The 144,179-nt window shown below is 38.5% G+C and overlaps 1 protein-coding gene across 1 annotated transcript; it reads right to left on the reverse strand.

The window, feature by feature from the left end:
- Positions 1-70,194: 70,194 nt before the first annotated feature.
- LOC140894516 (protein WVD2-like 4) lies at positions 70,195-71,862 on the reverse strand. The gene is made up of 6 exons (XM_073303037.1): positions 71,639-71,862; positions 71,227-71,447; positions 70,972-71,142; positions 70,819-70,890; positions 70,620-70,720; positions 70,195-70,333 (listed from the first exon to the last, which is right to left on the reverse strand). The coding sequence occupies exons 3-6, from the start codon at positions 71,023-71,025 to the stop codon at positions 70,309-70,311; spliced, it is 252 nt and encodes an 83-aa protein (XP_073159138.1). The 5' UTR covers positions 71,026-71,142; positions 71,227-71,447; positions 71,639-71,862; the 3' UTR covers positions 70,195-70,308.
- Between the last annotated feature and the right edge of the window lie 72,317 nt (positions 71,863-144,179).

Here is a 144,179-nt window from a genome sequence, read left to right on the forward strand (position 1 = left end):
GTTTAAGAAATATGATTTTTTGAAAATTGTCGCGCGTTGCAGAATTGGACATGCGAGAGCAGGGCGCGCCCGCGCTGCTTTTAGGCGCGCCCGCGCCGTCCCTGGACGTGAAAAATAAGTGTAAATTCGAGGCTCAGGCGCGCCCTCGCCACTCTATTGCGCGCCCGCGCCGCTCTGTGCGAGAAATTGGCAGATTTTTGAAACTTTAAAACTCTCTGTTTGTCGGGCTTTCTTTGATGGGCTTCGAGGAAATATAAAAGAGATTTCAACACAACATAAAAGGAGGAGAGCCACCTGACAACACAACAAAAATTGAGAGAGCTTGAATAGGATCATTAGAAATCGAGACGCTTTTACGAATTGTTAATTTTATTGGATTGAATTCTCCTAAATTAATTGTTTTTCTAGCTTTGATTGTTTTTCTAATTACTTGATCACTAATTGAATTGTTATACTTATTTAAAATCATTGCTCGGGAGAGGGGATTTTGAATAGGATCATTAGAAATTACACTGTTAATTGTTTACACCCGCGCGGTCCGAGAAGATCCGAGAAGATTTGTGAGCATGAACCAGCGTACATACTGTGCGGCCACACATATTTTTGCGCGCTCGCGCCTTCGCATGATGCAAAATTTTAGTGTCCGAGTTTTTATGGAAACTTTTGTGATTTTCTTGGGCATATCTTGGATGATCTTTAGGGCATATAAAAGGGAATTTTCTGAAGAAATTGATGGAGAGCCGCCACATAACATATCAAACTTTTGTGAGAAGAGATTTGTGAGATTTTTGGAGATCAATCGGGATCGTGATTTGGAGATTAACTTGAAACGAAGACGGAGGCTATTCAACTGAACACGGAAAAGAGACTACGGCTTTGTTATTCTATCTTTAATTCTCTTTTGATTGATGAATTATGTTTGAATTATTGAACATGATTTGGTTTTCTTTGAATTTTATTATGAACTAAATTTTCGTAGTTTAGGGGTTTGATGTAACCTGGTTGAGACATGTTCACAAATATTTGATTTTATTGAATTGAATTTCTCTAGATTAATTGTGTTTCAGATTTGAAAGTCTTTTCAATTTACTGGGCATAAATTTATTTTTCATATTTATTTGGAATCTGGCACTCGGGAGAGGGGATTTTGAATAGGACCGTTAGAAATAACACTATTAATTGTTTATATAGCTCGGGAGAGTATATAACTTTAATGGAGCCTTAAAAGAACATCGTTTTACATATATCACTACCATTAGATTCTTAATAGGGATATTGGAATTGAACTGTAGTTGATACAATCTATCTGTTGCTCGGGAGAGGGAAATAGAATAATTTAAGTATTCTTGGCAATTAATTGAAAGAAATTCATGAAAATATATTAATTAGGAATGAATATTTTTGAAAACAGGTAAAATCAAAACCTCTAGACCATTTTTCTCTGAGTGATAATCTTCTAAAGTTGTGTTGGTGTGTTTGCTAAATTATTATCACATTTTTAAATTTTCAGAAAAAAATCTCTAAAACTTGATTTTGTAAATAAAATTAGGACTATTTTAATTATAAGTACTAAATATTCACGTTACTCCTCGTGGGATCGACACTTCACTTACTCTTTACTAAAACTTGACAATCGTGCGCTTGCGAGCATAATTTTGCAATTGTTGCATACATTATCGTGTTGAGCATGTACTTAGATATAACCCGTATTGGAGTCACTCAAACCCTTATTCTTGAGTGGATGGTTAGACCCGTTAGTACAAGATCAGGTCACCTATATCCACAGATTCTTTTTGGTATGTGAGTTACCTACTTATGTGATGGTCCAATGTGCTACATACCATGAAGCCTTTCAGAGTAAGAATTGTTTGACTGTGATAGGTTTTCGGTACCCTGGTATTCACACACTCCTAGCTTGTGTATACTCATCTTTACGTACCGATCGCTTTTATCGCTCACGTCCTTGGTTTTGTTTTGGACACCGAATTCGATGGGACAGTTGCAGGACAGGTGTTGGACCTGTGCATAGTTTGTGACCGGGATTTGGTTGTAGAGGTTTCCGACAGTTTAGTTAGGTTGATTTTAGTATTTAAATTTGTTTTTCGATTAGGTTGTAAATTATCCATTGTTTTGGGTTCCAGTTAATTATTGATAGTGTTCTCTGGGTTAGTATTTGATTTAATTTTTCCCAGTTAACTCTGATTATTAATGTTTAAGTTTTAATTGCATGCTCAAGTCTCTGATTAATAGGTAATTTGGGACGGGTCAATACACAATGTCTCCTGGTTTCAGACCATATATCAAAAGTGTAAGGCTGAGCGACCCTAATCGAAAGGCTATCTCGAAGGAGATACAACTCAACATTGTATATGCACATACAAAATATGTATAAAGCAGTAAAACATTTATCATGACACATAAATCCAATATATAAGCATGCATAATCGCTAGATATCTCAGTCAGTACTTACGTACCTCTAGTAGATAGGTCAAGGAAAATCAGGTTCTAGTGTCCAAGACTATAGTGTAGTAACCTGATTCCTAATCGAGCAATTAAAATATTTAAGCATGTTTATATGGTTAAGACATGACTAAGGATCACTTAATGAAGGAAATTAAGTGGGAAATCGGATTCAGGATGTTCAGAAATGGTCTAGAGGGTATCTAGGGTTTGAGCAGTTCGGAAGGTCCAAGCAAGAGCATGGTTAGATCGGAAAATACGAGCTGGTTCTGATGGAAATGATGTTTTGGAAAAAACCAAACAGTTCGGAAGCACCGAACAGTTCGGAATTTCCGAACTCTTCCATGCAGACAGGGTATGGGATTCTGATTGGTGATTGGAAAATATAGGGAGTTTGGAAGGTCCGAACTCTGCAAACTCAGTGAGTTGTACAATCAAAAGACACACGTCCGGTGGCTATTGATCGGAATCTCCGAAGTGTGTTCAAAAGCTTCGAACCAGGGATCGGAAGTTTCGAACTTCTTTCAATAAATAGAGGTCGAAACCCTCCTTTCAGAATGAAAATTCACTCAGATTCTCTCTCGTTCTTAGTTGATATTTGGGGATTTTTAGGCATCGTATCAAGAGCCGAGTGACAACAAGGCGCTACCAGGGTTGCAACGCAGTTCTTCCTAGATTTGGGGCCATCGCCATCAGTGGGATAACGACGGACATAGGTAATACTCCGAGATCATTGATAATTCTGAGAGTATCTATTAGCTTAGTTAAGACATTTAGAATAGTATAAGTGATATGGTATACATTTGATTATAGGCTTAGATACTAGGCTGTTCATCTAAACCTGACCTATAGAGGTATGTAAGTACTTACTGAGATATCCAGCTGAGTATGCATTCTTATTTGTTGAATTTTATCTGCCATGATATGCATGTATTACTATTCATATATTACATATCTATGTATCACGTTGAGCCGAATCTCCTTCGAGATAACCATGTTTAGTAGGGTCGCTCATCCTTAGTTTTTAGACGGTTGGACATCGTGAGTCACATGGCCAATGGGCACGGAGGGCCGTGATGCTTCTAGGATATATCCAGATCCACATTCAAGTGATTTGTGATAGTTATCAAGAGGGGTATTTCCGTTTTGGTACTATGCACTTTGGCGCCTCCGGTTGAGCATGTGTTTTTCCCTGTTGATCAAGTTATCCAGTTCACGTCACATGCATTTGCATATAGGTTTGTATAATCACATTTTATTGTCCTGAGAGTTAGCACTCACGTCTTTGTTTTCATCTTGGAAACCCCATTTTGTGGGGCAAACCTCAGGTTGGATGACGCAGGAAGGAGTGAGGCCCGAGGCTAGGAGCAATGCTGTTGAGTTTCTGGTTTCAGGTTCTGATTGTGTTATTTGGGATTGGATATGATACACTTATTTGATATGGTTGTACATTAACTAGTATTATAACTAATATTTTTTATTCGAGTTTGATTGTATTCCAGTTTCCACTGATTATTTGATTATTTTTAATCAAGATTTAGTTGCATGCTTAGGATTTTATTTAATAGGTGATTCCAGTGCCGGTTACTACATTTATGTATGAGAGCATGCATTAGATTTTTGGGTTATATAAATTTCCGTTGGTGTTGATTTTTGTTGTGTATTATAGATGGCAGGATGAGATGATGAGAGAAGTCTTAGCAGTGTGGGCTGATGGTGTGATGATGAGGGCCGTGAGCGCCGCTTATAGCATCAACACCATCACCACGATGTCCGTCACATTTTTTACATGCATAGGTTCCTTTAAATAAGTCCAAAGCCTTTGACAGGAGAAGAGTCAGCTGATGTAGCTGAATACTGGTTGGAGAATATTGAAGGATGTTTCCGAGTGTTCCACACTACTGAGGAGAAATGATTGGAGACGTTGAATTTTATCCTTGAGGATCGTGCTCGCAAATGGTGGAAGTCTAAGTCCACTCCACTTCTGCAGGAACGAGGTATAGTTACTTTGGTTTACTTCCATGTCGCTTTAGTGAAGATACATTTTCATCCTGCTCTTCGTTAAGTCTATAGAACTATTGTCGCTTAAACGAGGGACCATGTTGGTGGATGAGTATCAGCAAAAGTTCTTTGAGCTCTTACTGTATTGTCCTTACATTCACTCCAGTTCCAAGGAAAAGTATGACCATTTTCTCCAAGGTCTAAATCCAGAAATCTTCGATCGAATGGTTTTCTGTGACGACCCGAATTCTTACGAGGGACTGGTAAACATTTATCTCCAGGAATAAAATAGTCTATGAAGGAACATGAATTGGAATGCCGCTCGACCATCTGAAACCCTTGGAAAATTGTCTCAATATTTCAAGAAATCCGGTTCTTCTACTACTTCTTTTGGGTTGGGAGTATTTTACCAGTTTGGTCAAAATAAAGGACAATGAAACCATTGTGAGAAGAATCACCTAACTAAAAAGTGTCGCAAAGCTGCTGGAGCTTGTTTCCACTATGTCGAGATCGGACATCTCAAGAAAGACTGTCCACATATGGGATGAGGTTAGCCATATGGTTTAGATTCTCAGGATACGGTGCAGCAGAGGCCGCCATCACAGTCAATGGGAGGATCTATGTAATACCCAAAAATTCCAAAAAATCTATTATTGATTTATTAAAAGAATTTTAAATGAATTTTAAGTTATTTCATTTGATTATTTATGATTTAAACATTATTTTTATTTAAAAAGCTTTTATGTTTTGTATAAATGATTTAAAAGTTGATATTTCATGTGTTTAAATATACGTTTATTTATTGTGTTAAATTATTTTAATGGTTTTATGCACTTCATTTATGAAGTGTAAAGTTATGATTTAAATTATATGATGTTAGGTATATGCCTAATATATTTTTATGTCTTGCAAGATATTTAAATATTTTCACGATTGAATAAATCTTGGACCGAGAATACGAGTCTAGGCTACGAACGATATCGTAGAAAATAATTCTACGAGTATTTTAAGTATAATATTGATATGGTTTTATTTTACCATTGAGAGGAGAAAATCGTATTAGTCGAGTTTGATGTGTGTTGGACAGAATACATTTGATATAGTCTTCCTAACCACCACCTCTCACTTTATGATCCCTACCCCATCTCAATTAAAATTCTTGTCTTTGTTCCCCCCTCAATCAATCACACGGTTCTCTTCCCTTCTACATTTCTTCCTTCTTTAGTTTCTCCTACAATTCTTAATTTCCTTTCATTTCCTTGCGTCTTCCTCCTCCATTGGTCATGTATATCCAAGGTGAGTTTAGCTTCCAAATTCCGGTTGTACTAAGGTTAGTCTGTTGCCAAGGTTCCGAATCTTCTCAATCTCCAACTCTCCAACTCGCCACCCTATGAGCAGCTGCCGTATATTGTTCATATATCCTTCATCCGGTGTCCAAACTTTAATCCGTTTGAAGGGTTATCTTCCTTACATTCGTACCTTCAATTTGAGCTATCAATAGCTATTTTTGGTGGACGTTGAAGCCTAGATCAAAGCCTTCTTGTAAGCTATTTCTGCACTTGACTTCTGCTACAATTCATCTTTGATTTTGTCTTTGATTTTTGGTGTCTCCTTTCCATGTAAAGGTGTTATTTTGATCTTGGTAATAGTTAAACAACCTATTGGATTTCATCTTAACTTGGCTACCTTTTTAGCATGCCTCGATTCCGTTTGAGTAAGGTTATATCTGTACCAAGATCCAAGATAGTTTCGTTCTTCAAATAACAAGGCAAGTACAATTTTAAAGGTTTTGAAACCACCATTCAAAATATAATTATTTTGATATGGAAAGATGTATGTTGAGATATGTATGCATGATTTTCAATAATTTCAAGAACATGAAGTTTTGATTTTAAGGGTTTGAAGAGCATGTTATGTGATGGTATGAAATCGTAAAGCATAAGTCGTTTTTGTCAAGTTATTGAGTTTGATTCAAGAGATACATGTTTATTTTAAAGTTTTGATGAGTTCCTGAGGTTCTAAAAAATGTTTTAATTAAAGTATATAGCTAGAGTGGTATAAAATATCATATTTTGAAGTATTGAGTTAGTTTGAGTTAAAGCTTTGAAATGTTGCATGTGCTGGATTGTCCCGGATTAGCGACACTCATTACGATTTTGAAGATCAAAATTAGTATACTAATTCAAATGATATTGTTGTGAAAAATTGCTCGCAAGCGTACGAGTGTCAAGTTTTAATATAGTGAATGAATCAAGTGTCGATCCCACAGGGAGTAAAATGAAAATATTCAGTACTTGTAATTAAAATAGTCTAAACTTTATCTAGAAAATCAATATTTGAGAAATTTGCAATAAATAAAAATAATCAGGATGTTTTTTATAGCACGCACACAACTTGCAGATATAATCAATCAGAGAAAATTGGTCTAGAGGTATAGATTTCACCTAGTTTCAACAGCAATCAATCCTAATTAATTTAGTTTCATGAATTCCAGTCAATTAATAGCTAAGAACACTTAAGTTTATTATTTTCCTCTCCCGAACAACAAATAATTTTTATCAACTACAATTCAATTACAATATCCATATTAAAAATCTACTTGCAGTGATCTATCACAAAATAATGTTCTTTTTAAAAGCTCTGTTAACATTATACACGTTTCCGAGCTGTATAAATAATTAACAGTTTAATTTCTAATGGTCCTATTCAAAATCCCCTCTCCCGAGTGCCAGATTTCAAATAAATATTACAAATCAATTATTGATCAGGTAATTGAAAAGACAATCAATTCTAGAAAAAACAATTAATCTAGAAGAAACTCAATTCAATAAAATCAAAAATTCATGAAAGTGTCTACACCAAGTTCCATCCGACCTCTAGACTATAAAAAATTAGTTCATAATAAAATTCTGAATAAAACAAAAATTCATAAATCCAAACATATTCAGAATAAAATAAATAAAAGATAAAGGAAACAAATCCGCCGTCGACGCCGTGTCCGGTCTATCTATCTCCGTCTCCGTTCTTCAATTAAAGCCCAGAAATTCTTCCCAGAAATCTTCTGATATGTACGTAATGTGTGTGTGGCGGCTCCCCCTCTAATTGCACGATAAAAGAATCCTTATTATAGTGTGCACAAAAGCCCACAAAATCAAGCCCATAAAAATTGCCCGAAATAATAAAAATCTAAGATGGCAGCGATCAGGGCGGGCACTCAGTTAGCGGCGTGGGCGCGCCTTAATCTCGCGGATTCTAATTCTCTTATGACACAGCGCGATAGCGCTTGTTCTTCTCTTCTTTAGCGCTTTAAGAAGCTCTAACTTTAGGCCCAATAAAGAAAGCCCATTAACCATCCTTATCGTTTCTTTCTCTGACTTCTTATTTCTCTTCTTTCTTCTTCTATTCTTTTTATTTTACTTTTTCTTCTCAACTTCTTATTTTTTTTTTCTTTTCCAAATAAAATCAATAACTCTCTGTAAGCACAAAAACAACAAAACACCACATAAATCTGCTCGAAACAAACATTTAACAATTAAAATCATATATAAATTAAGAGTATAAAGTACACTTATCAAATACCCTCAAACTTAGACTTTTGCTAGTCCCGAGCAAAACTATTCAAAACCAATAAATTCCAAAAATCAAATCAACAAAAATCAACAAGACTAGTCAAGAAATATTATGGAGCAATGGCCTCAGCAGTGATTTCAAAAATTCATATCCAATCTCATCCAACATAATAACACTCACTTGAAAGTTTTAATTATAACAAAATAACCTCATAAACTCACAATTTCCGCAACTCACGTTTTAAAACACCCTTATCCAAATTCAATTCACACATTCTTAGATCATGAGGACTTTTCAAGGTAGCATAGGATTAAATATAGGATATTAATAAAAAAAACACTCATAATCAAGTAAATGCAACGAATAATAGTATGTGCGTGATTCGATCAAAATTCATAATCATTAAAAACATCAATCAACAGCTCATAGGCTAAATTCTCGCAACTCTTCTCCACTAGTATATTGGACAACTGAGACTCGGTCAATAGGACTTAATCAGCTTATAATGTAAGGTCTGGCTCATGGCTACAAACGAAGGATAACAATTCAAAAATAAGGAGTAATTTATACTTATGCTTAATCTAACTTCAACTCCTTTTCATTCACATTTTCACACTTATTTTCACTTCATTGATTTTTCAACTTTCATTCTTCTCTTTCACAAATTTTTTTATACCAACAATTTTTTTTCACAACTTTTTCAACTTTTTTTTTTCTACTTTTTTTTTTCACAACTACCTTCTTCATTTCAATTCATCTAACGCACCATTCCATTTCATAAATAAAACTAGGAGCATAAAACATTTTAGCATTCAAAATACTCCATTAAAGATAAGAAATAGTGTATATGCTATTCAGGTAGTCAATGTAGGACCTTGAAATAATGACGAATGGGGGTTTAATCACACGTTTACATGCATTCCATTCGATTTTCAATAAAGCTCAAACAAGGTACTAGGGATAAAATATATAAATAGGTAGCTTGAAAGGCTCAAACGAAATCAGAAAAACCGCCTAAATCATTCCTAATCACAGTTATGACCGTATTTCGTCTCGAAGAGTGTTCGAACTAGTTCTAGACAAGTCTCAATCCACAATTAGTTCATACAAAAATCAATCAGTGCAGAATAAGATGAGTAGAGTATCGTTCCCACAAGGATTGAAAATTTATATTCACACCAAGTCCTGTAATTAAAATAATCTCAACTTTGTTTAGAAAATCAAAGTTTTAAATTTCAATAAACTAAAATAAAATAAAGAATCTAGAATTTGAAGGATGGCTTTGGGTACACGATCTGAGACGGGTTCTAGATACAAGATATCACTCGATTTTCATTCATGCAAATCATATCAATTGATTATATCATCTATTCCAATTTATAGGCCAAGAACCCTTAATTGTTATTTACTGCCTCTCCCGAGTGCCGAGTAAATGTTATTATTCTAATGCCAATTTCGATATCCCTATCAGAAATCAAACAAGAAAACAATTTAATCAAGCTCTATGGTTCTCTTTCAACGACCTCAAAGAAACTTGTAAGTCTCCCAACCTCTACAAAAATCCTAGGTTGTGTTTTCCTATGATCCTATTCAAAATCTCCTCTCCCGAGTGCCAGATTTCAAATAAATATAACAATTCAATTAGTGATCAAGTAATTGAAAGACAATCAAATCAAGAATACACAAATAAATTGTTAAGAACAAATAATAGTAGACAAAATAATATCAAAACATGAAACTCCAATCAAGATCCGTCAATCTCTAGAAACAACTAATAAGTTTTAATTGAAATAATTAAACACATATACATATTCAAAAATCTCATAATAAATCAAGGCAGATAATAAAAATCACAATTCGTCCCCAGATGAATTTCCTCTGTCGTGTGATTCGATTATCCCTTGTCGTTCGCTCCCACGTCTCAAATTCGTGTCCCAAGCCTACTTGAATGTGTAGTTGTTTTTGGTTCTCTTGTTTGGGTGCCACTTCTTCTCCTCTCGATTCTCTCCAAAACTTGCGGCTGATTTGTGCGGCTCTCCTTCGTTGTGTGCGTGTGTTCTCCCCTTTTATTGCTCCTCGAAGCCCGTCAAATAAAGCCCGTGAAATCGAGACTTTTAAGATTTCAAAATTTTGTTGGTTTTTCGTACTGACGGCGCTGGAGCGCTAGTATATGGCACTAGGGCGCTGGAGCGCTAGTAAAAAATTCTCGGAAAAAAAAATCTGGCACTGGAGCGCTATTTGTATGGCGCTGGGCCGCTGCAGCTTGTGTCCAGCGCGCAACATTCTTGAAAAATTTATATTTGGAGTTCTAGCCGTCGGATCGAGCTGAAATTTTGACAACAGCTTCAAAACATCCTAAAATTTATTATGAACGGTGAAGATTGGATTTAAATGTTTATTGCATCCCCAGTAATTTTCTGAACTTTGTTGTCTATAATTCATCTTTCCGCTTCTTCTTGCTACTTTTCTTCAAATCCTTGCAACTCACAAAAACAACCACAAATACGCATAATATCCACTCGATACATCACAAAATTCAAGTCAAATCATATATAAATTAAGTGCATAAAATGCACTTATCAGATGTGAGGCCAATTTTATTGGAAATCTAGTTTATTTATCTACAACTTTCATGTTTTGAGTTTTGTCAAAATCATTTTGGAATTAGGGATGTAAATGAGCCGAACAGTTCGCGGGCTGTTCGGATCTCGTCTCGTTAAAAGCTCGTTCAAGCTCGTTTAATGAGGCTCGTTAAGGCAAACGAACCAAGCTCGAGCTTTACAATATTCGGCTCGTTGGCTCGTGAACATGCTCGTGAACATGCTCGTTAGCTCTTTAACAAGCTCGTAAGTCATTTCTTAGACGAAAAAATAATAGTATTGATATTTAATTTATAAATTTACACTTTACTTATGAAAAATATTGAAAAATCTATAAAAATTAATTTATTAGAATACAATTACAAATTTTAATAATAATATTATATATTTTTTCAAATATATAATTTAGTTTTTAATTAATTTAATGAATATTTAAATTTATAGTTTAAATATATTAAGCTCGTTTAGGCTCGATAAAAGCTCGAATAAGCTCGTGAGCCATGAATATATTCGTTAAATAAGCTCGGGCTCGGATCGGTTATAAATGAACCGAACTTGAACATTCAAAAGCTCGGCTCGTTTACATCCCTATTTGGAAGATTGGCCAAAATCGCCCCGAAGTGTGTCGAGTGGTTTGAATTTTTGGCAGTGATACATCTCGGGAGAATAAGCATAACTTTTTACTGAAAAATTCAATTGAGGTGAGGTTTTTGGCATTGGAAAGCCAAGATTAAGGGCTACAACTTTTATGTTTACCACTTTCGAACGAAAAATATAGTTTGAGCGCCTGCAACATGCTACTCCAGAATGGGTCTCGCTCGAGCGCAAGTTAGTGTCGCTCGAGCAAGGATGTTTCTGTCCCAAAATGTTTTCATGCATGGTTTTAAGTTCTAAATGCATGTTTATGATGTGTAAAGGTGTTTTAAGTATGTTTAAGAGTTCCTATGCAAAAATTTTCAAGTTTTACGTCAAGAATGAAAAGAACAACTTACGTGGACCGATTACGTTATGTGATGCATGTACATGTCTAAGTTTCATTCATGAAACCTATGTTCAATATGAAGATATGATTTTTATCATTTATGACATGGATGAAGTTGTCGAGTAAAATTTTATGTTCATGAATGAAAGTTTATAAAGGAAATTACGATGATATGATGATGCTTCATAATAAAATGATATGTTATGATGATACGATGATATGATGATGAAATGAAAGATGTTGAAGCATGAATGAATAATGTTATGATGAAGCATGAAGATATGATATGTTGATGCACGAAAATATTTTGATGTTTTATGTGTCTTTGTGGTGAAAATACAGGACTGGTACTCCGGTTTGGGCTCCGGAGGGACCTTTCCAAATATGTCTCAATGTACGGGTTAGGTACTCTAGGATGAGCTCCGGAGGGGCCTCCGAAAATTAATGCACGAATGTTATGAGGCGTTATGCCATATGGCTCAATGTACGGGTTAGGTACTCCGGGATGAGCTCCGGAGGGGCCTCCGAAAAGAAAAAATTTTTTGTTGATCAACATGAACTACGAATGTGCCCATTATGACGGTTGCCACAATTTTACATTATTCATTACCCCAAATGATAAGTTTTTATGTTATGTTCATGGTTTATGTTCACGATTTGATGTTTGTCCAAGTTGCATGATTTTCATTAGATGTTAGTGCAAATGTTTATTTAAGAATTAAATTGAAAAGTTTTGAGGAAATGCATGAAGTCTACTTTCAAAATTTAAAGTTAAGTAAGTTGATGTCTATGTTTAAGTTCCTTACATCTTTTAAGAGTTTTGAAGTTCATGTTCAATATTTTAATTTTAAAGTTCCATAATGTTTACGTTAAAATTCTTCAAGTTCAAGGTATCATGTTATGTATGTTCAAGTCATTTTAAGTTTAAAGTATATTGAAGTTATAATGATATCAATATTCTTATTTTAATCTTGCTGAGTCCTTTAGACTCATTATACTTGAATGATGCAGATGGTTTAGCAGTTTTGATTTAAAAAGTTTTGGTAGCATGGCTGAAGAGTCCAAGAGGCGAAGACATTGCATGACACGACAGTTCAGAAGCTCTGATGTATTTAAAGCAGAAAGATTTACTTATATTTATTTATGTCATGTTGTTATAATATTTTATGTACGATGTTTAAAAGTAGTTATTTAATTTATTTAAATTGTCAGTCTTTTAAAGATGAGTTTTGAGGATTTCAAATGTTTCGTCTTTTAAATGTTCATTTCAGTTTGATATTTGTTATGTGAGTTCCTCGATTATTTTAACTACGTAGTTTGTTTACAGTGACTCACATTTCCCCATCATATTTATATGTTAGTAGTAAGTTCTGACGTGCCATATTTTAAATGGTCTTTGTTATAGGGTTGCATAAGTGTATCTTAGACTTCGTGAACACTGAGTCACGAGTTTTATTGTTAAAGATTTAGATTTTAAATTCTTTTGGAATTGGTGGGATGCACTCGCTGTATGGTTTTAAGTTTCGAAAAAATTTCCCAAACTTTTTCCACAACTATTTTATTAAATTTTTATAATACGGGACGTCTCAATCTAGCTATCAGTCCCGTGTATCGAGTCAAGTGTTTGCCCTCAAGCATGATCAGGACTTGGAGGGTAACGAGAGAATCATCGCAGGTACATTTAACTTATGTGGCATACTTGCATTTGTTCTTATTGATACTGGTGCATATCATTCCTTCATCTTCCATCATTTTGTAAAGAGTCACCGCTTACCCTATGTTTTCCTAGATGTAGTACTTTCTGTTTCTAGACCGGGAGGTCAACCATCTTTAGCTAAATGACTTGTGGTGGGTTGTTTGTTAGATTTTGAGGGTAACGTTTTGACTACGAATTTGATGATATTATCTATGGAATATTTTTACTGTATATTGGGTATCGACGTACTCATCCTGTATTGGGAAACAATCGATTTCTATAAGAGACTTGTGCATTTTCATCCGAAAGGATGTGATAGTTGGTTTTTCTATGGAAAGCGCGACCCCGATGTCTTTGGTGTCTTCACTGAGAGTCTGTCATGCTTTGGATTTAGGAGAGGAAGGCTACCTTATCTACGCAGTTGATACGACCGCTATCAGTTTGGACATTGAGCATATACCAATTTTCAATGAATTTCTTGATGTTTTTCCTGGTGAGATTCCAGGTTTTCCTCCATTCAGAGAGGTGGAAATCGGAATCGATCTTGTACTAGGGACATCTTTGATTTTTAGAGCTCCGTATCATCTGGAACCATCAGAGATTCGGGAGTTGAAACAACAATTGCAAGATCTTTTGGAGAAGGTTTATATCCACTCTAGCGTGTCTTTGTGGGGAGCACCAGTCCTATTTGTCAAGAAGAAGAATGGATCCATGCATTTTTGCATCGATTATATCTAGTTGAATCGTGTAACAATTAATAATAAGTACCATTTTCCTCTTATTTATGATTTTTTCACAGTTGCAGGGTACTTATATTTACTCCAATATTGATTTGAGATCTGTTTACCACCAGATAAGGATTTGTGATCCAGACATCCCTAAGACAGCGTTTTGCACCATGTATGGACATTATGAGTTTTTATTAATGCTGTTTGGGTTGACTAATGCACCAGCTGTGTTCATGGATTTGATTAACTATGTCTTTCGGGATTACTTGGATAAGTTTGTTGTTTTTTTCATCGATGATATTTTGGTTTACTCACACAGTATAATTGATCATGTGAGACATTTGAGAATCGTGTTGAAAACTCTGCGAGAGAATCAACTCTATGAGAAATTGAGAAAGTAAGAATACTGGATTGATCAAGTAGTTTTTCTTGGTCATGTTATATCCACCGAAAGGATTTTCGTTGATCCAAGAAAGACTGAGATTTTACTGGATTGGCCATATCCAACGAAGGTGGCCGAGATCTGATGTTTTCTAGGTTTAGCAGGTTATTATCGGTGATTAATCGCCAATTTCTCTCATTTGGCTAAACCTTTGACACAACTCACTCGAAAGGATGTACCATTCGAATGGTCATCATACTGTGAAAATATTTTTGGAGAGATTCTTAGGTCTTTGACTTTTGCACCGTTTCTAGGTCTACCATCAGGATTTGGAGGGTATATTGTCTATACCGATGCATCAAAGCTAGGATTGGGTTGTGTTGTGATGTATAATGGTCGTGTGATTTCATATGAATCCCAAAAATTGAAGAAACACGAGGACAATTATCCAGTTTATGATCTGGAACTGACAGCGATCGTATTTTCTCTTAAGATTTTGCGTCATTATCTCTATGGAGAGAGATTCGAGATTTAAACCTATCACAAGAGGATGAAGTATATCTTTACTCAAGCAGAGTTGAACATGCGCCAAAGACTTTGGATGGATTTGCTAAAGGATTATGATTGTGAGATCAAGTACTATACGGGGTCAGAAAATCTCACATAAGATGAACTTAGTCGCAAGGTGAGGTTATCTGATCTTCAAAACAGTGTGGTTGCAAGTATCATATAGGAGTTTTGTTCGTTGGGATTCAATTTCCGACAAAAGAAATAAACAAAAATTTTTCGGGTATCTAGCATCCTATCCGAACCAGCTTTGTATGTAAAGATAAAAGAAAATCAGTTTTCTGACCACAAAGTGCAGAATTTAGCTAGGATAGAGACAACACATCGGGCTTTACGTTCCAGATAGACGGAACGTTGTGTTTGTCAGGAAGGATTGTAGTAACGGGATATTATGGATTAAGAGAAGAAATTCTAGCCCAATATCATCGGGGCAAGCATAGAATTTACCCAGGAAGCACAAAAATGTATAAGGATCTAAGGAATTGATTCTGGTATAAAGGCATGAAGCGTGAAGTTTATCAGTATGTATCTAGATGTTTCGTATGTCATCATGTTAAGGCTGAACATCGAAGACCTTGAGGTTTGCTTCTTAGCCTACCGATTCTCTAATGGAAATTAGAGCATATCACGATTGACTTTATGACTCATTTGCCATTGACATCAAGGAATTGCGATGCCATCTGGGTAGTAGTGGGTAGATTCACCAAGTCAGTGCACTTCCTTTCATACAACTGAGATTGCACCTTTGATCGTATGACTTGTTTTTATCTCCAAGAGATAGTACGATTTCATGGTGTACCAGCAAGCATTGTTAGCTGCAGAGACCCTAGATTTAATTCTAGATTTTTGAGAAGTTTCCAGCAAGCCTTGGGAACTACCTTGAGTCTAAGTACTGCCTATCACCCTGAGATGGACGGTCAATCTGAAAGAACCATTCGTACCCTCGAGGATATGTTGAGAGCAAGTACCATGGATTTTGTTCTAGCTTGGCAAGATCATTTGACACTGATTGAGTTTGCGTACAACAACATCTATCACAGCATTGTAGAAGAACCTGAATTGATTCAGCATGCTGTCGATATTTTTTATCAAATCAAGAAGTGAATCAAGACTGTGCAGGATCGACAGGAAATCTACGCTAACACCAATCATATACCCTTACACTTCCAGGCATGGGAAAATGTATTTATAAAGGTTTTGCCTTTTCGTAGAATTTTGAGATTTGGTCTCAAAAGAAAGCTATCTACGAGATTCATTGGTCCATTTGAAATTCTGGAAACCGTTGGAGATTTAGCTTACAGGCTAGCCCTACCTTCGTACATGTCTAGTATTCATGATGTGTTTCATGTATCACTGTTGAGACGGTCTATGGCAGACGAGTCTCATGTTCTAAGTCCGTCCAAGGTTCGACTTAATGAGGATCTAACTTGTGTGGAAAGACTTGTTTGAATTTTGGACAGGAAATCCAAGGATTTGCAAAACAATATTATCACTTTTGTTCTAGTCCAGTGGCAGCGCCGAGGCGTCGAAGAAGCCACTTGGGAACTAGAAAGTTGCATGCGTACTGAACATCCAGAGTTGTTTTGAGTTGTATTTCATTGTTGTGTTTTCGTTGTAAACCTCAGTTGTAACATCAGTTCTGTTGTAATAAATGATTGTTGTGCTAAGAATTTCATAATTTCGAGGACAAAATATTTTAATTTGGGGAGAATGCAGTAACATGACTTCCAATCGAGCAATTAAACTCTCTAAGAATGTTTAAGGGATTAAAACATGATTAAGAATCCATTAATTGAGGAAATTAAGTGGGAAATCGGATTTAGGACGTTCGGAAATTACCCGGAGGGTATCTAGGGTCTGAGCAGTTTGGAAGGTCCGAACTAGAACATGTTTAGATCGGAAGATCCGAACTGGTTCAGATAGAAATGATGTGTTCGGAAGCACCGAGCAGTTCGGATGCTCCGAAATCTTCCAGTCAGACAGTATATGGGTTTCTGATTGGTTATTGGACTAGAGGGAGTTTGGATCTCCGAACCCCCAGTTCGGAAGGTCCGAATTCTGCAAGCATGGTGAGTTGTCAAATCAGAGGACACACGTTCGATTTCTAGAGATCGGAAGCTCCGATGATGATATCAGAAGCTCCGATTTGCGTTTGGATTCTCCAAACCAAGGACCGGAAGTTTTGAACTTCAGTATATAAATAGACTTTGAGACCCTCATTTCAGAATTCGAATTCACTCAATTTATCTCTCGTTCTTAGTCTATATTTGGGGATTTTTAGACTTCGTCTCGAGGGTCGGAAAATATCAAGGTGCTACCGGGGTCGTAGAGAAGTTCTGCCTAAAATTTGGGGCCATAGCCATCAGTGGGCGAACAACGGATGCAGGTAATACTCCGAAATCCTTGTGAAGTTTGAGAGCTTAGTTAAGGCTTTTAGAATGATATAAGTGATATAGTATACATTTGATTATAGGCTTGTATACTAGGATGTTCACCTAGACTTGTCCTACAGAGGTACGTAAGTACTGACAGAGATATCTAGCTGAGTATGCAATTTTATGTGTTTAATTCATTTCATCTGTCGTGATATGCATGTATTATTGCTCATATGTTACATGTCATGTATCATATTGAGCCGAATCCCCTTCGAGATATCCATGTTTAGTAGCATCGCTCAGCCTTAGTTTGTGGACGATTGGACATCATGAGTCACATGGCCAATGCGCACGGAGGGCTGTGATGCTTCCTTGATATTTCCAGATCCAGGTCCAGATGATTTGTGCTAATTATCCAGAGGGGTACTATTTTCGTGTTGGTACTATGCACTTTGGCACCTCCAGTTGAGCATGAATTTTTCCGTGTTGATCCAGTTACCCAGTTCAATTCATATTCATACACATATAGGTTTTTATAATCATATTTATTGTACTAGGCTTTAGCGCTCACGTCCTTGTTTTCATCTTGGACATCTCATTCTGCGGAGCAGGCCTCATGTTGGATGGCGTAGGAGTGATCCCCGAGACGAGGAGCAGCGCTGTTGAATTTTCGGTTTCAGGGTTTGATTGTGTTATTTGGGATTGGAGTTGATACAATTATTCGATATGGTTGTACCTTAACCAATAATTGATATTTTAGATTTGTGTTTGATTGTATTTCAGTTTTCGCTGATTTATCTGATTATTTTTAATTAATTTAATTTCCTTCTTAGGATTTGATTTAGTAGGTGATTTCGATACGGGTCACTACATACAATCAAGTGAGTACCATATCATTAACAAAATAAAAGTCTTAACTAAGATAATAAATACTCTAATAGCTATTAGGGCTCTCGGACTATAGCCGCGTTCGTCATCAACCCGTTTATGTCGAAGTCCCCAACTCTTAGGCACAGCTTCGCTACGATCACAGAAGCTCCTCGCTATCCCCTGACCCTCAAATATATGAATAGAATCACTCCGAAAACACAAGATTCGAGAGAAATATTGAGAATTGACAATTGAAAATGAGATTCTTGCGGCGTATTTATAGGCAGAGTTCAGAACCACCGAACCTTAGATGGGAAGCGCTGATCCTTCATGCAATGACACATTTCTGGATGTCAGACTTCGGAAGCTCCGAACTCGGCATCGGAAGCTCCGATCATCTTCGGATGTTCCGATCTTGCCACTTTTCAACCTTCTTTTGGCACCTCAATTGGTATGTTTCTAGTTGAGTGTTGGAGAACGCGGCGATCAGATCAATCAGGATTGATACCCGGTGCAGCGGAAGTTTAAAATTTTATATGGAACGATTCCATAGTGGGTATCAAAACCTTACGATTAAATTGTGTGTGTAAAAATTAAATAACAATTATAAATTTTTACCTTCAATCTCGAATCGAGATTTTGGACTCCAACAGATTGCTCTGCTCTTGTTGTATATCCCTGGAACTGATGGACGAACTGTTCTTCAATCAGGTCCACGAACGGATATTTAATCCCTCTGATAGATTGCACTAGAAAATCTATCAGAAGTTTCTACGAAGAGATTAACGAATTTGATCCGTTAAACCAGACTGCAATTCAAAATTCACAGACTGGATTTTACCGAGCAGAGGGGAGAGGGGGTCGGCCACTTCAGATAGAAAAATAGGGTTTTTTCGAAAATTGTGACCTTGTTGTATGTAATTTCTGTACTGCAATAACTTATTTATAATGTAGGCCACTAACAGCTTAGGGCCCATTAGTCATAAGTTCAAGCCCGACAAGCAAAGCCCGCATGTTCAGAAATTAATATAAAATTCATCGTGACTCCGATTGATAAACCGATTTCACCAATGTGCACAGAAACCATTTCTGCACCTTTTAAAGTCAAGATAAATTTTTCTGAATCCGAATTCAGTGATTTCCAAAAATGCCCATCCCTATGTCATTTTAGGAAATCTTACTCCTCTACTCATAATTAAGAAGTCCAACTTCTTTGTTCATTAAATTTAACTCTTTAAATTTAACTATCTCAACGGGGATTAAAAATCCATTACACTGTGTGACCCTCAATGGTTCAGGGATACAGCTAGCCGTGGGCTCACAACTCCTTGTGACTCGGAACAACAATTTCCGACTTGCCCATCGAATCATGGTAAGAGCGCCTAGCAACATCGCCCCATGATTCCCTAGGTATCACTGATAGTGCCTACAAGAACCAATAGATTTTGGTTAGCATACAGTACGGTCCCTTCATCCATATATCCCGATCGAATCAACAACCATTGGTATATCGAGAGTCGTTCGAGATTCGATAACTATGCAATACATCTTGAAGATCAAATAGTGACATTGCATGTGTTACTAAGAAACCATTTCTTAAAACACATCATGTACTCTGGCCAGAGATTCGTCACACTAATATCTCCTCAGATCGCATAGGATATCCACACTCGCAAGTATGTGGTGAATCCTTGACAACAAAGCATCGACTCCTATATGTGTTGTAACTGTACCCAATCCCGACACCTGATGACCCCAATAGAATCGGTAAACGAGTCAAAGCACAGTACTAGCATATAGAGTCTCAATGATGTTTCAAGTAGTAAGGACTAATGGTGTACAACCAAAACCGCGGACTATATCCACTCGATAAGTGATAACCACTTGGAAAGTCCGGATAGGGTAGTTCGATCATTCATCATATGAATATCCATTTGCATGCTTCGAACATCTCTATGTTCCTTACCAATGAAACGTGGTACTCTGCATCGCAAATGCTAGTCTCAAACTCGAGCGATCCTTATCCTTATTATCGGACGGCTCAATCGACTAGGAACAGTTTAGAATATACAGTGACTATAAGATGTGTTTCATGATAGACATCCCCATGTTCTACCACATCTTACATACACTATAGTATATTCAAGGTCTTTATCAAAACAACAATAGTATATCACAATATAACAATATGAAGAAAGATAAAGTCATTGCCATTAATAAAAGTGTAAATAATATTAAACAAAAGATTGTTTATACAAAGAGTCATCAAAGCCCTTAGCCACAAGTTGGCTCACCGGGCACCCACTCTTTCAATCTCCCACTTGCCCTAAAGCCAACTAGTCATACTACGTAGACCCATTGCTTCGTGATGTTTGTCAAATAATGGTCCTGGCAAGGGCTTAGTAAGTGGATCAGCGATATTGTCTGCAGAGGCCACTCTTTCGACAGTGATATCTCCTCTTTCCACAATCTCCCGGATGATGTGGTATTTCCTCAGTACGTGTTTGGATCTTTGATGAGACCTTGGTTCCTTTGCCTGAGCAACGGCACCCGTGTTGTCACAGTACACCGGGACTGGACCAACAACTTTAGGAATGACGCCCAACTCTTGGACGAAATTCCTCATCCAAACGGTCTCTTTAGCAGCAGCTGATGCTGCAATGTATTCTGCCTCAGTGGTGGAATCCGCTGTGGTGTCCTGCTTGGAACTCTTCCAAGAGACAGCACCGCCATTGAGCATGAACACAAATCCAGAGATTGACTTCGAGTCATCCACGTCACTTTGGAAGCTAGAGTCGGTATAGCCTTCGAATTTTAGTTCTCTTTCTCCATATACCATGAACATATTCTTAGTCATTCGTAAGTACTTAAGAATGTCCTTCACGGCTTTCCAATGCATTTGACCGGGATTAGCTTGATATCTGCTCGTGACACTCAGAGCAAATGCTACATCCGGTCTGGTAGATATCATCCCATACATGATACTACCTATGGCTGACGCATATGGTACATGTGTCATTTTCTCTATCTCTTCATCCGTCTTGGGACACATAGACTTGGATAGAGAAACTCCATGACACATGGGTAGATGTCCTCTCTTGGACCCATCCATTGAAAACCGTTTCAATATGGTGTCGATGTAGGTTGATTGAGTGAGTCCTATCATTCTCTTAGATCTATCTCTATAGATCTGTATCCCTAGAATATAGGATGCCTCACCCAAATCCTTCATCGAGAATCTACCTGATAACCATATCTTTGTTGACTGCAACATCCCTACGTCATTCCCAATGAGTAGGATGTCATCAACATAAAATACTAAGAATGTCACAGCATCCTTCACTACTTTCTTGTACACGCATGGTTTCTCCGGGTTCTTGATGAAACCAAAATCCTTTATTGTTTCATCAAATTTCTGGTTCCAACTTCTTGATGCTTGTTTTAGACCATAAATTGATCTCTGAAGCTTGCATACCTTATGCTCGCTTCCCATGGATGTGTACCCCTCAGGCTGCTTCATATAGATTTCTTCCTTAATGTCTCCATTAAGAAAAGCAGTCTTCACATCCATTTGCCATATCTCATAGTCATACCATGCAGCTATGGCAATAAGGATTCTTATGGACTTGAACATTGCAACTGGTGAAAAGGTTTCATCATAGTCTACTCCTTGTCTTTGAGTATAACCTTTTGCCACCAATCGCGCCTTGTAGGTCAATACCTTACCATCAGGCCCAAGCTTTCTCTTGTAGATCCATTTACACCCTATTGGAACAATTCCATCGGGAGGATCTACTAAAGACCAAACTTGGTTTGTATGCATCGAATCTATTTCCTACTGCATAGCTTCAAGCCATAAATTTGAATCCGCATCAGAAATTGCTTCCTTGAAGTTTCTTGGATCACATCCAACATCGGGTTCATCTTGATCCCCTTCAAGAAGAAGACCATATCGAATAGGAGGTCTAGAAGTCCTCTCGGATCTTCTAGGTACAGGCGTGTCTATCAATGGTTCCTGAGGTGTAGGATCGTTATTTTGTATTTCGGGTTCTTCTCGAATTTCTTCGAGTTCCATCATCTCGCCTTTCTTATCCAATAAGAACTCCTTCTCCAAGAAGGTGGCATTCCTTGAAACAAACACCTTTGTTTCAGTAGGATAATAGAAATAATATCCGATTGAATTCTTCGGATACCCTACAAAATAACATAAGCTGAATCGACTATCCAACTTATCTCCCACTGTCCGCTTCACGTAAGCAGGACATCCCCAAATCCTCAAGTACGAATACTTAGGAGCTTTGCCATTCCATAACTCGTATGGTGTTTTGTCCACTGCTTTAGTGTGGACGTTGTTCAACAACAATACCGCTGTTTCAAGCGCATAGCCCCAAAACGAAGGAGGAAGCTCAGTGAAGCTCATCATGGACCGAACCATGTCCAACAAAGTTCGATTACGACGCTCCGATACACCATTAAGCTGTGGTGTCATAGGAGGAGTCCACTGAGAGAGAATCACATTCTCTTTTAGATAGTCCAAAAACTCGGTACTCAAGTATTCTCCACCTCGATCCGATCGAAGTGCTTTAATACTTTTACCTAGCTTGTTTTCTACTTCAGCCTTGAATTCTTTGAACTTTTCAAATGCTTCAGACTTATATTTCATTAAATATAAATACCCATACCTTGAATAATCATCAGTAAAGGTAATGAAGTAGGTGTGGCCATATTGAGTACCAACTCTAAATGGACCACAAACATCTGTATGGATCAAATCCAACAGATTTTGACTACGCTCAGGTTTCCCCTTAAAAGGAGATTTAGTCATTTTTCCTTTTAGGCAGGATTCACAAGTAGGTAGAGAGTTAATATCAGACATATCAAACATGCCCTCTCCCACTAGCTTGTTCATCCTCCTTGAGGAAATATGACCTAGCCTAGCGTGCCAAAGGTTTGCCGGGTTTTGGCTATCGATTTTCCTCTTGTTTGTTGTTGCCGGCTTATCAACATAATTTATTGGAACGTCTTTTAGTTTTAAGTTGTATAGATCGTTTTCAAGTTGTCCATTTCCAATCAAACATTCATTCTTGTAAATATTGCAAATCACATTCACAAAATTGCAAGAATAACCATCTCTATCAAGCATAGAAACAGAAATAATGTTTTTAATCAAATCCGGAACAAATAAAAATCTCTTAAAAGTAACTTAAAACCGATCTGCAAAATTAAATAAACATCTCCCACGGCTTTTGCTTCAACTCTGGAACCATTTCCGAGCCTCAGCTGGGTCTCACCCATTCTAAGCCTGCGACTTCTTGTCATCACCTGTAAATCATTGCAAATGTGAGATCCACATCCGGTATCCAATACCCAAGAAGTAGTATTAAGTGAAACATTTATTTCAATATAGAACATACCCTTCGCAGTTCGCAACTGCTCTAGATATTCCTTGCAGTTACGCTTCCAATGACCGGGCTTCTTGAAGTAATGGCAAACATCCTTGGATTTTTCCATGTTTGAAGCCTTTGTCTTGTACTTCTTCTCGGGTTCGATTTTCTTGGGTGGGGCAGAACGTTTCTTACCCTTTGTACTTGGCCCCTTCTTAGCAGAAGAAGAGGAGCCCACCAAGAAAGCCGGTTTATCCTTCTTTAATGTGGATTCATATGTCACAAGCATATTGACCATCTCTTCAAGGGAGGCCTCTATCTTGTTCATATTGAAATTCACCACAAATCCGTCAAACGAAGAAGGAAGAGACAGAAGTAGTAAGTCCACGTTGAGTTCATGCTCCAACACCAAATCAAGGGTTACCAACTTCTGTATGAGCCAAATCACTCGTACCCCATGATCACGGACCGAAGTTTCTTCACGCATGCGACACGTCATTAGCTCCTTTACAGTAGCAAACCTTTCAGCCCTCGATTAAGCCCCAAAAAGTTCCTTGAGTTGAACGTGAATGTCAGCAGCATTCACGGTGTCCTCAAATCGCCTCTGGAGTTCATCAGACATCGAGGCTTGCATATAGCATTTGGTCTTGATATCATGGTCCCACCATGTATCAAGTTTGGCTAACTCCTCCGGACTTACGTCATCTGGTGCTTCCTTCGGAGGAGATTTTTCTAACACGTAGAGCATCTTCTCCGAAGTCAAGACAATCTTCAACTTACGGAACCATTCCGTATAGTTTGCGCCAGTCAATTTATTTTGTTCGAGGATCAAGAAAAGTGGATTACGCGAATTCATCTTATGAAATACTGAAAAGAAACAGACAAATATCAGTGATTGTTTAAGCAATTTACTAAGACATAAAATAGGCGAAATTTATTTTATGAATCTCACTCCCACTATTTTAACGATTTCACTACCCTCTAGTGAAAACGGGAAACTGTTTTCCTTAGTGAGAACATGGAGTCCAATTGACAAACTTATGGTCCCGAATAATATCAGCCAACCATAATTTTCAAAAGGTAGAGCCCAATTGCTTCCAAAGCAACCTCCACGTTTTTACCTCATGTCCAATAAGGGCCCAATAATATGAGGCCGTTTATTGTGACATGTCAAGATGACCCATCAATATTAAGTTGTGATGGACGGTCGCCATGTGGATCCCCCAATAATATGAGCCGATCCCATGGGAGTTCCACCCAACTTATAACATGTGTCGATCCAATGTACAGCTTTCCGACGAACGGGCCCCCCCAATAATATGAGCCGGACCGTATCCGCGGGTAGCATCTCATACATTGATCATTGATGGAAGGTAGGAACATTTAAACAAATTTAAATTTCCTTTATTTATCTTGATATCAATTTTAAATCATATTTAAAATGAGGGATTTTAATTATAAAAATTTGTCTCATCATTTTTAAAATTTTGTATGCTTGTCGGATTCACACAATTTTGTCTAAAACATGCATACAACTATAATATCACATATTATATAAGATGATCGATTCCATTTCTAATCGACCCGTGGTTGCCAATCACGAGTCTTAGTCCAATCCTAGGTAATATGCAGTATGCAATGCAATCCTATTACATTGAGCTTCCAATTTACATTTCTTCTGTCTTTATTGTCTGCTGGGCCCACCTCCATCTTCAAATCTTGATCTCCCACTAAATCTAATGTATTTACAATAAATAACAATGACAAGTAGGGTTTACATTTTTAAGGGGTGGGAACGGGCCATAAACCAAGCCCACTTTTATTACATATGACATTCATATTGGGGCATAAACCAGGCCCATTAATAAATCCAACAACAATAAAAACAAATGTAAATTTCTAACATACACCTACAAAATTGGTCATGGCAATCGATCATCCTTATCCAATAACATTTAATTCAAAATTAATTTATTGGATAACATGCAATGGCAATTTAAATTTAAAAGGATAAAATCATATTTCATACATAAAATCTTATTTTATATACAAAATCATATTTTATCTTTTTATCAAATAAAATCATATTTTATCTATAAAATCCAATTTTATACATAAAATCATATTTTACTCAATATATCCATAAGATCATATCTTATCATCAATTGTACCAAAAATAATTAATTTCAAAATTCAATTTAACGGATAAAATATTTAAATTTTCCAAAAATTCAAATTTATCCAAAAATCAATTTTAAAATTTTCGAACTCGAACAATTCGATCCGACGCCTCGTGGACCAATCAAAAACAATTTTCGATCGGACCAAAAATAGAATTTTAACATATTAAAATTTAATTTAAAAATTAAAAAATAATTTTTCCTGCGGGCCGCCCGGGACATTCCCGGGCCGGGCAGCGACGATCGCTGCCCTGGGCAGCGCCGAGAGCTGCCCTGCGCAGCGCCCAGCGCTGCGCCGGGCAGCGATCCAATCGCTGCCCAGGTTTTTGCCCGAAATTTTTTTTTTATTTTTAAAATATTTATTTTGTTTCAAAAAACCGAGGCCTAAAAATTTTTGTACAATCGATTAATTTAATCGCTTGATCTGAGCAACCTGGCTCTGATACCACTGTTGGATAACGCGGCGATCAGATCAATCAGGATTGATACAGACGTGTTTCATGATAGACATCCCCATGTTCTACCACATCTTACATACACTATAGTATATTCAAGGTCTTTATCAAAACAACAATAGTATATCACAATATAACAATATGAAGAAAGATAAAGTCATTGCCATTAATAAAAGTGTAAATAATATTAAACAAAAGATTGTTTATACAAAGAGTCATCAAAGCCCTTAGCCACAAGTTGGCTCACCGGGCACCCACTCTTTCAATCTCCCACTTGCCCTATAGCCAACTAGTCATACTACGTAGACCCATTGCTTCGCGATGTTTGTCAAATAATGGTCCTGGCAAGGGCTTAGTAAGTGGATCAGCGATATTGTCTGCAGAGGCCACTCTTTCGACAGTGATGTCTCCTCTTTTCACAATCTCCCGGATGATGTGGTATTTCCTCAGTACGTGTTTGGATCTTTGATGAGACCTTGGTTCCTTTGCCTGAGCAACGGCACCCGTGTTGTCACAGTACACCGGGACTGGACCAACAATTTCAGGAATGACGCCCAACTCTTGGACGAAATTCCTCATCCAAACGGCCTCTTTAGCAGCATCTGATGCTGCAATGTATTCAGCCTCAGTGGTGGAATCCGCTGTGGTGTCCTGCTTGGAACTCTTTCAAGAGACAGCACCGCCATTGAGCATGAACACAAATCCAGAGGTTGACTTCGAGTCATCCACGTCACTTTGGAAGCTAGAGTCGGTATAGCCTTCCAATTTTAGTTCTCTTCCTCCATATACCATGAACATATTCTTAGTCCTTCGTAAGTACTTAAGAATGTCCTTCACGGCTTTCCAATGCATTTGACCGGGATTAGCTTGATATCTGCTCGTGACACTTAGAGCAAATGCTACATCCGGTCTGGTAGATATCATCCCATACATGATACTACCTATGGCTGACGCATATGGTACATGTGTCATTTTCTCTATCTCTTCATCCGTCTTGGGACACATAGACTTGGATAGAGAAACTCCATGACACATGGGTAGATGTCCTCTCTTGGACCCATCCATTGAAAACCGTTTCAATATGGTGTCGATGTAGGTTGATTGAGTGAGTCCTATCAGTCTCTTAGATCTATCTCTATAGATCTGTATCCCTAGAATATAGGATGCCTCACCCAAATCCTTCATCGAGAATCTACCTGATAACCATATCTTTGTTGACTGCAACATCCCTACGTCATTCCCAATGAGTAGGATGTCATCAACATAAAATACTAAGAATGTCACAGCATCCTTCACTACTTTCTTGTACACGCATGGTTCCTCCGGGTTCTTGATGAAACCAAAATCCTTTATTGTTTCATCAAATTTCTGGTTCCAACTTCTTGATGCTTGTTTTAGACCATAAATTGATCTCTGAAGCTTGCATACCTTATGCTCGCTTCCCATGGATGTGTACCCCTCAGGCTGCTTCATATAGATTTCTTCCTTAATGTCTCCATTAAGAAAAACAGTATTCACATCCATTTGCCATATCTCATAGTCATACCATGCAGCTATGGCAATAAGGATTCTTATGGACTTGAACATTGCAACTGGTGAAAAGGTTTCATCATAGTCAACTCCTTGTCTTTGAGTATAACCTTTTGCCACCAATCGCGCCTTGTAGGTCAATACCTTACCATCAGGCCCAAGCTTTCTCTTGTAGATCCATTTACACCCTATTGGAACAATTCCATCGGGAGGATCTACTAAAGACCAAACTTGGTTTGTATGCATCGAATCTATTTCCGACTGCATAGCTTCAAGCCATAAATTTGAATCCGCATCAAAAATTGCTTCCTTGAAGTTTCTTGGATCACATCCAACATCGGGTTCATCTTGATCCCCTTCAAGAAGAAGACCATATCGAATAGGAGGTCTAGAAGTCCTCTCGGATCTTCTAGGTACAGGCGTGTCAATCAATGGTTCCTGAGGTGTAGGATCGTTATTTTGTATTTCGGGTTCTTCTCGAATTTCTTCGAGTTCCATCATCTCGCCTTTCTTATCCAATAAGAACTCCTTCTCCAAGAAGGTGGCATTCCTTGAAATAAACACCTTTGTTTCAGCAGGATAATAGAAATAATATCCGATTGAATTCTTCGGATACCCTACAAAATAACATAAGCTGGATCGACTATCCAACTTATCTCCCACTGTCCGCTTCACGTAAGCAGGACATCCCCAAATCCTCAAGTACGAATACTTAGGAGCTTTGCCATTCCATAACTCGTATGGTGTTTTGTCCACTGCTTTAGTGTGGACGTTGTTCAACAACAATACCGCCGTTTCAAGCGCATAGCCCCAAAACGAAGGTGGAAGCTCAGTGAAGCTCATCATGGACCGAACCATGTCCAACAAAGTTCGATTACGACGCTCCGATACACCATTAAGCTGTGGTGTCATAGGAGGAGTCCACTGAGAGAGAATCCCATTCTCTTTTAGATAGTCCAAAAACTCGGTACTCAAGTATTCTCCACCTCGATCCGATCGAAGTGCTTTAATACTTTTACCTAGCTTGTTTTCTACTTCAGCCTTGAATTCTTTGAACTTTTCAAATGCTTCAGACTTATATTTCATTAAATATAAATACCCATAACTTGAATAATCATCAGTAAAGGTAATGAAGTAGGTGTGGCCATATTGAGTACCAACTCTAAATGGACCACAAACATCTGTATGGATCAAATCCAACAGATTTTGACTACGCTCAGGTTTCCCCTTAAAAGGAGATTTAGTCATTTTTCCTTTTAGGCAGGATTCACAAGTAGGTAGAGAGTTAATATCAGACATATCAAACATGCCCTCTCCCACTAGCTTGTTCATCCTCCTTGAGGAAATATGACCTAGCCTAGCATGCCAAAGGTTTGCCGGGTTTTGGCTATCGATTTTCCTCTTGTTTGTTGTTGCCGGCTTATCAACATAATTTATTGGAACGTCTTTTAGTTTTAAGTTGTATAGATCGTTTTCAAGTTGTCCATTTCCAATCAAACATTCATTCTTGTAAATATTGGAAATCCCATTCACAAAATTGCAAGAATAACCATCTCTATCAAGCATAGAAACAGAAATAATGTTTTTAATAAAATCCGGAACAAATAAAACATCTCTTAAAAGTAACTTAAAACCGTTCTGCAAAATTAAATAAACATCTCCCACGGCTTTTGCTTCAACTCTGGAACCATTTCCGAGCCTCAGCTGGGTCTCACCCATTCTAAGCCTGCGACTTCTTGTCATCACCTGCAAATCATTGCAAATGTGAGATCCACATCCGGTATCCAATACCCAAGAAGTAGTATTAAGTGAAACATTTATTTCAATATAGAACATACCCTTCGCAGTTCGCAACTGCTCTAGATATTCCTTGCAGTTACGCTTCCAATGACCGGGCTTCTTGCAGTAATGACAAACATCCTTGGATTTTTCCATGTTTGAAGCCTTTGTCTTGTACTTCTTCTCGGGTTCGATTTTCTTGGGTGGGGCAGAACGTTTCTTACCCTTTGTACTTGGCCCCTTCTTAGCAGAAGAATAGGAGCCCACCAAGAAAGCCGGTTTATCCTTCTTTAATGTGGATTCATATGTCACAAGCATATTGACCATCTCTTCAAGGGAGGCCTCTATCTTATTCATATTGAAATTCACCACAAATCCATCAAACGAAGAAATAAGAGACAGAAGTAGTAAGTCCACGTTGAGTTCATGCTCCAACACCAAATCAAGGGTTACCAACTTCTGTATGAGCCAAATCACTCGTACCCCATGATCACGGACCGAAGTCCCTTCACGCATGCGACACGTCATTAGCTCCTTTACAGTAGCGAACCTTTCAGCCCTCGATTGAGCCCCAAAAAGTTCCTTGAGTTGAACGTGAATGTCAGCAGCATTCACGGTGTCCTCAAATCGCCTCTGGAGTTCATCAGACATCGAGGCTTGCATATAGCATTTGGTCTTGATATCATGGTCCCACCATGTATCAAGTTTGGCTAACTCCTCCGGACTTACGTCAGCTGGTGCTTCCTTCGGAGGAGATTTTTCTAACACGTAGAGCATCTTCTCCGAAGTCAAGACAATCTTCAACTTACGGAACCATTCCGTATAGTTTGCGCCAGTCAATTTATTTTGTTCGAGGATCGAGAAAAGTGGATTACGCGAATTCATCTTATGAAATACTGAAAAGAAACAGACAAATATCAGTGATTGTTTAAGCAATTCACTAAGACATAAAATAGGCGAAATTTATTTTATGAATCTCACTCCCACTATTTTAACGATTTCACTACCCTCTAGTGAAAACGGGAAACTGTTTTCCTTAGTTAAATTAAAGAGTTAAATTTAATGAACGAAGAAGTTGGACTTCTTATTTAAGAGTAGAGGAGTAAGATTTCCTAAAATGACATAGGGATGGCCATTTTTGGAAATCACTGAATTCGGATTCAGAAAAATTTATCTTGACTTTAAAAGGTGCAGAAATGGTTTCTGTGCACATTGGTCAAATCGATTTATCAATCGGAGTCACGATGAATTTTATATTAATTTCTGAACATGCGGGCTTTGCTTGTCGGGCTTGAACTTATGACTAATGGGCCCTAAGCTGTTAGTGGCCTACATTATAAATAAGTTATTGCAGTACAGAAATTAGACACAACAGGTCATAAAATAATTTTCGAAAACCCTAATTTTATTTATTGTGGCCGCCGCCCCCTCCCCTCTGCTCGTGAAAATCCAGTCTGTGAATTTTGAATTGCAGTCTGGTTTAACGGATCAAATTCGTTAATTCTCTTCGTAGAAACTTCTGATAGATTTTCTAGTGCAATCTATCAGAGGGATTAAATCTCTGTTCGTGGACCTGATTGAAGAATAGTTCGTCCATCAGTTTCAGGGATATACAACAAGAGCAGAGCAATCTGTTGGTGTCCATAATCTCGCTTTGAGATTGGAAGTAAAAATTTATAATCGTTATTTAATTTTTACACACACACAATTTAATCGTAAGGTTGATACCTATTATGGAATCGTTCCATACAAAAATTTTATACTTCCGCTGCACCGGTTATCAATCCTAATTGATCTGATCGCCGCGTTCTCCAACAGCGGGCAGCCCGGCTGCCCCTAGGGCAGCGACGATCGCTGCCCTGGGCAGCGCCGTGCGCCGCCCTAGGGGCAGCCGGGCTGCCCGGCCTGACCCTTTTAGGGCGCGTCCCCCGGGCCACAATAAATAAAATTAAACAAAAGATTGTTTATACAAATAGTCATCAAAGCCCTTAGCCACAAGTTGGCTCACCGGGCACCCACTCTTTCATTGAGTTCGGAAGAACCAAACTTAACACCCTACTTCCGAACCACTTCGATTGGATCCGAATTACTCAGGTCTTTGGACTTCCCGGAGTCGATTTTTTCATTTATTTTTCACAACTAAAGAACCTTTAATTATGTTTTATCACTTTAAACAAGTTTTGCTATTTAATCTCGTAAAATAGAACTAAGATTACTACAACCACGAACCGCTAGTCTAATATAATTGATAGATTGGCCACATAAAAATTCGCAATATCTACAAAATTCCATATAAATTACCAAAAAAATATTTAATATACTTGCACCATTATTGTGATTTTCAGGCTAACAGTACGACGAGGTTGCACAAATAAAGAGCGACTTTTGGCAAATTTCAAAGTGAAGGAGAACATGAATTAACTGATAGTACATAGAAATGAGGGGATTACAAGACTGCACAGATATGTAAGAAAAATCGTCAAATCTGAGACGTTATAAAAATTCAAAATTAATTGTGTCTAACTTATTTATGACAATTTTGATAAAGTGAGGACAAATGTGAGACATTATTATTTTTTTAAAAAAAAGACTCAAGAATTATTCAAAGAATAATTACAAACCACAACGTACAAACTAATCACATACTCCCGCAAAATGATTATAAATATTTTCAATATAGTTGCTCATATTTTTATACGGAAATGATATCTATAAGAAACTGTGCAAGACACGTTGTGCCTATAGACCATAGTGGTGCTAGTGAAGAGGGGTGTGGGTGTAACAAACTCTTTATATGTATTTTATTAATCAAAATAATTAAATAACAATTATGGCAATGTTGGTCCAATTAAGACTTGTTGTGGATATTACAGAACACTTCATTGGAATAAAAGTTGAGATAATAATGAAAAAATTATGTTACTATGAAAATGAATATACTTTATCTTTTATATTATTCCAGAAACGCTTTTTCAGAAAATTTATGTTTAGTTAAAAAAAAATGCATTGTCGGCATCATATAAAATTTGGAATGACGTCGTTGTTTTGAAACCTGTGATGCGCAAACAATCAATCAAAGCGGAAGAAGTACTTCATAATTTGGGAAAATATACCTAGCCCGTTTTTATTTTTAATCTTATTGTGGGTTAATTTATGTGCAAATTGCTCAAAAATCCCCAATACAAACATGTTTTGCTCTGCACTCCCTAGTCATTTTTTTGTACCACATTTTTTGTTAATTTGTATCACATCTTGTATGGTTTTGTACCACATCTTGTATTGTTTTGTACCACATTTTATGACTAGGGACCCCAAAGCAAAACATGTTTGTATTTGGGGATTTTTGACCAAATTACCCTTAATTTATGTTCTTAGTTTACTAATTTATTTTTTTTTTTCAGTTTTTGTCATTTTTCACTTGAATGTAAATATGATAATAAAAAAATGATGATGCATGTGACGTCGAAAAATAATGACATAACACAAAAAATTGACGTAACATCTGTCATCGCTGAAATGTTGAAAAACATGTTAGCATTATATATATTGAAACATTACTAAATTTAAAAATTGTGCAAATTAATAGATTAAAATATGCATTGACCTATTCGAAAAAAAAAAAGCACTGGTAGAGAAGAGACAAAAAATAGAAAAGATGCAAATTACCTCACAAAAATACAAAACAATAAAACAACGTTTTGATGAGATTCGAGTATCTCAATCAATCTATGTTATTTTAGATATTTGTTCGACTAGCTTCTCCTAATTCGATAAGGGACTATCAATGAATTCGTGTATAGTTTTTCAAAATCTTAGTTTAAATTTTTTCCAGTACGTACTCAGCTTTATTGGATTTTGATGGATGGGGTCAACCGTTAATAATGAACAAATATCTCTATCCTTTGTCAATGTTTAATGATTTTTAAATATAAATAGTTAAAATATTAATATTTTTTACAAGGACTCCAAATCTGATAAATTACATTCTCATAATTTGCGACACTATTACCAATTTGGTAAGTCATTCAGTCATCTAGTTTGTACGCAGAATAAAATAAATACATATATGTTTGATTATTTGTGATTTTGAACAATTCGGAATCAAAAGCGTAATTGTTCTATCAATTATAAGTTTTGGTGATTTAATAAAAACAAAAAAAACAAAACAAAATCTAACTGGTCATCTTAATTAAGTCAACAGAATTGTAGTACCGATCGTTTATCGCTTTACTAAAAGCTATAGTTGATGATAATGGTATAATTCAAATATTTTAAATCGAACAGCAGCCAAAACACTATAGTTCGATCGTTCTAGCAGCATGAAAAATTATTTCACTCTAACAATTTGTCTCTCAATAACTGCACTCCTTGCAATAGATGAGAATCGAACTCATAACCTTGACTCTAATATAATGTAGTAACCAAAATCCATTTCATAAGATTTAATATTAAAACATGATCAATTAATCATTATTGGGATTAACCAAGTATTTAAACGGATCAGAAATATTAAAATAGGGTTTGTAACTCAATCGAGTTCGAAACATCCGATGAGCAGTTCGGACGATCCAAACTGATCAGATGGATAATTCATGGTTCAGACGCAGAGGGTAAGTTTGGAACATCCGAACTCAAGTTCGGAACATCCGAACTCCAATAGCTGGGTGTCCGGTGTGTTGTCAAATTGATCTTGACACGTGGTGATTTCGGACCCACCGAAGAGCAGACCAGAGCATTCGATGTGTTGGCAAGATGCGTTGACAAAGTGTTGTTGACACTTGTACTGCATGAGAGAGATCGGAGCTTCCGAAGTTAAGGATCGGAATGTCCAATCACGATCGGAGCTTTTAATCATAAGCTGTTTGAGACATGACAATCATGCAAGTTCGGAGCTCCCGTTTATAAATAGGTCGAGAAATCCTCATAATTAGTGTGTGTTTGAGGTGTTTTGTGTACTCAGTATATAATTCGAGTGTTTTTAGCCTTATACTCGAGGTCAGGTGATAGCGAGATGCTACAAGGCTTGTAGCGGAGCTGTGCTTGGGTCAGAGTCTTCGATATCAGCGAGCTGACGACAGACGCATGTATAGTCCGAGATCCATAATTTTAGAGAGTATCTATTAGCTTAGGTAAGACTTCTAGATTGGTGTAAGTGATTTGTTATAAACTCGATACAAAGTGTTGTACTATAGATGCTTGTTCAGATAGGCCAGTTGTTGTGATATGGACGTACTATCCAAGATATCCTGGTTGAGTATGCATGTTTATCTAGCATGTTTTATGTGCATATATTATGTCATGATCATTATGTTACATGCATTATCATGTTGAGCCTGTACCTTGTTTTAGCCTGTAGTGGGATCGCTCAGCCCCTTATTATTTAGTGGATGGTTGGACCCGCTAGTACGGGATCAGGTTACCTATATCCATAATTTATTTCTGGTATGTGTGCCACCTCCTGATGCGAAGGTCTAGCGTGTTGCATACCATGACGTCTTTCTAGACTGAGAAGAGTTTGACAGCGATAGGTTTTCGGTACCCTGTATATTTTTATTCACGCACTTACAACATGTATATACTTTTATTATTCGTACTGAGTGTTGTTATCTCTCACATCCTCGGTTGTTTTGCGAACACCACATTCGACGGGGCAGTTGCAAGTTTCTCTGAGGTCGGACACATGCATAATAGATGACCAAGACTTGGATGCAGGGGTTTCTAGCGGTGTAGTATAGGTGGGATTTTGTTATTTTTTCACATTCGATTTGGGTTGTATAATTATTGTTTTGGGTTCGTGTAGTGATCCGTCCCGGAATCACTAAGTAACCAAATCTTAAGCATGCAAATAAAACTTAAATAACAAAATCAGAGAAAAACTACGGAGACTTAAATCAAATACTAACCCGACAGAATACAACCGGTAAATAACTGAAACCCAAAATAATAATACAATCCAATCGAAAACCCAATAAGGATCAATCCTAACTAATACCGCTGGCACTAACTGAGTTCCCAACTCTCCGGTTGCCAACTATTCAATGATCCCCGAACTTGGGAAACCTGCAACTGCCCCGTCGAATAGAGTGTCCAATAAAACATACGGACGTGAGCAAATAATGCTCAGCATGGAGGTATGAGTATACACATGCTATGAATGAAAATACAAATGCATATGAATGGGTAACGGGAAACTATCATAGATAGAACAATCCTCAGTCAAAAGCACCATGATATATAGCACGCTGAACCGTCGCATCAGGAGATGACTCCCATACCATAAAACTCATGGAATATCCGGATCCAAAACTATGGTATCCATCCAAAAAATATCATGGGGCTGAGCGACCCCACTGGTTATCTCAATGAAAAGTACAGGCTCAACGTGCCAATGCATCCAGCATAATATCCATGACATAATAAATGCACATATAATCAATGCCACATAAAACATTCAATCATAGAATAAGCATACTCAACCAGAGTATCTCGGATAGTACGTCTGTACCTCAAATCATGCAACTCAAGCAACCTAGCCACCCGAGTACTCAAGTTCAAGCCTACAAGCATATAATCACTATAATACTTATATCTCACTAAAAGCCTTAACTATACTAACAGATAATCACTTAAGCTATTATGAGTTTAGTAATATACATGCGTCGGTCTTCAGCCCACTGATGGCGATAGCCCGAAAACATGAACACAACTCCGCTACAGCCCTGGCAGTGCTCCGTCGCCTCCTGGCCCTCGATAAAAATGCCTATAAAGCCCCTAAAAGCTAACTAGAATGGAGAGGAGAGGAATTGGAAATGAGCAATGAAGGAGGTCTCGGCACCCCTATATATATGCATCAATCGAATGGTCCGATCTCCCCGAAGCAATCCCCTTTGAACACGTGTCCTTTTATCCAATAGCTGGCTATCGACAGAGCATGGATCGTTTGATCCTCACCTTCAGAACGTCCGATCTCCTATTAATATCACATCAAATACTTATCGCCTTATCTTCATGCGATCAGATCGTCCGATCTCAACTTCGGAGCATCCAAACTCAATCCATGCATCCGAACTGTTTGGATGGTCCGATCCCTATGGTTTGCTTGGTTCGGATTTTCCAAACTCCAAAGCACTTGGAACTCCTCCTGGATCATTTCGAACGTTCTGAATCCGATTTTCAACTCTTATAACCCATTAGCGAATCCCATAATCATGTTTTAACCATTCTAAATATACATAGTCTTTATTATTACTATAATGGAAATCGGGTTACTATAGTTTGGTTGATACAGGTTGTATTCTGTCGGGTTAGGAATTAATTAAGTTTTTGCATTTGTCTCTGATTGTATTTATGTAGTAACCCATATCCAGAATTAATGATTAATGGATAATTAATCAAGTGATCATGTTTAAATTAAGTAAAGCATGATTAAGGAAGCTTCAGATGAGTCTACGGACTGCAGAAATGGACCCAGAATGATTAGATATAGCCCGGAGGGTCGGGTAGAACGGACGCAACGTTCGTAGATCGTTCGCAAAATTCTGGTCAGCTGATGTCATCCGTGACATCAGCAAGATGACGCCATTGCTTACAAACTGATGGGGCATCGGACGCAACGAAGTGAGAACGAACGCAATGATCGGGATTGGATGCAACGTTCTACATCTATAAATATGGGATCCGAGGCTTACTTCTAGGCGCCTATTCCTCTCTTCTCGGTAGCACCAAGAGCTTTTAAAATTTGAATATCATGCCTAAAATTATTTTCAGTATTTATATTTTTAATTTCTTGAAGTTAATTGTTTAAGTTTCAGTTAAAGATAGCATTGCTTGACTTATTTGAATTAAATGCCTTGAATTGTTTAGTTAGTGAGTTTCTATCCCGGCAGACGACGATGGTGAGCTTCGGTGGTATATTTTCAAGACTTTCGTTTTTAAGATTTTAAGTTAGAGGAAAAAGGGGATTTTGGCCAAAAATGTGAATTTTGAACTTTTAAGGAGTCAAAAAGCAATTTTATCATTTTCTTGGATTATTTCCTAAACTTTTCATAGAATAGGATTTTATTAAATCCGGGCTAGTGTAATTTCAATTAAAATGTTTAGAGTTAAAGTTTTCAACTTAGAAATTTTTAAAGGTGCAAAAGTTTTGAAATAAAAAGTTGTGATAGTACAAAAGCACTTTTACAAGTCCTTTAGCACCTTTATAGTACAAGATACATACACACACACACAAAACACTACACTCTTATATATATATATATATATCTTGTACACAACACAATAGAAACCCTAGCCCCCATTTTAAACACAAGAGTCGCCCCCTTCCCCTTGTTGGATTTCTCTCATGGCCGCCCCTCTCTTCCACCTCTAGCCGCCGACGCCGCCGTCCACCGCCGCCTACCTTGCCGGAGAAGCTTCCCAAGGAGCTTAGCTTGAAGTTTCAGCTCCCCTTCCCTCTTTTATTTTGGTTTTTGGTTGATTTTTGGTAGAGGCAAGTATAAATTGTTCTTGGGCTTTCATTCAAGCAATATCTATCCCCACCCTTAAGTTTCTTTTGCAAAATTTCGAAATGCATGATGTATATGTATGTAGGGTTCGGTTTTTTTGCATGATTTAGTGGAGGTAGGGCTGTTTTTTTTAATTATTGCATTTGAGTTGTGTTTATGTGATTAAATGATGAATTTAGAAGCTATGGCATGGATTTTTATGATTGGGTTTGCATAATTTCGAAAATTCAGAAGTGAGGTGCCCTAAATTTTGAAGTTTTGCACGTGTAAGGGCTGGAATTGAAATGATGTTGAGGCATTTAATTGATTTGCATGAGTCTTGATTGATTACCCAATATTTTGAGGCTTTTGATGCTTAAAATTTGAATTTTTCGAAATGTGAGGTGAAAGTGTGGTTGGGTGTTGTCCAAGTGCTTGGGAAAAGTCCTAAGTGATGTTATTTGAGGTGTATTGATGTTTGGTATGGAGAAAAGTTGAGGAAAGAGGGTTATGGGGTTGAATTTTTGAGTTAGAGGTAAGTTGGGTGTTGTTGAGTGTGCAGGGCAGTACTGTTCACGGGGCAGGGCAGGTCTTGGCTGAGGTCTGGGCAGTGTTAGGGCTGTACCATAGTAAAGTTCATGATGTTGTGGTCGTGTCGGTATAAAATGGGCTTATTTCGGATAAGTTTGGACCAAGTTATGAGTCTTTTAAGTTGGAGGTGTAGGTGCAGATTTTTCTTTGTAAAAGGGGTTGTCCAATTTTCTTGTCTTGTCAATTAGCTCGTTTGATCATTTGATGTTACCACCTATTCCTAGGGGTAATTTGAAGTATTTGTTAAGTGTCGGTTCAAGCGGGACGGGTTTTGGTTAAGGCATGACAAAGTTTAGGGTCTTACGGTTCTCTTGCTCGGGCTAAGTCAAGTTTGAGGGAAATTGTTGAGTGAAGTGTTTCTTTTGTCTTAGAGGCAGCCACTCATCCACCTTACACCCACATTTTTGAGTTGAGTCTCATGTCTTAAAGGTTGCCTATTCGTGTGCATATGACATGTTCTTGAGTTTCATAAAATGAAAGGAAGTTTTCTTGTTTTACATGCTATAAAGAGGTGTGAGTCGAGTCTTAATGAATGAAAAGGAAAAGAAAGTAAATGTTTTTGAATGAAGTGATTTGTTTGTGACAAAGAGGGGTGTTGCTAGGCCGGGGGATGCCTCGGTCTACTCACCAAGAGGTTATAGAGGTTTAGGTAGGGAGCAAGAGACATCTTGTTTATCCTTGCCACAGAAGGCAATGTGAGATCGGGAGTAATCTCGGTCTCCTTGCCACAGAGGGGCAATGTGGGATCGGGAGTTATCTCGGTCTCCTTGCCACAGAAGGGTTAAGTTCGTCGGGAGAAATCTCGTCGTCTTGCCGGCATAGTGCACTGCAACCATGATCATGATCGAAACAGAGGGTCACAAATCAAGGAACTGATTTCTATGAGGAAAAAGAAAAGGAAAAGAAAAGTTTAAAAGTTAAAGTTTCATTATTTCAGTTGACTCGTCTTACGTTGATGTCAGTCAGTCATGCATGAGGTTAAGTAAAGTATGAGGTTGATGTTAAGAAAGTTGAAAGTCTTTTATAGCGTGAGTTCATCAGTGCATGTTTTCTATACCTTCTAGTTTCATGCATATTACAGTTAAAGTTGAGCTATTGCATCACGTATTTTAAACCCTTGTTATTACACTGTTTATACTTGTTGAGTCTTTAGACTCACTATGCTTGAATGTTTGCAGGTGAGGAGACTGTTGTTGAGATGGAGGGGCATGATGGGATGAGGCCATCGGCGGTGCAAGGCCCAGTGACCGTTGCTTCTTTATGTTTACGTTTTTCCGCACATTACTCTGTTATGTAATAATGAAGAGTTATTTGAGTACTTTCAGTATTTATAGCCAGGATGTGCATTCCCTGTGCTACAGTTGATGAATTTGTAGTATGTCTACACCTATGCATGTTTATGATTATTGCGAACTTTTAAATGCCTTAGTTTACTTTATGCTGTAACCGGGAGGTGGTTACTAGGATTGCATGTTTATGATTAGCGCACTTGAGTTTTTAAGTCAGTTTTTCTTTCCTTATTTGAATTTTTGACTGGGTTAAGATGGCTCGTTTGCTTTGCAAACAAGTCATGGCACAATTTTTTAAAAATCCGCAAATTTTCATTTAAATTATTTTTAGTCTAGTAGTTAGGGTCGTTTCAGTTGGTATCAGAGCACGGTCTTGGTTTGGGCTGAGCCTATTGCCGGTTGCTGAAACTCAGGGGATCTCGCCTCTGAAAGAGTGGGTGCCCGGTGAGCCAACTTGTGGCTAAGGGCTTTGATGACTCTTTGTATAAACAATCTTATATTTAATATAATTTACACTTTTATTAATGGCAATGACTTTATCTTTCTTCATATTGTTATATTGTGATATACTATTGTTGTTTTGATAAAGACCTTGAATATACTATAGTGTATGTAAGATGTGGTAGAACATGGGGATGTCTATCATGAAACACATCTTATAGTCACTGTATATTCTAAACTGTTCCTAGTCGATTGAGCCGTCCGAAAATAAGGATAAGGATCGCTCGAGTTTGAGACTAGCATTTGCGATGCAGAGTACCACGTTCCATTGGTAGGGAACATAGAGATGTTCGAAGCATGCAAATGGATATTCATATGATGAATGATCGAACTACCCTATCCGGACCTTCCAAGTGGTTATCACTTATCGAGTGGATAAAGTCCGCGGTTTTGGTTGTACACCATTAGTCCTTACTACTTGAAACATCATTGAGACTCTATATGCTAGTACTGTGCTTTGACTCGTTTACCGACTCTATTGGGGTCATCAGGTGTTGGGATTGGGTACAGTTACAACACATATAGGAGTCGATGCTTTGTTGTCAAGGATTCACCACATACTTGCGAGTGTGGATATCCTATGCGATCTGAGGAGATATTAGTGTGACGAATCTCTGGCCAGAGTACATGATGTGGTTTAAGAAATGGTTTCTTAGTAGCACATGCGATGTCACTATTTGATCTTCAAGATGTATTGCATAGTTATCGAATCTCGAACGACTCTCGATTTACCAATGGTTGTTGATTCGATCGGGATATATGGATGAAGGGACCGTACTGTACGCTAACCAAAATCTATTGGTTCTTGCAGGCACTATCAGTGATACCTAGGGAATCATGGGGCGATGTTGCTAGGCGCTCTTACCATGATTCGATGGGCAAGTCGGAAATTGTTGTTCCGAGTCACAAGGAGTTGTGAGCCCACGGCTAGCTGTATCCCTGAACCATTGAGTGTCACACAGAGTAATGGATTTTTAATCCCCGTTGAGATAGTTAAATTTAAAGAGTTAAATTTAATGAACAAAGAAGTTGGACTTCTTATTTAAGAGTAGAGGAGTAAGATTTCCTAAAATGACATAGGGATGGGCATTTTTGAAAATCACTGAATTCGGATTCAGAAAAATTTATCTTGACTTTGAAAGGTGCAGAAATGGTTTCTGTGCACATTGGTGAAATCGGTTTATCAATCGGAGTCATGATGAATTTTATATTAATTTTTGAACATGCTAGCTTTGCTTGTCGGGCTTGAACTTATGACTAATGGGCCCTAAGCTGTTAGCGGCCTACATTATAAATAAGTTATTGCAGTACAGAAATTATACACAACAGGTCAAAAAATAATTTTCGAAAAACCCTATTTTCTTAAGAGTGGCCGCCGCCCCCTCCCCTCTGCTCGGGAAAATCCAGTCTGTGAATTTTGAATTACAGTCTGGTTTAACGGATCAAATTCATTAATTTTCTTCGTAGAAACTTTTGATAGATTTTCTAGTGCAATCTATCAGAGGGATTAATTATCCGTTCGTGGACCTGATTGAAGAACAGTTCGTCCATCAGTTCCAGGGATATACAACAAGAGCAGAGCAATCTGTTGGTGTCCAAAATCTCGATTCGAAATTGGAGGTAAAAATTTATAATTGTTATTTAATTTTTACACACACAATTTAATCGTAAAGTTTTGATACCTATTATGGAATCTTTCCATATAAATTTTTTTAAAACTTCTGCTGCACCGGGTATCAATTCTGATTGATCTGATCGCCGTTCTCCAACAGTGGTATCAAAGCCAGGTTGCTCAGATCAAACGATTAAATTAATCGATTGTACGAAAATTTTTAAGCCTCGGTTTTTGAAACAAAATAAATATTTTAAAATAAAAATTTTTCGGGCAAAACCCGGGCAGCGATGGTCGCTGCCCCGTGCGCTGCCCAGCGCTGCGCAGGGCGGCGCACGGTGCTGCGCAGGGCAGCGCCGTGGGCAGCAATGTGATCGCTGCCCAGGGCAGCGCACGGCGCTCCCGGCCCGAGCCCTTTGGGGCGCGGGCAGCCCGGGAGTGTCCCGGGCGGCCCGCAAAAAATTAATTTTTTTAATTTAAAAATTAAATTTTAATATGTTAAAATTCTATTTTTGGTCCGATCGAAAATTGTTTTTGATTAGTCCACGAGGCATCGGATCGAATTGTTTGAGTCCGAAAATTTTAAAATTGATTTTTGGATAAATTTGAATTTTTGGAAAATTTATAAATTTTATCCGTTAAATCAGATTTTATGAAATTAATTATTTTTGGTACAATTGATGATAAGATATGATCTTATGGATATATTGAGTAAAATATGATTTTATGTATAAAATTGGATTTTATATGTAAAATATGATTTTATTTGATAAAAAGATAAAATATGATTTTGTATGTAAAATAAGATTTTATATATGGAATATGATTTTATCCTTTTAATTTAAATTGTCATTGCATGTTATCCAATAAATTAATTTTGAATTAAATGTTATTGGATAAGGATGATCGATTGCCATGACCAATTTTGTAGGTGTATGTTAGGAATTTACATTTGTTTTTATTGTTGTTGGTTTTATTAATGGGCCTGGTTTATGGCCTAATATGAATTGTCATATGTAATAAAAGTGGGCTTGGTTTATGGCCCGTACCCACCCCTTAAAAATGTATCCCCTACTTGTCATTGTTATTTATTGTAAATACATTAGATTTAGTGGGAGATGAAGATTTGAAGACGGAGGTGGGCCCAGCAGACAATAAAGACAGAAGAAATGTAAATTAGAATCACAATGTAATAGGATTGCATTGCATACTGCATATTACCTAGGATTGGACTAAGACTCGTGATTGGCAACCACGGGTCGATTAGAAATGAAATCGATCATCCTATATAATATGTGATATTATTGTTGTATGCATGTTTTAGACTAAAACGAGTGAATCCGGCAAGCATACAAAATTTTAAAATGATGAGACAAATTTTCAAAATTAAAATCCCTCATTTTAAATATGATTTAAAATTGATATCAAGATAAATAAAGGAAATTTAAAATTGTTTAAATGTTCCTACATTCCATCAACGATCAATGTATGAGATGCTACCCGCGGATACGGTCCGGCTCATATTATTGGGGGGGCCCGTTCGTCGGAAAGCTATACATTGGATCGACATATGTTGTAAGTTGGGTGGAACTCCCATGGGATCGGCTCATATTATTGGGGGATCCACATGGCGACCGTCCATCACAACTTAATATTGATGGATCATCTTGACATGTCACAATAAACGGCGTCATATTATTGGGCCCTTATTGGACATGAGGTAAAAACGTGGAGGTTGCTTTGGAAGCAATTGGGCTCTACCTTTTGAAAATTATGGTTGGCTAATATTATTCGGGACCATAGTTTGTCAATTGGACTCCATGTTCTCACTAAGGAAAACAGTTTCCCGTTTTCACTAGAGGGTAGTGAAATCGTTAAAATAGTGGGAGTGAGATTCATAAAATAAATTTTGCCTATTTTATGTCTTAGTAAATTAATTAAACAATCACTGATATTTGTCTGTTTCTTTTCAGTATTTCATAAAGATGAATTCGCGTAATCCACTTTTCTCGATCCTCGAACAAAATAAATTGACTGGCGCAAAATATACAGAATGGTTCCATAAGTTGAAGATTGTCTTGACTTCGGAGAAGATGCTCTACGTGTTAGAAAAATCTCCTCCGAAGGAAGCACCAGCTGACATAGGTCCGGAAGAGTTAGCCAAACTTGATACATGGTGGGACCATGATATCAAGGCCAAATGCTATATGCAAGCCTCGATGTCTGATGAACTCCAGAGGCGATTTGAGGACACCGTGAATGCTGCTGACATTCACGTACAACTCAAGAAACTTTTTGGGGCTCAATCGAGAGCTAAAAGGTTCGCTACTATAAAGGAGCTAATGACGTGTCGCATGCGTGAAGGGACTTCGGTCTGTGATCATGGGGTACGAGTGATTTGGCTCATACAGAAGTTGGTAACGCTTGATTTGGTGTTGGAGCATGAACTCAACGTGGACTTACTACTTCTATCTCTTCATTCTTCGTTTGACGGATTTGTGGTGAATTTCAATATGAACAAGATAGAGGCCTCCCTTGAAGAGATGGTCAATATGCTTGTAACATATGAATCCACTTTAAAGAAGGATAAACCGGCTTTCTTGGTAGGCTCCTCTTCTTCTGCTAAGAAGGGGCCAAGTACAAAGGGTAAGAAACGTTCTGCCCCACCCAAGAAAATCGAACCCGAGAAGAAGTACAAGACAAAGGCTTCAAACATGGAAAAGTCCAAGGATGTTTGCCATTACTGCAAGAAGCCCGGTCATTGGAAGCGTAACTGCAAGGAATATCTTGAGCAGTTGCGAACTGCGAAGGGTATGTTCTATATTAAAGTAAATGTTTCACTTAATACTACTTCTTGGGTATTGGATACCGGATGTGGATCTCATATTTGCAATGATTTGCAGGTGATGACAAGAAGTCGCAAGCTTAGAATGGGTGAGACCCAGCTGAGGCTCGGAAATGGTTCCAGAGTTGAAGCTAAAGCTGTGGGAGATATTTATTTAATTTTGCAGAACGGTTTTAAGTTACTTTTGAGAGATGTTTTATTTGTTCCAGATTTGATTAAAAACATTATTTCTGTTTTTATGCTTGATAGAGATGGTTATTCTAGCAATTTTGTGAATGGGATTTGCAATATTTGCAAGAATGAATGTTTGATTGGAAATGGACAACTTGAAAACGATCTATATAACTTAAAACTAAAAGATGTTCCAATAAATTATGTTGATAAACCGGCAACAACAAACAAAAGGAAAATCGATAGTCAAAACCCGGCAAACCTTTGGCATGCAAGGCTAGGTCATATTTCCTCAAGGAGGATGAACAAGCTAGTGGGAGAGGGCATGTTTGATATGTCTGATATTAACTCTCTACCTCTTTGTGAATCCTGCCTGAAAGGAAAAATGACTAAATCACCTTTTAAGGGGAAACCTGAGCGTAGTCAAAATCTGTTGGATTTGATCCATACAGACGTTTGTGGTCCATTTAGAATTGGTACTCAATATGGCCACACCTACTTCATTACCTTTACTGATGATTATTCAAGGTATGGGTATTTATATTTAATGAAATATAAGTCTGAAGCATTTGAAAAGTTCAAAGAATTCAAGGCTGAAGTAGAAAACAAGCTAGGTAAAAGTATTAAAGCACTTCGATCGGATCGAGGTGGAGAATACTTAAGTACCGAGTTTTTGGACTATCTGAAAGAGAATGGGATTCTCTCTCAGTGGACTCCTCCTATGACACCACAGCTGAATGGTGTATCGGAGCGTCGTAATCGAACTTTGTTGGACATGGTTCGATCCATGATGAGCTTCACTGAGCTTCCACCTTCGTTTTGGGGCTACGCGCTTGAAACGGCGGTATTGTTGTTGAACAACGTCCACACCAAACCAGTGGACAAAACACCATACGAGTTATGGAATGGCAAAGCTTCTAAGTATTCGTACTTGAGGATTTGGGGATGTCCTGCTTACGTGAAGCAGACAGTGGGAGATAAGTTGGATAGTTGATCCACCTTATGTTATTTTGTAGGGTATCTGAAGAATTCAATCGGATATTATTTCTATCATCCTGCTGAAACAAAGGTGTTTGTTTCGAGGAATGCCACCTTCTTGGAGAAGGAGTTCTTATCGGATAAGAAAGGCGAGATGATGGAACTCGAAGAAATTCGAGAAGAACCCGAAATACAAAATAATGATCCTACACCTCAGGAACCATTGATGGGCACGCCTATACCTAGAAGATCCGAGAGGACTTCTAGACCTCCTATTCGATATGGTCTTCTTCTTGAAGGGGATCAAGATGAACCCGATGTTGGATGTGATCCAAGAAACTTCAAAGAAGCAATTTCTGATGCGGATTCAAATTTATGGCTTGAAGCTATGCAGTCGGAAATAGATTCGATGCATACAAACCAAGTTTGGTCTTTAGTAGATCCTCCCCATGGAATTGTTCCAATAGGGTGTAAATGGATCTACAAGAGAAAGCTTGGGCCTGATGGTAAGGTATTGACCTACAAGGTGCGATTGGTGGCGAAAGGTTATACTCAAAGACAAGGAGTTGACTATGATGAAACCTTTTCACCAGTTGCAATGTTCAAGTCCATAAGAATCCTTAATGTCATAGCTGCTTGGTATGACTATGAGATATGTCAAATGGATGTGAAGACTGCTTTTCTTAATGGAGACATTAAGAAAGAAATCTATATGACGCAGCCTGAGGGATACACATCCATGGGAAGCGAGCATAAGGTATGCAAGCTTCAGAGATCAATATATGGTCTAAAACAAGCATCAAGAAGTTGGAACCAGAAATTTGATGAAACAATAAAGGATTTAGGTTTCATCAAGAACCTGGAGGAACCATGCGTGTACAAGAAAGTAGTTAAGGATGCTGTGACATTCTTAGTACTTTATGTTGATGACATCCTACTCATTGGGAATGATGTAGGGATGTTGCAGTCAACAAAGATATGGTTATCAGGTAGATTCTCGATGAAAGATTTGGGTGAGGCATCCTATATTCTAGGGATACAGATCTATAGAGATAGATCTAAGAGAATGATAGGACTTACTCAAGCTACTTACATCGAAACCATATTGAAAAGGTTTTCAATGGATGGGTCCAAGAGAGGACATCTACCTATGTGTCATGGAGTTTCTCTATCCAAGTCTATGTGTCCCAAGACTGATGAAGAGATAGAGAAAATGACACATGTACCATATGCGTCAGCCATAGGTAGTATCATGTATGGGATGATATCTACCAGACCGGATGTAGCATTTGCTCTGAGTGTCACGAGAAGATATCAAGCTAATCCCGGTCAAATGCATTGGAAAGCCGTGAAGGACATTCTTAAGTACTTACGAAGGACTAAGAATATGTTCATGGTATATGGAGGAAGAGAACTAAAATTGGAAGGCTATACCGACTCTAGCTTCCAAAGTGACATGGATGACTCGAAGTCAACCTCTGGATTTGTGTTCATGCTCAATGGCGGTGCTGTCTCTTGGAAGAGTTCCAAGCAGGACACCACAACGGATTCCACCACTGAGGCAGAATACATCTTTAGCATCAGCTGCTGCTAAAGAGGCCGTTTGGATGAGGAATTTCGTCCAAGAGTTGGGCGTCATTCCTGAAGTTGTTGGTCCGGTCCCGGTGTATTGTGACAACACGGGTGCCGTTGCTCAGGCAAAGGAACCAAGGTCTCATCAAAGATCCAAACACGTACTGAGGAAATACCACATCATCCGGGAGATTGTGGAAAGAGGATACATCACTGTCGAAAGAGTGGCCTTTGCAGACAATATCGCTGATCCACTTACTAAGCCCTTGCCAGGACCATTATTTGACAAACATCGCGAAGCAATGGGTCTACGTAGTATGACTAGTTGGCTTTAGGGCAAGTGAGAGATTGAAAGAGTGGGTGCCCGGTGAGCCAACTTGTGGCTAAGGGCTTTGACGACTCTTTGTATAAATAATCTTATGTTTAATATAATTTACACTTTTATTAATGGCAATGAATTTATCTTTCTTCATATTGTTATATTGTGATATACTATTGTTGTTTTGATAAAGACCTTGAATATACTATAGTGTATGTAAGATGTGGTAGAACATGGGGATGTCTATCATGAAACACATCTTATAGTCACTGTATATTCTAAACTGTTCCTAGTCAATTGAGCCGTCCGAAAATAAGGATAAGGATCGCTCGAGTTTGAGACTAGCATTTGCGATGCAGAGTACCACGTTTCATTGGTAGGGAACATAGAGATGTTCGAAGCATGCAAATGGATATTCATATGATGAATGATCGAACTACCCAATCCGGACCTTCCAAGTGGTTATCACTTATCGAGTGGATAAAGTCCGCGGTTTTGGTTGTACACCATTAGTCCTTACTACTTGAAACATCATTGAGACTCTATATGCTAGTACTGTGCTTTGACTCGTTTACCGACTCTATTGGGGTCATCAGGTGTCGGGATTGGGTACAGTTACAACACATATAGGAGTCGATGCTTTGTTGTCAAGGATTCACCACATACTTGCGAGTGTGGATATCCTATGCGATCTGAGGAGATATTAGTGTGACGAATCTCTGGCCAGAGTACATGATGTGGTTTAAGAAATGGTTTCTTAGTAGCACATGCGATGTCACTATTTGATCTTCAAGATGTATTGCATAGTTATCGAATCTCGAACGACTCTCGATTTACCAATGGTTGTTGATTCGATCGGGATATATGGATGAAGGGACCGTACTGTATGCTAACCAAAATCTACTGGTTCTTGCAGGCACTATCAGTGATACCTAGGGAATCATGGGGCGATGTTGCTAGGCGCTCTTACCATGATTCGATGGGCAAGTCGGAAATTATTGTTCCGAGTCACAAGGAGTTGTGAGCCCACGGCTAGCTGTATCCCTAAACCATTGAGGGTCACACAGAGTAATGAATTTTTAATCCCCGTTGAGATAGTTAAATTTAAAGAGTTAAATTTAATGAACAAAGAAGTTGGACTTCTTATTTAAGAGTAGAGGAGTAAGATTTCCTAAAATGACATAGGGATGGGCATTTTTGGAAATAACTGAATTCGGATTCAGAAAAATTTATCTTGACTTTAAAAGGTGCAGAAATGGTTTCTGTGCACATTGGTGAAATCGGTTTATCAATTGGAGTCATGATGAATTTTATATTAATTTCTGAACATGTGGGCTTTGCTTGTTGGGCTTGAACTTATGACTAATGGGCCCTAAGCTGTTAGCGGCCTACATTATAAATAAGTTATTGCAGTACAGAAATTACACACAACAGGTCACAAAATAATTTTCGAAAAACCCTATTTTCTTAAGAGTGGCCGCCGCCCCCTCTTCTCTGCTCGGGAAAATCCAGTCTGTGAATTTTGAATTACAGTCTGGTTTAACGGATCAAATTCGTTAATTCTCTTCTTAGAAACTTCTGATAGATTTTCTAGTGCAATCTATCAGAGGGATTAATTATCCGTTCGTGGACCTGATTGAAGAACAGTTCGTCCATCAGTTCCAGGGATATACAACAAGAGCAGAGCAATCTGTTGGTGTCCAAAATCTCGATTCGAGATTGGAGGTAAAAATTTATAATTGTTATTTAATTTTTACACACACAATTTAATCGTAACCATTATGGAATCGTTCCATATAAATTTTTTTAAAACTTCCGCTGCACCGGGTATCAATTCTGATTGATCTGATCGCCGTTCTCCAACAGCCTCAAAGTCTGTAAGATTTAAGTTTAATGTCTCTATCTGTTTAAGTTTTGATGTATTAGTTTCTTGAGTTATTGAGAAATTTAAATTTGAAGTAAAAATATTTTCTAATGCATGAAATTTGAATGTTGGATTTTCTCAATGCGTTTAGATGGCTCGTCGTCGTGATCAGCGTGTAGTTACGCCTCCTCCACCGCCGCCGCCTTCACCACCGCCGCAGGTGGATGTAGGAGGACAGGTGCTAGCAAGATTGGCCCGCATTCTCGAGCGTCATGTGGATGCTCCTAGAGCTGGAGTGGGGACTGTTTATGAGTAGTTCCGGAAGATGAATCCGAAGGACTTCGCTGGCACCACTGATCCGTTGATAGCGGAGGGTTGGATCCGTTCTCTGGAGGTGATCTTTCGCTATATGCAGCTGGGAGATCCAGATAGAGTGAGGTGTGCTATGTTTCTCCTCCAGGATGATGCCGCCCTCTGGTGGGAGGGAATGGAGAAGATTGTGAATCCAGCTACTCTACCTTGGACTGAGTTCAAGAAGCTGTTCTTTGAGAAGTATTTTACTGTTGATGTGAGAGCCCGTTTGAAGACGGAGTTTATGAGCTTGAGACAGGGAGATTTGTCGGTGGCACAGTTTGTGGTGAAGTTCGAGAGGGGCTGCCATTTTGTGCCTTTGATTGGAGATGACGAGAAGGAGAAGCTGGAGCACTTTCTTGTGGGGCTTCGACCCGCCATCCGTAGGGATGTACTTATGGCGGAGCCAGCTGATTATGCTTCAGCGCTGAGGCGTGCCTTGAGGTCCGAGCAGGCACTGAGAGATATTAGCACGGAGGCGCATGGCAAGAGGCCCTTCCCTCATCAGGGCCACTCTCACCAGCAGCAGCACGGCAAGAAGCCGTATCATGGACCACCGAGACAGCAGGGACAGCAGGCACCACAGGGGCGTCAGGCCCAGAAACAGGCTCCTCCCAAGGCTGGGGAGAAGCCTATTTGCCAGGTTTGCCACCGCCCGCACTTTGGGAGATGTTTGAAGGATGCTGGAGTTTGCTTCAAGTGCAAGAAGCCAGGTCATATCTCTACCCATTGTCCAGAGCTGAGGAGGCCCGTGCAGGGCAGAGTGTTCGTGATGGAGGCCGAGCAGGCTGACCCAGACACTACTCTTCTCACAGGTAGGATTGTTGTGGCAGGAGTAGCCACGAGAGCCTTATTAGACTCAGGGGCTACCCATTCCTTTATATCGGAGTCTTTTGCCCTTGAGAGGGGCATTCAGAGCGAGGAATTGGAGGTCGGATTCTCAGTTACTATCCCCTCCGGGGAAGAGCTATCCACCAGGAGCTTGGTGAGAGATCTTGTATTGCTTTTGCAGGGTCAGTCAGTGGTAGCAGACCTCATAGTGCTACCTTTTCCAGAGTTTGACCTGATTCTTGGGATGGATTAGATGACGAAGAATGCGGTGATGATAGACTTCCAGCAGAGATCAGTGCTAGTTAGGCCTGAGGGCGAGGAACCGTTTTGGTTCGAGGCTGCTAAGAGCTTGAGGAAGACTCGAGTCATTTCTACCATGCAAGCTCAGAGGCTTGTACTTAGTGGGTGCGAGTTATTTCTAGCCAGTTTACCTTTGACAGAGCTGCCAGAGCGACCAGTTATTTCTGATGTGGCTATCGTCAGGGAGTTTGAGGATGTGTTCCCTAGCGATGTTGTGGGAATTCCGCCCGATAGAGAAGTGGAGTTCTCTATAGATTTGATTCCCGGTACTGTGCCTATCTCCAATGCACCGTACAGATTGGCTCCTACCAAAATGAAGGAGTTAAAAGAGCAGATTCAAGAGTTGCTTGACAAGGGATTCATACACCCTAGTTTCTCCTCATGGGGCGCACCAGTTCTCTTCGTTAAGAAGAAGGATGGTAGTCTAAGATTGTGCATAGACTACCGAGGTTTGAACGGAGTGACTGTGAAGAACAAGTACCCATTACCTAGGATCGAGGACCTCTTCGATCAATTGCAAGGTGCATCCGTCTTTTTAAAGATTGATCTTCGTTCAGGTTATCACCAGTTGAAGGTGAAGGAGTCAGATGTGTCGAAGACAGCTTTTAGGACTCGTTACGGTCATTACGAGTTCCTTGTGATGCCGTTTGGGATGACGAACGCGCCCGCGGTTTTCATGGATCTTATGAACCGCGTGTTTCAGCCTTACTTGGACCGCTTTGTCATTGTTTTCATCGATGACATCCTCATTTATTCGAAGGATAGAGTGGAGCATGAACAGCATTTGAGGACCGTTCTTGAGGTGCTTCGAGAGCACAAGTTGTTGGCCAAGTTTGATAAGTGTGAATTCTGGTTGGAGAAAGTTGCTTTCTTGGGTCATATTATTTCTAAGAGCGGTGTGGAAGTAGACCCTTCAAAGGTTCAAGCAGTGAAGCAGTGGTCTATACCGAGGAGCGCGTCTGAGATTCGCAGTTTTCTTGGATTAGCCGGATATTACCGAAAATTTATCAAGGGTTTTTCCTCCATTGTTGTGCCTATGACAGCGTTGACTAAGAAGAACTCCAAGTTTGTTTGGAGTGCCGAGTGTCAAAAGAGCTTTGATACTTTGAAGGAAGCTCTTACGAAAGCGCCAGTGTTGACCATGCCATCCGGGCAAGGTGATTTTGTGGTGTATACTGATGCTTCCAAGTTGGGATTGGGAGTAGTTCTGATGCAGCGAGACAGAGTTATTGCCTATGCTTCTAGGCAATTGAAGGAGCACGAGAAGAACTACCCTACTCATGACTTAGAGTTGGCAGCGGTAGTGTTTGCTCTTAAGATTTGGAGACACTATCTTTACGGAGAGAAGAGTCAGATCTTCACAGACCACAAAAGCCTCAAGTACTTCTTCACCCAGAAGGAGTTGAATATGAGGCAGCGTAGGTTGTTAGAGTTGGTGAAGGACTATGACTGCAATATTAGCTACCACCCTGGTAAAGCTAATGTGGTTGCAGATGCTTTGAGCAGGAAGACTGCAATTATTACCTCCTTGTCAGTGTCTAGACCGTTGCAGGTTGAGATTCAGAGGTATGGTCTAGAGTTTTATGCAAGTGGTAGAGCTCCCAGATTGTCTTCACTAAGTGTGCAGACTACACTTTTTGATCATATCCGTGCAGCGCAGTCAGTTGATGAGCAGATCAGGAAGTGGAGACAGAGAGATGAGGAGAAAGGCAGCGATTTGTATGCTGTGGTAGATGGGATTGTGAGGTACAGAGGTAGATTTTGGGTTCCCGCAGGTGATTCTCTGCGAGTTACTATCATGGCAGAGGCACATACATTGTCGTACTCAATCCACCCGGTAGTACGATGATGTATCGGGATCTTCAGCAGCTTTATTGGTGGCCAGGCATGAAGCGTGACATTGCTCGTTTTGTGTCCGAGTGTCTGACATTCCAGCAGGTCAAGGCGGAGTATCAGAGACCTGCCGGATTGCTTAAGCCTCTCCCTATTCCGGAGTGGAAATGGGAGAATATCACCATGGACTTCGTTGTGGGATTGCCGAGGACAGTGAGAGGTTCGAATGCTATTTGGGTTATTGTAGACCGTCTCACTAAGTCGGCGCACTTTTTACCGGTGAAGATGACTTTCACGATGACTCAGTTCGCAGAGTTGTATATCCGGGAGATAGTCAGACTACATGGTATTCCAGTCTCCATAGTGTCTGATAGAGATCCACGGTTTACTTCGTCTTTTTGGAAGAGTCTTCATTCCGCATTGGGTACGAAGCTACTTTTTAGCACCGCCTTCCACCCGCAGACCGATGGCCAGTCGGAGAGGGTGATTCAGATTTTGGAGGACCTTTTGAGGGCTTGTGCTATTGACTTTCAAGATAGTTGGGAGTCGAGACTACCACTAGTGGAATTTGCGTATAATAACAGTTTTCAGTCCACTATTGGCATGGCTCCCTACGAGGCACTTTATGGGAGGAAGTGTAGATCTCCAGTGTTGTGGGATGAGATAGGTGAGAGATCAGACTTTGGTCCGGAGATTGTTCAGTTGACCACCGAGGTAGTAGCTAAGATCCGTGATAGGATTGGGACTGCCCAGAGTAGGCAGAAGAGCTACGCAGATCACAGGAGGAGAGATTTGGAGTTTTCTGTAGGTGATCATGTCTTTATCCGTATTGCACCCATGAAGGGTGTGATGAGGTTTGGGAAGAAAGGGAAGTTATCTCCGAGGTTTGTAGGACCATTTGAGATTCTTGATAGAGTGGGGACGTTAGCTTATCGAGTAGCTTTGCCGCCTAATCTGGCAGGAGTGCACAACGTCTTCCACGTGTCCATGCTGAGGAAGTATATCTCAAATCCTTCTCATGTGCTGAGTTATGAGTCTTTTCAGCTTTCACCGCACATGACCTACGAGGAGAGGCCAGACAGGATCTTGGAGAGGCAAGAGAGGAGACTCCGTAACAAGTCGATTCCGATGGTTAGAGTGAGATGGTTGAACCATTCGGAGGCTGAAGCTACGTGGGAGTCAGAGTCAGAGACCAGGAGTCGCTATCCGGAGCTTTTTGGTAAGTTTTAATTTCGAGGACGAAATTCCTTATTAGGGAGGGAGGAATTGTAGCACCAAGAGATTTTAAAATTTGAATATCATGCCTAAAATTATTTTCAGTATTTATATTTTTAATTTCTTGAAGTTAATTGTTTAAGTTTCAGTTAAAGATAGCATTGCTTGACTTATTTGAATTAAATGCCTTGAATTGTTTAGTTAGTGAGTTTCTATCCCGGCAGGCGACGATGGTGGGCTTCGGTGGTATATTTTCAAGACTTTCGTTTTTAAGATTTTAAGTTAGAGGAAAAAGGGGATTTTGGCCAAAAATGTGAATTTTGAACTTTTAAGGGGTCAAAAAGCAATTTTATCATTTTCTTGGATTATTTCCTAAACTTTTCATAGAATAGGATTTTATTAAATCCGGGCTAGTGTAATTTCAATTAAAATGTTTAGAGTTAAAGTTTTCAACTTAGAAGTTTTTAAAGGTGCAAAAGTTTTGAGGTAAAAAGTTGTGATAGTACAAAAGCACTTTTACAAGTCCTTTAGCACCTTTATAGTACAAGATACATACACACACACACAAAACACTACACTCTTATATATATATATATCTTGTACACAACACAATAGAAACCCTAGCCCCCATTTTAAACACAAGAGCCGCCCCCTTCCCCTTGTTGGATTTCTCTCATGGCCGCCCCTCTCTTCCACCTCTAGCTACCGACGCCGCCGTCCACCGCCGCCTACCTCGCTGGAGAAGCTTCCCAAGGAGCTTAGCTTGAAGTTTCAGCTCCTCTTCCCTCTTTTATTTCGGTTTTTTGTTGATTTTTGGTAGAGGCAAGTATAAATTGTTCTTGGGCTTTCATTCAAGCAATATCTATCCCCACCCTTAAGTTTCTTTTGCAAAATTTCGAAATGCATGATGTATATGTATGTAGGGTTTGGTTTTTTTGCATGATTTAGTGGAGGTAGGGCTGTTTTTTTTAAGTATTGCATTTGAGTTGTGTTTATGTGATTAAATGATGAATTTAGAAGCTATGGCATGGATTTTTATGATTGGGTTTGCATAATTTCGAAAATTCAGAAGTGAGGTGCCCTAAATTTTGAAGTTTTGCACGTGTAAGGGCTGGAATTGAAATGATGTTGAGGCATTTAATTGATTTGCATGAGTCTTGATTGATTACCCAATATTTTGAGGCTTTTGATGCTTAAAATTTGAAGTTTTCGAAATGTGAGGTGAAAGTGTAGTTGGGTGTTGTCCAAGTGCTTGGGAAAAGTCCTAAGTGTGTTATTTGAGGTGTATTGATGTTTGGTATGGAGAAAAGTTGAGGAAAGAGGGTTATGGGGTTGAATTTTTGAGTTAGAGGTAAGTTGGGTGTTGTTGAGTGTGCAGGGCAGTACTGTTCACGGGGCAGGGCAGGTCTTGGCTGAGGTCTGGGCAGTGTTAGGGCTGTACCATAGTAAAGTTCATGATGTTGTGGTCGTGTCGGTATAAAATGGGCTTATTTCGGATAAGTTTGGACCAAGTTATGAGTCTTTTAAGTTGGAGGTGTAGGTGCAGATTTTTTTTTGTAAAAAGGGGCTGTCCAATTTTCTTGTCTTGTCAATTAGCTCGTTTGATCATTTGATGTTACCACCTATTCCTAGGGGTAATTTGAAGTGTTTGTTAAGTGTCGGTTCAAGCGGGACGGGTTTTGGTTAAGGCATGACAAAGTTTAGGGTCTTACGGTTCTCTTGCTCGGGCTAAGTCAAGTTTGAGGGAAATTGTTGAGTGAAGTGTTTCTTTTGTCTTAGGGGCAGCCACTCATCCACCTTACACCCACATTTTTGAGTTGAGTCTCATGTCTTAAAGGTTGCCTATTTGTGTGCATATGACATGTTCTTGAGTTTCATAAAGTGAAAGGAAGTTTTCTTGTTTTGCATGCTATAAAGAGGTGTGAGTCGAGTCTTAATGAATGAAAAGGAAAAGAAAGTAAATGTTTTTGAATGAAGTGATTTGTTTGTGACAAAGAGGGGTGTTGCTAGGCCGGGGGATGTCTCGGTCTACTCATCAAGAGGTTATAGAGGTTTAGGTAGGGAGCAAGAGACATCTTGTTTATCCTTGCCATAGAGGGCAATATGGGATCGGGAGTAATCTCGGTCTCCTTGCCACAGAGGGGCAATGTGGGATCGGGAGTTATCTCGGTCTCCTTGCCACAGAGGGGTTAAGTTCGTCGGGAGAAATCTCGTCGTCTTGCCGGCATAGTGCACTGCAGCCATGATCATGATCGAAACAGAGGGTCACAAATCAAGGAACTGATTTCTATGAGGAAAAAGAAAAGGAAAAGAAAAGTTTAAAAGTTAAAGTTTCATTATTTCAGTTGAATCGTCTTACGTTGATGTCAGTCAGTCATGCATGAGGTTAAGTAAAGTATGAGGTTGATGTTAAGAAAGTTGAAAGTCTTTTATAGCGTGAGTTCATCAGTGCATATTTTCTATACCTTCTAGTTTCATGCATATTACAGTTAAAGTTGAGCTATTGCATCACGTATTTTAAACCCTTGTTATTACACTGTTTATACTTGTTGAGTCTTTAGACTCACTATGCTTGAATGTTTGCAGGTGAGGAGACTGTTGTTGAGATGGAGGGGCATGATGGGATGAGGCCATCGGCGGTGCAAGGCCCAGTGACCGTTGCTTCTTTATGTTTACGTTTTTCCGCACATTACTCTGTTATGTAATAATGAAGAGTTATTTGAGTACTTTCAGTATTTATAGCCAGGATGTGCATTCCCTGTGCTACAGTTGATGAATTTGTATTATGTCTACACCTATGCATGTTTATGATTATTGCGAACTTTTAAATGCCTTAGTTTACTTTATGCTGTAACCGGGAGGTGGTTACTAGGATTGCATGTTTATGATTAGCGCACTTGAGTTTTTAAGTCAGTTTTTCTTTCCTTATTTGAATTGTTGACTGGGTTAAGATGGCTTGTTTGCTTTGCAAATAAGTCATGGCAAAATTTTTTAAAAATCCGCAAATTTTCATTTAAATTATCTTTAGTCTAGTAGTTAGGGTCGTTTCATTCTCTCTCTCGTTTCTTAGCCTTTCTAGTCAGATCTAGGTATTTCTAGGTGTCCTATTGGGAATCCGGGAGTAGCAGAGCGATCCCAGCGTCGTAGCGGATCTGTGCCTAAGTTTTGAAGCAATCGCCATCAGCGGCCTGACGACGGATGCAGGTATAGCTATGGTCTCCTTAAGAATATTTAGGAGTATGCAATATCTTAGTTAATGCTTTTAGAGTATAGATAATGATGCATGGGTATTTGCATTGTAGAGCTGATGATAGGTTTGAAACCTAGAGTGGGACTTCTAGGACTGCCTTTAGTGAGGTACGTAAGTAATTACTGAGATGGCCAACATGATATACGATACATGTGTTGCATGTGTATGTGCTATGTGTTTACTATGTTTTTACAGCTTTAGCACATGCATGTTTTTATACTAGACTGCATCTCGTGAGAGGTGGGTCATTGACAGTTGCCATAGGGAGCATGTATTTCATTTTAGACTCGAGTCGGGTATTGACAGTTTCCATATGAGACTTGTATCCTGTTTTGGATTCGGGTCAGGTTTAGGGAGGCTCAGTACCTGATTTTGCTATCACTAGTAGCGATCACGATGGTGGAGTAGACGCTATAGTTGATAGGGGAATATACGAGGGACCCCGAGGACTAGCTATCCAGCACGTTTCTATATATTCATGGGGCCCCTGAGAAGTGTAGCGACCTAACCCGTATCCACTACCTAATCAAAGTTAGAGCATAATTAAGCATGCAATTAAAATAAATACATAAATTCGTTGCGGAAGACTTAAATAAACGTTGGTCGGCGGAATACAACCGACTAAACAAATTCGATATACAACCCAATCGAATTAAATAAAACCTACAGCTAATCCTGCTGTCTTCACTGGTCGCTGTTCTCTCCAAGATACTGGGCGCACTACTTGCACCTGCACCTGCCTCGTCGAATGGGGTGTCCAGACATACAAAAAATACTGGACGTAATAGACTACGATCAATACGAAAGAAATTATATATATAATATATGCAGAACATAAGTTACTTTAAAACAAAGGTAAATCAGTCTGCTCAAGGGCGCCATGAATATACAGCGCCATTCCGGATAGCTAGTCCGTGGGGTTGCTTGTATATTCACCCATTAACTATAGCATCTACTCCACTGTCGTGGTCGCTCCTAGTGATAGCAAAACCAGGGGCTAAGCCTCCCAAATCTAGACCCGAATTCAAAACAGGATACAAGTCCTATATTAAAACTGTCAATACCCGACTCGAGTCCAAAATGAGATACATGCTCCCTATGGAAAACTTCAATGACCCATCTCTCACGAGATTCAGTCTAGTATAAAAATATGCATGTGCTAAAGCATTAAAACATTTTAAACACATAGCACATACACATGCAACACATATATCATATATCATGTCGGCTATCTCGATCAGTACTTACGTATCTTACTAAAGGCAGTCCTAGCAGTCCCACTCTAGGTTCCAAGCCTATCATCAGCTCTACAATACAAATTACTCATGGATCATAATTAAGCTCTAAAAGCCTTAACTAAGCTATTTCATACTCCTAAATAATTTAAGGAGACCATAGATATACCTGCGTCAGTCGTCAGTCCGCTTATGGCGACTGCCTCAAAACTTAGGCACAACTCCGCTACGATGTCGGGATCGCTCCGCTACTTTCGGATTCCCAATAGGACGCCTAAAAATTCCTAGATCTGGCTAGAAAGGCTAAGGAAGAGAAAGAAGAGAGGAAAGGGGCAAGTTGAAATGAGCCTCGGATCCCATATTTATAGACAGCGACCGGACCGTCCAATCATGCCATCGGAGCGTCCCATCCCCATCGGACCATCCGATCATCCATCGGAGCGTCCGATCTCCGCCACGTGTCCATCCAATCATATGCAACCACACACCTATCCTGACGTACAATCGGATCGTCCGATCTTGACCTTCGGACTATCCGATGTCACCTCGAATGCGTAATCAGTAACGTCAACATGATGACATCACAAATGATGTCAGCCCTAGCAGAACGGAGCGTCCGATCTTGCAAATGGACCGTTCGATCTTTCTTTGGCTCAAAACCCTACCAGCCTATTTCCGAGCGTTCTGGATCCATTTCCGAACTCCGTTAATCCATCTGGAATTTCTTTAATCATGTTTTACTTAATATAAACATGATCACTTGATTAATTATCATTAATCAATAATTTTGGATATGGGTTACTACAAGCAGACTGTTTTACCTATGTTTTAAAGTCACTTATATGATGCATATATTTTATATATCATTGCTTCTGTATTGAGCGTAGTCGCTCACGTCTAGTGTTTTCTGTATGTCTGGACACCCCATTTGATGAGGCAGTTTCAGGTGCAGGTAGTGCGCCCAGTAGCTTGGAGAAGTCAGCGACCAGTGAACACAGCAGAATTAGCTGTAGGTTTTACTTAATTTGATTGGGTTGTATGTATAATTTGTTTAGTCGGTTGTTTTCCACCGACCAACATTTATTTAAGTCTTCCGCAGCGAATAATTTAATTTATTTTTTAATTGCATGCTTAATTACGCTCTAACTCTGATTAAGTAGTGAATCTGGGTTGATTCGCCACATTTATTGGTATCAGAGCGCATGCAAGAGACTTTTGGGACATAGTAATGTGACTTTGTGTTATCCTTGTAGGAATGATGAAAAATTTAAAAGAAACGATGATGAGACATTTAGGTTGCCTGAAGACTATCATCATCGGCAGGATTTTAGAAGATTTGGCTTTTGGGATTCCAGCAAGTGCAGATAGGAGCGAAGGATCGTGTCTGAGTTTTTGAGATTTCTACTAATGTAAATCCTAGATTTGGATCGAGTACCAGATTCCAGAGGCAGTGACAGAGGATTGGTTGGGACACAATTGACGCTTGCGTCTATGCCGGTCGGCCATGATGACACTCCTCTGAAGATTCTCCACTCGTTGTTAGAGAGGTCGTCATAGAGATTTTATCTCATCCATCGGGAGTTGCGCATAGATCAGTTATGCATCCGATCGAGTGATAAAGAATCTCTAGGTTTTGAGGCGTGAATAAAATACGTCTGTCAGAGTATGCTTGTATCGATGCTTAGACAGATGAGAAACTTCATGCTCAAAATCAAGATGAGTGCGATGAATTAATACTATGTTGTTGTAAACAGTATTTCAGTTGAAATGAATCATCAAGTGGTTGTATCATTTCAAGTTATTGGTTGTACATCTTTCATTGTATTTTTGATGCTAAAATTGTATTACATGGGATTGTAATAAAGAAATTGTACATAAACTTGAAACAATGATACATGTATTATTTTGAGATTAATCCAGCGATTTGTGTATTTCGACTGTAGTGATTTTGCTAAAGTTTAGCATGGTTTTAGTTGATTTGTTCTAGTTGTTTTCCTAGGATGACCTAGTTAGTTAGTGGACTAAGTTGTGCCCGCGATGAGGTGATTCATCAGTAGGCATGAGTTTTGTTCTAAATTGTTTTCCTTAGGACTTTAAGAAGTCCTAACCTATTTAGGTTGATACCTTGTAATGATGGGTTTTCATCAGGGTTCCAGGTCGAGTATTACCAAGGTTTTTAAAATATTACCAGGTTAGACGTGAGGAGGCGCGACCCTATGCCAGTATTACCTGGGAGCCTTTGTGCTTCGGGAGCTGGCGGTGGGAAGGCTACTCAGTCTAGGGATTGGTAACAGTCACAACGGGGTATGACCTTGGGGAGGATAAATACTAAATTTGGTATCAATGGTTTTTATATCGTCTGGCTTTTGTCAGAGATATTGATTTGGGTTTTCTGATGTCAGAACCAATCTTGGAAGGATTTCCTTGACGAGTGAGTGCTCTGAGAAGGTAGGTTTTTACCTAGGAGATATTGCTAGATGGATGAATCTAGTAGTTAGTCGGATTTCTATCAGTGATAGCGCAAAGTATCGTTTGATGTCTTCCGAGACTAAGCATAGGATTTTCCTTGTGAAATAAATGATCTAGGTTGATAGATCGAGGAAATTGTTTGGGTATAGTATGCCTTGGTGTTCGCTTTGAGTCAACAAGGTAGCGGTTAGTAGTTCTGAAATGGCGCAATATGAGTTCCAGTGACAGCTCTTAGATATTGCCTGATGCTGCCAGGGATAGATGTGTTGAACCAGCGTGATTCTTGCATTTGGGAATAGTAGACTTGTGGAAATTGGGTCAAGGTTATTGATCGAGCCATGTAGGTTTCGATAATTAGTGGTTGTCTGATTTGATTATCACTGACAGGACAAGTGTGAGCCGCAGTAGATCTAAGTGGTCGACGAGTAGGTCCAATCAGTGATGATTAGGATATAGTAGATCAAGGAGTACTTGGGATAACATTTTGAAGCATTGTGCTTAGGAGATTGGTACTTGGTACAGTCTCAGAGAAGTTGGATATTTGGGTATAATTGGAATCTATATGATTTCCAGAGACGGATATTTTGGGATTGCTCCAAATCGAGTACTATTGCAATTTGACTTGTGTGGTCAAGTTTTGGTGATAACTTGAACAGTAGGAACAAGCATGAGAATGGGTAGTTCACCAGGATAGTACCTTCTTTTTAAGAAGATATTGAGTTGATTCCAGCATTGCTTAGTATTAGCAATAAAGAACTCAGTATGAGTGATTGGGATCAAGTATTTGCTCCATGTCGGTGGTGGGCGACAATTTCGAAGGCTGCTAGCCGAATTCTTTGCTACGATATTCAGTAAGATTATTTGATTTATCCAGTGGGATTAGGTTCGACGAACATTGTGGATTCTAATGGGCTTAGCAAGTGAACATCAGTTGTCTCGTTGTGAGATGTGAAACAATAGCTGAGACTTGGTTTTCAGAGTCTAGCATGATTGTTGTCACTAATCTTTCAGCGTGTGATGCGCGATGCCATTGAGATGATCGAATCAGTCGATGATCGACTTAGTATCCAACAGGATTGCCGTTGGAATTGAAGACTTTGTAAGATCACGATGAAGCAACTTTGTTCTTCCCACTCAACGAATCACATAAAGTGCGGGCTGATTGTCAAGGATATTGCATTTTAGCAATGGACAATAGTCGAGTATGTGATGTGTAGGAAGTTACTTCAAGCATGGAGTATTCCAAGAGTAACTTGGTATCTAGTGACTTGTGATAGTTCTAGAGATAAGGTGTTTGTCAGGGATCTTAGTCTTTTCCAATTCATGTCAGGACTGATGCATTTCAGCAGGGACATGAGTTAGTAAAAATGTTGAATACATTAGAACTAGTTTCCTTTAAAATTAGTTGGTCAGATCTTGCAAGGATAGAATTATCGATGATTGTGTCATCAGAGACTCCGAGATGAGTTATACCAGCTACATCTGACTGACGATTTTTGAGACAGGATATGAAGCGTTTTCATATGCCGGTGTCCTGTGGAATGTCCCAGTCGAGAATTTTGGTGAAAGCTTTCCTTAGTCTTGATGAGTGTACAATGATTACAAGTATGTATAACTATCAGGGGGATGTTCAAAGTTAACTGAATCTTGTAGAGAGATTTGACTAGCCCATCGATTGAAATTCATGGGTGAGTAACCTGTGGTCAAGACAATGTAGTTCGTCAGAGATGCGATTGGCACCAGAATAGTGTGTGTTGCCTGGATGGTTTCTCAGACTAGTATATAGCGATGACAGTTTTTCATCAATACATTGGGTTGAATTATACTGAGAAACATGAACTACGATCAGGACTAGACATGGTGGTTTGGTTCCCAGTGCTGCTCTAGAAGATTTTTTGTGCTTCGAAGGGGTATGGGAAGGTTACCCCAGTCTGGAGATAGAACAACAGTTACGTTACGATATAGCTCATCATCAGCTGAATTCTCTTGAAGAGAGATACCGATTCAAATTTCGGTGGACAGAACAGTGCTAGGATATGCGTTTCCTAACTAAGAGTATTCTCCACCGAGAGTTTTTGGAAATTATTAGATGGATAAATCAAGTTAGTGATTTGGAAGATGCCATGAACCAGCTAGGGTATAGCTTGAAATTGACTATATGAAATTCGCTTGGGATAGTGAATATGAGCGGACAAGTTTTGTTTGATTTGACCAACGTAATCGTGATTATAATGGTGCGAGATTTGTGCCCAGTGGATACGCAGGAACTATCGTCTGAGATGATCAGATATAGATATGATTGATTTCAGTATGGGAATCAGATATTGTTGATCAGTAGGTGCTCCAAGATGTCTCGAGTTGCGAGATATGATCGTACTAATGTCAGCTCGATGGAAAATTTTTTAGTGATTCTAGTTGAGGTTGGGAAGTTGTATCAGGTTGGAGATACTGAAATAGTTCGGACAGTGCCAACAGACTTGTGGTCTTGTGACAAGAGTCTAGGTTGTCGAAAGTTATTTCAACTATTTATTCTGAATCATAATTTCCTGTGAATGTGGTAATCAAGGGTTGAGATACATTCACAGGTATTCCCTAGATTTCGAGACGAAATCTTTTTAAGAGGGGGAGAATGTAGTAACCAATATTCAAAATTAATGATTAATGGATAATTAATTAAGTTATCATGTTTAGATTAAGTAAAGCATGATTAAGGAAGCTTCAAATGAGTCTACGGACTGCAGAAATGGACCCAGAATGATCAAAAATAGCACTGAGGGTTGAGTAGAATGGACACAACGTTCGTAGATCGTTCGCAACATTCTGGTCAGCTGATGTCATCCATGACATCAGCAAGATGACATCATTCCTTACGAACTGATGGGACATCGGACGCAACGTACTAGAACGAAATCAACGATCGGGATCGGATGCAACATTCTGCGTTTATAAATATGGGATCCGAGGCTCACTTCTAGGCGCTCATTCCTTTCTTATCTCTCTCGTTTCTTAGCCTTTCTAATCAGATCTAGGGATTTATAGGCGTCCTATTGGGAATCCAAGAGTAGCGGAGCGATCCCGGCGTTGTAGCAGAGCTGTGCCTAAGTTTTGAGGCAATCGCCATCAACAAGCTGATGACGGACGCAGGTATAGCTATGGTCTCCTTAAAAATTTTTAGAAGTATGCAATAACTTAGTTAAGACTTTTAGAGTATAGATAATGATGTATGTGTATTTGCATTGTAGAGCTGATAATAGGCTTGGAACCTAGAGCGGAACTTCTAAGACTGCCTTTATTAAAGTACGTAAGTACTGACTGAGATGACCAACATGATATATGATATATGTGTTTCATGTGTATGTGCTATGTGTTTACTATGCTTTTACTGCTTTAGCACATGCATGTTTTTGTACTAGACTGCATCTCGTGAGAAGTGGGTCATTGACAGTTTCCATAAGGAGCATGTATCTCATTTTGGACTCGAGTCGGGTATTGATAGTTTTTATATGAGACTTGTATCCTGTTTTGGATTCGGGTCAGGTTTGGGGAGGCTCAGCCCCTGGTTTTGCTATCACTAGGAGCAACCACGACGGTGGAGTAGAAGCTATAGTTGATAGGAGAAAATACGAGCGACCCCGCGGAATAGATATCCAGCACGGCGCTGTATATACATGGCTCCCCTGAACAGACTATTTTACCTATGTTTTAAAGTTACTTATGTGCTGCATATATTTTATTCATTGCTTTCTTATTGAGCGTAGTCGCTCACATCCACTATTTTTTGTATGTATGGACACCCCATTCGATGAGGCATGTGCAGGTGCAGGTGCAGGTAGTGCACCCAGTAGCTTGGAGAAGTCAGCGACCAGTGAAGAGAACAGAATTAGCTGTAGGTTTTATTTAATTCGATTGGGTTGTATGTCGAATTTGTTTAGTCGGTTGTATTCCATCGACCAACATTTATTTAAGTCTTCCTCAACGAAGAATTTAATTTATTTTTTAATTGCATGCTTAATTACGCTCTAACTATGATTAGGTAGTGGATCCGGGTTGGATCGCTATAATTTATTCTTAAGTTTAATTGCATTCTGAATACTTTTCTTAGTAGGTGTTCCCGAACGGGTCACTACATAAAAATTTTAGGTTAAATACCTCTTTGTCCAAAACTATAGATTGTGGTAATGGTGCAACTAAAATATTTTAAACTACATAGCAGTCCAAGAACTATAGTTCGATCGCTTTACTAACAAGGATAATTATTTCACTACAATAATCTTCCTCCCAATAATTATAATTCGTGCAATCAATGAGAATCGAATCCATGACCTTGGCTCTGATACTTATTGTAGGACCGAGCGCTTGATTTTTTACCAAAAGCTATAGCTGGGAATAATTGTGTTACTCAAATCTTTAAAATCGCACAACAGCGCAGCTCCATGGTTCGATCGCTATACCAGCATGGACAATTATTTCACTCCGAAAATCTTCCTCCCAATAATTGCACTCCTTGCAATCAATGAGAATGAAACCCATGACCTTGACTCTGATACTAACTATAGAACCGAGCGCTTGTTGCTTTATAAAAAATTATAGTTGGTGTTAATGGTTCAACTCAAATATTTTATATCTCAAAGTATCCCAAGCGGCACAGTTCGATCGCTCTACTTTTAGGGATAATTATTTCACTCCAACAATCTCTTTCCAATAATTTCACTCTTTGAAATATATGGTAATCGGACCCATGACCTTGATTGTGATACCAATTGTAGGACTGAGCATTTGTCGATTCACCAAAAGATATAGCTGGTGGTGATGATGTAACTCAAATCTTTTAAACCGCATAGCAGCCCAAGTGTCATGATTCGATCGCTCTATCATCATGGACAATTATTGCACTCCAACAATCTTCGTCCTAATAATTACACTCATTGCAATCAATGAGAATCGAACCCATGAACTTGACTCTGATACTAATTGTAGGACCGAACACTTTCTGTTTTACTAAAAGTTATAGTTATTAGTAATGAGACAACTCAAATATTTTAATCGCACGGAAGCCCAAGTGTCATGGTTCGATCGCTCTACTAGCATGAATAATTATTGCACTCTAACATGAACTGAACGTTCTAATTATACCGAATTGGACTACTGGACGACCAAACCAATAGTGATACAAACAACTAAACTAAATTGATGGTCAACTAATAATTTTCTGTCTACCAGACTTAATGAAGTATATCAATCCTTACCAAACCGACATTCCTAAGTTAATCTGGGTTATAGGATAAAGTTTTCCGTACTCAACATATTTTGATCACACCGCGAGCACTACCTAGTGTATCATTATAATAAAGGTCGATGACATGGAGAAAGACAGAAGTAACATATACCATATTTGGAAAGGAAACAATTTGATTTTTATGACCGTTGTCATCAGAACATATGAATAGAAGAGGTGATCAGTTGGGTAAAAACTCGATAATTTTCACATAAAAATTTCAAGTATTCAAGTTTACAAGAACCAAATTGATCAAAATATTCGAGCACTCTATTCACATGTTGTATTCTGGTTATTGAGGATCATTTTGTGCTTAAGATTTCTTTGTAAAATCATTTATAACTTGAGAGTTAGCAAACTATTCAAAGTTGTAAAAGTAGAGTACTAAGGATTTCAGTTATGAAGTGTTTAAGTCGTAACATAACTGAGATTTTGCAAGTTGTTGTAATCTCTAAAAGATTTCTAATGAAAATCCTTTTCCCAAGAAAGAAGAGTGATGTAGTAGTTGTTAAAATATCCAAACCATCAAAAATAAATATGTATCGTTTATTTTTTAGTTAGCCTACATTTTTTCCCTCCCTTAGTCATTTATTTGTGTTCAATATGTCAATTAAGAATTTTTTTCACAAAAAAATCATTTGTTAGCCAACTGATATCGACTCACGATAATAACAAATTTTAAGTTGTTAACACAAGTGAATTATTTGAAGAAATTAAGGGTGATTGTTTTATTCAATCCCTTCTAATCAATCACCATAATATCCTATTAATATTATTCAAATTTTAAGTTTTAACATGTGAAAAATTGATACAGGACCAAATAATAAAAAAAATCCATGTGTGTACGAGATTAAAATTAAGATGCATAGAATCAAAATTGTAAACAAACATAGATATATACCATACCAAAATTACAATTTTCCTTTAATTAACAGGGTTGATTTTCTCCACCTGCTGCTGCTTTTTCAGGTTGACAAAAAAAAAAAACCGTGACATTTGGACTATTCCCATGATAGAACTCAAAAGTTGTGTACATTTCCGATTACCAATATGTGCCAATTCGAACGACTTATGGCCAAGAAATGGGACAAATAAATGCACATGACCCTTTTTAATCCAAAATTCAAACTTCTCATATATTGGCAAAAAATAATTATAAAAATTATTGTCATATCTTATCCCTTTATATATTATAAATTAAGTCTATGGTATACCGGAGTATTCTCTTTTTATTCTAATAATTAAATCATGTGACTCCGTCAAATTTTATAGAAGTTGATATATGTGTTGATGATTCGTAAGGCTAACATTTGACTAGATTATATGAGTAAGAAATACTCTAAGTGTAACATAAAATAATTCAATTTGGGTTATTAACTTATTATTTCTTAATTCATTAATTATATAAATAAATCTTTCCACTTTAATTCTACGTATGCTATTAATTGTTTTCATTAAATTGAATATAAAAAGAACGAAAAATCGAAGGCAACCTAATAATGTCAATTGTCATTGTTATTTACTTCAGCAAAAACAATAATAAAGTATTTTCAAGTTCCGTTCTTTCAAAACTTATACTTGTTATGTAATTCGAAAGTATTTTTGAATCATTTCAAATATATTATACAATGTATAAATAATTTGTCTAACAAAAAAAAAACAAAATTGCCCTTATATATTATATACATTATATTTTTTAATTTTTTTTATTTCAACATTTCAATTTGCATTAGTTTATTGGTAATTTTTAAAATTATGGGGTGACCTTCATATAAATATAATTAATTGGCAGTACGACTTTTCATTAATTTTTATAATTATGATATTATACATATTTAAATATAAATCAAATTAATTAAAAAAATTATGAAAACACGTATTGTTTACGCCAGTGCACTAGTATATATAACAAATTTTTTGGCATAAGAAAATAAGAAAAAAAGCTAAAAATATACATGTATATTCATCTTACTCTTAAATACGTCCAAAAGTGAATTATTGCATATATATTTTTATTGATTTTAACAAAAAAAAAAAGTTGTACAAAGTGTTAAACATGTAGAAACATATCAAGAGCCACACTCTTACAAGCAAAAGGCTACAAATTTTGAATAAACTAAAATGTAATTACTAGTCATGGCAGAGGGACAACAGCTTTCATTTGTGTCCTCAAATGTATGTTTTTCGTATGAATAATATGTCCTCAAATGTTTGGCCATCTTCCCACAAGCACAAGATTTGAAAATTTAATTATTATAGAACTTTATTCAATTCTTAGTGGAAAAAAACAAACTTAATTCATAAATGTGGGGCAATGTTTTTAAATTAGAGTTGAAAGTCCACTTGTACTTTTTAGACATGGATTTTAATTTCTTGCAAAAGTCAAAGCTAAAAACTAAAAAGTGACCTATGTTTAATTATTAATTTCCTAGCTCATAGGTTTTGGATTAAAAAAATAATTAATAGATAAATAGATAAATAAAATGTGGCAGGCCTTGTCAGTAGGGTTTGGTATATTTTGAGACTAGACTAGAAACGTCGGTAATTGGCCATAAAATAATTTAAAGTTATAAAATATATCGATAATTTGATTATAATAATGTTTTTATCTTTACTTATTTATTTAATAATAGCTAAACTCATTATAAAAACTCTCAATTTAATGTATAGACTAAATTACCCTTATAAATTAAATTACAAACTACAAAGAAAATATGAAAACATAATTAGACAACCTACCGACCCAAAGTTGTCTCCAAATTTCAAAATCACGGCCCACTTCACAATATCTAACACCCACGTTTCTTCAACCGTGCTCTCAATCTAATTTTGTCCCAATGATATCCTCACGTCAATGCTCTTCAACCCCACGTTAAGTTACGGTAATTTTTTTATTTTTTTTACAAAATGGTAAAAACAAGAAATTTTGAAACCGTTTCATTTCTCTTATATCTTACTAACACATCATGAAATTCAAATATTACGATACACATGCAACACGTGTGCACCGTAACTAGTATATATATATACGCATCCCGTTTAGGGTTTTTCGGTACTTGTATATTTGTTTAAAAAATTAGGAACGAAATTTAAACTTTCTGATTCTTAATGAGTTTTATTTTCTTAATATAGATACGAAATGCATTTACAAATGGTTATTATTTTATCAGTATACCTTTAAAATAATTAAAATGCCATTATCCAAATGACAATATCATTTAACACTACAACAAAAAACTAATAAACAAGGGTAAAAAAATATTGTTCAAAAGGAGACCGAAACCGATGTTAAAAGTACTGTTGTTAAAAGTGCGGTAAAAGACAACAGTTAAAAACGGTTGTTTTTTTAGCCAACGACAACGGTTTTACAACAGTGAAAAACTGTTGTCGTTGGCTCACAAAAACAACGGTTAAAAACGTTGTCTTTTTTATCGCACTTTTAACAACATGACCTTTAACATCAATTTAAGAAACCCCTTTAACAACGGTTTTCACCCTTATTTTTTTTCAGGTATAAAATTAAAAAAATTACAATTTCTAATATTATAAATTTCTAAAAATTTGAAATTTGAAAATAAAATTTAATATACAATTTTTCAGTATTTTAAATTACTAAATATTCAAAATTTGAATCTTAATTTCATGCACACTAGAAAATAGAGCTATGCTAATATCTTGATAAACTTGAAAACGCATAGATATTTTTTTCCAAATAGAGATTCTTCATGAAAGCCGCATCCATCTTTTTCTTCTGATTTGTCTGTCTAATCAACTAAGCATCCCCACACTCTACCAAAATAAAAAAGGAAGCATATTTAGGAACCAAAATACAAAGAGTTTATAGACCAGAACACAAAACAAGAACAGGAACCTCCCTAGCATGGAACTTCGTAAATAGAGATGGAGCAAACAATAAACCAACTAATTGACAGTAGTAATTTCCAACAATAAAAAGAGATATTTCACCATGATATACTCTGCTTATTCAACATAATTTGAAGCCTCCCATCCATGTCACATACATCTCACACTGATTAGTGATTAGCATCATGATATGCAATATGTATCAAGTTACCTCCTTAATTCCACTTTTGGAGGTGGATGTTCCTGATAGAAGCTAGCCATAGGTGTTTCTTTGAATATCAAACTCTTCCCCCACATTTTGATTTCAGCTTCCTGTTTCTCATGTTTAAAAATGAAAAAGCAATAAAGCAGAATTCAGACACTCATTGTCGTAAATTGTAAAAGTGAAATTAAATCAGAATTCTACGTACCTTTGTTTTGGCTTGCAAATTAGTCTTCTCAACTTCCTTCGCATGGATCTTTTCCTCAAGTTTTGAATAAAACTTCTCAAACAAAATACATGTCAGTCCATATCATTAAAAAAACACTCAACATGTCCGTACTAGAAGTAGCAAAATACTAACCTCTTTATCAGATGATTTCAGTACATCTTTATCATCTTTGACATCTTTGCTCATGCTTAGCCCTGCATCTGCACCATGTCTAGAGCCTAAAGGTTTCTCATTCTTGATCTTCCCCGTACTATTTAGCGGTTTTGATTAATTAGAATCACCAGGAATTTTAATTCCAATTTCCTAGAAGAAAATATTAACATTATAACACAGTGAAGTTTGAAAAGGGTTGATAATTGTATACAAAATAAAACACGGCTCTCCAACCTTCATTAGGTTTGTTGCATGAATTTCTGAAGGCAAAGAAGGTTCTTCTGTAAGTTCCAAGCCCGAAGGTACATTGTTGTTCAACTTCACAACATTCTCGAAAGTCTCACTCACATTGTCAAGTTGTAAGCTGCCATTGAATGTCCCATTGACCTCAGGACGATGGATACCATTTTCACAATCCGCTTCTTTCCATTTTCAGCATCCATTATAACAGTTGCCTGAAAAAATGATATTTCTCATCATAAGTTCAGAAAATTACACAAAATAGCTAATCACCGAATCTTGATATGGGGAAAACTATGTTTGTAGATAATAAGATAAAAAAAAAAAAAGTTTAAATCACAGTACTCAATGATACGATATCGTATGCAGAAAAATCAGAAATCAATGTACTCGACAAGTAGCATACCTGACACCAGCATCTCCGACGATGCCAATAGCCATACCAGTAGCGAGGCAACAAGATCGCAAGAGAGTTCAGAAGAAAGATGCGCATATCGATCAAACAAGTAGTCTTTGAGCTTTAAAAAAATCACTAATAGACAACGGTTTTAAAAAACCAATGTCTTTGACCCAAAAAACAAGCCAATAGACAACGGTTTCAGGAACATTGGAAAAGGATTCAAATTCTACAAGGCTTTTCTCAACTGGTTCATTATCATCATTGTAAACTGAACAATAAATAAATAAAATGACTGTAATACCAAAAGAGTGCACACATTAGTGATTAATAAACGACCCCATAATTGCTAATTTGTTCAGAATGACATTAACAATTCAAACCAGTACAGTCAATGAGTTATTCACCTCAAACGGGTAGCAAGTTACAACTCAAATCTCATAGCATAATCGCAATTTCAATTCACTCGTATATCAAATTTGGCAACTAAAATCAGATCTAGAATGACATGAATCTTTAAACAAGTAAACAAATTGAAAGCTAACAAATTGAAGCAATAAGAGAAGGCGGGGCAACAATAGAAACATCTGCAACATCCAGGCTGTCCATAAATGGCTGGAAACAAAGTACAGAAACATGACCATTATCACATTATCACAAAAGACACAAACCAACAAAATATCTGTTGGATTCGCGTTTCATCGTCGAATGATCGACATAACAAAAAAAATATCTAAAAACAAGCAGAATAAGAGAATAAAATAACACATGGAACTAGCTTAGAAATTTCTTTCGCACTTCTTAGTTCTCAAAATATCGACATCATGAGCAAATGGTGTTACATGGTTACAGACAGTGCACAAGATGAACCCATTTTCCTCGTGTAACTTTTCTGAGGGTCTTGGAAACTAAATAAATTCATCAAACAAAAGATTGAATCTATCAACATCAGCTCATATACTACTTAATAGAATACATAAAAAAATGAAGTTATATTAACTGTATAATATTTGTCTGATTTACTTAGCTATTGACCAGATTATGTTAATAAAGAGTGATGTACAGTTTGCACATAGCCTCATAAACCAAAATTACCAAGTCTGACTCAGGGGATCATGTCATCTCTTCCAATACTTCTCAAAGTTAATTGGAAAGAAATCGACTTGTGCTTTAGAATTTTGGAAGACAATCTTATCCAATGCCCTATTTGTATTAGCTATCAATTTTAGCACTTACGGGTATCCATCAATCATTTCTGCCAAAAATCCCTTACTTTAGATTTCAAAACTAATTAAATCGATAATTACCCACGTAAAAGGAAAAAAAAAAATCATCGCACTCTACAGATGTAGGAATACATTGAAAATTTATGATAAACTGCTAAATTTTAGAAAATTTACCCACAAAATAAATTCTGAAAAAATCAAAAATTAATTCGATCGGTACCTTCAATGGAATCGAATAAAGTACCTACAATAAATAATATACCACAAATTAATAATATAAATTCAAATGGACCAAAAACCTCAAATTTTGAAACCCTAATTTTCGAAATATACCTCAGCTCTTCAAAATCGAGTTCCCAACTACTAAATAACCTTGCTCCAAGGCTGAACTCCAATCGACGACGGCAACAGAGAGAAAATCACACGACTGAAGAAAATAGGGTTGATGAGGATGGTGATTTAAGGGTGTAAAATCAATAGTAAAAGATATCCCTTTCCGAGTGCTTTCCAAATATTTTCTCGGATCTAAATTTTAAGTACCAACGACGAAGAAATTTCCGGTCTAACGTGGCGTTTTTGGTTGAAAAAAATGGAAGAAATATGGAGATAGAGACACACAAACGACGAAGACGATAGATAGGAAATAAAATGGTATACTAAGATGTGTCAATTTTTTTTTTAAAAATTTAAAACAACAAAGTAGGTTCATAGACAACATTTTTTAAAAATCCTTTGTCTATGAGCGGGTTTTTTGGGGCTATCCCAACAGTTTATTAAAACCATTGTCGTAGCCCAAAAAACCCGCTCATAGACAACTATTTTCATAAAACCGTTGTCTTTGTCATACATACGACAACGGTTTTTAAAAAACTGTTGTATTTTTTCAACAAAAAACGGGCAAGAACAACGGTTTTTAATAAAACCATTGTTAAATGGAAAAAGACAACGGTTTTTCGAACAAAACCTTTGTCTATTGGATGTTGTTGAATCCCAAATTTGTTGTAGTGTAAAGTCTTGGGATTATAATATGTATTTATGAATTAAAATATATATACAAAATCTCTATTGATACCCTAGTAATATTTTATGTCGATCCCCATAAGAAGCAACCAAGAAGTGGGGTCATGACCGAGGAATCCAGAGCCCGAAGCTTGGACCTTGGATCTGGGTAATATGTTGGATTGTTTAGGGTGGCGGAGAACTGGCAGATGTCTTAGTTCAGGTAGTCAGTGAGAGGATCGTTAAAGGAGTCTAAGATATTGGGAAAGATCAAGGTCCGAGTGAGGGGAACCGAGCTCAAAGAGATAGAGTTGTAGAGTACAGAGACTGATGTCAAATCAAATCCATCAAATCTTCACCAAGATATCCCCTATATTGATATTAGAAAAGTATTTTTGTTAGAGATAGACTTGAATTCGAAAAGCAAACAAATCTCCGCATATATGGATACAATCTTGCATTTTCCTGTAAATACGGATGTTTGCCTTATATTTAAACATTCACAATTGATTCACATATATACCTATAGAGTTTCTCACTTTTAGTGATCCTAGCTCATAAAGACTTAAGCATTAGAGTGGCTACGTCGAAAAACATTTTCGACGCTCATTCACAAGGTGTTTCGTGTGTGCAGCTTACCAGTTGGGTATTCGGTCACGTCAGATGGAGAAAACAACTTGGGAGATCCCCACTTCTACCATGAATTTTCCAAGCAATAACAATTGGCCTTGTCTGTTGTAACCTAATACTAGGCGTAGATATGGTGTCCACACAAAGAACTAAGTTAGAGAATAATAAATAAGATGAGGTATCATATGCAGCGGTAAGGCTCTATAGGGGCAAGCACTGAGTGAGAGCTTGATAATGGAGTAGTTGGTGCAGATGATCTTGGTGGTTGTAGTAACCCGATTACCTTTTTAAGGCGATTAAAATTTAAACAATATTAAGGGTTATTTTAAGGGTTATTAATGATAACAAATCTATGGCTTAAACAAATTAAGAAATAAATTTCAGGCTTCGGAGCCCCGAAGAGTTCGGAAGATCCTAAGGAAGTTTGGAAGCATGAAATGATCAGAAGAAATATCCGAGGTAGCGGTAGAGTTCGAATGATCCGAACTAAGATCGAAACGTCCAAAGTGTGTTAGGTCATGTAGATTTTGAGGAGTCAACTACACATATACAAGTCGGAGCTCGAAAGGTCCGAACTATGGTTCGGAATGTTCGAAACCAGGTAGATACTTAGGTGTCAAGAGGATTTTGACAAGTCGTTGCATGCATAGGATTGAAAGATCCAAAGTCGAGATCGGAGCTTCCAAAGTGCCAGTTTGGAACGTGGTTTGCAGGCAGGGATCGGAGCTTCCTCTTATCGCCTATAAATAGGCCATCCCAGTTCACTTCTCTTTGCTCATTCCAAGTTCTTCCCTCTCATATTCGGTGGTTTCTTATGTGTTCTATCCATCCAATCGAGGCCCGAAAACTAGTATAGTGCTTCTGGCGGTAGCTGCATAGCTATGTCCAAGGGGGGGGGGGGGGGCTTTAACTTCAAATGGCTGACAACGAACGCATGCATAAGTCTCGACTCTTAATAGCTTTTGGGCATAGCTATTAGTCCAATTAAGAATTTTAGTAAGCAATAAGTGATATGATATTTATATGATTATAGGCTTGAATTTTGAGCCAGATTGTTGTTTAGAGGTATGGACGTATTATCCGAGATACCCTGGTTGAGTATGCATGTCCTATGTTTTGCATGTTTATCTGGAATATTTTATGTGCATATATATTATGTCATGGTTATTATGCTGCATGAATTATCATGTTGAGTCTATATCTTGTTATAGTCTGTAGTGGGTTCTCTCAGCCCCTTATTCTTTAGTGGATGGTTAGACCCGTTAGTACAGGATCAGGTCACCTGTATCCACATGTTTCCTTCTGGTGTGTGAGCCACCTCCTAATGCGATAGCCAAGAGTGCTACATACCATGATGCCTTCTATACTGGGCAGATAACTATAGTGATAGGTTTCTAGTACCTTGTACATTTGCATTCACGCACTCATACCATGTTTATAATCATACTTCAGTGCTGATAATTCTTATTGTAGTAGCCAGATTCCTAATTAATTTTTATAGTGATAGGTTTCTGGTACCTTGTATGTAGTAACCCGTATCCGAAATTATTGATTAATGGTAATAAATCGAGTGATCATTTTTAGATTAAGCAAAACATGATGAAGGAAATTCCATATAGTTTAACGGAGTCCGGAAATAGATCCAGAATACTCGGAAATAGGCTGGTAGGGTTTTGATCCAAAGCAGGATCGTACGGTCCGTTTGCAAGATCGGACGCTCCGTTCTGCTGGGGCGGACATCATCCGTGATGTCATCATGTCGACATCACTTCTTACGCATGCGAGGTGACATCGGACAGTCCGATGGTCAGGATCGGACGCTCCGATCCTACGACAGGACATGTGTGTGGTTGCATGCGATTGGATAGACGTGTGGCGAAGATCAGACGCTCCGATGGGGATCGGAAACTTAGATGGCATGATCGGACGGTCCGATCGCTGTCTATAAATATGGGATCCGAGGTTCACTTTCAACTCGCCCCTTTACTCTCTTCTCTCTCTTCTTCTTGGCCTTTCTATTCAGATCTAAGGAATTCTAGGCATCCTATTGGGAATCCGAAAGTAGCGGAGCGATCCCAGCATCATAGTGGAGTTGTGCCTATGTTTTGAGGCAGTTGCCATCAGCGGGATGACGACGGACGCAGGTATAGCTATGGTCTTCTTAAATTATTTAGGAGTATGCAATAGTTTCGTTAAGGCTTTTATAGCTTAAATATTTATGCATGAGTGTTTGCATTGTAGGGTTGGATGGTAGGCTTGGAACCTAGAGTGAGACTGCTAGGACTGACTTAGAAATGTACGTAAGTACTGACTGAGATTGCCAGCGGGTATGCATGTTTATATGTTTCATTTATGTGCCATGTTTTGCATGTCATTGCATGGGTTATTATGCGGCATGTGCATATCATATTGTGCCTGCACATCTTTTGAGATGATCCATGTAGGGCCGCTCAACCCTGTTCGGACGATTGATGTCAAATTCTCCGCAACCGACGGGTAGGCCGGAACTGGCATCTGGAGACACGGTCCACATCCGGTAAGAGTGAGTGGAAGTTCCTAGTGGTTTGATTCCCTGATTGGTACTGCTCATATCCTAGGCACCAGTTTGAGAATTTTGTATATAGCTATCCCAGATATGGATACCCAGTCATATTAATTTGCATGCATCATGTTTACCCGTGCTTTCATATTGAGCGTAGTCGCTCACGTCCAGTATTTTCTGTATGTCTGGACACCCCATTCGACGGGGCAGGTGCAGGTGCAGGTAGTGCGCCCAGTAGCTTTGAGAGACCAGCGACCAGTGAAGACAACAACATTATCTGTAGGTTTTATTTAATTTTTTGGTTGTATATCGAATTTATTTAGTCGGTTGTATTCTGCCGACCAGCATTTATTTAAGTTTTCCGCAGAAAATTTATGTATTTATTTTAATTTCATGCTTAATTATGCTTTAAAATCTGATTAGGTAGTGGATCCGGGATCGGTCGCTACATTTATTGTTATCAGAGCGCATGCAAAGAGACTTTTGGGACATAGTAATGAAACTTTGGGTTATTATTGTATGGATGATGAGACCTTTTAAAGAGACGATGGTGAGGCGTTTAGGTTACCCGAATACTATCATCATCGACAAGAGTCTTAATGATTTGGCTTATGAGATTCTAGCAAGTGCGGACAGGAGCGAAAGATCGTGTCCGAGTTTTCGAGACTTTTACTCATATGGATTGTAGATTTGGATCGAGTACCAGATGTCGGAGGTAGTGGCAGAGGATTGGTTGGGACACACTTGATGCTTGATTCTATACCGTTCAACCATGATGAAACAACTCTGAAGATTTTCCAATCGTAGTTGGAGAGATCATCATAGATATTTTATCTCATCCATCGGAGGTAACACATATAAAAGTGACACACCCGATTAAGTAATGAGAGTCTCTAGATTTGAAGCGCGAATGAAATACGTCTGTCAGAGTATGCTTGCATCGATGCTTAGACAGATGAGAAACTTCATGTTCAAAATCAAGATCAATAACAATGATTTAATACTGTGTTGTTGTAAACAATATTTCAGTTGTAATGAATCATTAGAAACTGGCTGTATCATTTCAATTTATTGTATGTACATTTTTAATTTTATTTTTGGATACTAAATTTGTATTACATGAGATTGTAATAAAGAAATTGTACATAACTTGAAACGATGATACATGTATTATTTTGAGATTAATACACTGATTAGTTAATTAGTGTTCAACAGTTGTAACTCATAAGTTTTGAGTAAGCCGATTGTAATTGCTTGATGTGTGGTTAGTCTAGGTGTTTTCCTAGTATTGACCTAAGTTATGAGGTGTTTCCTCAGGAGGCATGGGAGTATAGTTCTAAACTTCTTTCTTTGGAACGTTGGGTTTTGTTCTAGGTTGTTTCCTTAGAACAAGTAGTTTGTTTGACCTCTTTAGTTTGAGACCTTGTGATGACGGATTTTCATCAGGGTTCCAGGTTGAGTAATACCAAGAGTTGTGAGATATTACGAGGTTAGACATGAGAAGGCGCGACCCTATGCCGGTGTACTTGGAAGCCTTTGTGCTTCAGGGGGTGGCGGTGGGAAGGCTACTGTAGTGACCCGCGTCATGATCACTTACTAATTAGAAGCTTAAGCATGCATTTAACTTAATCAAATAAATTATCATAAATAACAATGGAAAAGCATAAATAAATCACAAATAATTATTATACAACCATATCAAAATCTGTATCAATCCAAAAACAACAGAAACAAAGCCTAGACAATAATCTTGTTGTCCAACCACTGCCTAAGCTCTCCTGGAGCCACCCGCCTCATCCAGCCGCAGACCTGTCCCATGGAATAGGGTGTCCAGATACAACAAAGTATGGGAAGTGAGCATAACAAGTTAAGTACGAGAGTATGAGTATACGGTATTATATGTGCATGAATGCAAATGAACTGGGTACCAAGACTCTCATGTCAAAAAAACTAGCTCATAGACCGGGCCCAAGGTATATAACACGTTGCGCCGTTGCCTCGGGAGGTGACTAATATATCCTGGGGATAATAGTGACCTGATACTAGTACAAGTGTCCAACCATCAAGGTGACCTGACACAAGAATTACGAATCCAACCATCCACAAACTCGTAGGGTGAGCACCCTACTACAGGATACCTCTAAGGTAAAGGCTCAATATACTCTTGTATGCAACATACAACCATGATGATAAGTGCAATTTATGCACTTAATTTATATATGATTTTACTTGGCTTTTGTCATGTATCGAGTAGATTTTATGCATATTTGTTGTTGTTTTTGTAAGATGAAAGGATTAGAAGAAAAGTAGCAAAAAGAAGGAGAATGATGAATTATGAAGCAGCAACTTCAGAAACTTACCGGGAATATTTTAAACATCCAAATCCGATCTTCACCTTTCATAATAAAGTTTAGGATGTTTTGTAGCTGCTGTCAAAATTTCAGCTCGATCCCACAGCTAGAACTTTGGATATGATTTTTTCAAGAATGCTGCGCATTGGACACAAGCTTCAGCGCCCCAGCGCCAAAAATAGGCGCTCCAGCGCTGCCGATGCGAGATAGAAAGTGCAGAATTTCGGAAATTTAAAAGACTCGATTGTCGGGCTTTATTTGATGGGCTTTGACGAGCAATAAAAGGGGAGACACACGCATCACACAAGGGAGCCGCACAACACAGACACAACATGTGGAAAACAAGAAAACCACACACAACTACGCATTCAAGTAGGCTTGGGACACGGATTTGATACGTGGGAGCGAACGACAAGGGATAATCGAATCACACGACAGTTCGTGGACCTGATTGAAGGCGTTCATCGGTTCCAGGGAGAGACAACAAGAGCAGAATTGTTCTGTTGGTGTCCATTAATCTCGTTGCGAGATTTGAGGTAAAATTTATTTAATTGTTATTTAAATTTTACACACACGTAATTCAATCGATGAACGGTTGATACCCATACCATGGAAACGTTCCATGAAAAATTTTTAAACTTCCGCTGCACCGGGTATCAATCGTAATTGGTCTGGGAACTCGCCAGTTTTCCAACAGTGGTATCAGAGCCAGGTTGCTCAGATCAATCGATTGAATAATCAATTGTACAAAAATTTTTGAGTCTCGGTTTATGAAACAAAATAAATATTTTTAATAAAAAATTTTTTTTCGGGGCAAAACCCGGGCAGCGATTGGATCGCTGCCCGGTGGGGCAGCAATTGTTGCTGCCCCGGGCGGCGCACGGCGCCGCCCAAAGGGGGCGCACAGCGCCGCCCAAGGCGGCGACCGTCGCCGCCCAGGGCAGCGCTGTGCGCTGCCCAGCGCAGCGCTGGGCGCTGCGCAGGGCAGCGCTCGGCGCTGCCCAGGGGCGGCGCTCGGCGCCGCCCAGCGCAGCGCTGGGCGCTGCGCAGGGCGGCGCTCGGCGCCGCCCAGGGCAGCGCACGGCGCCGCCCAGGGGCGGCGCCAGGCGCTGCCCTAAGGGGGCAGCCGGGCTGCCCCCGGCCCGCGCCCCGGGTGCGGGCCAACCCGGGAGTGTCCCGGGTGGCCCGCGGGAAAAATTAATTTTTAATTTTTTATTAATTTTAATATTTAAAATTTTATTTTTGGTCCGGTCAAAAATTGTTTTTGATTGGTTCACGAGATTTCGGATCGAATTGTTCGAGTCCGTAAATTTTAAAATTGATTTTGGATAAATTTGAATTTTTGGAAAATTTTAATATTTTATCCGTAAATTGAATTTTGAAATCAATTATTTTGGTACAATTGATGATAAGATATGATCTTATGATATATTAGATAAAATATGATTTTATTTGTAAAATTGGATTTTATAGATAAAATATGATTTTATTTGATATGGAGATAAAATATGATTTTATATGTGAAATGTGATTTTATATATAAAATATGATTTTATCTTGTTTAAATTTGAATTGCCACAGCATGTTATCCAATAAATTAATTTTGAATTAAATGTTATTGGATAAGGATGATCGATTGCCATGACCAATTTTGTAGGTGTATGTTAGGAATTTACATTTTGTCTTTATTGTTGTTGGTTTTATTAATGGGCCTGGTTTATGGCCCGATATGAATGTCATATGTAATAAAAGTGGGCTTGGTTTATAGCCCGTTCCCACCCCCTAAAAATGTATCCCCTACTTGTCATTGTTATTTAATTGTAAATACATTAGATTTAGTGGGAGATCAAGATTTGAAGATGGTGGGCCCAGCAGACAATGAAGACTGAAGAAATGTAAATTGGAAGCATATGTAATAGGATTGCATTTGCATACTGCATATTACCTAGGATTGGACTAAGACCCGTGATTGGCAACCACGGGTCAATTAGAAATGGAATCGATCATCCTATATAATATGTGATATTATGATTGTATGCATGTTTAGACATAAATTGCGTGAATCCGGCAATGCATGCAATAAATTAAAAATGATGAGACAAATATTTTTATAAATAAAATCCCTCATTTTAAATATGATTTAAAATTTATATCAAGATAAATAAAGGAAATTTAAATATTGTTTAAATGTTCCTACCTTCCATCAACGGTCAATGTATGTGATGCTACCCGCGGATACGGTCCGGCTCATATTATTGGGGGGGCCCGTCCGTCGGAAAGCTGTACATTGGATCGACAAATGTTGTAAGTTGGGTGGAACTCCCATGGGATCGGCTCATATTATTGGGGGATCCACATGGCGACCGTCCATCACAACTTAATATTGATGGGTCATCTTGACATGTCACTTTAAACGGCGTCATATTATTGGGCCCTTATTGGACATGAGGTAAATACATGGGGGTTGCTTTGGAAGCAATTGGGCTCTACCTTTTGAGAATTATGGTTGGCTGATATTATTCGGGACCATAAGTTTGTCAATTGGACTCCATGTTCTCACTAAGGAAAAAGTTTCCCGTTTTCACTAGAGGGTGGTGAAATCGTTAAAATAGTGGGAGTGAGATTCATAAAATTAAATTCGCCTATTTTATGTCTTAGTAAATTGTTAAACAATCATTGATATATGTCTGTTTTTCCTTTTCAGTATTTCATACAATGAATTCGCGAAATCCTTTATTCTCGATCCTCGAACAAAACAAGCTGACTGGCGCCAACTATACGGAATGGTTCCGGAAGTTGAAGATTGTCTTAACTTCGGAGAAAATGCTCTACGTGTTAGAGAAAGCACCTCCGAAGGAAGCACCAGCTGACATAAGTCCGGAGGAATTGGCCAAACTTGATGCATGGTGTGACCATGACATCAAGACCAAATGCTATATGCAAGCCTCGATGTCTGATGAACTCCAGAGGCGATTTGAGGACACGGTGAATGCTGCTGACATTCACACGCAACTCAAGGAACTTTTTGGGGCTCAGTCGAGGGCTGAAAGGTTCTCTACTGTTAAGGAGTTGATGACGTGCCGCATGCGTGAAGGGACTTCGGTCCGTGATCATGGGGTACGAGTGATTTGGCTCATACAGAAGTTAGCGACCCTTGATTTGGTGTTGGAGCATGAACTCAATGTGGACTTGCTGCTTCTATCTCTTCCTTCTTCATTTGATGGATTCGTGATAAATTTTAATATGAACAAGATAGAGGCCACCCTTGAAGAGATGGTCAATATGCTCGTTACATATGAATCCACACTTAAGAAGGATAAGCCAGCTTTCTTGGTGGGCTCCTCATCTTCTGCAAAGAAGGGGCCAAGTATGAAGGGCAAGAAACGTTCTGCCCCACCCAAGAAAGTGGAACCCGAGAAGAAGCAAAAGACAAAGGCTTCAAACGATGGAAAATCCAAGGATGTTTGCCATTACTGCAAGAAGCCGGGTCATTGGAAGCGCAACTGCAAGGAGTATCTTGAGCAGTTGGGAACTGCAAAGGGTATGTTCTATATCGAAATAAACATGTCACTTAATACAACTTCTTGGGTATTGGATACCGGATGTGGTTCTCACATTTGCAATGATTTGCAGGTGATGACAAGAAGTCGCAGGCTTAGAATGGGTGAGACCCAGCTAAGGCTCGGGAATGGTTCCAGAGTTGAAGCTACGGCCATTGGAGATGTTTGTTTGATTTTGCAGAATGGTTTTAAATTATTGTTGAGAGATGTTTTATTTGTGCCAGATTTAATTAAAAACATTATTTCTATTTCTATGCTTGATAGAGATGGTTATTCTTGTAATTTTGTGAATGGGATTTGCAGTATTTACAAGAATGAATGTTTAATTGGAAATGGACAACTTGAAAACGATCTATACAATTTAAAACTAAAAGACGTTCCAGTGAATTGTATTGACAAACCGGCAACAACAAACAAAAGGAAAATCGATAGTCAAAACCCGGCAAACCTATGGCACGCTAGACTAGGTCATATTTCCTCAAGGAGGATGAACAAGCTAGTGGGAGAGGGCATGTTTGATATGTCTGATATTAACTCTCTACCTACTTGTGAATCCTGCCTAAAAGGGAAAATGACTAAATCTCCTTTTAAGGGGAAGCCTGAACGTAGTCAAAATCTGTTGGATTTGATCCATACAGATGTTTGTGGTCCATTTAGAGTAGGGACTCAACATGGCCACACCTACTTCATTACCTTTACTGATGATTATTCAAGGTATGGGTATTTATATTTAATGAAATATAAGTCTGAAGCATTTGAAAAGTTCAAAGAATTCAGGGCTGAAGTAGAAAACAAGCTAGGTAAAAGTATTAAAGCACTTCGATCGGATCGAGGTGGAGAATACTTGAGTACCGAGTTTTTGGACTATCTGAAAGAGAATGGGATTCTCTCTCAGTGGACTCCTCCTATGACACCACAGCTTAATGGTGTATCGGAGCGTCGTAATCGAACTTTGTTGGACATGGTTCGATCCATGATGAGCTTCACTGAGCTTCCACCTTCGTTTTGGGGCTATGCGCTTGAAACGGCGGTATTGTTGTTGAACAACGTCCACACTAAAGCAGTGGACAAAACACCATACGAGTTATGGAATGGCAAAGCTCCTAAGTATTCGTACTTGAGGATTTGGGGATGTCCTGCTTACGTGAAGCGGACAGTGGGAGATAAGTTGGATAGTCGATCCAGCTTGTGTTATTTTGTGGGGTATCCGAAGAATTCAATCGGATATTATTTCTATTATCCTGCTGAAACAAAGGTGTTTGTTTCTAGGAATGCCACCTTCTTGGAGAAGGAATTCTTATTGGATAAGAAAGGCGAGATGATGGAACTCGAAGAAGTTCGAGAAGAACCCGAAATACAAAATAACGATCCCACACCTCAGGAACCATTGCTGGACACGCCTGCACCTAGAAGATCCGAGAGGACTTCTAGACCTCCAGTTCGATATGGTCTTCTTCTTGAAGAGGGTCAAGATGAACCCGACATTGGATGTGATCCAAGAAGCTTCAAGGAAGCAATTTCTGATGCGGATTCGAATTTATGGCTTGAAGCTATGCAATCAGAATTGGATTCGATGCATACTAACCAAGTCTGGACTTTAGTGGATCCTCCCGATGGAATTGTTCCAATAGGGTGTAAATGGATCTACAAAAGAAAGCTTGGGCCTGATGGTAAGGTATTGACCTACAAGGCGCGATTGGTGGCGAAAGGTTATACTCAAAGGCAAGGAGTTGACTATGATGAAACCTTTTCACCAGTCGCAATGTTCAAGTCCATAAGAATCCTAATTGCCATAGCTGCATGGTATGACTATGAGATATGGCAAATGGATGTGAAGACTGCTTTTCTTAATGGAGACATTAAGGAAGAAATCTATATGAAGCAGCCTGAGGGGTACACATCCATGGGAAGCGAGCATAAGGTATGCAAGCTTCAGAGATCAATTTATGGTCTAAAACAAGCATCAAGAAGTTGGAACCAGAAATTTGATGAAACAATTAAAGACTTTGGTTTCATCAAGAACCCGGAGGAACCTTGCGTGTACAAGAAAGTAGTTAAGGATGCGGTGACATTCTTAGTACTTTATGTTGATGACATCCTACTCATTGGGAATGATGTAGGGATGTTGCAGTCAACAAAGATATGGTTATCAGGTAGATTTTCGATGAAGGATTTGGGTGAGGCATCCTACATTCTTGGGATACAGATCTATAGGGATAGATCTAAGAGAATGATAGGACTCACTCAATCAACCTACATCGATACCATATTGAAACGGTTTTCAATGGATGGGTCCAAGAGAGGACATTTACCCATGTGTCATGGAGTTTCTCTATCCAAGTCTATGTGTCCCAAGACTGATGCAGAGATAGAGAATATGACACATGTACCATATGCGTCAGCTATAGGTAGTATCATGTATGGGATGATATCTACCAGACCGGATGTAGCATTTGCTCTGAGTGTCACGAGCAGATATCAGTCTAATCCTGGTCAGATGCATTGGAAAGCCGTGAAGGACATTCTTAAGTACTTGCGAAGGACTAAGAATATGTTCATGGTTTATGGAGGACGAGAACTCAAACTGGAAGGCTATACCGACTCTAGCTTCCAAAGTGATGTGGATGACTCGAAGTCAACCTCTGGATTTGTGTTCATGCTCAATGGCGGTGCTGTCTCTTGGAAGAGTTCCAAGCAGGACACCACAGCGGATTCCACCACTGAGGCTGAATACATTGCAGCATCAGCTGCTGCTAAAGAGGCCGTTTGGATGAGGAATTTCGTCCAAGAGTTGGGCGTCATTCCTGAATTTGTTGGTCCAGTCCCGGTGTACTGCGACAACACGGGTGCCGTTGCTCAAGCAAAGGAACCAAGGTCTCATCAAAGATCCAAACACGTACTGAGGAAATACCACATAATCCGGGAGATTGTGGAAAGAGGAGACATCAGTGTCGAACGAGTGGCCTCTGCAGACAATATCGCTGATCCACTTACTAAGCCTTTGCCAGGACCATTGTTTGACAAACATCGCGAAGCAATGGGTCTACGTAGTATGACTAGTTGGCTATAGGGCAAGTGGGAGATTGTAAGAGTGGGTGCCCAGTGAGCCAACTGTGTGGCTATGGGCTTTGTTGACTCTTTGTATAAACAATCTTTTGTTTAATATTATTTACACTTTTATGGCAATGACTTTATATTACTTCATATTGTTATATTGTGATATACTATTGTTGTTTTGATAAAGACCTTGAATATACTATAGTGTATGTAAGATGTGGTAGAACATGGAGATGTCTATCATGAAATACATCTTATAGTCACTGTATATTCTAAAACCGTTCCTAGTCGATTGAGCCGTCCGATAATAAGGATAAGGATCGCTCGAGTTTGAGACTAGCATTTGCGATGCGGAGTACCACGTTTCATTGGTAGGGAACATGGAGATGTTCGAAGCATGCAAATGGATATTCATAGGATGAATAGTCGAACTACCCTATCCGGACTTTCCAAGTGGTTATCACTTATCGAGTGGATAAAGTCCGCGGTTTTGGTTGTACACCATTAGTCCTTACGACTTGAAACATCATGGAGACTCTATATGCTAGTACTGTGCTTTGACTCGTTTACCGACTCTGAGGGGGTCATCAGGTGTCGAGATTGGGTACAGTTACGACACATATAGGAGTCAATGCATTGTTGTCAAGGATTCACCACATACTTGCGAGTGTGGATATCCTATGCGATCTGAGGAGATATTAGTGTGACAAATCTCTGGCCAGAGTACTTGATGTGATTTAAGAAATGGTTTCTTAGTAGCACATGCGATGTCACTAATTTGATCTTCAAGATGCATTGCATAGTTATCGAATCTTGAGCGACTCTCGATATACCAATGGTTGTTGATTCGATCGGGATATATGGATGAAGGGACCGTACTGTACGCTAACCAAAATCTACTGGTTCTTGTAGGCACTATCAGTGATACCTAGGGAATCATGGGGCGATGTTGCTAGGCGCTTTACCATGATTCGTTGGGCAAGTCGGAAAGTGTTGTTCCGAGTCACAAGGAGTTGTGAGCCCACGGCTAGCTGTATCCCTGAACCATTGAGGGTCACACAGTGTAATGGAGTTTTAATCCCCGTTGAGATAGTTAAATTTAAAGAGTTAAATTTAATGAACTAAGGAGTTGGACTTCTTAAAATAAGAGTAAGGGAGTAGGATTTCCTAAAATGACATAGGGATGGACATTTTTGGAAACCACTGAATTCGGATTCAGGAAAATTTATTTTGACTTTAAAACGTGCAGAAATGGTTTCTGTGCACATTGGTGAAATCGTTTCATCAATCGGAGTCACGATGAATTTTATATTAATTTCTGAACGAGCGGGCTTTGCTTGTCGGGCCCCAGCTTATGACTAATGGGCCCTAAGGTGTTAGTGGCCTGCATTATAAATAAGTTATTTCAGTACAGAAATTACACACAACAGGTCATTATTTTGAGAGCAATTTTTCGAAAACCCTAGCCTCTCAAAACGTTTTTTGGCCGCCCCCTCCCTACTCTGTCAGAGAAAATTCCGGTCTGTGATTTTGAATCGCAGTAAGGAATAACGAATCAAATTCGTGTATTCTCTTCGCAGAAAACTTCTGATAGATTTTCTAGTGCAATCTATCAGAGGGATTAAACCTCTGTTCGTGGACCTGATTGAAGGCGTTCATCGGTTCCAGGGAGAGACAACAAGAGCAGAATTGTTCTGTTGGTGTCCATTAATCTCGTTGCGAGATTTGAGGTAAAATTTATTTAATTGTTATTTAAATTTTACACACACGTAATTCAATCGATGAACGGTTGATACCCATACCATGGAAACGTTCCATGAAAAATTTTTAAACTTCCGCTGCACCGGGTATCAATCGTAATTGGTCTGGGAACTCGCCAGTTTTCCAACAGGAAATTCATCTGGGTATGGACTGTGATTTTTATTATATGCCTTGATTTATTATGAGATTTTTGAATATGTCTATGTGTTTAATTATTTCATTATAAACTTATTAGTTGTTTCTAGAGATTGGCGGATCTTGATTAAAGTTTCATGTTTTGACTATTATTTTGCCTAATACTATTTGTTCTTAACAATTTATTTGTGTATTCCTGTTTTGATTGTCTTTCAATTACTTGATCAATAATTGAATTGTTGTATTTATTTGAAATCTGGCACTCGAGAGAGGCGATTTTGAATAGGATCATAGGAAAACACAACCTAGGGTTTTTGTAGAGTTCGAGAGGCTTACAAGTTCCTTTGAGATCATTGAAAGAGAACCATAGAACTTGATTAAATTGTTTTGTTGTTTGATTTCTGATAGGGATATCGAAATTAGCATTAGAATAATAACATTTACTCGGCACTTGAGAGAGACACTAAATAACAATTAAGGGTTCTTGGCCTATAAATTGGAATAGATGATATAATCAATTGATATGATTTACATGAATGAAAATCGAGTGATATCTTGTATCTAGAACCCATCTCAGATCGTGTACCCAAAGCCATCCTTCTAATTCTGAATTCTTTATTTTATTTTATTTTAGTTTATTAAATTTTAAACTTTGATTTTCTAAACAAAGTTGAGATTATTTTAATTACAGGACTTGGTGTGAATATAAATTTTCAATCCTCGTGGGAACGATACTCTACTCATCATATATTAAAACTTGACACCGTGCACTTGCGGGCACAAAATACGCAACAAGTTTTTGGCGCCGTTGCTGGGGATTGATTCAATTTATTGTGCACTAATACTGTTGTGATCTTGATTTTGATTTAGAATTATTATTTTTATTGTCTATTTATTATTATCATTTTTTGGATTAATTTATTTTCTTTTGTCTATGTCTGCAGTTTATTCACAGATCTTAAAGTTTTGAAAATGCAGACACAGTCGGGCTGAGGACTATAAACTAAGCGCTGCTTGGGAGGCAACCCAAGAGTTTTTAGTATTATTTATTTATTTTGTTTATTTGATTTTCATGTATTTACTTCTTAAATTTTTGTCCCTTGTCATTTTTTTTATAGGATGTGTGGAGATGAATTTTGGTGGTGTTACCCCTACTATACCCCAATGCGCTGCAAATGACGATGAAAAAGATGACGACTACTGATGGTCGTTGCCATAGGTACGTGTATTCCTCTGCAATTTAATTTTTTTTATTTTACATTGAAGACAATGCACATTTTAAGTTTGGGGGGTGTGTGAAAAATTTGAAATTTTTTTGATGAGTTAGTTTGAGTTAAAGGCATGATGTTGTAATTGTGTTGGCCTATGATGAAAATATTTTTTTTTGTGCTGAAAGATCAGTGTTAGCTATATTTAATCTTGAGTTCTCTCAAAATTGCACTATGCCTTGATTGTTGACACCCTAGTGATTAGAAAAGCTTTGTGATTTTGTGAGTGGATTGGATGATTCGATTTTAACTTTGGTGATTTATACTTGAAACCGAGGTAGACTTCTACAAGATTAGAAATGATTTAGGCAAATATATTGAAAGCTAAAAAGTTGCCAAAGCAACAAAGAATTTTTTTTAACAACTCCATCCGGGCATGGAAAGGGATTGAAATCCTAATCACCAATTCATGGCTAAGTTTACGAAAAATAAATAATGGGGTGGATGCTCCATCCGGGCTATAGACGAGAGGATTGAAATTCGAATCCTATCTTTAGTTATGGCTAAGTCTGCGGGTAATTATTGGGGCTAAATAAAAAAAAATCGGGTGCAAAATCCGGCGATTTTATGAAAAACTGTGATATGTCTTGAAAAGTCCTTTTGATCTTAGTGAGTAGAAGTTGAACTTGGCAGAAAGTGTTTTGAAACTAGATAGCGGAGTTGATGATTCTGTGAAACAAACTTGTTGTATTAGTGTATCGAAAGCGAGGAGGATAGACAAGATTGGCAAATCACACACACACAAGAACTCTTGAGAAAATTAGCAGACATGTGTATTGAATCTTGAAATGTAAAAATTCGGAGACCATTACATCACTCATTATTGTTTTGCTCGAGACTAGCAAAAGTCTATGTTTGGGGGAATTTGATAAGTGCAATTTATGCACTTAATTTTTATATGATTTTACTTGGCTTTTGTCATGTATCGAGTGGATTTTATGCATATTTGTTGTTGTTTTTGTAAGATGCAAGGATTAGAAGAAAAGTAGCAAAAAGAAGGGGAATGATGAATTATGGAGCAGCAACTTCAGAAACTTACTGGGAATATTTTAGACATCTAAATCCAATCTCCACCGTTCATAATAAAGTTTAGGATATTTTGGAGCTTCTGTCAAAATTTCAGCTCGATCCAATGACTAGAACTCCCGATATGATTTTTTCAAGAATGTTGCGCGTTGGACACAAGCTGAAGCGCCCCAGTGCCCGAAATAGGCGCTCCAGCGCTGCTGCTGCGAGATAGAAAGTGCAAGATTTTGGAAATTTAAAAGACTCGATTGTCGGGCTTTATTTGACGGGCTTCGACGAGAAATAAAAGGGGAGACACATGCATCACACAAGGGAGCCGCACAACACAGACACAACAAGTGGAAAACAAGAGAACCACACACAACTACGCATTCAAGTAGGCTTGGGACACGGATTTGAGACGTGGGAGCGAATGACAAGGGATAATCGAATCACACGACAGAGGAGATTCATCTGGGGATGGACTGTGATTTTTATTATCTGCTTTGATTTATTATGAGATTTTTGAATATGTCTATGTGTTTAATTATTTCATTATAAACTTATTAGTTGTTTCTAGAGATTGACGGATCTTGAATGGAGTTTCATGTTTTGACTATTATTTTGCCTAATACTATTTGTTCTTAACAATTTATTTGTATATTCCTGTTTTGATTGTCTTTCAATTACTTGATCAATAATTGAATTGTTGTATTTATTTGAAATCTGGCACTCGAGAGAGGCGATTTTGAATAGGATCATAGGAAAACACAACCTAGGATTTTTGTAGAGTTCGAGAGGCTTACAAGTTCCTTTGAGGTCATTGAAAGAGATTCATAGAACTTGATTAAATTGTTTTGTTGTTTGATTTCTGATAGGGATATCGAAATTAGCATTAGAATAATAACATTTACTCGGCACTTGGGAGAGACAGTAAATAACAATTAAGGGTTCTTGGCCTATAAATTGGAATAGATGATATAATCAATTGATATGATTTACATGAATGAAAATCGAGTGATATCTTGTATCTAGAACCCGTCTCAGATCGTGTACCCAAAGCCATCCTTCAAATTCTGGATTCTTTATTTTATTTTATTTTATTAAATTTTAAACTTTGATTTTCTAAACAAAGTTGAGATTATTTTAATTACAGGACTTGGTGTGAATATAAATTTTCAATCCTCGTGGGAACGATACTCTACTCATCATATATTAAAACTTGACACCGTGTACTTGCGGGCACAAAATACGCAACACATGACATGCTGTATATAAAGGCATATAAAATATGAATCACATAATCCATGCAAACACATAATACATGTATACTCAATCTGGATATCTCGAATAATACTTCCGTACCTCAAATACTAAGGAAAGCTAGACCAGGTCTATGCCCAAGCCTATCATCCGTACTACAATGAAAAGTACTCATGCATTATAACCTTATTCTAAAAGCCTTAACTAAACCATAGAATACTCCCTATTTACTATAAAGAGCCAGAGATATACCTGCGTTCGTCGCCAACCCACTGATGACGACTGTTCCAAAACTTGGGCATCACTCCGTAGCAACCCCAGAGCGCCTCGCCAACCTCCAGACCAAGAATAGGAAGGCTGGAAATCACCTAATAAGCTCCCAAATCGAGAGAGAAAAGGTTGGATTAGTGTGAAGAAAAATGAAGCCTCGGATGGCCAATTTATAGGCGAAGTTTGGACGGTCCGATCTGGGACTTCGGACGGTCCAAAACTTGCATGCATAAAATGTCACTGTATGCACACTTTGGATGGTCCGATCCTGCCTTCAGACGCTCCGATCTTGCTACGTGTTTGATCAACCTTGACACCTCAACCCTTGCATGGCCTAACTGAGTTCGGACGGTCCGATCTGGGTTCGGATCCTCTGATCTTAGTTCGGACGCTCCGACCTTACCTTGTCCAATTAATTCCAAATTAAGCCCCTAATCTATGCTTAACCATTTTTACTTAATTAATCTTGTAAAATGGAGCCGGGCTACTACATTCTCTCGTTACTTAAGATATTTTGTCCTCGAACAATCTTAAGAACTTAATGAAGTAAAAATACTGAATAAACATATTTTATTCAAATTGTTCAATTTTACAATATATAAATGGAAATACAATTCCAAACAACTCTAGATAATCTGTACGGATATGACTCTCAGGTTCCCAAGTGGCTTCCTCAGTGTCTCGCCACTGCCACTGAACTAGAACAAGAGGAATGATCTTGTTGCATAACACCTTATCCTTGTGACCAATAATACGCAAAGGTATTTCCACATATGTCAAATCCGTATCCAACTGTATCTCAGACGGCTGTAATATATGAGACTCATTTGCCACATACCGTCGTAACAGTGAAACATGGAATACATCATGGATGCTTGACAAGTACGATGGTAAAGCCAACCTGTAATCCAGATCTCTAACACTTTCCAGTATTTCAAATGGACCAATGAACCTAGGAGATAACTTACCCTTGAGACCGAATCTCAAAATCCTGCGAAATGGTGAGACTTTCAGAAACACTTTCTCACCCACTTCAAACTGCAAAGGTATGCGCTTGAAATTCACATAACTAGCCTTCCGATCCTGTGCAGTTTTAATTCTCTTCTTGATATGTCCAACAATGTCAACATGCTGGACTAATTCTGGTCCATCAACCTATCGCTCCCCCACTTCTTTCCAGAATAGTGGAGTACGACACCGTCGCCCACACAACGCCTCTGATAAATGTGTTTTATATCCATATTTTTGTGATGTTTCTTTATTGTTTTTCATGCATTCATGTGTTATTGTTGTCATTTTTATTTAGTTTAAGCATATTTCATGCATTTGTCTGCATAATGGCTCTCTGATTTATTTTACAGGGAAATTCAAGAAAGTTGAAGAATTGGACAGATTTTTGCCCGCTCAAGTGCACGTGGTGCTCGCTCGAGCGAGGCAGAATGCAGAGAAAAATTTCAGATTTGTTCTGACTTGAGCGCGTGATATGTCCGCTTGAGCGAGAAAAGCGGGATAAAATATCCTCGGGACAAAAGTATGCTCGCTCGAGTGCATGTTTACTCCTCTCCAGTGAAAATGACGTGCAAAATTTTTTATTTTGGAAACTATTGCTCGAGATGGACATTATCTTTTAGAGATTTTTTGGCACTTAAATACCGTTTTTTCCATCAGATTGAGGGTTACAAGATGTTTGAAGAGGCAAGAGGCTGGTAGTTCTTCGTCTACCATTCTGTTCTTCTTCTTTTATTTTATTTTTTATTTTTAATTGATGTTTTGGATTGAAAACTTTGATTGTGAATTATGTTAGATCTTTAGTAGTTCTTTTTTTTTATCAAGACCACGTGATTGGGCCGAACAAATTCATGTAAAAACTTGGATGTTTATTTGGGATTTTTCAGATTTGATTTGATTTGATTGATTGTTAGATTTATATTTGTCTCGTGAATTAACTATTTTCTTGCATGTTAATCGATTCTAACTCGACAGAGGAGAAATTGATTTTGATCACTCTAATAATTAACACGAGGTAAAATTGACTAAAAATAGTATTCGATTTCATCGTGCGATTTTAGGTGAAAACTGAATTTTCACAAATATATAATGTATTCAAATTTTATTAGAATTATGAAAATTAATCCGTCAATATGTGAATATATTTTATTGTTCTAGAAATAGACCTTTAAACAAGTTAGGAGAATTCACCATAATTTAATTTAGATTTGAGTCCTGAATCGGCTGCATGTTACATGATTTGTTTGGTACCTACGTGTGTCCTTGATCGAATTTTTCTCATATTTGAATTTAATCCAAAATTCTTGCTGCGTTTTACTTTAATTGAATTTTATTTGAAAATTTATCTATTAGTTTAAAATCTGAAATTGCTTTTATTCGCTAGTATAAATTAAGTAGAAATAATCATATTTTGGTAGTTACAAAATAACAGTCCTTGTGGGTTCGGCATCTGGACCTTTGTTCACTATCTATTACTTGACCTGGTGCGCTTGCCAGTAGATTTTTATCACACCGATTTAGGCGGTCAAGTTTTTGGCGCCGTTGCTTTGGACTGTTTGTGATATCAGAATTTTTATTTCACTTGAGATTAGACTTTATTTTTATTTGTTTTTCTGAATTCTGAAATATTCTCTTTTCTTTGTGATTTTCAGGTACTAGCTGTTGTGCATGAATAGAATTCGATCTAGGGTGCTCATACCACTTGATCTAGAGATCGAACGCACGCTCAGCAGAATTCGAAGAGCTAAAAGAGAGATCAATCTTGAGCTTGAAACAGAATCTAAACCGGAAGAATAAATGGCGGACAACATAACTGTTCTTGATTTCATTCGTCCACCAGTTGAAGGATATGGATATAACATAGTTCGCCCGGCTGTCGAGGCAAAAAACATCGAATTGAAACCTTCAATTATTCAAATGATTCAGCTTCAAGCAAGATTTGGGGGAACATCTGTGGAAGACCCCTACGCTCATATGGAGCATTTTTTGTCGATCTGCGGCACTTTCAAGACTAATGGGGTAACTACTGATGCAGTGCGACTGCAGTTATTCCCATTCTCTCTACAAGGCAAAGCAATGGAGTGGCTGGATGATCTGCCTGCGGGTTCAATCACTACTTGGACCCAAATTGTTCAAACTTTTTTGAACAAGTATTTCCCTCCTACGAAAATGGCAAAATTATTCTCGAACATTATCTCATTCAAGAAGAATGAGGGAGAGTCTCTTCATGCGGCATGGACTAGGTTTAAAAGATGTTGAGGATGTGTTCTCAGCATAATCTTACTTAGAGCCAGCAGACTCAGACATTCTACAATGGGGCTGATAAGTCGGTTTGATCTATGTTGGATGTTGCTGCTAATGGAAGTTTATTCAGGAAGACACCAGCAGAAGCGTGGGAGATTATTGGGAACATGGCTGAAAGCAATATAGGATGGTCAGATGTGAAGAAGGAGAAAAAGACAGGATTTATAGAAGTCGATGCACTGACGCATATTGCTAAGATTGATGCTCTTGCACATCAAATGACGATTATGCAGACCGCTACAGCTAATCAGATACAAGTTCAGCAACCTAAGGAGCAGCAGGCCTTTGAGATCGATGCGGCGAACTTCATGGGAAATCAAAGGTGACAACCATTTAATCCTTACAACAACACTTATAATCTTGGTTGGAAGAGTCATCCAAATTTCTCATGGAAATCTACTGATCCCACCGCCAATATGTCAAAGCCAGTGGAGAAGAAGCCATATTTTGAAGAAATAATGATGAAGTATGTAGCGGGTACCCAGACTTGCTTGTAGAATCAGGAGGAAATGTTTCAAAATTTGGAAACACAGATGATCCAGATAGCGACACAAATGTCAACAAGGCCAAAAGGGTTGTTTCCTAGCAATACTGAAAAAACCCAAGAGATGTCAATTGTTGCGAAATTTACGCTCGCAAGCGCACAGTTGTAAGGTTTTAGTAAAGAATGAGTAAAGTGTCGATCCCACGAGGAGTAATATGAAAATATTTAGTAATTGTAATTAAAATAGTCCTAATTTTATTTAGAAAATTAAACTTTAACGATTTGCCGAAAAATTAAAAGAAATAATGGAGTTTGTAAAGCACACACACTCACAATCTTTAAGATATTATCAATTAAAGAAAAATGGTCTAGAGATTTTGATTTCACATGGTCTCGAAAATATTCATTCCTAATTAATCTATTTTCATGAATTTCTTTCAATTAATATCCAAGAACACATAGATTATACTATTTCCCTCTCCCGAGTGTCAAACAGAATGTATCAACTACAGATCAATTCTAATATCCTTATAAGAATCTACTTGTAGTGATATGTGTAAAATGATGTTTTTTCAAGGCTCTATTAAAGTTATAAACTCTCCCGAGATATATATGAAAGAGTGGGTGCCCGGTTAGCCAACTTGTGGCTAAGGGCTTTTATGACTCTATGTATAAACAATCTTTGTTTAATATAATTTACATTCATTAATGGCATTTTCTTTGTCTTTCTTCATATTTTTATATTGTGTTATACTATTGTTGTTTTGATAAATACCTTGAATATACTATAGTATAAGTAAGATGAGATAGTGAATAAAGAGAGATCACTATTATGAAACACATCTTATAGCTACTGTATATTCTAAACAGTTCCTAGTCAATTGAGCCGTCCGCTAATAAGGATAAGGATCGCTCGAGATTGAGACTAGCATTTGCGATGCCGAGTACCACGTTTCATTGGTATGGAACATAGAGATGTTCTAAGCATGCAAATGGATATTCATATGATGAATGATCAAAATACCCTATCCGGACTTTCCAAGTGGTTATCACTTATCGAGTGGATAAAGTCCGCGGTTTTGGTTGTACACCATTAGTCCTTACTACTTGAAACATCATTGAGACTCTATATGCTAGTACTGTACTTTGACTCGTTTACCGACTCTATTGGGGTCATCAGGTGTCAGGATTGGGTACAGTTACGACACATATAGGAGTCGATGCTTTGTTGTCAAGGATTCACCACATACTTGCGAGTGTGGATATCCTATGCGATCTGAGGAGATATTAGTGTGACGAATCTCTGGACAGAGTACATGATGTGTTTTAGGTTACTCGGTTTTCCTAGTAAAACATGCGATGTCACTATTTGATCTCCAAGATGTAATGCATAGTTATCGAATCTCGAACGACTCTCGATGCACCAATGGTTGTTGATTCGATCGGGATATATGGATGAAGGGACTGTACTGTACGCTAACAAAAATATACTGGTTCTTGCAGGCACTATCAGTGATACCTAGGGAATCATGGGGCGATGTTGCTAGGCGCTCTTACCATGATTCGATGGGTAAGTCGGAAATTGTTGTTCCGAGTCACAAGGAGTTGTGAGCCCACGGCTAGCTGTATCCCTGAACCATTGAGGGTCACACAAGTAATGGATTACTAAATCCCGTTGAGATAGTTAAATTTAAAGAGTTAAATTTAATGAAAGAGAAGTTGGACTTCTTAAATAAAAGGAGTGGAATTTTTTAAAATGACATAGGGATGGACATTTTTGGAAATCACTGAATTCGGATTCAGAAAAATTATCTTGACTTCAAAAGATGCAGAAATGGTTTCTGTGCACATTGGTAAAATCAGTTTATCAATCGGAGTCACGATGAATTTTATATTAATTTTTATAATAACAGGCTTGGCTTGTTGGGCTTAAGTTATGGATTGTGGGCCCTAAGCAGTTAGAGTCCTAATACAATTATAACTTAATATAGTCTAGAAATTATCTATAAATACATGTGTAGTGTTCGAAAATCATAATTTTTCAGTCTTGCAATTTTTGAATTACACATATATTTTCAAGAGGAATTTTCGAAAATCCTCTGCTCCCTTTTGAGATAATTCAGTCTGTAATTTTTGTGAAAAATTACATTCTGAATTGACAGATCAAATCTGTTTATTCTCTTCGATAAACATCTGATTAATTTCTAGTCCAATCAATCAGAGGGTTTTAGTTTTCTATTTGTGGACTTAATTCCGGAGGTTGATCGTGATAGTCATCGGTTCCCGGGATTTACAAGAAGAACAGATTAAATTCTGTTGGAGTCCATAATCAAGCCTTTGCTTGAATAGGTAAAATATTTAACTGTGTTTATTATTTTACTTGCAACAATTTTAATCGATAGGATTTGATACCCACGATATGGAATCGTTCAATATCAAAAAATAAAATTTTTTAAACTTCCGCTGCTTCGGGTATCACATCCGTGTGATCAGAGAATGCATGTTCCAACATTGGTATCAGAGCCAGGTCATAATCTTTGATCAAACGATTAAAATTAATCGATTGTACAAAATTTTTAGCCTCGGTTTTTTGAAACAAAACGAAAATTTTTAAAATTAAATTTGAAACAAGGGCAATCGGGCAGCGAGCGTCGCTGCCCGGGGCAGCGCACGGCGCTGCCCACCTCCACGTGGGCAGCCCTGTCCCACGTGGAGGCGGGGCTGCCCGAGAATGTCCCGGGCAGTCCGAAAATTTAAAAAATTTGATTTTTTGAATTTTTGAAATTTTTGAAATTTTAGTTTTTGGTCCGATCGAAAATTGTTTTTGATTGGTCCACGAGGCATCGGATCAAATTGTTTGAGTCCGAAATTTTTAAAATTGATTTTTGGATAAATTTGAATTTTTGGTAAATTTATAAATTTTATCCGTTAAATTAAATTTTATAAAATTAATTATTTTGGTAAAATTGATGATAAGATATGATCTTATGAAAGGATAAGATAAAATTTGATTTTATCTTTTTAATTATGATGCCATTGCATGTTATCCAATTATTTAATTATTGAATTAATTATTGGATAAAAGGATGATCGATTGCCATGACCAATTTGGTAGGTGTATGTTAGGTTATTTACATTTGGTTTTATTGTTGTTGGGTTTTATTAATGGGCTTGGTTTATAGCCCAATTTGAATTGTCATTTGTAATAAAAAGTGGGCCTGGTTTATGGCCGGTTCCCACCCTTAAATATGTATCCCATACTTGTCATCGAAATTTATTTTAAATTTATTAGACTTAGTGGGATATAAAAATTTGAAGACAAATGTGGGCCCAACAGACAATAAAGACCGAAGAAATGTAAATTGGAAGCTCAATGTAATAGGATTGCATTGCATACTTGCATATCACCTAGGATTGGACTAATACTCGTGATTGGCAACCACGGGTCGATTAGTGATTGGGATCGATCATCCTTTAAATAATATATGATATTATTGTTGTATGCATGTTTAGACTAAATTGTATGAATCCCGCAAGCATACAAATATTGCATGATGAGACAATTTTCAAAATTAAAAATCTCTCATTTTAAATATGATTTAAAATTGATATCAAGATAAACAAAAGGGAATTTAAATATTGTTTAAATGTTCCTACCTTCCATCAACGATCAATGTATGAGATGATACCCGCGGACACGGTCCGGCTCATATTATTGGGGGGGCCCGTTTGTTGGAAAGTTGTACATTGGATCGACACATGTTGTAAGTTGGGTGGAACTCCCATGGGATTGGCTCATATTATTGGGGATCCACATGGCGACCATCCATCACAACTTAATATTGATGGGTCATCTTGACATGTCACATTAAACGGCGTCATATTATTGGGCCCTTATTGAACGTGAGGTAAAAACATGGGGGTTGCTTTGGAAGCAATTGGGCTCTACCTTTTGAAAATTATGGTTGGCTGATATTATTTGGGACTATAGTTTGTCAATTGGACTCCATGTTCCCACTAAAGAAACAAGTTTCCCGCTTTCACTAGAGGGTAGTGAAATCGTTAAAATAATGGGAGTGAAATTCATAAAATTAAATCTCTCCATATTTTATGTCTTAGTAAATTAATTAAACAATCACTGATTATTGTCTGTTTCTTTTCAGTATTTCATTACAATGAATTCGCCAATCCACTATACTCAATTCTCGAACAAAACAAATTGACTGGCGCAAACTATACAGAATGGTTCCGTAAATTAAAGATTGTTCTAAACTCGGAGAAAATTTTCTACGTGTTAGAAAAGAATCCTCCAAAGGAAGCACCGGCTAATATAAGTCCGGAAGAATTGACAAAACTTGATCAATGGTGGGACCATGATGTCAAGGCTAAATGCTATATGCAAGCTTCAATGTCTGATGAACTCCAGAGGCGATTTGAGGATGCCGTGAATGCTGCTGACATACACATGCACCTCAAGGAACTTTTTGGAGCTCAGTCAAGGTCGGAGAGGTATGCCACCATCAAAGAGCTCATGACATGCCACATGCGAGATGGGACTTCTGTCCGTGAGCATGGGGTACACATGATTGGGCTAATTGAGAAGTTGGTAACACTCGATTTGACATTGGAGCATGAATTGAACGCGGACTTGTTACTTCTTTCACTTCCTTCATCGTTTGATGGATTTGTGGTGAACTTCAATATGAACAAGATAGAGGCCACCCTTGAAAAGATGGTCAATATGCTTGTGTCTTATGAGGCCACATTAAAGAAGGATAAACCGGTACTCTTGGTTGGCTCCTCTTCTTACTCCAAGAAGGGGCCAAGTGGAAAGGGTAAGAAACGTTCTGCCTAACCCAAGAAAATTGTACCACAAAAGAAGGCCAAGAAAAAAGCTTCAAACGTGAACATATCTGGAGATGTTTGCCATCACTGCAAGAAACCCGGTCATTGGAAACGTAACTGCAAGGAATACCTCGAGCAGTTGCGAACTGCAAAGGGTATGTTTTACATTGAAATAAATGTTTCACTTAATACTACTTCTTGGGTATTGGATACCGGATGTGGATCTCACATTTGCAATAATTTGCAGGTGATGACAAGAAGTCGTAAGTTTAGGATGAGTGAGACCCAGCTGAGGCTCGGAAATGGTTCCAGAGTTGAAGCCAAAGCAGTGGGAGACGTTTATTTAGTTTTGCAGAACAATTTTAAGTTATTTTTGAGAGATGTTTTATTTGTGCCAGATTTAGTTAAAAACATTATTTCTGTTTCTATGCTTGATAGAGATGGTTTTTCTTGTAATTTGGTAAATGGGATTTGCAATATTTACAAGAATGAATGTTTGATTGGAAATGAACAACTTGAAAACGATCTATATAACTTAAAATTAAAAGACGTTCCAATTAATTATGTTGATAAACCGGTAACAACAAATAAAATGAAAAATGATAGTCAAAACCCGACAAACCTTTGGCATGCTAGGCTAGGTCATATTTTCTCAAGGAGGATGAACAAGCTAGTGGGAGAGGACATGTTTGATATGTCTGATATTAACTCTCTACCTACTTGTGAGTCCTGCCTAAAAGGAAAATGATTAAATCTCCTTTCAAAGGAAAGCCTGAGCATAGTCAAAATCTGTTGGATTTGATCCATACAAATGTTTGGGGACCATTTAGTATCGGTACTAAATTTGGCCAAACCTACTTCATTACCTTTACTGATGATTATTCTAGGTATGGGTATTTATATTTAATGAAATATAAGTCTGAATCATTTGAAAAGTTCAAAGAATTCAAGGCTGAAGTAGAAAACAAACAAGGTAGAAGTATTAAAGCACTTCGATCGGATCGAGGTGGAGAATACTTAAGTACCGAGTTTTTGAGCTATCTAAAAGAGAATGGGATTCTCTCTCAGTGGACTTCTCCTATGACACCTCAGCTAAATGGTGTCTGGGAGCGTCGCAATCAAACTTTGTTGGACATGGTTCGATCTATGATGAGCTTCACTGAGCTACCTCCTTCGTTTTGGGGCTATGCACTTGAAACGGCGGTGTTGTTGTTGAACAATGTTCACACCAAAGCAGTGAATAAAACTCCATACGAGTTATGGAATTGCAAAGCTCCCAAGTATTCGTACTTGAGGATTTGGGGATGTCCTGCTTACGTGAAGCAGACAGTGGGAGATAAGTTGGATAATCGATCCACCTTATATTATTTTGTAGGATATCCGAAGAATTCAATCGGATATTATTTCTATCATCCTACTGAAACAAAAGTGTTTGTTTTGAGGAATGCCACCTTCATGGAGAAGGAGTTTTTATTAGATAAGAAAGGCAAGATGATGGAACTCGAAGAAATTCGAGAAGAACCTGAGATATAAAATAACGATCCCACACCTCAAGAACCTTCAGTGGACATGCCTACATCTAGGAGATCCGAGAGGACTTCTAGACCTCCTATTCGATATGGTCTTCTTCTTGAAGGGGATCAAAGTGAACCCGACATTGGATGTGATTCAAGAAACTTCAAGGAAGCAATTTCTGATGCATATTCAAATTTATGGCTTGATGCTATGCAGTCGGAAATAGACTCGATGCATACAAACCAAGTTTGATCTTTAGTAGATCCTCCCGATGGAATTGTTCCAATAGGGTGTAAATGGATCTACAAGAGAAAACTTGGGCCTGATGGCAAGGTACTAACCTACAAGGCACGATTGGTAGCAAAAGTTTATACTCAAATACAAGGAGTTGACTATGATGAAATCTTTTCACCAGTCGCAATATTCAAGTCCATAAGAATCCTTATTGACATAGCAGCATGGTATGACTATGAGATATGACAAATGGATGTTAAGACTGCATTTCTTAATGGAAACATTAAGGAAGAAATCTATATGATGCAGCCCGAGGGATTCACATCCATGGGAAGCGAGCATAAGGTATGCAAGCTTCAGAGATCAATTTATGGTCTCAAACAAGCATCAAGAAGTTGGAACCAAAAATTTGATGAAACAATAAAGGACTTTGGTTTCATCAAAAACCCGGAGGAACCGTGCGTGTACAAGAAAGTAGTTAAGGATGCGGTGAAGTTCTTAGTGCTTTATGTTGATGACATCCTACTCATTGGGAATGACGTAGGGATGTTGCAGTCAACAAAGATATGGTTATCAAGTAGATTCTCGATGAAGGATTTGGGTGAGGCCTCCTATATTCTAGGGATACAGATCTATAGAGATAGATCTAAAAGAATGATAGAACTCACTCAAGCAACCTACATCGACACCATATTGAAAAGGTTTTCTATGGATGAGTCCAAGAGAGGACATCTACCTATGTATCATGGAGTTTCTCTATCCAAGTCTATGTGTCCCAAGACTGACGAAGAGATAGAGAAGATGACACACATACCATATGCGTCAGCCATAGGTATTATTATGTATGGGATGATATCTACCAGACCGGATGTAGCCTTTGATCTGAGTGTCACGAGCAGGTATCAGGCCAACCCCGGTCAAATGCATTGGAAAGCCATGAAGGATATTCTTAAGTACTTGAGAAGGACTAAGAATATATTCATGGTTTATGGAGGAAGAGAATTGAAATTGGAAGGCTATACCGACTCTAGCTTCCAAAGCGATGTGGATGACTCGAACTCAACCTCTGGATTTGTATTCATGCTCAATGGCGGTGCTGTTTCTTGGAAGAGTTCCAAGCAGGACACCACAGCGGATTCCACCACTGAGGCAGAATACATTGCAGCATCAGCTGCTACTAAAAAGGCCGTTTGGATAAGGAATTTCGTCCAAGAGTTGGGCGTAATTCCTGAAGCTGTTGGTCCAGTTCCGGTGTGCTGCGACAACACTGGTGCCATTGCTCAGGCAAAGGAACCAAGGTCTCATCAAAGATCCAAACACGTACAGAGGAAATACCACATCATCCGGGAGATTGTGGAAAGAGGAGACATCACTGTCGAAAGAGTGGCCTCTACAGATAATATCGCTGATCCACTTACTAAGCCCTTGCCAGGACCATTGTTTGACAAACATCGCGAAGCAATGGGATTACGTAGTATGACTAGTTGGCTTTAGGGAAAGTGGGAGATTGAAAGAGTGGGTGCCCGGTTAGCCAACTTGTGGCTAAGGGCTTTTATGACTCTATGTATAAACAATCTTTGTTTAATATAATTTACATTCATTAATGGCATTTTCTTTGTCTTTCTTCATATTGTTATATTGTGATATACTATTGTTATTTTGATAAAGACCTTGAATATACTATAGTGTAAGTAAGATGAGATAGTGAATAAAGAGAGATCACTATTATGAAACACATCTTATAGTCACTGTATATTGTAAACAGTTCTTATTCAATTGAGCCGTCCGCTAATAAGGATAAGGATCGCTCGAGATTGAGACTAGCATTTGCGATGCCGAGTACCACGTTTCATTGATATGGAACATAGAGATGTTCTAAGCATGAAAATGGATATTCATATGATGAATGATCGAACTACCCTATCCGGACTTTCCAAGTGGTTATCACTTATCGAGTGGATAAAGTCTGCGGTTTTGGTTGTACACCATTAGTCCTTACTACTTGAAACATCATTGAGACTCTATATGCTAGTACTGTACTTTGACTCGTTTACCGACTCTATTGGGGTCATCAGGTGTCGGGATTGGGTACAGTTACGACACATATAGGAGTCGATGCTTTGTTGTCAAGGATTCACCACATACTTGCGAGTGTGGATATCCTATGCGATCTGAGGAGATATTAGTGTGACGAATCTCTGGCCAGAGTACATGATGTGTTTTAGGTTACTCGATTTCCTAGTAACACATGCGATGTCACTATTTGATCTCCAAGATGTAATGCATAGTTATCGAATCTCGAATGACTCTCGATGCACCAATGGTTGTTGATTCGATCGGGATATATGGATGAAGAGACCGTACTGTATGCTAACCAAAATCTACTGGTTCTTGCAGGCACTATCAGTGATACCTAGGGAATCATGGGGCGATGTTGCTAGGCGCTCTTACCTTGATTCAATGGGTAAGTCGGAAATTGTTGTTCCGAGTCACAAGGAGTTATGAGCCCATGACTAGCTGTATCCCTGAACCATTGAGGGTCACACAAGTAATGGATTACTAAACCCCGTTGAGATAGTTAAATTTAAAGAGTTAAATTTAATGAAAGAGAAGTTGGACTTCTTAAATAAAAGGAGTGGAATTTTCTAAAATGACATAGGGATGAACATTTTTGGAAATCACTGAATTCGGATTCAGAAAAATTATCTTGACTTCAAAAAATGCAGAAATGGTTTCTGTGCACATTGGTAAAATCAGTTTATCAATCGGAGTCACGATGAATTTTATATTAATTTCTATAATAACAGGCTTGGCTTGTTGGGCTTAAGTTATGGATTGTGGGCCCTAAGCAGTTAGAGTCCTAATACAATTATAACTTAATTTAGTCTTGAAATTATCTATAAATACATGTGTAGTGTTCGAAAATCATAATTTTTCAGTCTTGAAATTTTCGAATTACACATATATTTTCAAGAGGAATTTTCGAAAATCCTCTGCTCCCTTTTGAGATAATTCAGTCTGTAATTTTTGTGAAAAATTACATTCTGAATTGACAGATCAAATCTGTTTATTCTCTTCGATAAACATCTGATTGATTTCTAGTGCAATCAATCAGAGGGTTTTAGTTTTCTATACGTGGACTTAATTCCGGAGGTTGATCGTGATAGTCATCGGTTCCCTTTATTCAAGAAGAGAAGATTAAATTCTGTTGGAGTCCATAATCAAGCCTTTGCTTGAATAGGTAAAATATTTAACTGTGTTTATTATTTTACTTGCAACAATTTTAATCGTTAGGATTTGATACCCAAGATATGGAATCGTTTCATATCGAAAAATAAAATTTTTTAAACTTTCGCTGCTTCGGGTATCACATCCGTGTGATCAGAGAACGCATGTTCCAACAATATAAACAATTAATAGTGTGAATTATATCGATCCTATTCAAAATCCCCTCTCCCAAGTGCCCGATTCCAAATTAATATAACAAATCAATTTATGGCCAGTAAATTGAAAATACTTTCAAAACTAGAATCACAATTAATTTAGAGAAACTCAATTCAATAAAATCAAAAATTCATAAACATGTCTCGACCAGGCTACATCAACCTCTAGAGTTAAAAGGTTTAGTTCATACTCAATTTCAAACACAAACAAATCATGTTTAATAATTAATCCAAACATAATTCAATAATCAAAAGATAAATAAGTATGAAATAACAAATCCGTAGTCTTTCTTCCGTGCTCGGTTGAAAAGCCTCCGTCTTCGTTCCCAGGAATTCTTCAAATCTCGAGCTCCCAAAAATCTCACAATGTTTTCTCTCCAAAAGTGTTGTGTGTGGCGGCTGATAGACCCTATTAGGGTCTGAAAAAATCTATTTTATACTCCCTAAAAGTCGTCTAAAATAAGCCCGAATAAATCCCAAATTTTCCATAAATTCCAAAATTTCTCGGCTGGAAAAACCACGACGCGCGGGCGCGCACAAGCCTCTGATTTCACACTCACAATCTCTTCAGGCGGCGCTGGCGTGCATGATGATCGGCGTGGGCACGCATAAGGCTCGGCCTTCTCTTTATTTTTTCTTCAAAATATTGAACCGTATTTGCTCGTTTAGCCTCTTTCTTGACTCCTTTGACTCCAACCATCATTAATTCATTATTTGCTTTGTTTCCTAACATCCAACACAAACAACAACAAACCCCGCATAAATCCACTCGAAACCAAACAATTAACCAATAATATCAATACAAATTAAGTGCACAAAATGCACTTATCAAATTCTCCCAAACTTAAATGTTTGCTAGTCCCGAGCAAAACCAATTAAAACTCAAAACCAAAACACATAATACTCACTCAATCCAATCAAGACCAACCAAAAAATAATATAAATCAATGACATCAGTAATACATTCAGAAAAAACAATTTTTTACGCCAATCATATCGAAAATACCGATCCTTTTTCAAAACAAAACACATGCCAGTGAACCTCAAAAACTTACAAATCCCGCAAATCACGTTCAAAATACTCTTATCCAAATCAATTCACACATTCATAGATCATGAGGACTTTATTGGGTATAAAAGATCAATTAACAGGATAAACTTCAATTGAAAACACTCACAATCAGGTTATTTCACAAAAGAATCAAGTGTGCGTGTTTTGATAAAAAAATCATATTCATTATAAGTGTCAATCAATCATCCATAGGATAGATTCTCGCAACCCTTCTCAAATTCAACTTCGTTACACCACTGACTTCATCACACTTTTCATTCATTTTCATTTTTTTTCATCATTTTTTTTCAACTTCACATTCTTTGCATTTTCTAATTTTGTTTCCTTAATTTTTCAACACATCATTCCATCATGCAAATTCAAATTAGGAGCATACAAAACTTTCATTCATTACTTACTCCCTCAAGGTAGGAATTATTGTATAAGCTATTCATCAGATAGTGAATGTGGTTCCTTGAAAAGATGCTGAATGGGGGTTTTATCACGCGTTTGCATGCATGCCATTCATTTTTCAATTAAGATCAAACAAGATACTAGGGATAATTAAATCAGTGGGTAGCTTGAAAGACAAACGATTTTCAAAAAAATTGCCTAAATCATTTCTAAGTTATAGTATACCCGTATTTCTCCTCAAAAGGTGTCCGAACAAGTTATAAACAATCTCAATTCACAATTAAATCACATGTACCTAAAGTACTCTTGTATCTCGTGAAAGCTCAAAAGGAAACCAAGGATAAATTTCAATGAATATTAGGCCCAAGGATCCAAACAATGCCTCAATCATTTCTATGTTTGTATATTGTAACTCAAACTTAAGCATAAATCACAGAGTATATAGGAATCCATTCATCTAATTGGTTCACCAAGACAAAAATTCTTTTAGGTAGGTCACCGATCATGGATTTCAGATACCAAGCAAAAAATTTTCATCATTGACCATTTTTCATTTCTTTATTGATTTCTTGATCTTAAACTCAAAACCAACTCACATCCACATAACAATTCCCAACTTCACAACACAACAACAATGTTTGATTCAAATTAATCCATCCAACCGCTCACACAACACAAAAAATCCTAAAAATAAGAAACACGAATATAAAACAAACAAAAACAAAAATTCAGCAACAATTTCCAAATTGGACCCCCAAACTAGGTACATTCATTGTCCTCAATGAATTATCAAGAAAGAATAAATGACATGTACCTCAGACGACGACCGTCAATGGTCGTCGCCCTCATCACCATCAACATCATGGGAAGGGTTTGAAGCACCAAAAGTAGGTGTCCAGTAGGGATACGGAGGAAAAGGATGAGTCGAGCTCGCAGCGTGGGGGAACTGGTGGCTCAAGGCATAAGTGAAACCCATCATATAATACATGAACATGCCAGTCCTGTGCTAAAAGTGTTGGAACTCCTGTCGGTGCTGGCAAAGGTCCTCCTCAAGTGATGTAACACGAGTGTCCATAGAAGGAGGTGGAACAGGCTGTGGGTCGGGTACGCATCGGGCTGCTGCTCAAGCATTGAATGCTCGCCTGGCCTTGCGTTCTCTCAATTCAATTTCAAACGGTAGCCGAGAGGAAAGAGCACATGGTATGGCAACCGTGGGCTTCAGCAGTTCTTCTGTAGGACTCCAATCAACTCCAACATCTTCATACAAATCGGTAATAATAGATGGAAAAGAAAGACCCCCGCTCGAACGCCCAACAAAAATAGTCTGAATAGTCTCCTGGCATATCTAGCCTAAATGAACAGCCTCTTCTACTACAATGCAGTACACAAGAATAGCCCGCTCTTTGGTGACCTCATGTTCGTGATCAGTGGGCTTGAGGTGAGTGCAGACGAGATTGTACCACCGCTTGGCATCAATCGTCAAATCAGTTTTTCGCAGCTTTGATGGTTTGTGATCACTGTCAAGCCTCCATTCAGCACGAGCAACACAGATAGTGCTAATAATGTTATCATAATCAATTTCCCCAGACTTGTACTCCACATATTCATCAATGGCCACCGGAGGAATTTAAACAAAGTATTGATGGAGGTAGAATCAAAAGGCACCATCTTTCCCCTCAACAAAACCTTAAACTCAATGTGTTTAACTTTCAAATTCACATAGAACTCCCTAACCAAGGGAACCACGGCATCTTGTGGTTGTTAACAAAATTGTGACAATGTCTCGCTATGACTTCACGCCCTTCATTGCTCATAATGTTCCCCTTTGGATCAAAGCCAATAGAAGTATCAAACCCCCGCTCTTGTAGAATGCTCTTAGATAACAATTTTTGATAATTCTCCTTGGCCTTTTCATTCGAGAATCGATGGGCATCAAAGGCAGGGGCCAAAGAAGATGATGCACCATACTTCAACTTTTTCTTAGGTGCCATATCTCAAACACTTGGTGAAATACACAAATCAAATTATCAATATATAACAATAACCTTCACTCCCCCAAACATTCAATCAACAATCAACAACCACACTCAACACTCAAACACCGAGAAACCCATAATTAAAACGAAAATTTCACGCCACAACCACGAATATCTCGGGCGAACAAGAAACTGATAAAAATGTGCAACCCCTTCAATAGAGAAACTTACCACTCAACTTCCACAAAATGCAGCAAAAGCCAAAAAAGCCTCCTTTTCTGTAATAGCGAATCCCGATGGCGCGCCCGGAGAAATAAAAGAAAAGAAGGTGGATATAGAAGCTGAAAAAGAATAACCGAGAGGTGAGGTAGAAGAAAAATAGGAATGGACTTTAGATGATGAATGGAGGATGTTAATTGAATTGTAAGAGGCGATTAGGAGCGAAAAGAGAAGAAAACGACTGATGGTAGGGTTGAAAAGTGAAGAAGAATGGAGAAATAAAGAAAAGGAATCGGCTTTAAAGCACCGACAAGGCGGACGCGCGTTGGACATGCGCGGGAGCGCACATTAGATGGGGTTGGATATTTTTTTTTTGCACAGGTTACGCATGGGTGCGCCAAATGAGAGGGGCGGGCGCGCACATGTCTCAGTATTTGGCTCCTTAGTTCTTAATATCCATGCGCGGGAGAGCCATTGATACTGCGCGAGCGCACACAAACTTCTATATCCATTTTTTTACTTTTAGAGGGCGAGGCTGCGCAGGCCCGCCAATAAGAGGGGCGGGCGCGCACATATGTCTGGAAATTGCGTTCCTGAAAAAAAAAGAAGACATCAAGAAGCAAGACGGAAAGATAAATGAATTCAAGAAAAACAAATTAAATTAAAGAACAAAAATAAAGAAAATCAGAGAAAGACGAAATGAAAATTTGGGTTGCCTCCCAAATAGCGCTTGGTTTAGAGTCGTCAGCCTGACTTTCACCAGATTTATGCAGGGTCTTTGAGCAAGGTGATCTCAGCACTTCGTACTTCGTTGCCAAAATAGTGTTTAACCCTTTGCCCGTTCACCTTGAATGTCCTTCCATCTGTACGTCGAAACTCAATAGCGCCATGTGGATACACCGTCTCCTCACTAAATGGCCCAGACTATCGTGACTTCAATTTTCCTGGAAACAGTTTCAAACGAGAGTTAAAAAACAATACTTTTTAACCTGATTCGAACTCTCGAGGCTCAATGTTTTTTTCATGCCACTTATTTGTTTGCTCCTTGTATATCTTGCATTCGCATATACTTTGCTTCGAAATTCGTCCAGTTCATTCAACTGTAATTTCCGCAACTCCCTGGATATTTCAAGATCCATGTTCAGCTTCTTGACAGCCCAAAACTCTTTGTTCTCTAATTCCAATGGAAAATGACAGACCTTAACAAATACCAACCAATAGGGCGACATCCCAATTGGTGTTTTGAATGCAGTGTGGTAGGCCCATAGAGCGTCATCCAGCTTGATTGCCCAATCCGATTCGTCTTAACCGTTTTCTCCAAAATTTTCTTGATTTCCTGGTTAGAGATCTCAGCCTGACCATTGGTTTGGGGATGGTATGCGCACGACACCTTATGCCTGACACAATACTTAGTGAGAAAGGTATTAAAAATTTTATTGCAAAAATGCGTACCTTCGTCACTGATTATTGCTCGTGGAGTTTCGAACCTTGTAAAAATATTCTTTTGCAGAAACTTTACTACAACACGAGCATCATTAGTAGAGGTGACAATTACTTCCACCCATTTCGAAACATAATCCACTGCTAATAAAATATGTGTAACCAAAAGAAGGGGGGAAGAGACCCTTAAAATCAATACCCCACACATCAAATAACTCCACTTCTAAAATATTTGTGAGAGGTAATTCATGCTTTCTAGATATATTCCCCGTTCTCTGACACTTATCGCATGATTTCACTAAGGTGTAACTATCTCTAAACAAAGTAGGCCAATAAAAACCAGATTGTAGTACCTTAGCCGCAGTCTGTGTTGCTCCAAAGTGACCTCCATAAGGTGATGAATGACATTGCTCTAGGATTTCTTGTGCTTCTTGACCTACCACACATCTCCTAATCACTTGATCATTGCATCTTTTGAACACATAAGGGGCATCCCACAGAAAGAACTTGATGTCATGGAAAAATTTCTTCTTTTGATGGTTATTCAAATCTGGAGGCATAACACCACAAGACAAAAAGTTAGCAATATCAGCAAACCATGTGATGGAAGAACTTACCTAAAAAATCTATTCATCCGGAAACACTTCTTTTATGCTTTTCTCCTCCTTTGCTTCTTCTAGCTCCAGTCTTTGACAAATGGTCCACAACCTGATTTTTTCTACCCTTCTTATTCTTGACCTCAAAATCAAATTCTTGTAGAAGTAGAATCCACCTTATCAAGCGTGGTTTAGCATCCTTCTTGGCAAATAAGTAGTGAATCGGTGCATGATCAGTGTACACAACTACTTTAGTGCCAATTAAATATGGACAAAATTTATCAAACGCATAAACTACTGCAAGCATCTCCTTTTCTGTGGTGGTGTAGTTTTTCTATGCAACATCCATGGTACTACTGGCATACTATATGGCTCTAAACATCTTCTCTATCCTCTGGCCCAAAACAGCCCATACGGAATAGTCACTAGCATTGCACATAAGTTCGAAAGGTGAAAGAGTGGGTGCCCGGTTAGCCAACTTGTGGCTAAGGGATTTTATGACTCTATGTAAAACAATCTTTTGTTTAATATAATTTACACTTTTATAATGGCATTGACTTTATCTTTCTTCATATTGTTATATTATGATATACTATTGTTGTTATGATAAAGACCTTGAATATACTATAGTGTATGTAAGATGTGGTAGCACATGGGGATGGCTATCATGAAACACATCTTATAGTCACGGTATATTCTAAACAGTTCCTAGTCAATTGAGCCGTCCACAAATAAGGATAAGGATCGCTCGAGATTGAGACTAGCATTTGCGATGCCGAGTACCAAGTTTCATTGGTATGGAACATAGAGATGTTCAAAGCATGCAAATGGATATTCATATGATGAATGATCGAACTACCCTATCCGGACTTTCCAAGTGGTTATCACTTATCGAGTGGATAAAGTCCGCGGTTTTGGTTGTACACCATTAGTCCTTATTACTTGAAACATCATTGAGACTCTATATGCTAGTACTGTACTTTGACTCGTTTACCGACTATATTGGGGTCATCAGGTGTCGGGATTGGGTACAGTTATGACACATATAGGAGTCGATGCTTTGTTGTCAAGGATTCACCACATACTTGCGAGTGTAGATATCCTATGCGATCTAAGGAGATATTAGTGTGACGAATCTCTGGCCAGAGTACATGATGTGTTTTAGGTTAATGGGTTATCCTAGTAACACATGCGATGTCACTAATAGATCTCCAAGATGTTATGCATAGTTATCGAATCTCGAACGACTCTTGATATACCAATGGTTGTTGATTCGATCGGGATATATGGTTGAAGGGACTGTACTGTACGCTAACCAAAATCTACTGGTTCTTGCAGGCACTATCAGTAATACCTAGGAAATAATGGGGCGATGTTGCTAGGCGCTCTTACCATGATTCGATGAGTAAGTCGAAAATTGTTGTTCCGAGTCACAAGGAGTTGTGAGCCCACGGCTAGCTGTATTCCTGAACCATTGAGGGTTACACAAGTAATGGATTACTAAAACCCCGTAGAGATAGTTAAATTTAAAGAGTTAAATTTAATGAAAGAGAAGTTGGACTTCTTAACTAAAGGGAGTGGGATTTCCTAAAATGACATAGGGATGGGCATTTTTGGAAATCACTGAATTCGGATTCAGAAAAATTATCTTGACTCTAAAGATGCAGAAATGGTTTCTGTGTACATTGGTGAAATAAGTTTATCAATCGGAGTCACGATGAATTTTATATTAATTTCTATAACAACAGGCTTGGCTTGTTGGGCTTAAGTTATGGATTGTGGGCTTTAAGGAGTTAGAGTCCTGATATAATTATAACTTAATCCAGTCTAGAAATTATCTATAAATAGGACTGCAGTGTTCGAACATTTGGTGTGATTTTCAGTCTTGAATTTTTGAAAATCAGTCTAGATTATTCAAGAGGATTTTTGAAATCCTCTGTCCCTTTCGGAGAAAATTCGGCTTGTGATTTTTATGAAAAATTACAATCTGAATTAACAGATCATATCTGTTTATTCTCTACGCAAACTTCTGATTGATTTCCAGTGCAGTCAATCAGAGGATTTTGTTTTCTATTCGTGGACCTGATTGAAGAAACGTTCGTTCATCAGTTCCGGGGATATACAACAAGAGCAGATTAAATTCTGTTGGTGTCCATAATCTCGCTTCGAGATTTTAAGGTAAAATATTTAATTGTGATTATTTATTTTACTTACACAAATTTAATCGTAAAAGTTTTGATACCCAGATATGGAATCATTCCATATTAATAAAATAAAATTTTTAAACTTCCGCTGCACCGGGTATCAATTCTAATTGATCTGAACACCGATTTCCAACAGTGGTATCAGAGACAGGTTGCTTAGATCAAACGATTAAATTAATCGATTGCACAAAATTTTTAAGCCTCGGTTTTTGAAACAAAACAAATTTTTTAAAATCAAAATTTTGACGGGCAAAACGCGATCGCTGCCTAGGGCAGCACCAAGCGACGGGCTGCCCGGGATTGTCCCGGGCAGCCCGAAAAATTAAAATTTTATTTTTTAAAAAATTTTGAATTTTTGAAATTCTAGTGTTTGATCCGATAGAAAATTGTTTTTGATTAGATCACGAGGCATCGGATCGAATTGTTCGAGTCCGAAATTTTTAAAATTGATTTTTGGATAAATTTGAATTTTTGTAAAATTTATAAATTTTATCCGTTAAATTAGATTTTATAAAATTAATTATTTTGGTACAATTGATGATAAGATATGATCTTATGGATGGATAAGATAAAATATGATTTTATCTTTTAATTATGATGCCTTTGCATGTTTATCCAATTATTTAATTATTAAATTAATTAATGGATAAAAGATGATCGATTGCCATGACCAATGTTTTAGGTGTATGTTAGGTGATTTACATTTGTCTTATTGTTGTTGGTGTCTATTAATGGGCTTGGTTTATAGCCCAATATGATTGTCATATGTAATAAAAGTGGGCCTGGTTTATGGCCCGTTCCCACCCCTAAAAATATATCCCATATTTGTTAATCAAAATTTATTAGACTTAGTGGGAGACAAAGATTTGAAGAAATGGTGGGCCCAGCAGACAATGAAGACCGAAGAAATGTAAATTGGAAGCACAATGTAATAAGATTGCATTGCATACTTACATGTCACCTAGGATTGGACTTAGACTCGTGATTGGCAACCACGGGTCGATTAGTTAATGGGATCGATCATCCTTAAATAATATATGATATTATTGATGTATGCATGTTTAGACTAAATTGTATGAATCCCGCAAGCATACATAAATTGCATGATGAGACAAATTTTCAAAATTAAAAATCCCTCATTTTAAATATGATTTAAAATTGATATCAAGATTAATAAAAGGGAAATTTAAATATTGTTTAAATATTCCTACCTTCCATCAACGATCAATGTATGAGATGCTACCCGCGGATACGGTCCGGCTCATATTATTGAGGGGGCCCGTTCGTCGAAAAGCTGTACATTGGATCGACACATGTTGTAAGTTGGGTGGAACTCCCATGGGATTGGCTCATATTATTGGGGGATCCACATGGCGACCGTCCATCACAACTTAATATTGATGGGTTATCTTGACATGTCACAATAAACGACGTCATATTATTGGGCCCTTATTGGACATGAGGTAAAGACATAGGGGTTACTTTGGAAGTAATTGGGCTCTACCTTTTGAAAATTATGGTTGGCTGATATTATTCGGGATCATGATTTGTCAATTGGACTCCATGTTCTCACTAAGGAAAAAGTTTTCCGTTTTCACTAGAGGGTAGTGAAATCGTTAAAATAGTGGGAGTGTAATTCATAAAATAAAATTCGCCATATTTTATGTCTTAGTAAATTAATTAAACAATCATTGATTATTGTCTGTTTCCTTTTCAGTATACTATTACAATGACTTCTCGCAATCCACTGTTTTCAATTCTCGAACAAAACAAATTGACTGGCGCAAACTATACGGAATGGTTCCGTAAGTTGAAAATTATTCTTACTTCGGAAAAAGCTTTCTACGTGTTAGAGAAGCCGCCTCCGAAGGAAGCCACGGCTAATACAAGTCCGGAAGAGTTGGCCAAACATGATTTATGGTGGGACCATGATATCAAGGCCAAATGCTACATGCAGGCATCAATGTCTGATGAAATCCAGAGGTGATTTGAGGATGCCGTGAATGCTGCTGACATACACGTGCACCTCAAGAAACTTTTTGGAGCTCAGTCAAGATCGGAGAGGTATGCCACTGTCAGAGAGCTCATGACGAGCCGCATGCAAGATGGGAATTCGGTCCGTGAGCATGGGGTGCGCATGATTGGGCTCATTGAAAAGTTGGTAACACTTGACTTGACTTTGGAGCATGAACTTAGCGCGGACTTGTTGCTTCTATCACTTCCTTCATCGTTTGACGGTTTTGTGATGAACTTCAATCTGAACAAGATAGAGGCCACCCTTGAAGAGATGGTCAATATTCTTGTCACATATGAAGCCACACTATAGAAGGATAAACCGGTACTCTTGGTTGGCTCCTCTTCTAACTCTAAGAAAGGACAAAGTGGAAAGAGTAAGAAACGTTCTGCCCCGCCCAAGAAGATTGTACCAAATAAGAAGGGAAAGGCCAAGGCTTCAATTGGGATAAAAGATGAAAACGTTTGCCATTACTGCAAGAAACCCGGTCATTGGAAACGTAACTGCAAGGAATACCTCGAACAGTTGCGAACTGCAAAGGGTATGTTTTACATTGAAATAAATGTTTCGCTTAATACTTCTTCTTGGGTATTGGATACCGGATGTGGATCTCACATTTGCAATGATTTGCAGGTGATGACAAGAAGTCATAAGCTAAGGATGGGTGAGACCCAGCTAAGGCTCGGGAATGGTTCTAGAGTCGAAGCCAAAGCTATAGGAGACATTTATTTAGTTTTGCAGAACAATTTTAAGTTATTTTTGAGAGATGTTTTATATGTTCCGGATTTGGTCAAAAACATTATATCTATTTCTATGCTTGATAGAGATGGTTTTTCTTGCAATTTTGTGAATGGGATTTGCAATATTTACAAGAATGAATGTTTGATTGGAAATGGACAACTTGAAAACGATCTATATATCTTAAAATTAAAAGACGTTCCAATTAATTATGTTGATAAACCGGTAACAACAATTAAAAGGAAGAACGATAGTCAAAACCCTGCAAACCTTTGGCATGCTAGGCTAGGTCATATTTCCTCAAGGAGGATGAACAAGCTAGTGGGAGAGGGCATGTTTGATATGTCTAATATTAACTCTCTACCTACTTGTGAGTCCTGCCTAAAGTGAAAAATGAATAAATCTCCTTTCAAAGGGAAACCTGAGCGTAGTCAAAATCTGTTGGATTTGATCCATACAGATGTTTGCGGTCCATTTAGGATTAGTACTAAATTTGGCAACACCTACTTCATTACCTTTACTGATGATCATTCTAGGTATGGGTATTTATATTTAATGAAATATAAGTCTGAAGCATTTGAAAAGTTCAAAGAATTCAAGGCTGAAGTAGAAAACAAACTAGGTAAAAGTATTAAGGCACTTCGATCGGATCGAGGTGGAGAATACTTAAGTACCGAGTTTTTGGACTATATAAAAGAGAATGAGATTCTCTCTCAGTGGACTCCTCCTATGACACCTCCGCTTAATGGTGTTTTGGAGCGTCGCAATCGAACTTTGTTGGACATGGTTCGATCCATGATGAGCTTCACTGAGCTCCCACCTTCGTTTTGGGGCAACGCGCTTGAAACGACGGTATTGTTGTTAAACAACATCCACACTAAAGCAGTAAATAAAACACCATACGAGTTATGGAATGGCAAAGCTCCTAAGTATTCGTACTTGAGGATGTGGGGATGTCCTGCTTACGTGAAGCAGACAGTGGGAGATAAATTGGATAGTCGATCCACTTTATGTTATTTTGTAGGGTATCCGAAGAATTCAATCGGATATTATTTCTATCATCCTGCTGAAACAAAAGTGTTTGTTTCAAGGAATGCCACCTTCTTGGAGAAGGAGTTCTTATTGGATAAGAAAGGCAAGATGATGGAACTCGAAGAAATTCGAAAAGAACCCGAGATACAAAATAGTGATCCTACACCTCAAGAATCATCACAAGACACGCCTATTACTAGGATATCCGAGAGGACTTCTAGGCCTCCTATTAGATATGGTCTTCTTCTTGAAGGGGATCAAAGTGAACCCGACATTGGATGTGATCCAAGAAACTTCCAAGGAAGTAATTTCTGATGCGGATTCGAATTTATGTATTGAAGCTATGCAATCGGAAATAGATTCGATGCATTCTAACCAAGTTTGGTCTTTAGTAGATCCTCCCGATGGAATTGTTCCAATTAGGTGAAAATGGATCTACAAGAGAAAGCTTGGGCCTGATGGAAAGGTATTGACCTACAAGGCACGATTGGTGGAAAAAGGTTATATTCAAAGACAAGAAGTTGACTATGATGAAATTTTTTCACCAGTCGCAATGTTCAAGTCCATAAGAATCCTTATTGCCATAGCAGCATGGTATGACTATGAGATATGACAAATGGATGTAAAGACTGCATTTCTTAATGGAAACATTAAGGAAGAGATCTATATGATGCAGCCTGAGGGATACACCTCCATGGGAAGCGAGCATAAGGTATGCAAGCTTCAGAGATCAATCTATGGTCTCAAACAAGCATTAAGAAGTTGGAACCAGAAATTTGATGAAACAATAAAGGATTTTGGTTTCATCAAGAACCCGGAGGAACCATGCGTGTACAAGAAAGTAGTTAAGAATGCGGTAACATTCTTAGTACTTTATGTTGATGACATCCTAATCATGGGGAATGATGTAGGGATGTTGCAGTCAACAAAGATATGGTTATCAGGTAGATTCTCGATGAAGGATTTAGGTGAGGCATCCTATATTCTAGGAATTCAGATCTATAGAGATAGATCTAAAAGAATGATAGGACTCACTCAATCAATCTACATCGACACCATATTGAAAAGGTTTTCTATGGATGAGTCCAAGAGAGGACATCTACCTATGTGTCATGGAGTTTCTCTATCCAAGTCTATGTGTCCCAAGACTGACGAAGAGATAGAGAAGATGACACACATGCCATATGCATCAGCCATAGGTAGTATCATGTATGGGATGATATCTACCAGACCGGATGTGGCCTATGCTCTGAGCGTCACGAGCAGATACCAAGCCAATCCCGGTCAAATGCATTGGAAAGACGTGAAGGATATTCTTAAGTACTTGCGAAGGACTAAGAATTTATTCATGGTTTATGGAGGGAGAGAATTGAAGTTGGAAGGCTATACCGACTCTAGCTTCCAATGTGACGTGGATGACTCGAAATCAACCTCTGGATTTGTATTCGTGCTCAATGGCGGTGCTGTCTCTTGGAAGAGTTCCAAGCAGGACACCACAGCGGATTCCACCACTGAGGCAGAATACATTGCAGCATCAGCTGCTGCTAAAGAGGTGGTTTGGATAAGGAAATTCAACCAAGAGTTGGGTGTAATTTCTGAAGCTGTTGGTCCAGTCCCGGTGTACTGTGACAACACGGGTGCCGTTGCTCAGGCAAAGGAGCCAAGGTCTCATCAGAAGTCCAAACACGTACTGAGAAAATACCACATCATCCGGGAGATTGTGGAAACAGGAGACATCAGTGTCGAGAGAGTGGCCTCTACAGACAATATCGCTGATCCGCTTACTAAGCCCTTGCCAGGACCATTGTTTGAAAAACATAGCGAAGCAATGGGATTACGTAGTATGACTAGTTGGCTTTAGGGCAAGTGGGAGATCGAAAGAGTGGGTGCCTGGTTAGCCAACTTGTGGCTAAAGGCTTTTATGACTCTATGTAAAACAATCTTTTGTTTAATATAATTTACACTTTTATAATGGCATTGACTTTATCTTTCTTCATATTGTTATATTATGATATACTATTGTTGTTTTGATAAAGACTTTGAATATACTATAGTGTATGTAAGATGTGGTAGCACATGGGGATGGCTATCATGAAACACATCTTATAGTCACTGTATATTCTAAACAGTTCCTAGTCAATTGAGCCGTCCGCAAATAAGGATAAGGATCGCTCGAGATTGAGACTAGCATTTGCGATGCCGAGTACCAAGTTTCATTGGTGTGGAACATAGAGATGTTCAAAGCATGCAAATGGATATTCATATAATGAATGATCGAACTATCCTATTCGGACTTTCCAAGTGGTTATCACTTATCGAGTGGATAAAGTCCGCGGTTTTGGTTGTATACCATTAGTCCTTATTACTTGAAACATCATTGAGACTCTATATGCTAGTACTGTACTTTGACTTGTTTACCGACTCTATTGGGATCATCAGGTGTTGGGATTGGGTACAGTTACGACACATATAGGAGTCGATGCTTTATTGTCAAGGATTCATCACATACTTGAGAGTGTGGATATCCTATGCGATCTGAGGAGATATTAGTGTGACGAATCTCTGGCCAGAGTACATGATGTGTTTTAGGTTAATGGGTTATCCTAGTAACACATGCGATGTCACTAATAGATCTCCAAGATGTTATGCATAGTTATCGAATCTCGAACGACTCTCGATATACCAATGGTTGTTGATTCGATCGGGATATATGGTTGAAGGGAATGTACTGTACGCTAACCAAAATTTACTGGTTCTTGCAGGCACTATCAGTAATACCTAAGGAATCATGGGGCGATGTTGCTAGGCGCTCTTACCATGATTCGATGGGTAAGTCGGAAATTGTTGTTCCGAGTCACAAGGAGTTGTGAGCCCACGACTAGCTGTATTCATGAACCATTGAGGGTTACACAAGTAATGGATTACTAAAACCCCGTAGAGATAGTTACATTTAAAGAGTTAAATTTAATGAAAGAGAAGTTGGACTTCTTAACTAAAGGGAGTGAGATTTCCTAAAATGACATAGGGATGGGCATTTTTGGAAATCAATAAATTCGGATTCAGAAAAATTATCTTGACTCTAAAAGATGCAGAAATGGTTTCTGTGTACATTGGTGAAATAAGTTTATCAATCGGAGTCACGATGAATTTTATATTAATTTCTATAACAACAGGCTTGGCTTGTTGGGCTTAAGTTATGGATTGTGGGCTTTAAGGAGTTAGAGTCCTGATATAATTATAACTTAATCTAGTCTAGAAATTATCTATAAATAGGACTGCAGTGTTCGAAAATTTGGTGTGATTTTCAGTCTTGAATTTTCGAAAATCAGTCTAGATTATTCAAGAGGATTTTCGAAATCCTCTGTCCCTTTCAGAGAAATATGAAAAATTACAATCTGAATTAACAGATCATATCTGTTTATTCTCTACGCAAACTTCTGATTGATTTCTAGTGCAGTCAATCAGAGGGTTTTGTTTTCTATTCGTGGACCTGATTGAAGAAACGTTCGTTCATCAGTTCCGGGGATATACAACAAGAGCAGATTAAATTCTGTTGGTGTCCATAATCTCGCTTCGAGATTTTAAGGTAAAATATTTAATTGTGATTATTTATTTTACTTACACAAATTTAATCGTAAAAGTTTTGATACCCAGATATGGAATCATTCCATATTAATAAAATAAAATTTTTAAACTTCCGCTGCACCGGGTATCAATTCTAATTAATCTGATCACCGATTTCCAACAAAAGGTTCCTTCCAATCTGGTACAATCATGATGGGTGCTGTGATCAACACCGTCTTGATCTTCTCGAAGGTCTGCAAACAATCATCATCAAATATGAAAGTAGAATCTTTTTTAAGCAAATTACATAGGGGTTTAGTGATTTTAAAAAAATCGTTGATGAACTGCCTATAGAACCCCGCATGGCTTAAGAAACTTCTGATGCCCTTAATATTCTTTGGAGGTGGAAGCTTCTCAATTGCAACCACTTTGGCCCGATCCATCTCTATTCCACGTGATGACTCTTTATGTCCAAGGACAATGCCCTCTGAACCATAAAGTGACATTTTTTCCAGTTAAGAACTAAATTCTTGTCTTGACATCTCTGCAATACAAGGGAAAGATTATGCAAACATTGATCAAAAGATGACCCAAAGACTGAAAAATCATCCATAAATATTTCCATCACATCCTCCATCATATCCGCAAAAATAGCCATCATACACCGCTGGAAGGTCGCCGGTGCATTACACAAGCCAAACGGAATTCTCCTGAAAGAAAATGTGCCATATGGACGCGTAAAAGTAGTCTTCTCCAGATCCTCTGGTGCAATAAAAATTTGATTATAACCTCAATAACCATCTAAGAAAGAGTAATAGCAATGACCAGCAAGTCTATCAAGCATTTTATAAATGAAAGAAAGTGGAAAATGATCCTTACGAGTAGCTTTGTTCAACTTCCTATAATCTATACAAACTCGCCAGCCAGTTACTTTACGGGTGGAAATTAACTCATTGTTTTCATTTTTTACTACAGTAATCCCACCTTTCTTAGGCACCACTTGAATAGGAGACACCCAACTACTGTCAGATATAACATATATCACACCGACATTCAACAATTTTATAACCTCTTTCTTAACTACTTCTTTCAAGGCAACATTCAACAGCCTCTGATGATCAACATAAGAAGTATAAGACTCTTCCATCAAAATTTTATGCATGCAGATTGTTGGACTAATACCCTTAATATCAGAAATTGACCATCCTAAGGCAGTTTTAAAATTTCTTAAGACTCTCAAAAACTTTTCTTTTTCGACCTCAAACAGATGAACAAAAATAATAACAGGACAAGTAGAATTCTCACCAAAGAATGCATAACATAAATGTGCAGGCAACTCTTTAAGATTATGAGTTTCCGCAGATACCTCTGGTGTACTATTTTCCAATGCTTCACATTCCTTAGTATTCACCACTTTTTCTTTCGGAGCTCCCTCGAAGAATGCTTCTTGTTCATGTAGCTCCCAATCTTCTTCGTTATCAAATGTCTCATCCGCCACCAAAAATATTTCTAGTGGATCAATAATTCCTGCACATGAAAAAGAATTATGATAATGAATAACTTCAATACTTTTACATATACTTATCTTGTTTGGTCCCCGTATGGTGTGATAAATGTTGAAAATCACAGCATCACTGCCAACTTTAAGTGTGAGTTTGCCCTTGTGGACATCTATTAGCACTCTAGCAGTAGCCAGAAAAGGTCTCCCAAAAATCAAGGGATTTTCTTCATCTTCATCCATGTCCAATATCACGAAGTCTGCTGGAAATATGAATTTGTCGACCTTCAACAAAACATCCTCCACAATACCTCGTGGGTATGTGATACTTCGATCAGCCAGCTATAATGTGATGGTGGTTGCCTTGACTTCCCCAAGCTCAAAAGCCCTGTAAACAAAAAAAGGCATCAAATTTATACTTGCTCCTAGATCACATAAAGCTCTATTTAGTTTAGAACCACCAATAAAACAAGGAATAGTAAAACTCCCCGGATCCTTAAGCTTTTGTGAAAATTTTTTCTGTAAGATTTCGATGCACTCTTCTGTCAGGTTCACCACTTCATTGTCTTGCAGTCTCTTCTTCTTAGACATCACATCTTTGATGAACTTGACATAGTTGGGAATTTGTTCCAGAGCATCTGCAAACGTAATGTTGATGTGTATCTTCTTGAAGATGTCTAGGAACTTGGAAAGCTTCTCAGCAAGTGTCTTTTTCTTGAAACGCTGTGGATAGGAAAGCTGTGGCTTATGCATCGGTCAGATTCATTCTCTTTATTTGCAAAAATTTCCTCCTCAACCACTTGTTCTTCAGCTTCCTTGACTTTGTCCTGCTCATCTCTTCTTTATTCAGCCGCTAATTTCTTACCACTCCTTAACTCCACCGCTTTGCATTGCTCTTTTGGGTTCACTTCAGTATTGCTGGGAAACTGCCCTCGATTTTGATCCTTCAAAGCAGTTGCAAGTTGCCCAATTTGTGTTTCATGGATTTCACCATAGCCCCCAGACTGCACATATGTGTCTCCATGCTGTCAAGTCGATTCTCAGTAAGAGACAACATCATCCAATGACTCTTTCCCTTTACCCTTGTTTGTATTGAATCCCGGAGAGGGATTCAACACATTTTTGTTGTTGGCATAGGAAAAATTTTCATGTTTACGTAAAATTGGATGATAAGTATTGGGTGGAGGGTTAAATCGATAATTTCCATAGCCTCTGGGATTTATATACTGAGCTTCCTTAGGCGGATGAGATTATTCTATGGAAATCGACACACATGATGGATCTGATACACTCACCTTATTCAAGGAAGCAACTTGTGTAGTCAATGCAGATAATTGTGCAGTGATGGAAGTGAGAGGATCAACGCTATACACTCCTTTCTTGACGCCCATGCGTTCAGATGACCATTGAAAACTATTGATGGTCATTTGTTCCAGCATCTCATAGCCCTGAATAGGATCCTTTGAAAATATGTTACCACGAGCAGCAGAGTCCACTGAAATTCTTGTAGGCGTGCTCAAACCATTGTAGAAAAGCTCGATTTCTTACCAATATGCAAAATTATGGTTAGGAAAATGCCTCAAAAAATCTTTATACCTTTCCCACGCCTCATATAGCTGTTCTGAATCATGCTGATGAAGGTGCTAATCTCAATCTTCAATTGGATGGATTTGGCTAGTGGAAAGTACTTTGATAGAAACTTGACTGTCATTTCCTCCCATGTATTAATACTGCCCAGCGGCAATGATTGTAACCAACTTCTAGCCTGGTCCCTGAGAGAAAAAGGAAACAAGAGTAAACGTATAATATCCTCAGAAACACCATTCATTTTTACCGTATCAGTTATCTCCAAGAAAGTCCGCAGGTGTAGATGAGGATGAGCAGTTGCACCCCCATTAAATTGGTTCTGTTGAACCATGTTGATCAAATCCGGCTTCAATTCAAAGTTGTTAGCATTTATCGCCTCTCGAGCAATTTCGAATAGTGAGCCTGGATCGTCGGGCTGAAATGATCTCTGATTGGCACCAGGGGATCTTGTTTAACATTATCTTCAGCCATGTTCTGTTGTTCTTCTAGTCTCCTCGCTCTTCTCAAAGCACGTGCAGTTCGTTCGATCTTCGGATCAAAGATTACAGAGTTCGCAATTTGAGATCTTCGCATAAAATGTAATTAAGAATAAAAAGAAATCAATTAGTAACTTAAAATAAAATAAAGAAAAAATCTAAATTAAAACTTAAACTAATTGGTAACAAGACTAAACAAAATAAAAAATTACTCCCGAAAACGGTGCCAAAAACTTGTTGCAAAACTTACGCTCGCAAGCGCACGATTGTCAAGTTTTAGTAAAGAATGAGTAAAGTGTCGATCCCACGAGGAGTAAAATAAAAATATTTAGTACTTTTAATTAAAATAGTCCTAATTTTATTTAAAAAATTAAATTTTAAATATTTGCTGCAAAATTAAAAGAAATAATAGAGTTTGTAAAGCACACGCACTCACAATCCTTAAGATATTTTCAATCAGAGAAAAATGGTCTAGAGATTTTGATTTCACCTGGTCTCGACAATATACATTCCTAATTAATCTATTTTCATGAATTTCTTTCAATTAATAACCAAGAACACATAGATTATACTATTCCCTCTCCCGAGTGTCAAATAGAATGCATCAACTACAGATCAATTCTAATATCCCTATTAAGAATCTACTTGTAGTGATATGTGTAAAATGATGTTCTTTCAAGGCTCTATTAAAGTTATAAACTCTCTTGAGATATATAAACAATTAATAGTGTGAATTCTATCGATTCTATTCAAAATCCCCTCTCCCGAATGCCCGATTCCAAATTAATATAACAAATCAATTTATAGTCAGTAAATTGAAAAGACTTTCAAACTAGAATCATAATTAATTTAGAGAAATCAATTCAATAAAATCAAAAATTCATAAACATGTCTCGACCAGGCTACATCAACCTCTAGACTTAAAAAGTTTAGTTCATACTCAATTTGAAACACAAACAAATCATGTTTAATAATCCAAACACAATTCAACAATAAAAATATAAATAAGGATGAAATAACAAAGTCGTAGTATTTCTTCCATGTCCGGTTGAAAAGCCTCCGTCTTCGTTCCAAGAAATTCTTCAAATCTCGAGCTCCCAAAAATCTCACAAAGTTTTATCTCCAAAATTATTGTGTGTGGCGGCTGATAGATCCCTATTATGGTCTGAAAAACTCCCTTTTCTGCTCCCTAAAAATCGTCCAAAATAAGCCCGAATAAATCCCAAAGTTTCCATAAATTCCGAAATTCCTCGGCCAGAAAAACCACAACGTGCGGGCGTGCACTGTAATGCCCTGATTTTATTTTAATTGAATTTAATTGAGATAATCAGAGTTTTCAGTTATTGAGGGCCGTTTTGATATTCGTAGGGGCCATTTTGCAACTTTGAGGAATTGAAGGACCGAAATGCAAAATTTGGATATTTTTATATTATAGCAAGCAAGTGGCCATCACATAAACTACACTCCTCTTCCCCCTTCCTTCCTCTCCCGTTCATACGTACTGAGCGAGAAGCCATGAGAGGCGATTCCCCAAGCTTTTCTTCCTTCTGATTCGCTCGATCTGACCGTCAGATTTTGATTCCTAGTTGAGTTTCACGATCACCGCAACGAGGGTTTTGTTCTGACGTAAGTTTTGCTACGATCCTCAAACTTTGATTTTTGTCGGGTCGTTAGAATTTAATAATCTTGGAGTATGTTGTTCTTGAGCTAGCATAGATCGTGTATTCGAAGTCGGTTTGGAAAAAGAACGAATTTTGGATTTTATATGATTTTTGAGGTATATTTTGAAAATGGGGTGTTGGATTTTGATTGATTTGTTGGTTGGGAAGTTGATATGGATTGTATAGAATGGTTTGATGAGTTTGATAATTTTTGGTTTGACCGATTATAGCCGTTATGCCGTCAAAATTGAGTTTGGACTATCGGTTATTTTGTTTCGGTTTGATTTCCGGGTTTGATTGATTTGGTAGATTGATATCGGATCCGTATATTCTTCATTTCAGATTTGGATTGGAGTTTCGGGTTTGGATCGAACTTGGGAGTTGATCGAATTGAGAAGCGAAGAGGTATATTGAATGAGATTATTTGTTTCGATTTGTTGTGATTTGATTGATTATTTATTTGAGTTCGTTGTTATTTTCAGATTTGAATCCTCGACGGACTTGAAAGATAAAAGACGACATTGATTCGAATGGGGTTGAATACTCGAGTTCGATTGATTCTCGAGCCCCGAAAATCACATACTGCATGTTTAATTGCTGGTGTGAATTTGATTGATCATTTTATTTACACTTGCATCCATATTGATACGATTTTTCGATTCGTTTTGAAATTAGACGATTTAGGGAGCTATATTGAAGTGGTCTTGGATTTCGAGTTTTTTCAAGTGCCAGAATACTTCTTATAGTTGCTTTGAAGTCTAGGGGTTGAGTTGAACGACATCCAACCTGAATGGGTGTGTCGGTGAGTTGTTGTGAAGACTTGGCCGATTGATATTTCGATTATCTGATTTGATAGTCCCGAGTTTTGAAGTCATGCATACATTCATTCTCATTTTGATTTGTTATTGATTATTGCATTTCAATCTGAGGTGTTTATCTGATATTGCATGTCTGTCTCTTTTACTTAGAAATTATATTTCTAACCGGTTTATCCGGCTGTTGTCTTTGTTTGTATGTGTACTTGGCAACAGGAGGATCAGGAGCAGGACCGAGTCGTTTGGGTTAGCTCGGGGTGAGATGATAGAAGTGAGACACTGTGTCTTAGGGTTGTGTCCTTTGAACTTGTGTCGTCTTGTTTAGTCGGACAAATCCTATTGTCTAACTTGTATTGTTAATATCTGTTTTGTTGGTGTTTCGAACTCGTTATTTCATGTATTAACTATGGTTGGAACCTTGGTTGCTTGGATTATCGCTTTGAGTTTGCGGAGTTAATAATTTCGTGTCCAGGCTTCATCAACCCGAGAGGCACGCGCGGGCGCGCCACTTTGACGTGCGGGCGCGCCTCACTGTGCAGCAAATTTGGTTTTTGCCCGAGGGCTGTGCACGGGCGCGCGTGGCCGGCAGAGCGTCATGCGCGGGCGCGCAGGATTTAAAAAAATAAAAATTGATTCGTTTTTCCGCGGCTCCTCGTGTTCGATTGTGTTTAATTAAGCGAGTATAGAAGTTTAGAAACGGGGTCTCACATTAAGTGGTATCAGAGAGATAAGATTTTTGGATTTGAACTAGAGTGAGCGGGGTAGATCGAGTCCGCATGAATTGAATTCTCGCATGTGATTAATTTATTTAAATGATTATTTAAATACGTGCGAGAATGCTTTATTGATTCTTGAATTAATTGAATTACACGAGTTGTGATTTAATTTATAAAGCATGAATTACGTGATATATATCTGTCCTTGTGTTATTATCTGTCATTGGATATTATCGAAATTCATGAGTACTCAGAGCAGAGTTTGGACACGGAGGATTGAGATTGAGATTGAGTTTGAGATATTGTATCCTAACCTTTGATATAAGATGGCACCTCAACGATCTGTGAGAAGGAATCCACCACCTTTGACTCCTCCTTCTATTGAGAATCCGCCGCCAGTAATAACTCCTCCGAATGATCAGGGTAGTACTGGAGTGGATCAGTTTGATGCAACCGCAACCCCGATAGAGACTCTATTGAAGAGATTTCGATCTTTCCGACAGCCTACCTTGACTGGCACCGAGAACTCCGTTGACTGTGAGAGTTGGCTAGAGAACATCGATCAGCTCTTTGATTCTCTCGACTATACCGATGACCGCAGAATCAGGTTATTCATTCACCAGCTTCAGGGTGTTGCCAAGAATTGGTGGACCACAAACAAGAGGGCAAATGAGAATCGAGGCACCGTTGTTACTTGGGATTTATTCAAGACCGAGTTCTACAAGCGGTTCTTTCCTGTCTCGTATCGTAAGGAAAAGGGTGCCGAATTTGCAAATCTGAAGCAAGGGAATTTGAGTATCGAGGAGTACGTGAGCAAGTTCGACAGTCTCTTGAAGTTTGCACCTCAAATTTCAGATCACGAGGAAGCCAAAGCCGATCACTTCATCAATGGTTTGAACCCTGATATCTTTACCTTGGTCAATACCGGGAGACCCAACAACTTTGCAGATGCAATGGATCAGGCAAAGGGAGCCGAAGCTGGACTGTTGATGCAGCGAGGAAACCAGGTAGCTCATCAGCAGCAACAGAGATCTTTTCAGAACCAGCTTGTTCAGTTTCAGCCTCAGCAATCCCAGTATAAGTACCAACCTTCTCAGCAGTCGAATCAGTCTCAGAGGGTTGAGGGAGGCAACAGTGGCAGAAACAGGCAAGATCAGTATAGACCGAAGGGGAAGCAATTCAAGAAGTCTGGTAGCAGTTCATCGAGCTCCGGTGGCTCTAGACACTTCAGTTCCGGACAGAATTTAGGGTTTTCAGGAGCATCGTGCAGTAAGTGTGAAGGACGCCACCCAAGTGATCAGTGTCGAGGCGTGTTTGGTAGTTGCAATATCTGCCAGCAGCCGAGTCACTTTGCTAGAGTCTGTCCTCAGCGAGGATCCAATAGAGCTCAGAGCGTCAGTTCTTCTAGACCTCCAGCTCAGCCTGAGAGATCAGCTTTTGCAGTCCATTCTTTTCAGCCCCAGCAGCAATCTCGTCAAGGAGGTAATCAGAATCAGAACCAACCTCCTCGACAGCAGGCGAGGGTGTTTGCTCTGACAGAGGATCAGGCCAATGCAGCTCTGAATGACGTGATAGCAGGTAACTGTTCGATTTTTGGTTATTCTGCATTTGTGTTGATTCATACGGGTGCTTCTCACTATTTTATTTCTGAAAGATTTGTTGTGATGCATGATTTATTTGCTGAGCCATTATCTGATGTTGTTTCGATTACTTCACCTTTGGGTGGAGGAATTATTTCGGTGAGAATGGTCCGAAACTGTGTGTTAGAATCCGAGGGGAATTCGATTGAGATTGACTGCATTGTACTTGGATTATCTGATTTTGACTGTATTGTCGGGATTGATGCTCTGACCAAGTATAGGGCCATAGTAGATTGCTTTCAAAAAATGGTTCGCTTCAGACCTGAGATGGCAGATGATTGGAAGTTTTTCGGTAAGGGTTCTCGATCCAAGATTCCTTTGATTTCTATATTGTCCATGTCTCGTTTGCTTCAGAGAGGAGCATAAGGGTTCCTGATTTATGCAGTAGATGTGCAGAGGTCTAGTCCTGAGTTGACTAAGATACCGGTGGTTAGCGAGTTTCCGGATGTGTTTCCAGATGAGATTCTTGGTTTGCCGCCGATTCGAGAGATCGAATTCAACATCGAACTTGCACCAGGTACTCAGCCCATTTCTAAAGCACCTTATCAAATTGCTCCGTTAGAATTGAAGGAGTTAAAGGAGCAGTTAGAAGATTTGATTGCCAAGGGATACATCCGACCTAGCGTATCGCCTTGGGGGTGCTCCAGTGCTTTTTGTAAGGAAGAAGGATGGTTCTATGCGACTCTGCATCGATTATCGTCAGTTGAATCAAGCGACGGTCAAGAACAAGTATCCTCTACCTAGGATCAACGATCTTTTTGATCAACTGCAGGGTTCTTCAGTGTATTCGAAGATAGATCTGAGATCAGGGTATCATCAGCTGAGAGTTCGCGACAAGGATGTGCCTAAGACAGATTTCAGAACCAGATATGGGCATTTTGAGTTCGTAGTCATGCCGTTTGGTTTGACAAATGATCCAGCAGTTTTTATGGATCTGATGAATCGTATCTTTCAGCAGTATGTGGATGAGTTTGTTATTATCTTTATTGACGACATTCTGATCTATTCGAAGAACCGTTCAGATAATGCAGAGCATTTGAGGATTGTATTGCAGACTTTGCGAGCCGAACAGTTGTATGCTAAGCTATCGAAGTGCGAGTTTTGGTTGGACCGAGTGGTTTTCTTAGGCCACATTGTATCAGGAGATGGAATTTCTGTTGACCCCAGTAAGATCGAGGCAGTTATGAATTGGCCGAGACCGACATCAGTGCCAGAAATCCGAAGCTTCATGGGTTTAGCGGGGTATTATCGCCGATTTATCGAGGGTTTCTCTTCCATTGCGAAGCCGATCACTCAGTTGACCCAGAAGAATGCACCGTTTGTTTGGTCCAAGGAGTGCGAGGCCAGTTTCATTGAACTGAAGAAGAGGTTGACCAGCGCTCCGATCTTGTCTATTCCATCAGGTACGGGAGGTTTTTCCATTTACTGTGATGATTCTCACCATGGTCTTGGATGCATTCATATGCAGAGGAAGCACTTCATAGCTTATGCTTCGAGGCAGCTGAAGCCGCATGAGACTCGTTATCCGATCCATGATCTTGAGCTTGCTACGATCCTTTTCGCTTTGAAGACCTGGCGCCATTACCTTTATGGCGAGTCGTTTGAGATATTTTCTGACCATAAGAGCCTGAAATACTTGTTTTCCCAGTCCAAGCTTAACATGAGACAGAGGAGATGGATGGATTTGCTTAAGGACTTCGACTGTGAGATCAAGTATTATCTTGGAAAGTCGAATGCAGCTGCAGACGCTCTTAGTCAGAAGCTTTGCTCATTGTCTCTTTCTACGATTGGTGTCTCTCAGATGATTGAAGACTGTTGTACTTCTGGTTTGGAGTTTGAGACCGATAGAAGATCCATCAGTTTTTTTGCGATTCAGGCAGAGCCACAGTTGTTTCAGTCGATCAGAGAGGCTCAAAAATCCAATCCGAGCAGTCAGAGTTCGATTGAGAAGGTTAGATCAGGTCACCAGTCAGAGTTTCAGGTCAGGGATGATGTACTATTTGTGAATAACCGTATTGTTGTGCCCAATGTTTCTGAGTTGAGACAGCATATTCCTCGAGAGGCGCATTGCAGTCGGTTCAGTGTTCATCCTGGAGGCCGAAAGATGTATAATGACTTGAAGACTCAGTTCTGGTGGAAGCAACTGAAAGGAGATGTCACGAGATTTGTGTCCCGTTGTCTGAATTGTCAACAGGTGAAAGCCGAGAGGAAGAAACCAGGTGGATTTTTGCACATTTTGCCTGTTCCGAAATGGAAGTGGGATCATATCTCTATGGACTTCGTCACGAAGCTAACGCGTTCAGTCAGAGGTTGTGATGCGATTTGGGTAGTGATTGATCGGTTGACGAAATCTGCTTGTTTCATTCCTTACCATATGACATACCGTCACGATCAGATGGCCGAGTTGTATGTCAGAGAGGTTGTGAGATTGCACGGCGTGCCAAAGTCGATAGTATCAGACAGAGATCCGAGGTTCACTTCTCACTTTTGGCACAGTCTACAGGGGGCATTGGGTACTCGTTTGCACTTGAGCACAGCGTATCACACTCAGACTGACGGTCAGTCCGAGCATACGATCCAGACTTTGAAGGATATGCTTCGCGCAGTAGTGCTTGATTTTGGCTCAGGTTGGCAGGAGTTTTTACCTCTAGTGGAGTTTTCGTACAATAACAGCTTCCAGGTGAGTATTGGAATGGCACCTTTCGAAGCCTTGTACGGGAAGAAGTGCAGATCTCCGTTATTTTGGGATGAGATTTCAGAATCACCTGAGTTGGGTCCAGATATGATTCGCGATATGGCCGAGCAGGTGAAGTTGATTTGGATCAGAATGAAGACAGCCCAAGATTGGCAGGCCAAGTACGCGAATGTCAGACGCAGACCACTGTCTTTTGATCAGGGGGACCGTGTGTTTCTGAAGATTTCTCCGTTCAAAGGCACTGTCAGATTCGGGAAAAGAGGAAAGTTGTCGCCGAGATTCATTGGACCGTATGAGATTTTGGAGAAAATAGGCAATCTTGCCTATAGGATTGCTCTTCCTCTTCTCTTTCAGGAATCCACGATGTGTTTCACGTTTTGATGTTGCGGAAATATCATCCGGATCCGTCGCATGTTCTTTAGCCAGACGAGGCCGAACTTGATGAGACTGTGAGTTACTTCGAGCGACCGATTCAGATTCTCGATAGGAAAGAGAAGTAGCTCAGAAGCAAGTCGATTCCATTGTTGAAGATTCAGTGGAGTCGTCACGGAGGCGAAGAAGCGACTTGGGAGACCGAATCTGATATGAGGCAGCGATTTCTAGAATTGTTTGATTGAGGTGAGTTCGTCTTCAGTGTGATTATTTATTGTTCAGTCTGTGATCTGTCAGATTTCGAGGAGGAAATCGAATCTTAGAGGGGGAGAATTGTAATGCCCGATTTTATTTTAATTGAGATAATCAGAATTTTCAGTTATTGAGGGCCGTTTTGATATTCGCGGGGCCATTTTGCAACTTTGAGGAATTGAAGGACCGAAATGCAAAAGTTGGATATTTTTATATTATAGCAAGCAAGTGGCCATCACATCACCTACACTCCTCTCCCCCCTTCCTTCCTCTCCCGTTCGTATGTACTGAGCGAGAAGCCATGAGAGGCGATTCCCCAAGCTTTTCTTCCGTCTGATTCGCTCGATCCGACCGTCAGATTTCGATTCCGAGTTGAGTTTCACGATCACCGCAACGAGGATTTCGTTTTGACGTAAGTTTTGCTACGATCCTCAAACTTTGATTTTTGTCGGGTCGTTAGAATTTAATAATCTTGGAGTATGTTGTTCTTGAGTTAGCATAGATCGTGTATTCGAAGTCGGTTTTGAAAAAGAACAAAGTTTGGATTTTATATGATTTTTGAGGTATATTTCAAAAATGGGGTGTTGGATTTTGATTGATTTGTTGGTTGGGAAGTTGATATGGGTTGTATAGAATGGTTTGATGAGGTTGATGATTTTTGGTTTGACCGATTATAGCCGTTATGCCGTCGAAATCGAGTTTGGACTATCGGTTATTTTGTTTTGGTTTGATTTCCGGGTTTGATTGATTTGGCAGATTGATATCGGATCCGTATATTCTTTATTTCAGATTTGGATTGGAGTTTCGGGTTTGGATTGAACTTGGGAGTTGATCGAATTGAGAAGCGAAGATGGTATATTGATTGAGTTTATTTGTTTCGATTTGTTGTGATTCGATTGATTATTTATTTGAGTTCGTTGTTATTTTCATATTTGAATCCTCGACGGACTTGAAAGATAAAAGACGACATTGATTCTAATGGGGTTGAATACTCGAGTTTGATTGATTCTCGAGCCCAGAAAATCGCATACTGCATGTTTAATTGCTGGTGTGAATTTGATTGATCATTTCTCGATTCGTTTTGAAATTAGACGATTTAGGGAGCTATATTGAAGTGGTCTTGGATTTCGAGTTTTTCCAAGTGCCAGAATATTTCTTATAGTTGCTCTGAAGTCTAGGGGTTGAGTTGAATGACATCCACCCCGAATGGGTATGTCGGTGAGTTGTTGTGAAGACTTGGCCCCGGGATCCCAACCGAATACCGATTGATATTTCGATTATCTGATTTGATAGTCCCGAGTTTTGAAGTCATGCATACATTCATTCTCATTTTGATTTGTTATTGATTATTGAATTTCAATCTGAGGTGTTTATCTGATATTGCATGTCTTTCTCTTTTACTTAGAAATTATATTTCTAACCAGTTTATCCGGCTGTTGTCTTTTTTTGTATGTGTACTTGGCAATAGGAGGATCAGGAGCAGGACCGACTCGTTTGGGTTAGCTCGGGGTGAGATGATTGAAGTGAGACACCGTGTCTTAGGGTTGTGTCCTTTGAACTTGTGTCGTCTTGTTTAGTCGGACAAATCCTATTGTCTAACTTGTATGGTTAATATCTCGTTTTGTTGGTGTTTCAAACTTGTTATTTCATGTATTAACTAAGGTTGGAACCTTGGTTGCTTGGATTATCGCTTTGAGCTTGTGGAGTTAATAATTTCGTGTCCAGGCTTCATCAACCCGAGAGGCACGCGCGGGCGCGCCTCACTTTGCAGCAAATTTGGTTTTTGCCCGAGGACTGTGCGTGGGCGCGCGTGGGGATGGCGCGGGCGCGCCTCACTGTGCAGCAAATTTGGTTTTTGCCCGAGGACTGTGCGCGGGCGCGCGTGGGGATGGCACGGGCGCGCAGGATTTAAAAAAAAAATAAAATTTTGATTCGTTTTTTTGCGGCTCCTCGTGTTCGATTGTGTTTAATTAATCGAGTATAGAAGTTTAGAAACGGGGTCTCACACGCACAAAACTCCGATTCCACATTTCAAAAATCCCGAACACGCGCGGGCGCGCATAAGGCTTGACCTTATCCTTATTTTTTTCTTCAAAATCTTGAACCTTCTTTGCTCGTTTAGCATTTTTCTTGACTCCTTTGAATCCAACCTTCATTAATTCATTATTTGCTTTGTTTCCTAACATCCAATACAAACAACAACAAACCCCGCATAAATCCGCTCGAAACCAAACAATTAACCAATAATATCAATCTATAGAAATTAAGTGCACAAATTGCACTTATCATCAATTCTATTCTGGTAGTTACTTGAATGCAAGCGGAGACTACAGAGAAGACAACTAAGGATAAATAAGCAAGTGAGTCAATCAATGAAAAATGGATAGAGGAAGTGCCGAAACATGTAGAGTCGGCGCCTACGGGCAAGATAGGTAAATCTTCTAACCCAACTGTTAATGAGAATATTGATTTGAGTAAACTTCATTTCCCCCGGAGAGCAAAGCAACTGCAATTGGATAGTCAATTTGCAAAATTTTTAGAAATTTTCAAAAATCTTCACATTAATATTCCATTTGTAGATGCTTTGGCTCAAATGCTTAGTTATGCAAAATTTTTAAAAGAGATTTTGTCTAACAAGAGAAAACTAGTGGATTTTGAAACTATGAAGTTGTTGGAGGAGTGTTCTGCTATTTTACAAAATAAACTCCCTCCGAAACTTAAGGATATCGGTAGCTTTTCAATCCCATGCACTATTGGTAAATCATTCTTTAATAAGGATTTATGTGATTTAAGTGCTAGTATAAATCTTATGCCTCATTATTATTTTGGAAAGCTAGGTATTGGTGAAGTTAGGCCAACCACTATCTCCCTTCAATTGGCTGACAAATCTATTAAATATCCAAGGGAGATTGTGGAAGATGTTTTGGTTAAGGTTGATAAATTTATATTTACAGTAGATTTCATTGTGCTTGAGATGGAAGAGGATCGTGAGATCATATTTGTCCATATTTGGTGGAAAGCAAAGGCATTGTCCACACTGATCATTCGGCGCTGAAATACTTGATGAGCAAGAAGGATGCTAAACCCAGGTTAATTCGTTAGGTATTAATTTTACAAGAATTTAAATTGGAAACTGTTGACAGGAAAGGCTCGGAGAATCAAGTAGCGGATAATTTTTCCCATCTGGAGAATCAAGGAACGAAAACGCAAGTGATTCATGATGAATTCTCAGACGAACAGCTATTTGAGGTAACGAATTTACCATGGTATGCAGACATCATGAATTATTTATCATGTAAGTTTCTTCCTCCGAATTTTAATTATCAACAGAAAAAGAAATTTTTCTCTAAGTTGAAATATTTTTTGTGGGAAGATCCTTTTCTTTTTAAGATCTGTGCAGATGGTATCATTCGTAGATGTATCCCAGCTGAAGAGGTAAAGTATATACTCTCACACTGTCACACAGGTTCGATTGGAGGCCACTTCAGCGACTGTTGGAAAACTGGCGTTCAGATCAATCACGATTGATACCCGGTGCAGCGGAAGTTTAAAAATTTTATTATGGAACAATTCCATAGTGTGGGTATCAACCGTTTGACGATTAAATTATAAGTGTGTGTAAAATTAAATAACAATTATTAAATTTTACCTTCAATCTCGAAGCGAGATTATTGGACTCCAACAGATTTCTCTGCTCTTGTTGTCTCTCCCAAGAACTGATGAACTCCTTCAATCAGGTCCACGAATGGAGGTTTAATCCCTCTGATAGATTGCACTAGAAAATCTATCAGAAGTTTTCTGCGAAGAGAATAAACGAATTTGATTCGCTATTCCAGACTGCAATTCAAAATCACAGACCGGAATTTCTCAGACAGAGAGAGGGAGGGTGTTCGGCCGAAATATTTGAGAGAGAGGCTAGGGTTTCGAAATTTTTCTCTCAAAATTATGACCTGTTGTATCTAATTTCTGTACTGCAATAACTTATTTATAATGCAGGCCACTAACAGCTTAGGGCCCATTAGTCATAAGTTGAGGCCCGACAAGCAAAGCCCGCACGTTCAGAAATTAATATAAAATTCATCGTGACTCCGATTGATAAACCGATTTTACCAATGTGCACAGAAACCATTTCTGCACATTTTAAAGTCAAGATAAATTTTCCTGAATCCGAATTCAGTGGTTTCCAAAAATGTCCATCCCTATGTCATTTTAGGAAATCCTACTCCCTTACTCTTATTTAAGAAGTCCAACTTCTTTATTCATTAAATTTAACTCTTTAAATTTAACTATCTCAACGGGGATTAAAACTCCATTACACTGTGTGACCCTCAATGGTTCAGGGATACAGCTAGCCGTGGGCTCACAACTCCTTGTGACTCGGAACAACACTTTCCGACTTGCCCAACGAATCATGGTAAAGCGCCTAGCAACATCGCCCCATGATTCCCTAGGTATCACTGATAGTGCCTACAAGAACCAGTAGATTTTGGTTAGCGTACAGTACGGTCCCTTCATCCATATATCCCGATCGAATCAACAACCATTGGTATATCGAGAGTCGCTCAAGATTCGATAACTATGCAATACATCTTGAAGATCAAATTAGTGACATCGCATGTGCTACTAAGAAACCATTTCTTAAATCACATCAAGTACTCTGGCCAGAGATTTGTCACACTAATATCTCCTCAGATCGCATAGGATATCCACACTCGCAAGTATGTGGTGAATCCTTGACAACAATGCATCGACTCCTATATGTGTTGTAACTGTACCCAATCCCGACACCTGATGACCCCAATAGAGTCGGTAAACGAGTCAAAGCACAGTACTAGCATATAGAGTCTCAATGATGTTTCAAGTAATAAGGACTAATGGTGTACAACCAAAACCGCAGACTTTATCCACTCGATAAGTGATAACCACTTGGAAAGTCCGGATAGGGTAGTTCGATCATTCATCATATGAATATCCATTTGCATGCTTCGAACATCTCTATGTTCCTTACCAATGAAACGTGGTACTCTGCATCGCAAATGCCAGTCTCAAACTCGAGCGATCCTTATCCTTATTATCGGACGGCTCAATCGACTAGGAACAATTTAGAATATACAGTGACTATAAGATGTGTTTCATGATAGACATCTCCATGATCTACCACATCTTACATACACTATAGTATATTCAAGGTCTTTATCAAAACAACAATAGTATATCACAATATAACAATATGAAGAAAGATAAAGTCATTGCCATTAATAAAAGTGTAAATTATATTAAACAAAAGATTGTTTATACAAAGAGTCATCAAAGCCCTTAGCCACAAGTTGGCTCACTAGGCACCCACTCTTTCAATCTCCCACTTGCCCTATAGCCAACTAGTCATACTACGTAGACCCATTGCTTCGCGATGTTTGTCAAATAATGGTCCTGGCAAGGGCTTAGTAAGTGGATCAGCGATATTGTCTGCAGAGGCCACTCTTTCGACAGTAATGTCTCCTCTTTCCACAATCTCCCGGATGATGTGGTATTTCCTCAGTACGTGTTTGGATCTTTGATGAGACCTTGGTTCCTTTGCCTGAGCAACGGCACCCGTGTTGTCACAGTACACCGGGACTGGACCAACAACTTCAGGAATGACGCCCAACTCTTGGACGAAATTCCTCATCCAAACAGCCTCTTTAGCAGCAGCTGATGCTGCAATGTATTCAGCCTCAGTGGTGGAATCCGCTGTGGTGTCCTGCTTGGAACTCTTCCAAGAGACAGCACCGCCATTGAGCATGAACACAAATCCAGAGGTTGACTTCGAGTCATCCACGTCACTTTGGAAGCTAGAGTCGGTATAGCCTTCCAATTTTAGTTCTCTTCCTCCATATACCATGAACATATTCTTAGTCCTTCGTAAGTACTTAAGAATGTCCTTCACGGCTTTCCAATGCATTTGACCAGGATTAGCCTGATATCTGCTCGTGACACTCAGAGCAAATGCTACATCCGGTCTGGTAGATATCATCCCATACATGATACTACCTATAGCTGACGCATATGGTACATGTGTCATATTCTCTATCTCTGCATCAGTCTTGGGACACATAGACTTGGATAAAGAAACTCCATGACACATGGGTAGATGTCCTCTCTTGGACCCATCCATTGAAAACCGTTTCAATATGGTGTCGATGTAGGTTGATTGAGTGAGTCCTATCATTCTCTTAGATCTATCCCTATAGATCTGTATCCCAAGAATGTAGGATGCCTCACCCAAATCTTTCATCGAAAATCTACCTGATAACCATATCTTTGTTGACTGCAACATCCCTACATCATTTCCAATGAGTAGGATGTCATCAACATAAAGTACTAAGAATGTCACAGCATCCTTAAATACTTTCTTGTACACGCATGGTTCCTCCGGATTCTTGATGAAACCAAAATCTTTTATTGTTTCATCAAATTTTTGGTTCCAACTTCTTGATGCTTGTTTTAGACCATAAATTGATCTCTGAATCTTGCATACCTTATGCTCGCTTCCCATGGATGTGAACCCCTCAGGCTGCTTCATATAGATTTCTTCCTTAATGTCTCCATTAAGAAAAGCAGTCTTCACATCCATTTGCCATATCTCATAGTCATACCATGCTGCTATGGCAATAAGGATTCTTATGGACTTAAACATTGCAACTGGTGAAAAGGTTTCATCATAGTCAACTCCTTGTCTTTGAGTATAACCTTTTGCCACCAATCGCGCCTTGTAGGTCAATACCTTACCATCAGGCCCAAGCTTTCTCTTGTAGATCCATTTACACCCTATTGGAACAATTCCATCGGGAGGATCTACTAAAGACCAAACTTGGTTTGTATGCATCGAATCTATTTCCGACTGCATAGCTTCAAGCCATAAATTTGAATCCGCATCAGAAATTGCTTCCTTGAAGTTTCTTGGATCACATCCAACATCGGGTTCACCTTGATCCCCTTCAAGAAGAAGACCATATCGAATAGGAGGTCTAGAAGTCCTCTCGGATCTTCTAGGTACAGGCGTGTCTAGCAATGGTTCCTGAGGTGTAGGATCGTTATTTTGTATTTCGGGTTCTTCTCGAACTTCTTCGAGTTCCATCATCTCGCCTTTCTTATCCAATAAGAACTCCTTCTCCAAGAAGGTGGCATTCCTAGAAACAAACACCTTTGTTTCAGCAGGATAATAGAAATAATATCCGATTGAATTCTTCGGATACCCCACAAAATAACATAAGTTGGATCGACTATCCAACTTGTCTCCCACTGTCTGCTTCACGTAAGCGGGACATCCCTAAATCCTCAAGTACGAATACTTAGGAGCTTTGCCATTCCATAACTCGTATGGTGTTTTGTCCACTGCTTTAGTGTGGACGTTGTTCAACAACAATACCGCCGTTTCAAGCGCATAGCCCCAAAACGAAGGTGGAAGCTCAGTGAAGCTCATCATAGATCGAACCATGTCCAACAAAGTTCGATTACGACGCTCCGATACACCATTAAGCTGTGGTGTCATAGGAGGAGTCCACTGAGAGAGAATCCCATTCTCTTTTAGATAGTCCATAAACTCGGTACTCAAGTATTCTCCACCTCGATCCGATCGAAGTGCTTTAATACTTTTACCTAGCTTGTTTTCTACTTCAGTCTTGAATTCTTTGAACTTTTCAAATGCTTCAGACTTATATTTCATTAAATATAAATACCCATACCTTGAATAATCATCAGTAAAGGTAATGAAGTAGGTGTGGCCATGTTGAGTCCCTACTCTAAATGGACCACAAACATCTGTATGGATCAAATCCAACAGATTCTGACACCGCTCTGGTTTTCCCTTAAAAGGAGTTTTAGTCATTTTTCCTTTTAGGCAGGATTCACAAGTAGGTAGAGAGTTAATATCAGACATATCAAACATGCCCTCTCCCACTAGCTTGTTCATCCTCCTTGAGGAAATATGACCTAGCCTAGCGTGCCAAAGGTTTGCCGGGTTTTGACTATCGATTTTCCTTTTGTTTGTCGTCGCCGGTTTATCAACATAATTTATTGGAACGTCTTTTAGTTTTAAGTTGTATAGATCGTTTTCAAGTTGTCCATTTCCAATCAAACATTCATTCTTGTAAATATTGCAAATCCCATTCACAAAATTGCAAGAATAACCATCTCTATCTAGCATAGAAACAGAAATAATGTTTTTAATTAAATCCGGAACAAATAAAACATCTCTTAATAATAACTTAAAACCATTCTGCAAAGTTAAACAAACATCTCCAATGGCCGTAGCTTCAACTCTGGAACCATTCCCGAGCCTCAGCTGGGTCTCACCCATTCTAAGCCTGCGACTTCTTGTCATCACCTGCAAATCATTGCAAATGTGAGATCCACATCCGGTATCCAATACCCAAGAAGTTGTATTAAGTGAAATGTTTATTTCAATATAGAACATACCCTTTGCAGTTCCCAACTGCTCTAGATATTCCTTGCAGTTGCGCTTCCAATGACCCGGCTTCTTGCAGTAATGGCAAACATCCTTGGATTTTTCCATTTTTGAAGCCTTTGTCTTGTGCTTCTTCTCGGGCTCGACTTTCTTGGGTGGGGCAGAACGTTTCTTGCCCTTCATACTTGGCCCCTTCTTAGCAGAAGATGAGGAGCCCACCAAGAAAGCTGGCTTATCCTTCTTAAGTGTGGATTCATATGTCACAAGCATATTGACCATCTCTTCAAGGGTGGCCTCTATCTTGTTCATATTAAAATTTACCACAAATCCGTCAAACGAAGAAGGAAGAGACAGAAGCAGTAAATCCACGTTGAGTTCATGCTCCAACACCAAATCAAGGGTCGCTAACTTTTGTATGAGCCAAATCACTCGTACCCCATGATCACGGACCGAAGTCCCTTCACGCATGCGACACGTCATCAGCTCCTTAACAGTAGCGAACCTTTCAGCCCTCGATTGAGCCCCAAAAAGTTCCTTGAGTTGAGCGTGAATGTCAGCAGCATTCACGGTGTCCTCAAATCGCCTCTGGAGTTCATCAGACATCGAGGCTTGCTTATAGCATTTGGTCTTGATGTCATGGTCCCACCATGCATCAAGTTTGGCCAATTCCTCCGGACTTACGTCAGCTGGTGCTTCCTTCGGAGGTGATTTCTCTAACACGTAGAGCATCTTCTCCGAAGTCAAGACAATCTTCAACTTCCGGAACCATTCCGTATAGTTTGCGCCAGTTAACTTGTTTTGTTCGAGGATCGAGAATAAAGGATTACGCGAATTCATCGTATGAAATACTGAAAAGAAAAACAGACATATATCAATGATTGTTTAAGCAATTTACTAAGACATAAAATAGGCGAAATTTAATTTTATGAATCTCACTCCCACTATTTTAACGATTTCACTACCCTCTAGTGAAAACGGGAAACTTTTTCCTTAGTGAGAACATGGAGTCCAATTGACAAACTTATGGTCCCGAATAATATCAGCCAACCATAATTCTCAAAAGGTAGAGCCCAATTGCTTCCAAAGCAACCCCCATGTGTTTACCTCATGTCCAATAAGGGCCCAATAATATGACGCCGTTTAAAGTGACATGTCAAGATGACCCATCAATATTAAGTTGTGATGGACGGTCGCCATGTGGATCCCCCAATAATATGAGCCAATCCCATGGGAGTTCCACCCAACTTACAACATTTGTCGATCCAATGTACAGCTTTCCGACGAACGGGCCCCCCCAATAATATGAGCCGGACCGTATCCGCGGGTAGCATCTCATACATTGACCGTTGATGGAAGGTAGGAATATTTAAACAAATTTAAATTTTCTTTATTTATCTTGATATCAATTTTAAATCATATTTAAAATGAGGGATTTTTAATTATAAAAAATTTGTCTCATCAATTTCAAATTATTGCATGCTTGCCGGATTCACGCAATTATGTCTAAAACATGCATACAATCATAATATCATATATTATATAGGATGATCGATTCCATTTCTAATTGACCCGTGCTTGCCAATCACGAGTCTTAGTCCAATCCTAGGTAATATGCAGTATGCAATGCAATCCTATTACATGTGCTTCCAATTTACATTTCTTCTGTCTTTATTGTCTGCTGGGCCCACCATCTTCAAATCTTGATCTCCCACTAAACCTAATGTATTTACAATAAATAACAATGACAAGTAGGGGATACATTTTTAGGGGGTGGGAACGGGCCATAAACCAAGCCCACTTTTATTACATATGACATTCATACTGGGCCATAAACCAGGCCCATTAATAAAACCAACAACAATAAAAACAAATGTAAATTCCTAACATACACCTACAAAATTGGTCATGGCAATCGATCATCCTTATCCAATAACATTTAATTCAAAATTAATTTATTGGATAACATGCAGTGGCAATTCAAATTTAAACAGGATAAAATCATATTTTATATATAAAATCTTATTTTACATATAAAATCATATTTTATTTCTTTATCAAATAAAATCATATTTTATCTACAAAATCCAATTTTATAGATAAAATCATATTTTACTTAATATATCCATAAGATCAAATTTTATCATCAATTGTACCAAAAATTAATTAATTTCAAAATTCAATTAAAGGATAAAATATTAAAATTTTCCAAAAATTCAAATTTATCCAAAAATCAATTTTAAAATTTTCGGACTCGAACAATTCGATCCGACGCCTCGTGGACCAATCAAAACAATTTTCGATCGGACCAAAAATAGAATTTTAACATATTAAAATTTAATTTAAAAAATTAAAAATAATTTTTCCCGCGGGCCGCCCGGGACGTTCTCGGGCCGGGCAGCGCCGTGCGCTGCCCTGGGCAGCGATCACATCGCTGCCCGGCGCAGCGCACGGCGCTGCCCAGGGCAGCAATCACATCGCTACCCTGCGCAGCGCCCAGCGCAGCGCCGGGCAGCGCCGTGCGCCGCCCTGTGCAGCGACCAGCGCTGCGCAGGGCAGCGTTTGCCCGAAAAAAAAAATATTTTATTTTAAAATATTTATTTTGTTTCAAAAATCGAGGCCTAAAAATTTTTTGTACAATCGATTAATTTAATCGCTTGATCTGAGCAACCTGGCTCTGATACCACTGTTGGAAAACTGGCGTTCAGATCAATCACGATTGATACCCGGTGCAGCGGAAGTTTAAAAATTTTATTATGGAACAATTCCATAGTGTGGGTATCAACCGTTTAACGATTAAATTATAAGTGTGTGTAAAGTTAAATAACAATTATTAAATTTTACCTTCAATCTCGAAGCGAGATTATTGGACTCCAACAGATTTCTCTGCTCTTGTTGTCTCTCCCAGGAACTGATGAACTCCTTCAATCAGGTCCACGAATGGATGTTTAATCCCTCTGATAGATTGCACTAGAAAATCTATCAGAAGTTTTCTGCGAAGAGAATAAACGAATTTGATTCGCTATTCCAGACTGCAATTCAAAATCACAGACCGGAATTTCTCAGACAGAGAGAGGGAGGGTGTTCGGCCGAAATATTTGAGAGAGAGGCTAGGGTTTCGAAATTTTTCTCTCAAAATTATGACCTGTTGTATCTAATTTCTGTACTGCAATAACTTATTTATAATGCAGGCCACTAACAGCTTAGGGCCCATTAGTCATAAGTTGAGGCCCGACAAGCAAAGCCC

This window comes from Henckelia pumila, chromosome 4, assembly GCF_033568475.1.
Source record: "Henckelia pumila isolate YLH828 chromosome 4, ASM3356847v2, whole genome shotgun sequence".
Lineage (NCBI taxonomy): Eukaryota > Viridiplantae > Streptophyta > Magnoliopsida > Lamiales > Gesneriaceae > Henckelia > Henckelia pumila.

What these genes read in the sequence shown, in the direction of transcription:
- LOC140894516 (XM_073303037.1), bottom strand. Translation starts at nt 71,025, where the DNA reads ATGAGCAAAGATGTCAAAGATGATAAAGATGTACTGAAATCATCTGAT. An exon ending in TGAAATCATCTGATAAAGAG is followed by an intron (nt 70,891 to 70,971) that starts GTTAGTATTTTG and finishes TTGTTTGAGAAG; the next exon opens with TTTTATTCAAAACTTGAGGA. An exon ending in ATTTGCAAGCCAAAACAAAG is followed by an intron (nt 70,721 to 70,818) that starts GTACGTAGAATT and finishes CATGAGAAACAG; the next exon opens with GAAGCTGAAATCAAAATGTG.